The sequence below is a fragment of the Carcharhinus amblyrhynchos genome, chromosome 15 (assembly GCF_965287045.1).
Source record: "Carcharhinus amblyrhynchos chromosome 15, sCarAmb.v2.hapA, whole genome shotgun sequence".
NCBI classification, from domain to species: Eukaryota; Metazoa; Chordata; class Chondrichthyes; order Carcharhiniformes; family Carcharhinidae; genus Carcharhinus; species Carcharhinus amblyrhynchos.
The window spans coordinates 5,075,164-5,219,342 of record NC_137338.1 but is presented as its reverse complement, the minus strand read 5'-3'; the positions used below and the strand labels follow the sequence as shown (position 1 = coordinate 5,219,342).

At 47.7% G+C, this 144,179-nt stretch overlaps 1 protein-coding gene across 6 annotated transcripts; it reads left to right on the top strand.

Annotated features, from left to right (window-relative positions):
• The first annotated feature begins 34,367 nt into the window (after positions 1-34,367).
• On the top strand, positions 34,368-143,777 carry nrip1a (nuclear receptor interacting protein 1a). 6 transcript variants are annotated; one of them, XM_080203368.1, is made up of 2 exons: positions 34,368-34,476; positions 138,852-143,777. In XM_080203368.1, exon 2 carries the CDS (start codon positions 139,267-139,269, stop codon positions 143,065-143,067), a length of 3,801 nt encoding a protein of 1,266 aa, XP_080059494.1. In that variant the 5' UTR covers positions 34,368-34,476; positions 138,852-139,266; the 3' UTR covers positions 143,068-143,777. The 6 variants fall into 6 exon arrangements, with proteins under 6 accessions (XP_080059494.1, XP_080059493.1, XP_080059495.1 ...); XM_080203367.1 differs by having other exon boundaries at positions 34,378-34,931; XM_080203369.1 differs by lacking the exon at positions 34,368-34,476 and adding an exon at positions 85,166-85,290.
• The last annotated feature ends 402 nt before the right edge of the window (positions 143,778-144,179 follow it).

Below are 144,179 nucleotides of genomic sequence, written 5' to 3'. Positions count from 1 at the left end.
TGGCCAGCATTTATTGCCCATCCCTAGTTACCCTTGGCAAGGTGGTGGTGAGCTGTCCTCTTGAATTCGCTGCAGTCCCTGTGATGTCGGTACACCCACAGTTCTGTTAGGGAGGGAGCGTCGGGATTTTGACCCAGCGACAGTGAAGGAACGGTGATATATTTCCAAATCGGGATGGTGAGTGACTCGGAGGTTAAGAATGATTCTGTGGGTATGACCATATCAGGCTGTGTTGCTTGACCAGTCTGTGAGATAGCTCTTGCAGTTTACACACTAGCCCCCAGATGTTCCTAAGCAGGATTCTGCAGGCTGGTTTTACCGTTGTTATTTCCTGTTCCCGGGTCGATTCTGAGTAACTTCATTCCTTTTAGTTTTCTTTTCTTTGGATACGACCGAGTGTCTTACACTGTCATTTCAGACAACACGTGGGAGTCAACCACACGGCTGTGGAATTGGGGTCACATGTAGGCCAGACTAGGTAAGGATGGCAGATTTCCTTCCCTAAAGGACATTAGTGGTACTGGCACAAAGGACTGAATAGAACCATACAACCACAGAAATGGTGTAGCATAGAAGGAAGCCATTTGGACCCATCATGTCCAGACTGACTCAAAGACACTCAGGTGTCCTTTGCAATCCTACCTTTCTGCACCCAACCCATAGCCCTGTAGCTGACAGCACTTGAGATGGAAATCCAGGTACTTTTTAAAAGAGTTTAGGGTCTCTGTCTCCACCACCAACTTGGGCAGTGAATTCCAGACACCACCACCCTATGTATAAAAAAGGTCTTCCTCATGTCTCCGACACTGCTGCTACTTCCTCCTGTCTATTCTGTCCTATTCCCTCACATATCTTATAGGATTCTACAGTGCAGAAGGAGGCCATTTGGCCTATTGAGTCTGCACTGACCACAATCCCACCCAGACCCTATCCCCATTACCCGATGCCTTTACGCTAGCTCATCCCCCTGACACTAAGGGACAATTCAGCATGGCCAATCCACCTAACCCGCACATCTTTGGATTGTAGGAGGAAACTGGAACACCCAGAGAAAGCCCACGCAGACACAGGGAGAATGTGCAAAATCCACACAGAGTGCGACCCAATTTGGGAATCGAATCCAGGTCCCTAGCGCTGTGAGACAGCAGTGCTAACCACTGTGCCATCGTGCCGTCCTGAATGTAGGGTGGGAGAGGCTGACACCCATAATAGCCGAACACCAAAGATGCCCTCCACCCAATCCCGCCTCACCACCCCCAACAACACCGCCACCAAGCCGACCCAATCCCCACTCACTGCCTCTCGGCTGGTGAACATTCAAGAAGCAAAATGTGCCCTCTCAGAACAGGATAGGAAGGTGAAATAGATGCTTGTCAAGGCTGCGCTGCTAATGTAACTGAAGATATTTTAACTCAGAGTTAACAGACGTGTCCCTGCGTCACAGTTTGTTCTGAAACAGCTCCTCACCCATTGCAGAAGTCTGTTTGCTAAGACTTGGTGTAACCCTGTGAAACAATTGATCCTCCCCCACTCTGTCAATCTGTGCACATCTACAGCAGAACAGGACAATCTGTACAGTTCCTCTAAATCAGAAAAGAAATATTCCTTGGGAGGCTTCCAACAAGAGTGACTAGCTCGGTGTTCAAAAAGAACACCAGGGGAGGGTTCGCAGTGCTCTGTCCAATATCTATCCTTCAGGGACTGGCAGTAGGAGTCACATTATCTGGTCTTCATGCTCCTCGAGGCAGTGTGCCGTGTAAAATTGCCACCCTTCCCCTATTCCAACCATGCCTGCTCTTCAGAAAATGCTTTGTTGATTGTAAAGGGACCTGGGATGTGATTGCAAAATACATTAATGCAATTCTTTCATTCTTTTCTCCCCGTCCATTAGACACGTTCAACCACGATCCCTAAGTTAGGCGGCCTGGTGGCGCATTGGGTTCGCGCCCCTGCCTGTGGGTCGCGAGCTCTGGGTTCGAGTCCCCACTCCGGCCCCTTGATGGCCACAGAGGGAGGGGTGTCCATAATGTGGCTGAATGGCTTGGTTATCAATCCTGCAAAGATTTGACCCAAATCAACGGCAGGCGGCAAGGTTGGGAGAGATTCAAAGAGAGGTAGAGCACAAGAACAGGCCCTTCGGCCCTCCAAGCCTGTGCTGGTCATGATGCCCAAACTAAACTCAAAAAAAACCTTCTGCCCTTGCTCAGTCCGTATCCCTCTATTCCCTCCCTATTCATGTATCTATTAGCCTCTTAAATGTTGCTAATGTGCCTGCAACCACCATCTCCTCTAGCAGCACGTTCCAGGCACCCACCACTCTCTGCATGAAAAACCTCCCCCCACACATCTCCTTTAAACTTTCCCCCTTTCACCTTGAACCTGTGTCTTCTTGTAATTGGCACTCCCACCCTTGGAAAAAGCCTCTGACTTATTCGCCCTGTCTATGGCTGTCATAATTTTATAGACCTCCAACAAGTCTCCCCTCAGTCCCCATCGCTCCAGTGAAAACAATTCTAGTTTATTCAACCTCTTCTCGGTGCCAACACTCTCAAGACCAGGCAGCACTTTGGTGAATTTTCTTTGCACTCTCTCTGAAGCTTCCACACCCTTCTGAAAGTGTGGTGACCAGAACTGCACACAATACTCTAAATGCGGCCTAACCATTCCCGGTCAGCTTTGTGGTGAAAAGAAATCGGAGCCTCCACCATCATTATTGATAACTCCAGGCTACAACATACATGGAAAAGTGTACATTGCCACAGCAACTTGAACTCCTCGAATGGACTGGTAGGTGCAGTTGGCTGGATGGTTGGTGTGGATCAGATTGGTGCCTAAGGCACCTGGTTCAGTGTCTGTTCCGGTGGGAGTGGATTCTCAAAGGTACACACTAAAGGCTACTTCATAAGAAAGGATCTACCGACATTTAGAGACACAAGGACTGATTAGAGACAGTCAGCATGGCTTTGTGAGTAGAAAACCATGCCTCACAAATTTGATTGAGTTGTTTGAAGGAATAACCAAGAAGGTAGATGAGACAGTGCAGTTGATATTGTCTACATGGACTTTAGTAAGGCCTTTGACAAGGTACCGCATAGTAGGTTGTTGCATAAGATTAAATCTCACGGGATCCAGCGTAAAGTAGACAAACGGATACAAAATCGGCTTGATGACAGAAGACAGAGGATGATTGTAGGGGGTTGTTTTTCAAACTGGAGGCATTTGAACTGTAATGTGCCTCAGGGATCAGTGCTGGGTCCACTGCTATTTGACATTTATATTAATGATTTGGATATGAATTTAAGAAGCATGATTAGTAAGTTTGCAGGTGACTCCAAGATTGGTGGTATAGCGGACAGTGAAGTAGGTTACCTAGGAATGCAATGGGATCTTGATCAATTGGGCCGGTGGGCTGACGGATGGCAGATGGAATTTAATTTAGATAAAGATGAGGTGATGAATTTTGGTAAATTGAACCAGGTCAGGCCTTACTGAGTTAATAGTAGGGCACTGGGGAGAGTTACAGAACAAAGAGATCTCGGGTGCAGGTTCATAGCTCCTTGAAGTTAGAGTCACAGATGGATAGGGTGGTTAAGAAGGCATTCAGCATGCTTGGTTTCATTGATCAGAACATTGCATACAGGAGTTGGAACATCTTGTTTAAGTTGTACAAGACATTGGTAAGGCCACACTTGGAATACTGTGTACAGTTCTGGTCAGTCTATTATAGAAAGGATATTATTAAACTAGAAAGAGTGCAGAAAAGATTTATTAGGATGCTACCAGGACTTGATGGTTTGAGTTATATATTGATTTGATTATTATTGTCACATGTATTAACATACATTGAAAAGTATTGTTTCTTGCACGCTATACAGACAAAACATACTGTTCATAGAGAAGGAAATGAGTAAGTGCAGAATGTAGTGTTACAGTCATAGCTAGGGTGAAGAAAGATCAACTTAATACAAGTTAAGTCCATTCAAAAGTCTGACAGCAGTAGGGAAGAAGCTGTTCTTTAGTCGGCTGGTACGTGATCTCAGACTTTTGTATCTTTTTCCCAAAGGAAGAAGGTGAAAGAAAGAATGTCTGGGGTTTGTGGGGTCCTTAATGATGCTGGTTGCTTTCCGAGGCAGTGGGAAGTGTAGATAGAGTCAATGGATGGGAGGCTGGTTAGTGTGATGGATTAGGCTACATTCACCACCTTTTGTAGTTCCTTGCGGTCTTGGGCAGAGCAGGAGCCAGACCAAGCTGTGACACAACCAGAAAGAATGCTTTCTGTGGTGCCGCTGTAAAGATTGGTGAGAGTCATAGCTGACATGCCAAATTTTCTTAGTCTTCTGAGAAAGTAGAGGTGTTGATGAGCTTTCTTAACTATAGTGTTGGCATGGGGGGGCCAGGTTGTTGGTGATCTGGGCACCTAAAAACTTGAAGCGCTTGACCCTTTCTACTTCATCCCTGTTGATGTGTACAGGGTCATGTTCTCCTTTACACTTCCTGAAGTTGATGACAATCTCCTTTGTTTTGTTGACATTGAGGGAGAGATTATTGTTACCAGTTTACCAGATTCTCTATCTCATTCCTGTACTCTGTTGCATCATTGTTTGAGATCTGACCCACTACGGCAGTGTTGTCAGCAAACTCGAAAATTAAATTGGAGGGGAGTGTGGCCACGCAGTCATAGGTGTATAAGGAGTATAGTAGGGGCTGAGAGCACAGCCATGCGGGCCTGATAAGGAGAGATTGGATAGACTCAGACCTTTTTCCCTGGAGCATAGGAGGCTGAGGAGTGATCTTATAGAGGGGCAAAGATCAACTAGATAGTCAACATCTTTTCCCAAAGGTAGGGTAGTCTAAAACTAGAGGGCGTAGGTTTAAGGTGAGAGGGGAAAGCGTCCAGAGAGACAATTTTTTCACACAGAAGATGGAGAGTAACTGGAACAAGCTGCCAGAGGTAGTAGTAGAGTAGGTACAATTTTGTCTTTTAAAAAACGTTTAGACAGTTACATGGGTAAGATGGGTATAGAGAGATATGGGTGAAACATAGGCAATTGGTACTAGCTTAGTGGTCCAAAAAGGGTTGGTATGGACAAGTTGGGCCCAAGGGCCTATTTCCATGCTGTAAACCTCTATTACTCCACGACTCTATGAGAGACTGAGTAGGTTGGGCCTGTACTCACTGGAGTTTAGAAGAATGAGCGGCAACATCATTGAGACATGCCAGATTCTCAGGCCGCTTGATTGGGTAGATGCTGAGAGGTTATCTCCCCCTGTGGGAGAGTCTAGGACCAGAGGGCATAATCTCAGGGTAAGAGGTCACCCAATTAAGACAGAGGTGAGGAGGAATTTCTTCTCTCAGAGAGGAGTGAATCTGTGGAATTCTTTACCACAGAGCGCTGTAGAGGCTGGGTCGTTAAATATGTTCAAAGCTAAGACAGACAGATTTTTAATCAGTAAGGAAATCAAGGATCACGGGGATAGATGGGAACATGGAGTTGGGAGTATCCCATCAGATCAGGCATGATCTCATTGATTCTGGTTGGCTGCTTGGGTGGGATGCTCTTTTGGAAAGTCAATATAAACTTGTTTGGCCTGATAATCTCTTTCTGCACTGTCGGGATTCGATGATTTCAAGGGGAAAAAAAATGCCAAAGCTAGCTTGCCTTTAAAAAAGGGTCACCTCTGACTTAGTAATGATTCACTCTGACATGCAAACCCACTTCCCTTTCTCTCTACTTCCTCATCCAAAGATAGTTAAATCACACTTAATACCTGGACACCAAACATAGTGACCCAACGGGTTCATTCCAGCTCAAGGCAGCTCAAGTATAAGTGTAAAATACTCTGGAACAGATTCAATGGGCTGTATGGCCTATCTCTGCTTCTATATCTTCTTGTCTTCTCCTCTTGTGAATTTGGGATGTCCTCCTTGTCCTATCCGTGGTAGAGACTTGCCTTTGGGCAGAGAACTCAGGGATCTGGGCAGCACAATGGCACAGTGGTTAGCACTGCTGCTTCACACCGCCAGGGCCCTGGGTTCTGTTCTGACCTTGGGTGACTGTGTGGAGTTTGCACATTCTCCCCGTGTCTGCGTGGGCTTTCTCCCGGCACTCCGGTTTCCTCCTACAGTCCAAAAGAAATGTGGGTTAGGTTGATTGGCTCTGCTAAATTGCCCCTTAGTGTTTCAAGATGTATACATTCGCCCTGGTAAATGTGATGGGTTATGGGAATAGGGCAGAAGGGGAGTGCCTGAGTGGGATACTCTTTCGGAGAGTCAATGTGAACTCGTTTGACCTCATAATCTCTTTCTGCGCTGTCGGGATTCGATGATTTCAAGGGGAAAAAAATCCCAAAGCTAGCTTGCCTTTAAAAAAGGGTCACCTCTGACTCCGATGTGCAAACCCACTTCCCTTTCTCTCCACTTCCTCATCCAAAGATAGTTAAATCATATTTAATACCTAGAAGTCAAACATAGTGACCCAACGGGTTCATTCCAGCTCAAGGCAGCTCGCGTATGAGTGTAAAATATGAGGATTAATCTTGCTATGTTATGTAAATCCTATCAGTTAATCCCCAGACTCTGAATCAGAGCAAGGATCTACAATCGGAACAGTAAACCAGGGAATATTTTCATTGCTGTCTTTCCTCTATGGGAGTGAGCCAAATGGCATCTTGTCCTCGAAATAATTGGCCTCGCCTCCGATCAGCTCCTGATTTCAGTTCTTTCATTGAACAGTGGAGGTAGAGGAGGAGGGTCTGGGTCAAAAGGTCACAAGCTCCAGTTCCACTCCAGAGATTAAGCATAATCTGGACTGACAACAGCAACAAATTGCATTTATAATGTGCGTTTAACAGTAAAATGCCCGAAGAGCCTTCACACAGAATCAAGGGCAAACAATAGTTTGCTATGAAATGGTAAGGAGATGAACTAAATCTTTGAATCTCTACAGGGCAGACATTTGGCCCATTGAGTCTGCACCGACCGCAATCTCACCCAGGCCCTATTCCCATTACCCCACATATTTACCCTGCTAACCCCCTGACAAGAGGGTCAATCTAATATGACCAATCAACCTAACCCACGCATCTTTGGGAGGAAACTGGATCACCCAGAGGAAACCCACGCAGACACAGGCACAACGTGCAAACTCCACACAGACAGTAACCCGAGGCTGGAATTAAAACCCGTGTCCCTGTCACTGCAAGCGCTAACCACTGTGCTACCGTGCCGCCCCACATCTTAACCAGTGGGGTACACTTATAGAGTGTCACAAACAGGGGACAAGATGGAGAGGTGGAGAGGTTGAATGGCAGAATTCCAAACTTAGTCTTGGCAGTGAAAGGCAAGTTGCAACAATGGTGATGCAATTAAAATCGGGGATACACAAGAGGTCAGAATTGGTGGAACACAGAAATCACTGAGTATTGTCAGGCTGAGTCCTTCGTGAAGCAACTTGAGGTGTCTTTACTACATTAAATGTTCTATTTAAAGCCACAAAAGTTGATACTGCAGTTGCTAAGAATCCAAAATAAGCTCAGGAAATGTTGAAAATACACAGCACATCAGACAACATCGACAGAGAGAGAAATAGTGTGAATGGCCCGTAGCCTCCTGGTTCCCCAGGGTGGGATTTACCCTAAAGATGCGCTGGGAAATCCCACTCGGATGTTCCCAGGGTATGGGTTTATGTGTCAAAGGTCCACAAGTGTTAATTTCCCCTGGACAGTTGCACTGGGCTGGGATCAATCTGATTTAAATCACTCACTTTGGATGATTCTGCCAATTTTACACCAATAGTTACTGCGCAAGAGTCAGAAGGGAAAAAAAACACTTCCAACTTCAGCGCAACTCTTGTGGAGACCCAGACTGAGACCTACACTGGACACTTCTCACACCCCAAAAACCCCCAAAAGATTCCTCACATTCCCCCTTCCCCTATTCTGAACCCACCACTCCACCGCCCCATACACAACACACCCTCCTACCCATGGGGATTCTGTCCCCCACCCTCCGACCTGAGTGAACCTGAGCCCCCATCGCCCTGACCCCACAACCACACTTGCCCCTCACCCCACCCCCTAACCTGACCCACACACACCTCCCCCTAAGGTCCAACCATCCATCCCCTGATGTCCGACTGCCCCCACCGATGCCTGACTCTCCCCCCGCCTCTTGATGTCTGACCCTCCCACCCATACCCCATTCACTTACACTTGTTATGCTGCAGAGGTGATTTTTTTCCCCCTGCGCGATTTCGGAACTACCCATGGGGGATATCTCGCCTTGTAATCGATATGTGTGTGCGTGAGGTTGTAGGACGCTACTGGTTTTGGTAACTTAAAACAGGATCTAACATTTTCTCTCAGGAGTAATTAACAGGTCTTTATTTTAAAACTGGTGACCACTTTATTAAAACAATTGACAAACTGAATGGACTCCCTAACAGAATGCTATTCGAATATAACAAGGCTCATTCAGGATTAATGAAATCAATCCTTACAGAATATAGTTGCTCTCAAATAATATAACACCTCGTGTCTTTGGAAGTATGAACATTCCACCTGGAACACTTTCTGAGTTGGTATCATTTTCTCTTTAGTTGGCGACTTTCTGAAGATATATACATTAAACTGCAGGATTCTATTGGAGAGCCTCGCCTCTCCCTTCTTCTGGATTGAAGAGGCGGCAAGCTTACTCTGACAGTTATTTCCCCTTTTCCGGGTCTAAGCGCCTGGAATTGCCTCGCAGTATTCCTGCAATCTGAGTGGGCTTGAGGCTGTCAACAAACCTCACATTTGAATTCCATTGGTCCGATGTCTCTGCGCCCTTGCTTTAAACACATTGGTTCAATTCAAAAGCCTGTTTTGCTCTGTTGGAACCCTGACTGCTGTTTTGGGTACAGATGTTGCAAACCTGCTGTTGCAGTTTAAAATCCACACAGAGACGTGTGATTTTTAAAGGGACAATGCTGGATGATCTCTTCTTTTGGCTTCAGCATTTCTTTTGAATATTTACATGCGTTGAGTACCACATTTTTAACCTTGCATTGGCAACCTCATAATACGTTACACACTTCCCTTCTCCCTGGCCTGTTATTTCCAATGGAATGTTTAAACGAGTTAGTCTGTTAGTGTGTCCTCCTTCACTCCAATTCGATTACGATTCGCCGCTGGAATTGGCAACCTGCTGCACTGCCCGAACTCAAGAAGCTCGGGCAAAACAGCCTCTTTAGAATCTCAGCACACTATGGTAACCTGCCACTGATTGCCACTCCGAGGAAGTTATGGCCCAATGTTTCAGATTGGGAACGTTCATCAGGACTTGACTATTTAAATACTGGCACAGTGGTTAGCACTGCTGCCTCACAGCGCCAGGGACCCGCGCGCGATTCCCGGCTTGGGTCACTGTCCGTGCAGAGACTGCACATTCTCCCCATGTCTGCGTGGGTTTCCACCGGTGCTCCGGGTTTCCTCCCAGAGTTCGGAAGGACGTGCTGATTAGGTGCATTGGCCATGCTAAATTCTCCCTCAGTGTACCCGAATAGGTGCTGGAGTTTGCCAACTTGGGGAATTTCACAGAAACTTCATTGCACTGTTAATGTAAGCCTACTTGTGACTAATAAATAAACTTTTACTTTTAAGTTGTTGTTTTCAGATTAGCATCATTTGGATAAGACATTTTAATACTGGAGTTTAGACAGGTAAGTTGATATTACGATCTCCTTTGCCTGCTTGCATCATTGGTATAATAGTCGGGTCTGGTACACGCAGGGTTAATGTGGGACTGACTGCAGTACCACCCACACAGTGGTGTCTGAAGGTACATGACCCAGAGGTAGGGTAGAGGCGTACAGAGATGTGTAAAGGCCTCAGGTGGAGTGAGCTCTATTCTCATATTCTTTACGCAAGCTTATAGTTGTGAGCAGTTAATAAAGACTTGTTACTATACTCAAAACTACAAAGTCTACTTCCTGGTGTCCAAACAGGGGTTATTGGCTGGCCAACATTCTTCTGTCAATTAACAGTATATTAAACGCCATCCACCTTGTGGCTGTGTGAGGGCCCAGTGATTCGCAACGCTGCCTCACAGCCGCAGGGACCTAGGTTCAATTCCAGCCTTGAGTGACTGCCTGTGTGAAGCTTGTATGTCCTCCCCGTTTCCGTGTGGGTTTCCTCCAGGTGCTCCAGTTTCCTTCCACAGTCCAAAGATGCGCAGTTTAGGTGGACTGGCCATGTTAAATTATCCCTTAGTGTCTCAAGACGTGTAAGTTAGGGATGGGGGTCAACGGGTGCTATTCGGATTGGCGGATGGTGACTAGTGGGGTGCCCCAGGGGTCGGTGCTGGGGCCTCAGCTTTTTACCATTTATATAGATGATCTGGAGGAGGGAACCGAGTGTATGGTGTTGAAATTTGCTGATGACACCAAGATTGGTGGAACAGCAAATTGTGCGGAGGGTGTGGAGAGTCTGCAGAAGGATCTAGATAGGCTGGGCGAATGGGCCAGGAAATGGCAAATGGAATTTAATGTTGGCAAGTGTGAGGTGGTCCACTTTGGTACGAAGAATGGTAGGAAGGATTATTACTTATGTGGCGAAAAACTGCAGCAGGCGACGGTGCAGAGGGACCTCGGGGTCCTTGTGCATGAGTCGCAAAAACCCAGCTTGCAGGTGCAGCAGGTGGTCAGGAAGGCGAATGGGATGCTGGCCTTCATCGCGAGGGGGATTGAATATAAAAGTAGGGAGGTCTTGCTGCAGCTGTATAGGGCATTGGTGAGGCCGCAGCTGGAGTACTGTGTGCAGTTTTGGGCGCCACACCTGCGCAAAGATATTTTGGCCTTGGAGGGAGTGCAGAGGAGGTTTACTAGGCTGATACCGGAGTTGAGGGGGTTGAGCTATGAGGAGAGGCTGAATAAACTAGGCTTGTACTCGTTAGAGTTTAGAAGAATGAGGGGAGATCTCATTGAGACGTATAAGGTGATGAATGGGATGGATAGGATAGAGGTGGAGAGACTCTTCCCGCTCAAAAAAGACAGTAGGACTAGGGGGCACAGCCTCAAGATAAAGGGGGGGGCGGTTTAGAACGGAGTTGAGGAGGAACTTCTTCACTCAAAGGGTGGTGAATCTCTGGAATTCTCTGCCCGTTGAAGTGGTGGAGGCTGCCTCGCTAAATATTTTTAAGACGCAGGTTGATGGGTTTTTGATAAGAGAGGGGATTAAGGGTTATGGGGAGAGGGCGGGAAAGTGGAACTGAACCACGACAGATCAGCCATGATCTTATTGAATGGCGGGGCAGGCTCGAAGGGCTGGATGGCCTACTCCTGCTCCTATTTCTTATGTTCTTATAAATGCTTGGGGTTATGGGGATGGGGCCTGGGTCAGATGCTTTGTTGGAGAGTCAGTGCAGACTTGACGGGCCAAATAGCCTCCTTCTCACCTGCAGGGATTGTATGAAAAGAAGGGAGCTCTTGCTGTCCACTCTAATGAGCTGAATGGCCTCCTATGATTCTACTGTTGTAATGTAGGGAATACAGCAGCCAATTTGCACACAGGAAGATCCCACAAACAACACGGCCAGAATTTTATGGTGATCGGGTGGGTATCTGACCAGGTGATGCGTGAAATTGTGTTAGAAAATGTTGGGTGCACATCCTGATATCATTGCGCACTCACGAGGTATTTCGGTGGGTGGGTATGAGCAGGAATCAGCTGCGGGCCTGATGGCAAGGGGATTAAAAGACCAATTGGCTGCACAGAGATGCATCCACTTTAAACAAATAGCAGAATGTCACGTCCCCTCATAGTCTGCTGCACTCTGAACAAGATATGCAGGTTAGGTGGATTGGCCATGCTAAATTACCCCTTAGTGTCAGAGGGACTAACAGGGTAAATGCATGGGCATATGGGTAGAGGGCCTGGGTGGGATTGTAGTCGGCGCAGACTCGATGGGCCGAATGGCCTCCTTCCGCATTGTAGGATTCTATGTTTCTAATCTGGCACTGGCAAAGGGGGTCCCACTCGAGGACACCGAGGCAACTCCACACACCTCGGAGGAGGTCTCCACAGATAGCTCTGATGAGGAGCCTGGATAGGAAGGCTGTGAGGATGAGGAGGCAGCCTTGATGAACCTTCAGGGAGGCATTGATCCAATGCTGCTCGGATGCCAAGTCTTGGCTTCCATCTCAGTGTAGGGGGGGGTGCCTCCTTCACACACATTTCTGGCAATACAATGCCAGGACCCCGATGCCACCTCACAATCTCTGTAATGAGGTTTGCTGCCCGCGCCGTCTATCGTGAGGCACTGGTGAGTTTGGCACCTATTGGAAACGTGAATGACAGTCAGGTCATTGCAACACAATCCTTATTTATGTCTTCAGCAAACAAGGGACAGAATATAAAATGGTCAGCACAGTTACACAGAAACAAAATATTGATGTAAATGTAGCCATCCTGCGCTCGCCGTACCTTCAACTTACACTGCTGAGTGTTAGGTCCTGGTGTCCCCGCTCGCTGGCAGCAGCCTTGGACGCAGGTCGCTGACTCCGCTGGCCCATTGACCCCGATGACCTTGGCAGTCGTCCTCTGGCCAGCGAGGCCCGAGCAGACACTGTCTGGGAGGGTGGGACCCCTGACAAGACTGGGCACCCTCAGTCATCGCTGCCTGGGAAGATGCCACACTCACTGAGAGAGGGGCAGGGGAGCTGCCAGTCTCATCTGGCAGGTAGTGAGAGGAGCTCACAGAGAGTGGGGGCAGCTCACCCACTCTGCGTGGGGCACATCGGGATGTCCGTGTCTGAGACCGGTGGGTGGGGGCGGGGGGAGTCCTTGGGCCCATTTTAGTTTGCATCTTCAGTAATGCAGCACTCCTTGAGTATTGCACTGGGAGTGATAGTCGGTAATGGGGAATAAACAAGCGATGTCGTCTTTCCAATGCTTGAGCTGGCAGCTGGCATGGACTGGGTGGCCTGATCCCTCCCCCTGTGCTGGCACATGCCATGGTGCCCTATCAGTAGCAATCACAAGCTTGCACTCAGGGCCTGAGGATCTGGCCCCTGGCCTTGGAAAGGTGATGGCAATGCTCAGAGTTACACTCATACATTTTCATAGCCTCACCCTGCCTAAGGTCTGTAACCTCCTCCAGGCCATAACCTCCACTATCTCTGTGCTCCTCCGACTCTCAACACTTAACATCTCCAATCGTAATCACTCAATTTTTGTCAACTGTGCCTTCAGCTCTGCTATTCCCCCGCTAAACCGCTCTGCCTCTCTCTCTGTCTCTCTCTCCAACTCTCTCTCTCTGTCACTCTTCGTCACTCTGCTATCCCCCCCAAACCCCTCTGTCACTCTCTCTGACTTGTTCTCTCTTTCTCTCTCTCTCTTTGCCTTTCTCTCTGCTGCTTTCACTCTCTCTCTTCTCTCATTACCTCAATCTCTCTCTCTGCCTCTCTCCTTCCCTACATCTTTCTGCCACTCTTTCTCTCTCTACCCTTCTCTCTAGCTGCCATTCTCTCTATCTGCCACTCTTTCTCTGCCACTCCCTCATAGCCTGCCTCTCTGCCACTCTGTCTCTCACTCTCTCTCTGCCACTCTCTCTCTCTCTCTCCCACTCTCTCTCTCTCTGCATGTCTCTCATTCTCTCTCTCTCTTTGCCACTCTTTCTCTCACACTTACTCTCTCTGCCTCTCTCTCACCCTCTCTCTCTCTGCCATTCTCTCTCTGCAAGTCTCTCATTCTCTCTCTCTCCTTTACCACTCTTTCTCTCAATCTCTCTGCCACTCTCTCTGCCTCTCTCTCATTCTCTCTCTCTCTCTCTCTGCCATTCTCTCTCTCGGTTTCAATCTTATCTCTTTGATCAAGCCTTTGAATGCTTTTTCTGAGCCTCACCTTTGGTTCTGCTGGTCTGTGACCATTCTCTGCTCAGTGTTGGTTTTGTTTTCATTTTGAAGGCCTCTACAAATACAGAATGTTGTTACTTTTTTCTCAAAGGCAGCGATGTATCAGCAACGTGTGCTTTCTCAGGTAAACGCTAAGAAGAGGGAGTTTGCTGTTGTGCCCTGGACAACATTTTGTCCTTATTTAAAATAAACATCACAAATTACAGATTACAAAGAACAAAGTACAACACAGCACGAGAAACAGGCCCCTCGGCTCAACGAGCCCACGCCGCTATTTTAACATTATGAGTGACCTCCTCTACCTATGACCTTTGTCTACGCCTATTGGGGAAGATTGAGGGAAGACTAATTTAGGGACAATTTGTTACACCAATAAGCCTAAGAGCACGTTTTTGGGGTGTGGGAGGAAACCGGAGCACCCGGAGAAAACCCACGCAAGCACTGGAAGAATGTGCAAACTCCCACAGACACCGGCCCAAATCCATGTATCTGCACAGCAAACAGTGATAGTCACTGTCGTGTTGCCTGTCAGACGGTCCAGTTTAAGCGTACACTAATGATGTGAAGCACTAGGCAACTCTCGAAGAAACATCCAAGAACAGCCCTCACACGACCCATTGCGTGTATGCCCCTTATCTGCTCGTTATCTCACGGCTGTTTATGGGAGCTTGCTGTGCACAAATTAAACACCAATTTCTAACACTGCGACAGTGATTACACTTCAACAGTCTTTAGCTGCCCGTGAAGCAGTTTGGGACATTCAGAAGTCCTGAAAGGCACTATACAAATGCAAGCCTTTGACTGAACCATCATTTGACAAAGGGTCATCCGGACCCGAAACGTTAGCTCTTTTCTCTCCTTACAGCTGCTGCCAGACCCGCTGAGGTTTTCCAGCATTTTCTCTTTTGGTTTCAGATCCCAGCATCCGCAGCAATTTGCTTTTCTGTTTCAACTCATCTTATCGGATTAATCTCATTCTTAAAATTAAGACGGGTGTTTGATTTAATCAAAGCTTTGCAAGGTCGCACCTTGGCATCTTTACAAAAAATTAATATAAAACAGGCAGAATATCTTCCTTCTAACCCTAAGTTGACCCAAAGGGCAGAAACGTACCAGTTCCTCAGTCTATCTTTTGTTTTTTTTTAAGGCAGTCGGCCCTTTAAATAGTCTCTGATTGCCCAGTGATGTGTTAATGAGTAAGTACTGGAGCTGAATGTCAATGGCTCTCTGTGAACTCAAGTAACCCCGGGCCTGGGCCCAGCACTTTGCCAAAGCCTGGGGAGTTAATCAGCTTGACCCCTGTGACCTTCCAGAAACAGCCTCCTCTGTTCCTCCGCGTTAGCTTGAGATTAATGGGACGTGCAGCCTGCCCATGTCTGAGCCTGTTAGCCTCGCTTTCTCTCCATCTCCTGGCCTACAGGCATTGACCCTATTTTGTTTTTTGGTTGGAGGGGGCGTGTGGGGTGGGGGGGGGGGGCGGTGGGGGTGAGTGAGTGTGGGGGTGGATGGGTGGGGTGGGGTGACATTTGGTGTACAATTAGTTTCACTCCCCATCACCTTCATCTGTGCTTCAGTAGAGAGGCTGGGGAGGCTAGATTAGCAAGGACGTTCATTTCTAATTGTGTAACTGCTTCCTCACCCTCCCCTCTGTGGTCAAGTCTGGCACTATCTGCAGCTAGCATGCACACGCACACACACGTACAACACACACTCACACGTATACATATAAACACACACACCCACACATAAAACACACACACACACGTACACACACTCACACACACATATATACACACACACATGAACAACACACACACACACGAACAACACACTCACACACACACATACACACACGAACAACATACACACACACACATGAACAACACACTCACACACGCACACACACACGAACAACACACACACACATATACACACACACGAACAACACACTCACACACACACACACACGCGAACAACACACTCACACGCACACACACATACACACACGAACAACACACACACACATACACACACACACACGAACAACACACTCACACACACACATACACACACGAACAACACACACACACATATATACACACACACGAACAACACACTCACACACTCACACATACACACACGAACAACACACACACATACACACACACACGAACAACACACTCATACACACACACGTACAACACACACACACATACACATGCACACACATACACACACTCACACACACATGCACACAAACATACACACACATGCACACACATATGCACATGCACACACACACATTCACACACACACATACACAAACATACACACACACGCACATGTTCACATACACACACACAGGTTCACACACACATACATACACACACATACACACACACTTACATGCACACAGACGTGCAGATATACACACACAAATACCTGCACACATATGCACATGTACACATATGCACATGTACACACGTTTGGCACTGTCTGCAGCTAGCACGCACATATATAAACACACACAAACAGACACACACCCACACGTACATAAATGTATCCACACAGGCATACATACACACACACATGTACATGCACACACAAATGCGCACACACACATGTATGCACGCTTACACTCACACAAACACCCATACACATATATACACATACAGACACACTTATACAGACACCCACATATACACCCATGCACACACACACACACACACACGTGTACACACGTGCACATATACATATACACAAATGTACATGCATACACACATATACACAGATGTACACACATACGTACACCCATGTACATATATGTGCATATACACACACGCACGCACATGTGAATACATATACAGGCATTTTGAACATATACAAGGACAGGTTATCCCACAGCTGCCGTAGGATAATGGCAAAGAGCAGGAATCACAGCTTGTTTGAATTAGGGGCTCTCAGGCATATTGTACCTTACACACAATCAGCCTTCCGATCAGACATTAATTGAGTTTTTGCAAATATCCACTAGTTCTATTTTGAAGAAGAGGAGAGGGGCCTTTATTCTGTATTTAACCCCGTGTGCTGTACCTGTCCTGGGAGTGTTTGATGGGGGACAGTGTAGAGGGAGCTTTACTCTGTATCTAACCCCGTGCTGTACCTATCCTGGGAGTATTTGATGGGGACAGTGTAGAGGGAGCTTTACTCTGTATCTAACCCCGTGCTGTACCTGTCCTGGGAGTGTTTGATGGGGACAGTGTAGAGGGAGCTTTACTCTGTATCTAACCCCGTGCTGTACCTGTCCTGGGAGTGTTTGATGGGGACAGTGTAGAGGGAGCTTTACTCTGTATCTAACCCCGTGCTGTACCTGTCCTGGGAGTGTTTGATGGGGACAGTGTAGAGGGAGCTTTACTCTGTATCTAACCCCGTGCTGTACCTGTCCTGGGAGTGTTTGATGGGGACAGTGTAGAGGGAGCTTTACTCTGTATCTAACCCCGTGCTGTACCTGTCCTGGGAGTGTTTGATGTGAGCGCAGCGATCCTGAAATAGAATGCGTTCACTCAATTGAGTGTGTGCGTGTAACTCTGCTTTCACACACTGTTGGTAGGAGCAGAAAAATCGCGTTAATATCCTGCTCTGAATGTTCTAGAGAAATTGTTTACCCAAGGGAGTTAATGATCACGTTTCACATGAACAAAGTCTAGTTGGAGCTGCAAACCTTGGTTTCTGATCCCAGTTCCCTGTGTAAAGTCCCACCTTCCTGTTACTGATTAGTACAATGTCCAGCCGGAGTTCAAAGTTCAACGTTTCCTCGTACCTCGGATGTTTTCCTTCTGCGCACCTCCCGGAAAACCCAGACTCGAGCCGTGCTGCCAATCGGCTGTTGAGTGAGGAAATCAGCAGCTGAGAATCGCTGAACCTGCACCTGACTGAAATAGGGTAGAAAGATATCGGCACGGTGGCACAGCAGTTAGCACTGCTGCCTCATAGCGCCAGGGACGGGGGTTCGAGTCCAAGTTTGGGTCACTGTCTGTGTGGAGTTTGTACATTCTCCCCGTGTCTGCGTGGGTTTCCTCCAGGTGCCCCAGTTTCCTCCCACAGTCTAAAGATGTGCAGGTTAGGTTGATGCTAAATTGCCCCGAGTGTCAGGGGATTGGCAGGGTGAATATGTGGGTTTACAGGAATAGGGCCTGAACGGGATTGTGATCGGTGCAGACTCGATGGGCCGAATGGCCTCCATCTGCACTGTCAGGATTCTATGATATCAGATTTCATGGAGAGTTTTCTGCAAATGTATCTCCATTTCTTCTCCACCACAAATACTTCCACCGCATTACGTCCTCAACAGGTTGCGCACAGTACGGTTACTGAACTGTCTGCCTGGAGTGTGTGCATTCTCCCCGTGTCTGTGTGGGTTTTTTCCTCCGGGTGCTCCGGTTTCCTCCCACACTCCAAAGATGTGCAGGTTTGGTGGACTGGCCGTGCCAAATTGCACCTTGGTGTCCCCAGATGTCCATGTTAAGAAGATTCATAGGGGAAATGTGTGAGGTTACAGGGATAGGGCGGGAGGGGGGGTTTTGGGTTAGATACTCTGTCAGAGAGTTGGTGCTGTCTCAATGGGCCAAATGGTCTCCTTCTGCACTGCAGGGAATCCATGATTTAATGAACCCACACTGACAGAAATTCTCCAAGTCCGACATTTCCGAGTTTGACCTTTCCTCATCCATACTTTTCTTCCATCCAGACTTGGCTATTCCAACAATTTACTCAATCAAAACACCACAATTGTTGGAAGTCTCAAATAAAACACTAAATACTGGAAAAGTCAGCAGGTCAGGCAGCCTCAGTGGAGGGAAATAGAGTGAATGTTTCAGCTCGAGGTGGAACTTTAACTCTTTCTCTTGGCAGACGCTGTTCGACTTCCTGAGTTTTCTCAGCTTTCTCTTGTTTTCATTCTAACGCTTTTTTTTATTCCCATCTTCTGCCCTCTGTAAATTTCAGCTGATCCAAACCTCTGCTGCTGCAAATCCCAGACGTGATGTGGTTATCAGGTGTCCTTGTGGTCTGGTTGTCACCATCTGTTGCCAAGCCGCTGATGCCATCGCGATGACCCACATTTGCCCATTGGTGATGTTGCCATTTTCCTTTTGTTGCCAGCGAATGCCCCCCAGGTGCAATAATCAAACTTTTGGGCCTACATGTCAGGCTTTCACGCATCCTTGAAGCTATGTTTTACACGTCCCACTGGTTTGATTTGACTTAATTTATTATTGTCATATGTATTAGCATATAATGAAAGCTATTGTTTTTAGCGTACTATAAAAACAAAGCATACCGTTCATAGAGAAGGAAAGGAGAGAGTGCAGAATGTATTGTTGCAATCATAGCTAGGGTGTAGAGAAAGAATTCTCTGCCCGTTGAAGTGGTGGAGGCTGCCTCGCTAAATATTTTTAAGACGCGGGTTGATGGGTTTTTGATAAGAGAGGGGATTAAGGGTTATGGGGAGAGGGCGGGAATGTGGAACTGAGCCACGACAGATCAGCCATGATCTTATTGAATGGCGGGGCAGGCTCGAAGGGCTAGATGGCCTACTCCTGCTCCTATTTCTTATGTTCTTATGTTCAATGCAGGCTAGGTCCATCCAAAAGTCCAAAGGCAGCAGAGAAGTAACTGTTCTTGAGTCAGTTGGTACATGGCCTCAGACTTCTATATTTTTTTCCCGATGGAAGAAGGTGGAAGAGAGAATGTGCGGGGTGCGTGGGGTCCTTAATTATGCTGGCTGCTTTGCAGAGACAGTGGGAAGTATAGACAGAGTCAGTGGATGGGAGGCTGGTTTGAGTGATGGACTGGGCTTTTGTAGTTCCTTGCTGTCTTGGGCAGAGCAGGAGCCCAGACCAAGCTGTGATACAACCAGAAAGAATGCTTTCTATGGAGCATCTGTTAACATCGAGAGTCGTAGCTCACATGCCAAATTTCCTTCATCTTCTGAGAAAATAGAGGCATTGCTGGGCTTTCTTAGATGTAGTGTCAGCATGGGGGAACCAGGGCAGGTTGTTGATGATCTGGACACCGAGAAACTTGAATTTCTTGACCATTTCTACCTATCCCCCATTGATATAGGCTAGTGATCTGTCCCCACGCATCTCCCCTGATAGAAAATTCTTGGGTGTGTGAACATCTCCCATTCTTTGGAGGTCCCCGTGGACTGAAAATCACTTCTATTGGGAGGGTGTGAACACACTTGTGATTTTTGTCATTCCATGAGATACCCAGAATGTATCTCACACAGCAAGGTTAAGCATTGCTGAATGTCCTATTTTTGAGAGGTGTAGGTTGTCCCTGTCCCACAGCCACACAACAACCCAGCTCTCATTGACCAGATTCTTGACCCTAAGAGTTGACCTGACGTTATTCCAAGCATGATTCGTGCGTTGAGCAAAGGTAGGTGCTGCTTTGAACGGCGTGTATTAAATATCTCACCAAGACACAGATTATCTGTCACCATGAACACAAATTAATAGAATTTGTTAACTACCCCCAGAGGCGTGGCACTTACTGTGATTCAGAGCAGAGATGTGATTCCTTACCTCATAACCAAGGCCTGATTGATATTTTCAGTCAGGGAGCAGTTCCAAGCATGCGAGTGGCAGGCATTGTTATCATCCATTGTTCCAAGTGGGAAAGTCTTATCCCAGGAATGGGAAGTGGGACAAGTATCAGTATCAGCTAGTAAGCAGGGAACGGTGACAAAACTCCCCGTGAGTTTTTTTTGTTGGTTTCTTCCTGGCGTCTGGAAGGTCCCCTGGCCATGAAGAGCCAGCAACATAGTCATAAAATCCCTACAGTGCAGAACAAGGCCTTTTGGCCCATTGAACCAACAATCCTACCCAGGCCCTATCCCTGTAACGCCAAGTATTTACCCTACTAATCCCCCTGACACTGAGGGGCAATTTACCATGGCCAATCCATTTAAAAATGAATCCATCTTCAAAATGTGCTCTAGGGATGGAGGTTTATTTATTAGTGTCACATGTAGGTTTGCATTAACACTGCGATGAAGTTACTGTGAAAATCCCCGAGTCACCACACTCCGGCGCCTGTTTGGGTACACTGAGGGAGAATTTAGCACGGCCAATGCACCTAACCAGCACATCTTTCAGACAGTGAGAGGAAATCGGAGCACCCAGAGGGAACCCAGGCAGTCACAGGGAGAAAATCCAAACTCCACACAGACAGTTAGCCGAGGCTGGAATTGAACCCAGGTCCCCTGGTGCTGTGAGGCAGCAGTGCTAACCACTGTGCCACTGTGCCGCACAGTGTGGGGATGGAGTCATGAATTGACTAATTAGTTCGGGCATCAGTTTTCTGCATCTGAAAAAGTGAAGAAGTTGAGTCGCTGTGACAATCCTCGACTTTCGTTGTCCTTTTTCCTTGGTGCAAGTTACAATATTTATTCAATCCAGTTGTTAGAACTGCTCTTGGTGCGATAGCTTACCTCTGGGTATGCCACTTTCATCACCTCTGGCCACTTTACCCATACATCTGGGAAGCAGATGGACTCAGAGAACAGCACAGCCCTTTAATCCCTTTATAAAAATATCCTGCTCACTCTAACTTTCCAGGGTCCAAAAGACCATGGGTGACATAGCAGGGAGTTACTGGTGGGCTCAGAACTGCACCCTCACTCAAAGTCGAACAAAGAATAGCATAACTGAGGTAGAGAAGGGTTTATTGTCTGAATGTTTTTCTAAATACACAACACTTTGACACATGAACACACTAAAGGAGTTGGCCATTTGGTCCCCAAAGCTTCCTCCAGCATTCAATAAGATCATGGCTGGTCTTTTGGCATGTCTGCTACAAATCTCACCAACTTTTACAGATGCACTATAGAAAGCATTCTTTTTAGTTGTATCACAGCTTAGTATGGCTCCTGCTCTGTCCAAGACTGCAAGGAACCACAAAGGATCATGAACAAAGCTCACCAGCTTCCCATCCATTGACTCCATTTGCACTTGCTGCTGCCTCAGAAAAGCAGCCAGAATAATTAAGGACCCCACACACCCCGGACACTCTCTCTTCCACCTTATTCCATTGGGAAAAAATACAAAAGTCTGAGGTCCTGTACCAAACAACTCAAGAACAGCTTCTTCCCTGCTGCTGTCAGACTTTTGAATGGGCCTACTTCACAACAAGTTGATCTTTCTCTACACCTTAGCTATGGCTGTAACACTACATTCTGCACTCTCGCCCTTCCTTCTCTATGAATGGTATGCTTTGTCTGGATAGCAGGCAAGAAACTACACTTTTCACTGTATGTTAGTACATGTGACAATAATAAATCAAATCAAATCAACACTCCCACCTAACTCGATAACCTTTAATTCTCTTGCTCAACTAAAGCCTATCCAGCTCCGCCTTAAAAATATTCAAAAACCCTGTCCCGCCTGCCACGGGAATCAGAGCGGGCGGGGGAGGACAGACTGTGCAAACATCCATTGAGCTCGGGCTGGATTTTCCAGATTTGGTACGAGCGCAGCTGGATAATTCCGCCCTCCCAATTCCAGTCCCTTCTAAGGCACAGTATTCCAAAGTTACACAACCCTCTGAGGGAAAGAAAATTCTCCTCATCTCCGCCCTTTAAGGACAATCCCTAATTTTAAAACAGTGCCTCCTTATTCTGGATTCTTTGCAATCGGATCACTCAGTATAGAATGAGGCCATTCAGCCCACCATGCCTGCATTGGCTCGATGAAATTACTGCCCAATTATTCCCATGCACCCCTCCCTCCTTTCCCATCCCAACCAGGCAATTATTTCCCTATACTATTTCCTTTTGAAAGGTCCGATTGAATCTTCCTCCACCAGCCTATCAGGCAACGCGCTCCGGATCACAACTCAACACTCTTAGTGAGTTCTCCTCAGCCCCCCCTGGGTTTTTAACCGATCAGGTCATGTGTCAGTGAGTGACTGACAGCCTCCGTTCTATCACAACCGCCCAGAGAGGGATCTGGTCAGCGTGGATCGAGAAACCGTTCCCCTTGGGGGAAGGCACAAGAAGCAGTGGACACCAGTTTCAGGTGGTTGTAAAGGGACTAAAGGCGACATGAGGACAGATATTCCGAGTGGTTGGAATCCTTGCTCAGAGCAAGGCGGAGGCAGGTTCAATTTTTCATGGGACATGGGCGTCGCTGGCTGGCCAGCATTTATTGCCCATCCCTAGCTGCCCTTGAGAAGGCGTCTTCTTGAGTGTCGGTGGTTGCTTGGCCATTTCAGAGGGTTGTTGAGAGTCAACCACATTGCTGTGGTGCTGAAGTCACATATAGGCCAGACCGGGTAAGGATGGCACAGTGGTGCGCACTGCTGCCTCACAGCACCAGGGACTCGGCCTGGGTCATTGTCTGTGCGGATTTTGCATGTTCTCCCCGTATCTGCGTGGGTTTCTTCCAGTGCTCCGGTTTCCTCCCACAGTCTGAAAGACGTGCTGGTTAGGTGCACTGGCCAAGCTAAATTTTCCATCAGCGTACCCAAACAGGCGGCAGAGTGTGGCAATGAGGGGATTTCCACAATAACGTCATTGCAATGTTAATGTAAACCTAGTTGTGACACTAATAAATAAACCTCCTTCCTAAAGAGCATATTTAAAGTTTATTTATTAGTGTCACAAGCAGGTTTACATTAACGCTGCTATGCAGTTACTTTGAAAATCCCCTCGTTGCCACACTGCAGTGACTATTTGGGTACTGAGGAAAAATTTAGCTTGGCCAATGCACGCGACCAGCATGTCCTTCACACTGTAGGAGGAAACCCACACGGACATGGGGAGAACGTGCAGACTCTGCACAGACACAGACCCACACCAGGAATCGAACCCAGATCCTTGTCGCTGTGAGGTAGCAGTGCTGACCACAGTGCCACCCTGGACCAGAAGGGCTTTTTCCAACAATAGTCAGCAAGTGGATTCTTAATTCTAGATATTTTTTATTTAGTTAAGATTCCACCATCTACTATGGTGGGATTTGAACCCAGGTCTCAGAACATCAGCTGAGTTTCTGAATTAATTGTTTGAGTGATGATACCACTCGAGGCTTTTGAGGGGGAATTGGATAAACACCTGAAGAGAGAGAGAAAAAAAAATTGCAGGTATTTGGGGAAAGGGTGACGGAGTGGAATTCATCCCCATGCTTTTACAGAGAGCTAGCATGAACATAAGGGGCCAAACAGCCTCCTTCCCTGTTGCAACCAAGCTGTGATTTTATGATTTGGAACGCCTCCCCTTATCCTTTATTACTCTCAGGAGAGCAATCGCAGCTTCCCCGCTCTCAGTATTAAAGGAACCAGTGTCTGCTTTTATAATCTTTCAAATATCCAGATGGTGGATTGAAAAAAAAATACTGGACTAAAAGTGGACAGATGGCAGCCCTGGGGTTCCATGGTGAAGTGAATGATTCTGTGCAATAAGTCTCCTGCTGTGACAGTATGACACGCTCAATGAGTACAATTCCCCTTTAAGTAACCCTTATGCCTGGCTGGCATGTAGTGCTTGATGAGTGGGCAGGGACCCAGTCAGAGAAGGTTGCGTACCTTGCTCCTCTTCCGAAGAGGGCTCCTTGACATCCAATTGTGTATTTTTGCATCCAGGTTAGCGAAGACTGCCGGTGTGAAACGACTGCCGCTGATGCTTTCCTTTTCCCGTGTGTTGCCTGTCTACTGTCTTTTTGTCCTGTTTGTGTTACAGGTATCGAGTTTGGGATTGCAGGCGAGGAATGGGATGGACTCACTGCAGCTGAGTTCCCTCTACATCCCCCGCACCCCACCCTCTCTGTGTCCTCTGTTTGTGATTTTGGGGACTTTGACACGGCTCGTTACAAGGGTGGCACAATGGTTAGCACTACTGCCTCACAACGCCAGGGTCCATGGTTCAATTCCACCTCTTGGGTCACTGTCTGTGCAGAGTTTGTACATTCTCCCCATGTCTGCTTGGTTTCCTTCCACACTCCAAAGACATGCAGCTTAGGTGGATTGCCCATGCAAAATTGTCCTATGTGACCCAAGATGTGTTAGTGAGATGGATTAGCCATTGTTAATACGCAGGTTAAGGAGATAGGGTGGGGAAGAGGGCTTGGGCATGATATTCTGTCAGACGTGCAGCATTAATGGGCTGAATGGCCTCTTCTGCACTATAGGGATGCTATGAAAGCTCTCCCCTCGGTTACTGTGCGTGTAACCCTGACTGGCATCTTCAGACAGTTCAAGCAGAACATGATGAAGTAAACTGGAGGAACATGGTAAAGATGTTTGTGAAGTGATGGGGATAACAATTCTCAAAAACAGGACAAAAGAAGTGGTTATGGATTTTAGGGAAAAGCAACTAAATGATCCCGTTCCTGTGAAAATTCTAGATGTACACATAGTCACCAGCTACAAGTATCTGGGTGGCAAATTAGACGATAAGTTGAACTGGAAGGAAAGTGCGCAAGAATGGTGGTGAAAGGACATAGATAATTCTACTACCTCAGGAAACCAAAATTCTTTTGTATAGACTCCATAGCACCTTCCAAATCTGTGACCTCTCCCATCTAGAAAGACAATAACAGCAGACACATGGGAAGTTTCCCTCCAAGCCACTCGCCATTCTAACTTGGAAATCTATCACTATTCCTTCATTGTTGCTGGGTCAAAATCCTGGGACTCCCACAGGGATTGCAACGGCTCCAGGAGACAGATTGCCACCACTTTTTTTTTTAAGGGCAATTAGGAGTGGGCGACAAATACTGGCCTAGTCAGCAACGCTCACACCCCAGGAAAGGCTGGAAAGCGATCCTACAATTGTTAGACTGTAGTTGAGGGTGCTATCCTTTCCGATATCTCACCTGCTGTTACTGACTGAGAGAAGCAGATTCAGGATGCAGAGAGCATTGAACCAAGGATAGTGAATGCTGAATGAGTAGATTTCTGACAAAATTTGCTCTCAAAGAATTTTGACAAAGGTAAAGCATGTCTTAACAAGGAGTATCAGCCCTTATCTCAGGATTACTGTTGGATCCATCCAGGGAAAAGGATACGATCCCTTAGGTGCAGGACAACTCAGATCCTGGACTCACTTGTGTCCTTTCCTATGGGAACTTTTAGCAGTATTTAGAACATTACATTACAGCGCAGTACAGGCCCTTCGGCCCTCGATGTTGTGCCGACCAGTGGAACCAATCTAATGACCCTCTAACCTAAACTATTCCTATGTTATCCATATGCCTATCCACTGACCATTTGAACGCTCTTAAAGTTGGCTTGACACATGGATGAGGATATACACTGCGGGTGGCACTCACTGCCTGATTATGTTAATGCAGTGGAATTGTTTTAATAAATATTTAATTAAAATTAAAGTTTGATGTTTACTTATTAGTCACAAGTAAGGCTTGCATTAACACTGCAATGAAGTTACTGTGAAATTCCCCTAGTTGTCTGGATCTTGTTTGGGTCACTACACTTAACCAGCGCGTCTTTCAGACTGTGGGAGGAAACTGGAACACCTGAAGGAAACCCATGTGGACGTGGGGAGAATGTGCAGACTCCGCACAGACAGTGACCCAAGCCGGGAATCAAGCCCGGCTCCCTGGAGCTGTGAGGCAGCAGTGCTAACCACAACTTTTTCTGTCTTTTATGTTATTCTTTTATTGTTAATCTTCATATAGCTACATATCACCACAGTGGCACGTGGTTAGCGCTGTTGCCGCACAGTGACAGGGACCCGGGTTCGATTCCTGGTCACTGGCTGCGTGGAGGCTGCACATTCTCCCAGGGTCTGCGTGGGTTTCCTCCGGGTGCTCCGGTTTCCTCCCACGGCCTGGAAGGTGTGCTAGGTTAGGTGCTAAATTCTCCCTGAGTGTACCCGAACAATCGCCGGAGTGTGGCCACTAGGGGATTTTCACAGTAACTTCATTGCAGTGTTAATGCAAGCATACTTGTGACAGTAAATAAATAAACTTAAAAAAAAATTATACACTCCACCTAACAGATAAATATTGCAGAAGTTTGAGCAAAAAGTAATGTGCCCAAAACAAATTTCTGTCAGAATAATGAGGTGAATTGAATTAAAACATCAATCTGGTGAAAAACAGGGTGAGTCTTTTTTAACTTCATGGAATGTGGGTGTCACTGGCTCAGCAAGCATTTGTTGTCCATTCCTAATTGCCCTTGAAAGAAGTGGTTTATTAGGTCATTATGAACCAGATGGCTTCGTGGCAAATGACAACATGTCATCATTACTGAGACTAGCTTTCAATTGCAGATTTTTATAAATGGAATTTAAATTCCTCCAACTACAATGAAGGGAATTGAACCCACTTCTCCAGATGCATTAGCCTGAGCCGCTGGATGACTGATCCAGTGATGTTACCCTCTGCGCTGACATTCCCTCCAAATGTTGTGGGTGGTTGATCCAGGGGCCAATTCAGGGTCATGCGTTCCTGCCCTGGGTCTCTGTCCGACTGAATGGACCAATTATAGGCTACAAATCTTTGGGCACAAACACCACCAGGCCTCAATCACCCCCTCCCCCCACCTCAAAATCTGCCCTCCCCCCATCCGCCCTCCCCCCAGTTAACCTCCTTTGTTAATCTAACCAGCACTGGGGGCTAAAGAAACATGAATCGTAGAATCAAAGAGTCCCTACAGCGCAGAAGGAGGCCATTCGGTCCATCAAGTCTTGCATCAACAACAATCTGACCCAGGCCCTATCCCCCATTTACTTACCCCACTGATCTCCCTGACACTAAGGGGCAGCTTAGGATGGCCAATCAACCTATCCCACACCTTTTTGAAGCCTTTAAGTTAGTGGGATCTGGAGTACAGGACTTTCTTTTCTTTCTGTCTTTCTTTGACGCCACACTGCCTCACCATTGATGCGTTTTGACTCAAATTGATGCAGCTTGATGTACAGGTTGCTGCCATTTTGGTCGATTGGTGAGCAGCTCCTCCTAGAACCTCCCGAATGTACCACCGTGATTTGGGAGCCATCATTGTGAAATGGGGGCCACACTTGCCTATTCCACTGTGAGACGGGGGCTGTTTTTGACATTTCCAAAGCCAGGAGATAGCCTAATCCAATCTTCTTTTGCTTGTTTGTAATCCCACATATCTGGCCCTGGAAACCAGCGGACAACCCGCCTGAAAACCAAGCGGGGGAGTCACCCCATCGCTCCTTTTGGGGGGGGGTCTGAGGTGACCCATTAAAGAATCCACGTTACATCTCTGATACAGCGGTCAAAGTTCACACCTTTTCTTGGCTGTTTTGCCACTTCAATCCACTAAGATGCTGCAGTTGATTTATTTAATTCACCAACATTTTATTACGTTCCTTCCAGCCCAAGCGACCCCCCTCCCCCCCACCATCTGCATTCTCCTGACTCCCCACTCCCATTGCCTGAGGAGGGGGAGCAAGGGGGTGGGTGGGAGTCACACGCTCGCAGGAATAACGCCCCCAACCGATTCTGCAGCTCACACCCTGTCCCCGTGCCAGCTGTTTTAACCTGCCATTTTGCGACACAGCACGTTACTATGGAAACCCGTGCCACTAGGCCTCAACCACAACCTCCCACTGCCCCCCCACTTCAACAATTAACCTTCCTTGCCAGGCTAACCAGCTGCAGCAGCAACACCGAGGGCCAAAGGAGGCACCTTTAAGATTAACCAGCCTGACAACCCTTTCGATAGCATTTCATGAATTCGAAGGATGTTTGCAATGATACGTTAACGTTCTGGATTGAAGAATTCTGCAGAGCAGGCTTTAGAATCCCCACAGTGCAGAAGGAGGCCATTCGGCCCATCGAGTCTGCACCAACTCTCTGACAGGGCATCTTACCCAAGCCCATCCCCATAACTCCATGTACATATCCCACTAATTCCCCTAATCTTGGGACCGTAAGTGGCAATTTAGCATGGCCAATGCACCTAACTCGCACATCTTTGGAGTGTGGGAGGAAACTGGGGCACTTGGAGAACTCTCTCCACCTCCTTCCATCGGGAAAAAGATACAACAGTCTGAGAAAAGCACCAACTGACTCAAGAACAGTTTCTTCTCTGCCGCCATCAGACTTTTGAATGGACTTACCTTGCATGAATTTGATTTTTATTGTCCATTCCTAATTGCCCTCCATTTCAGAGGACATTTGAGAGTCAACCACATTGTTGTGGCTCTGGAGTCATATGTAGGCCAGACCAGGTGAGGATGGCAAATTTCCTTCCCTGAAGGACGTTAGTGAACCTGATGGGTTTTCCTGACAATCGACAATGGTCATCAGTAGATTCTTAATTTCGGATTTTTTTTATTGAATTAAAATTGTACCATCTGCCATGGTGGGATTCGAACCCGGGTCCCCAGAACATTAGTCGGAGTAGACACATTCCTGGAGGTTTAATCACATGACCTTTCATCTTGAAATGCCCCTGCCCTTGAAGCTTCTGCCATTGGCTGTCCATCTTTGAACCAACTGGAGAGCAAAGTGACTCTAAATTCTGGATGCTAAATTCCTGGAGGATCCTCAGACAGTTCTGGAGCTTTGGCTAATCCTGTGTTCGGATATTCCCCGGGAGGCCACAAGAGGCCTTTCACTACTGGCTGGAATCCCACCAGAAAAGCGCCATGAATATCGAATGATTTCCCCAACCCCCAAACTCCCCTGGTCCCTTTCCCCAGAAACTGAACAGGAGCCAGAAACCATCCCATTCCAAATCTATGGAGCAGAGGAACACAGCGACATAGATCCATGGCCCACTTTGTTTTTATTAATTCGCTCTTGGGATTTTGGTGTCACTGGCATTTATCTTCTCTCAGAGAAGGTCATCTGTGTTTGGAGTTCTCCACGCCAGGAAGCAGTGAAGGCTGGGCCACCGAATATTTTCAAGGCCAGGAATGGGGAGTTTGTCATGTGAGGAGCAATTGAGGAATCTGGGTCTGTCCTTGATGGAGTTTAGAAGGATGAGGAAGGATCTAATTGAAGCTTACAGAATTTTGAGAGGCCTGGATAGAGTGGGCATGAAGAGGATGTTTCCAGTAGTGGGACAGACTAGAACACGGGGGCACAACCTCAGAGTGTAGGGACACTCCTTTAAAACAGAGACGAGGGGGAATTTCTTCAGCCAGAGGGTGGTGAATCAATGGAACTCATTGCCACAGAGGACTTGTGGAGGCCAGGGCATTGAGTGTCTTTAAGACAGAAAAATAGGTTCCTGATCAATAAGGGGATTAAGAGTTACGGAAAGAAGACAGGAGAATGGGGATGAGAATCGTATCAGCTATGATTGAATGGTGGAGCAGATTCAATGGGCTGAATGGCCTAATTCTGCTCCAATACCTAACGGTCTAATGGCCTAAGGCTGCACTAGACAGATTATTACTCGATAAGGGAGCCAAAGGCTTGAAGGCTTAGACAGGAAAGTGGAGTTAAGGCCACAGTCAAATCAGCCGTGGTTTTAATGAATGAGAGACCAAGCTTGAGGGGCCGAATGGCCTAGCCCAGTTCATGTTTCCTATCCCCTGGAATTGAGTAGCTTGCTAGATCTTTCTGGTTAATTAAAGGTCCATCATATTATTATGGGTCTGGAGTTACATGGAGACAGATTGGGTAAAGATGGCAGATTTCCTTCCCTAAAAGGCATTAATGAACCAGATGGGTTTTTACAACAATCAGATAGATTCATTATTATAATGAATGCACCTAGCATCTTATCTGTGATTTGTTAAATTTAAATCCTCCCAGCTACTTGTGTGGAAAATGTAGATCTCATATTTCTGCAGCTCTCTACAAGAGGTCGAAATAAAAATGGAAGGTATTGGATAAACTCAGCAGGCTGGGTAGCGCCTGCAGAGGGGGAAACAGAGTTAATGTTTCAGTTCTGCTGAAAGGTCACAGACCTGAACCTGAACATTAACTCTGTTTCTCTCTCCAGAGATGCTGCCTGACCTGCTGAGTGTTTCCAGCATTTCCCGTTGTTACTTCACCTTCCCAACATTTTGATTTAGGGAAAGAGGTGAATATTTGTTACACAGCGTGTTATTAAAACTCAGAGTGCGTTGTCTGGAAAACTGAGGGGTGGAGTGTGAATCAAAAGTGCATTTCCTTTATAACTTTACTATTTTATTATCACAGTTACTGTATTTGTCCACAGACAAACTCTGGGCTGGTGAATCCATTAAGAAATCTGACAACACCAGATTTCTTACTGTGTCCAACGCCGGCATCTCCACATCCTGATGGTCAAAGAACAAAGAACAACACAGCACGGGAAACAGGCCCTTCGGCCCAACGAGCCTGTGCCGCCATTTTAACAAAGCATTTTTTCTACACCTCCCTTGACTCGTGTCTATGCTTATGGTACCCCCATTGGAAACCAGATTCAGGGACAATTTGTTACATCCATCAGCCTAAGAGCACATCTTTGGGGTGTGGGAGGAAACCGGAGCCCCCGGAGGAAACCCACGCAACCACAGGGAGAATGCACAAACTCCCACAGACACAGGCCCAAATCCATGCGTCTGCACAGCTAGCAGTGCTAGTCACTGAGCTGTTGTGGTGCCCATTGCAGTGCTGATGGAGAGCTGCGTCGTTGGAGATGCCATCGCACTATCGAATCATAGAATCATTACAGCTCAGAAGGAGGCCATTCGACCCATCGAGTCTGCACCAACTCCTTGATAGAGTATCTTACCCAGGCCCTTTCCCCTGATCTATCCCCATGACCCCAGACATTTAACATGGCTATTCCGCCTAATCTACACATCTTTGGACTGTGGGAGGAAACCAGAGTCCCCGGAGGAAAGCCATGGAGATATGGGAAGGACATGCAGATTCCATATAGACAGTCACCCAAGGCCAGAATTGAACCCTGCACAGTGGAGCAGCAGTGCTAACCACTGTGCCGCCATGCCACCTCTGAGACATGAAACTGATGCCCTGTTTTTCCTCAGTGGGCTTCGCTCAGCCGCCATCTTTGACGCCAGGTGATCCGGTCATTATTACAATGCTGTTAATGGGAGCTTCCCTTTGGTTTGGGGGCTTTGACTGTCATTCCTTGCATGGACTCTTCCTATGAAGCTTACGTTGGAATTTAATCCGCTGGGAGAATCATTAGCTTCCCCAAGCAAGCCTGGTTACTGCTGGGTATGGGGGTGTAGGAGGAGGTGGGGGGGGCGGGAGGAGTGGAGGCAGGGAGCAAGATGTAGTGTGGGGGGTGTGAGATGTGAACTCTGATCACTCGTCGCCTCCAAGAACTGCCTGAATCCAACTTTCCGAGGGAAGAGTGGTCCACCCTCAACAGATTCAGAAACCAGCCACTGCCCTGCTGGGCCAAGCCCCACAGGTGGGGCCAGCCCCTCATGTGCTTGTGGGATTCCTCAACACCGGTGCCCCACAAGGCTGTGCCCTCAGCTCCCTGGTATACTCCTTATACTCTTACGACTGTGCAGCCAAATTCCCCTGCAATTCGATTTTCAAGTTGGCTGACAATCCCATCGCAGTGGGTCGGATCTTAAACAATGATGACAGGGAATGAGACAGAGAATCTGGTGAGCTGGTGCGATGGCAATAATCTCTCCCTCAATGTCAACAAAATGAAAGAGATTATTATTGACTTCAGGAAGCATAGAGGAGAACATGCCCCTATCTACATCAATGGGGAATGAGTAGAAATGGTCCAGACCTTCATGTTTTTAGGTGTCCAGATCACCAACAACCTGTCCTGGTTCCCCCAATGCCGACACTATACTTACGAAAGCCCACCAATACCTCTACTTTCTCAGAAGACTAAGGAAATTTGGCATGACAGCTACGACTCTCACCATCTTTTACAGATGCACCATAGAAAGCATGCTTTTTGGTTGTATCACAACTTGATATGGCTCCTGCTCTGCCCAAGACCTGCAAGGGACTACAAAAGATCGTGAATACAGCCCAATCCATCACGTAAACCAGCCTCTCACCCATTGACACTGTCTATACTTCTCACTGCCTTGGAAAAGCAGCCAGCATAATTAAGGACCCCCCACGCATCCCGGACATTCTCTCTGTTATCTTCTGTTGGGAACAACATAGAAAAGTCCGAGGTCATTCATCCCTGCTGCCATCAGACACTTGAATGGACCTACCTTGCATTAAGTTGATCTTTCTCTACACCCTAACTATGCCTGTAATACTACATTCTGTACTCTCTCCTTTCCTTCTCCATGAATGGTATGCTTTGTTTGTACAGTGTGCAAGGAACAATACTTTTCACTGTACGCTAAAAAAGTAAAGTTTATTTATTTATTAGTCACAAGTAGGTTTACATTCACACTGCAGTGAAGTTACTGTGAAAATCCCTGCATCACCTCACTCCGACACCTGTTCATATAATACACGTGATAATAATAAATCAAACCAACTCAAATCAAATCAAAATCAAAAGGAGAGAGCAAACTATGCACCAACTTCATAGGCGAGGGTCCAATCCACAGAGTCAGCGGGGGCCTATCCGCACTCAATACAGCAGAAGCGGAAAAAACGGCTGGGTTTAGAAACTTTGCATTGGCTAAACAAGTAAAACATGGGATCTTGCTGTGCACAAATTGCTGAGAGGTTTCCTACATTATAACCTTATATCAAGTTGATCTTTCTCTGCGCTTTAGCAATGGGGTACAGATCAGCTGGATAGTCAATAACTTTTTCCAAAGGTAGGGGCGTCTAAAACGAGAGGGCAGAGGTTCAAGGTGAGAGGGGAGAGATACAAAAGTGTCCAAGGGACAATTTCTTCACACAGAGGGTGGTGAGTGTCTGGAATGAGCTGCCAGAGGCAGCAGTAGAGGCGGATACAATTTTGTCTTTGAAGAACTGTTTAGATAGTTACAGGGGTAAGATGGGTATAGAGGGATATGGGCCAAATGCGGGCAGTTGGGACTAGCTTAGGGGTTAAAAAAAGAGCAGCATGGACAAGTTGGGCCAAAGGGCCTGTTTCCATGCTGTAAACCTCAATGATTCTATGGCTGTAACACTATATTCTGCACCCTCCTTTCCCTTCTCCCCTGGGTACTCTATGAACAGTATGCTCTCTCTGCATTTCACCGTATCCCAATAAATGTGACAATAATTCAAATCAAATGAAATCACCCTTCAAAAATAGTTCCCTTAGCTGTAAGATACTTTGTGGGCATGGTCTGGGGGTCACCTCAGGCGCTATGTAAATGCAAATTCTCCCTTTGGTGCAGCCGAAGAGAGAGGAACAAAGAGTCACAAGAATAATGAATAAAATGAAGTGGGGGGGGTGGGGGAAGAACAGGAAGAGAAATGTTTGTCAAGAAACATCTCGGCCAAAAACCTTTGGTCAGGCCAGAGAGTGACTGGGGTGGGTGACCACAAGGGGTTAAACACTGACAGCTCCAGTGTCTGTAGGGGAGTCTAATCCCAGAGTTTGCTAGTGTTGACTGGTGGAGCTTTCAGCCTGTAGTGTGTGTGTGTGTGTGTGTTTTTCTCTACATGTCTTCAGCTGGGAGGTGCCTAAGCTTTAAGTCGGACTGGACTGCCTCATTCTCCATGTGGCCTGGCTAAGGAAGGTTTGTGTTGCTGTGTGTGTGTGAGTCAGAGACAGAAAGAACATCTCGTTTGAATAAATCAGGCGATCATTTCCAAATCTGCCATTAATAATCGCGCGCACACACACACACACACACATATATTTCTGGATGAGACCTTGCTTCGACCCATTTGTGTGTGTGTGTGTGTGTTTTTTTATACGCTGGATCGCGGACAGAGGACACATTTACAGCCTGGTTACTTTGTATTTGCTGCGAACTGAGCTTTGGATACATCGGTCGGAAAAGCGTGAAGCAAAACCGGGGAAGGCAGCAAACAACATGACACATTTCAGCTTTCTCTTCTTGTATCCATTGAAAAACTGCAGCGTTCCTTCACCCTGACCGGGATTTCCGGAGCTGGTCTTGCTCTGTATGTGTGTGTGTGCCTTCTGCTTTAAAAAAAAAGCCAAAGTGGGGGTAGTTTTGGAAATCAGGTAAGAGGGAATCTATCTTTCCATTCCATTTATAAAATCGCAGATCTCGTATCTGCTGATGTTTTATTTTTAAGATGTTAATGTAAATGTTGGGGTGGCTGGGTGGTGGTGGTGGGGGGGGGGGGTTGTTTAAAAACGCGTGGCTAATAAGGAGTCAGTTTCAGTCCGGTGAAATTGACCAAATGCTGTGCCCAAGCTCTCAGACCCTTTGCTCTTTCTGAATTGGGATCCTCATTCGTTTCCCTCCCACCACCCCTTGTTGAAGAGAGGCCTCTGCCTTCCTCTGTAATAAAACCACTGACATTTCAGAGAGAAACCAGAGAATGCCTTTTGTTTTTTTTCCCCCTCTCTCTCTCTCAAAGGGGAGGGTTTCTTTTATATCACATTCCTTGTCAAAGGCTAATTAACCAGACCACTGGCTTGTGTTGTGTTGTGTGTATGTGTTTGCATTTATTTTATTTGGATATGTGGGCCTTCGTGTCCTGTTTTCCCTCTCGCAGCCTCAGGAAAAGGGCAGTGTCTGGTGGTGTTCAGGGCTGTCTTTCCCATTCCCCCCACACAATATCAAAAAAGAAAACGTCCACCTCATAATGTCCATTTCTGGGGAATTTTGTAAACAGGAGATTGTAAGCTACCCCTACAGGTCTTGATGTATCATTGTGTTCAGTGGTCAGTGCACAGAGGTTACAGGGTGAACCATTGGAATTATTATTAGCCGCAAGCTATTGATTGCTAATGTGGTTAATGTTTATTATATGTATATATCTAAAATACAGTCTGCAGTTTCTCGGATTTTGTTTTCGGTCTGTCCACTCTGCTCCCCTGCCACCCCTTGCCCTAACGACACTGATCCCCTCCGCTCCCCCCCAACCCCCCCCCCCCCCCCCCCCCGCCTCCCTGCCCTGGAGTGGGATCCCCGTTGCACCCAGGTTCTTGTTGCCCAGTGTAAGCCTGAGCCACAGGGGGCCTGTCATCAATTGCATTGCAGAGGGTACCGTACCTCCCCTATCTCCTCAATGGCAGAGCCCTCTGGCATCACCGGCCCCACTCTCTGGAGCGAGCCCTCCCCTCGTTGCTTTGCTCCCTCTTCACCCCTTCCAAAGGCCTCCTCGCACCAACAACAACTAGTTTTGGTGTAGCACCATTTAATGTTGCAAGACGCCCCGAGGTGCCTTCACTGTTGGCACAATTGTGACAGTGTGAATGAAATGCCACATCAGAACAAGCTAGGGACGCGGTTTCAAAAGCTTACTCAAGGAGGTAGTTTTTCACAAGGAGAGAGAGAGGCCGAGAGGTTTTAGGGAGGGAATTCCAGAGCTTGGGGCCCAGGCAGTCAAAGGCACGGCTGCCAGTGGTGGGGGAGAGCATGTGGGAAGTGCCCGGGAGACCAGAACTGGAAGAACGCAGAGTTCTCCGAGGGTTGGGATAGGTTACAGAGATAGGGAGGGGGGGCAAGGCAGTGGGAGGATGTGAAAACAAGGATGAGAATTTTAAATTTCAGGCATTGCTGGAAAGTGATCCTTTTGGCTGCTGATATCTCCTTTTCCTGTCTGCTCCAGCTCTTGAAGTGACTTGAGGCAGACTCCCTGCCTCACAGCACCCGAGAATCAATCCAGTTGCTGTAATCGTGATCAAGCCCTGTCCCATCCGATGCCCCACACACACACACTCACACACACACAGAAACACACACACACACACACACACACACACACACAGAAACACACACACACACAGAAACACACACACACACTGAAACACACACACACACACACACACAGAAACACACACACACACACTGAAACACACACACACACACACTGAAACACACACACACACTGAAACACACACACACACTGAAACACACACACACACACACTGAAACACACACACACTCAGACACACGTGCACACACACACACTGAAACACACACACACACACACTGAAACACACACACACACTGAAACACACACACACTCAGACACACGTGCACACACACGCACTGAAACACACACACACACACACACTGAAACACACACACATAGAGAAACAGACACACACACACGCACATGCACACACATACACACATGCGCACACACACTCACACACAGACACACACACTGAAACAGACACACACACACACAGAAACACACACACACAGAAACACACACACACAGAAACACACACACACAGAAACACACACACACACTGAAACAGACACACACACACACACACAAACACATGCACACACACACACATACTCATGCACACACGCACACACACATACACATAGACACACACTCACACACACATAGACGCACACACAGACACACTAAGACACACACATAGACAAACACACTAATACATACAAACACTAATACACAAACACACACCAATACACACACACACTAACACACACACAAACATACACACTCATTCATACTTACACACTCATTCATACTTACACGCACACACACACTCACTATTTCACTCACACTCTCTCACACACACGTGTACACACACACACACACACACAGACACACACACAGACACGCAAGAGCAGGAACCATGGCTGATTTCTCCCTTTCCTTGACAACTCTGGAAACTTGAGGGCAATTTCAGCAATCAACTCTTGTTCCAATTAAGATTAATTAATTTAGCAGAGGCAGAGAATCTAATTTAGAATTTCACTGGTCTATACAGTTCACTTATTGTCTTTTTTTGTGTGTAACTATATGTGATAAAATCTTGCATTAATGTTCATCACACACAGTGTTTGAACTGCCCTCAGTATTGTTTTCATAAACCGGGAGGTGGTATTATTCTCTCTTGGGATTGGGTGACATTGATGGCCCATCCCTAGTTTCTGAAGGAGGCTGGTGGTGAGCCTCCATCTTAAAGTTCAGTATAACCCAGTAACCTGAGGAAAGCTGTTCAGATATACTGTGTGGGCCTGGAGTCACGCACAAGTAGGCCAGGGCTGGCCACGGCCCACAGTCTCTATGAAGGAATGTAGGTTTGTTTTTAAAACAATGACAGCCTCATGGTCACTTTTACCAAAACCTGCTTCTTATTTCCAGATCTATATAAAAAAAAGTAGGTTCAAATTGCAATAATGAGATTTGATGTTGTGTTCTCTGGATTATGAATCCAGTAGAGTCACAGAGGTTTCCAGCATGGAAACAGGCCCTTCAGCCCAATTTGTCCATGCCGCCCTTTTTTTAAACCCCTAAACTAGTTCCAATTGCTCGCATTTGGCCCATATCCCTCTATACTCCATCATACCTGTGTAACTGCCTAAATGCTTTTTAAAAGACAAAATTGTACCCTCCTCTACTGCTGCCTCTGTCAGCTAGTTTCAGACGCTCACCACCCTCTGTGTGAAAAAGAAATGCCCCTCTGGACCTGATTGTGTCTCTCCCCTCTCACAAAGGACAAGAACAAAGAAAATGACAGCACAGGAATAGGCCCTTCGGCCCTCTAAGCCTGTACCGACCATGCTGCCCGTTTGAACCAAAACCCCCTACCCTTCTGGGGACCATATCCCTCCATTCCATTTCTATTCATGTATTTGTCCAGACACCCCTTAAGAGTCACTATCGTATCTACTTCCACTACTGCCCCCGGCAGCGAGTTCCAGGCACCCACCACCCTCTGTGTAAAAAAACTTGTCTCGTACATCTCCTTTAAACCTTGCCCCTTGCATGTTAAACCTACGCCCTCAGTAATAATTGTACATAGGATTAGCTGGAGCAATTGGGCCTCTTTCCATGCTGTGTTGCTCTCTGACTTTAGGCTAAGCTGTGTGTGTGGTCAGCCCTGTTGGTTGACGGGGTGAGCAGCTTGTATAGTTTCATCTCACGGAGCAACCTGACATCATATGTATTGACTGCATGGTCATATCGATTCTGAGGCCTGAGATGAGGTAACTGCTCTTATCCAGGGACATGACCTAGGACAGAGGGGGAGGAGAGAACCTCAGTCTGGGTTCCTTCTCCTTATTGCTACTCAGCTATTCGGGGGAAGTATCGCAGTGTGGATGTTGACTTGAGGGTTGGGATCACTCTTAGTTCTCGCCTGCTTCCCTGATTAATCAGCTAGCTGATGGTCTGCGAACAGGCTCATGTGTGGCTGTTCGGAGTCAGATACCAGAGCAATAGCTCACAGTGGGTAGTGTACTTGCCTCTGCGTCGAAAACCCTAGATTCAAGAACTGCCCCGGGACTCGATGGTCATAGAATCTTTACAGTACAGAAGGAGGCCATTTGGCCCACGGAGTCCATTCTGATTCCAATCCCACCCAGGCCCTATTCCTGCAACCCCTCACATTTACCCTGCTAATCCCCCTGACACTAGCGTCAATTTAGCACGGTCAATCCACCTAACCTGTCCATCTTTGGACTGTGGGAGGAAGCTAGAGCACCTGGAGAAAACCCACACAGACACGGGGAGAACATGCAAACTGCGCACAGGCAGTGACCCAAGCCGGGAATCGAATCTGGGTCCCCGGCGCTGTGAGTCAGCAAGGCTAACCACCATGCCACCCAAGGATGGTGTGTGTCCTTAGTGCATCAAACAGGTTGCAAATTGACTTGTGAATTCTCCCAACACGCATTGCTGACAGGCCGTAGGAGTGGGAGGGATTCCCAGCTAGTCGTGTGATGGAAAGAACATTGGATCCTCCACCATCCGTATCTACAGCTCCAGACTGTACTGTGTATGCAAAAGGGAACGTTGCCACAGCAACCTAGAGTCCCTGAGTGAACTGCAAACACAACACCAGCAGCGAGATCTAAAACTATACCCCAGCGGGTGGTTTGAGGGAGAGAGTTTTGGAGCCGGCACTTTACGAATGAAGGGAAGGAAGATTAAGAGAGGTGAAAAGAAAGAAGGCTTTGCATTTATAAGGTCGATGGTCTCTTAAAAAGAAATGTTGGTTTGTTTTTAAAGGAAGATAGTTTTGAAGTATAGACACTTTTCAGAAAGTCCCATAGCCAGGCTTTGCACAGCAAGCTCCCGCAGACTGCAAAAACCAGCAGCTGATCTGTTTCCGGGGTGTTGATTGAGGGATTAATGTTAGTCAGGCCACTGAGCAGGGGGATGCTCCCCTGTCCACTTTAACATATTGCCACAGGACCCTCCACATTCACCTCGGGGGTCAGATAGGGGCTGGGTTTAACATCTCAGGCACTTCCAGCAATGCGGCACTCCCTCAGTGCTGACACTGCCAGCCTGTATTTAGCGCTCTGGTTTCTGGGGTGGGACTCGAAGCTGCGACCTTCTGAGTCCAAAGTGAAACAGTACCAGCCGCTGACGGGGATGTCATGGAGAACCGATGGGGTGGGGTGGGGTGGGCGGAAGGGGGTGGTTGAGTGCTGGGTTGATCATGATTAGGGTATAAAGAGTGAAGTGAAAGGAATTACAACACTTGCAAAACAAAGTGTTTGGCGAGTATATTTACCTTCTCCTGCTTTGTTGATATTGGAATGGACTCTGCTCCTCCGCACTTTCCTCTCTTGTTTTTGTGAGCTTCGGAGTACAGCATCCTTCCTCAGTACCTCGATCTCGTCGTCTGTTCCTCCATTTCAGTCATAGGAACGTAGAAGCTAAAGACAGGAGTGGGCTGTTTGACCCTTCGAGCCTGCTCCGCCATTCATCCTGATCATGGCATTCGATATCTTGATGCCCCCTTCCCCCCCCGCCCCCCATATCCCTTGATCCCTTTGACCCCAAGAGCTATATCTAATTTTTTCTTGAAATCACACAACGTTTTGGCCTCAATTACATTCTGTGGGAGTGAATTCCAAACATTCGCCTCCCTCTGGGTGAAGAAACTTCTCCTCACCTCAGTTCTAAAAGGTTTACCCCTCATCCTCAAACTATGACCCCCAATTCTGGACTCCCCCACCATTGGGAACCTTTCTTTCTGAATCTGTTCTGTCTACTCCTGTTAGAATTTGATAAGTTTCTGTGAGATCCCGTCTCACTCTTCTAAACTCTGCTGTAATGAAATGGAGGTTCTCCAACCTCACTTCAGTGGGAGCCTGGTGTGAACCCCCAGCCAGATGGCACCCACAATCTTTCAAAGGTTACCCAAGGTGCTATTTCATTGTAAGTTTCTCAGTTTGAGGGTCCATTCTGTTTACATGGATGAATCCCGAAATCCGGACCGAAGCCGGACATAAGAAACGGGAGCTGGAGGTGTCATACGGCCTCCTCTGCTGTTCGTGACTATTCTTCAACCTGAACTCCACTTTCTCTTATCCGCGACAATCTATCGATCCCAGTTGTGAAGAATCTCAATGATCATAGACTGTTATCAAATGACCCACCAGTCTGGCTGACATGTCTACACGGAGGGTGGCGAATGTCTAGAGCGCGCTGCCCGGGGAGGTGTTGGGAGCAGGTACGATAGTGGCATTTAAGGGGCATCTAGACAAATACATGAATAGGACGGGAATGGAAGGATACGGACTCTGTAAGTGCATACTGTTTTAGTTTAGGCATCATGATCGGTGCAGGCTTGGAGGGCCGAAGGGCCTGGTCATCTGCTGTACTGTTCTTTGTCCTTTGATAATCCAGAGCTTTCTGGGGTGGAAAATTCCAAAATTCGCACCCCTCTGAGAGAAGAAAGTTCTCCGCATCTTAACGTGGGTGTGTTGTAGATATAATGTGCTACTTATGGTAGTCTCCTCTGGTTAGTGAGCTGGGCACAGCCTCCATGGTCACTAGCAATGGGAGATATCACCTCCAAATGTGTGTTTTTATTTATTCCTTCCAGGGATGTGGACATCACTGGCAAGATCAGAATTTGTTGCCCGTTGCGTTTGATCTGTGCAGGTTTTGCTGGGCCAGAGTAAACCACATTGCTGTAGGTCTGGAGTCACATGTAGGCCAGACTGGGTAAGGATGATTTCATTCCCTAAGGGGCATTAGTGATCCATATGGGTTTCGATGATGGTCTGTGATTGTTTCACAGTCACTAAGATGAGCTTTGAATCCCCAATTTTTCCACCTGTGGCAGTGGGATTTTGGCCCTGGGCCTTTGTGTGACCAGTTCAATGGCCTTAGCACAATGCCACCATCTCTTCTCCTCATGGGAGAAGGGCCTATTAATTGAGCTAGTCATTTACTGACCGTGGTTACTGACTCACACTGGCCCCACTCCCTCATCCCAACACCCCAAATTTAAAATTCTCATCTCCATGTTCAAATGTCTCCTTAGCTTCACCCCACCTCTCTCGCTGTGACCAATTCCGGCCTGACAACTCTTCTCTCCCCTTGCTCCTCACTACCAGTGACTCTGTTCTCCTCTGGCTCATTGGGTAGCACTCCCACCTCTGAATCAGGTGGTTGCAAATTCAAGTCTCCGTACCGAACTTGAGAACAAAAATCTGGGATTGAACATAAGAACATAAGAAATAGGAGCAGGAGTAGGCCATCTAGCCCTTCGAGCCTGCCCCGCCATTCAATAAGATCATGGCTGATCTGAAGTGGATCAGTTCCACTTTCCCGCTTTCTCCCTATAACCCTTAATTCCCTTGCCTACCAAAAACCTATCTATCCGTGTCTTAAATATATTCAGCGAGGTAGTTTCCACCACTTCAATGGGCAGAGAATTCCAGAGATTCACCACCCTTTGAGTGAAGAAGTTCCTCCTCAACTCTGATCTAAACTGCACCCCCCCACTTATCTTGAGGCTGTGCCCTCCAGTCCTGCTGTCCTTTCTAAGCGGGAAGAATCTCTCTACCTCTACCCTATCCATCCCCTTCATTATCTTATACGTCTCTATAAGATCCCCCCTCAGCCTTCTAAACTCCAACGAGTACAGACCCAGTCTATTTAGTCTCTCTTCATAGGCCAGCTCCCTCATCTCCGGTATCAGCCTAGTGAACCTCCTCTGCACTCCCTCCAAGGCCAATATATCCTTCTGCAAATGCGGCGACCAAAACTGCACACAGTACTCCAGCTGCGGCTTCACCAGTGCCCTGTACGGTTGCAGCAAGACCTCCCTGCCTTTATATTCTATCTATTCACATTCTAGTGCAGTGCCGAGGGACTGCTGCATTGTTAGGCGAGATACAAGACCCATTTGCCCTCTGGGGTGGATGTGAAAGATCCCATGGCACTATTTTGAAGGAGGGGCAATTATCCGAGTGTCCTGGCCAATGTTTGTCTCACAGTCGACAGTAAAGCGGATTATGTGGTCATTGTCACATTGTGGTGCGTGGGAGCTTAGCTGTGTGTATATTGTCTGCTCCCAATCCTACGGGTCACCAGTGATTTTACTTCAAAAGTATTCCGGTAGTGTAAAGAGTGTTGGGATTTCCAGAGATTGTGAAAGGTGCTATATAAATGTAATGGGTGGCACAGTGGGTTGGCACTGCTGCTTCACAGTGCCAGGGACCTACGATCGGTTCTGGCTTCGGGTGGCTCTCTGTGGGGATTTTGCATGTTCTCTTCGGGTGTAATTTTACTGGCATGTCTGCCCGAGTTTCATCTGACCTTGCTTGAGGCCAACGGAGAATGCCGTTCTCCGAGCCCTGCCTGCCCCCCGGATTTGGGGTGGGCGTGTCAGTAAAATTCTGGCCTTCGTGTCTGTGTGAGTTTCCTCTGGGTGCTCCGGTTTCCTCCCACACTCCAAAGATGTGCAGTTTGGGTTGATTGGCCTTGCTAAATTAACCCCCAGTGTCCCAAGGTGCGTAGGTTAGTCTTTTTCCCTTCCTTTCTTTCAGTCTCCATCTTTGATCACATTTGTGTCCTTCAGTCCCTTTCTTCCAACCATTTAAGCGACTATGATTTCTGATGACTAGGCCTTAAGCTCCAGAGTTTCCTTCTGAAACTCCTCCAACCCACTGTGGCACAGTGGTTAGCGCTGCTGCCTCACAGTGAGAAGAACCCAGGTTCAATTCCCAGCTTGGGTCACTGTCTGTGCGGAGTCTGAACGTTCTCCCCGTGTCTGTGTGGGTTTCCTCCGGGTGCTCTGGTTCCCTCCCACAGTCTGAAAGACGTGCTGGTTAGGTGCGGTGGCCGTGCTAAATTCTCCCTCAGTGCACCCGAACAGGCACCAGAGTGTGGTAAAAGAGAAAATGCTGGAAAATCCCAGCAGGTCTGGCAGCATCTGTAAGGAGAGAAAAGAGCTGACGTTTCGAGTCCAGATGACCCTTTGTCAAAGCTGCTGAGATTTTCCAGCATTTTCTATCTTGGTTTCAGATTCCAGCATCCGCAGAAATTTGCTTTAAACCAGAGTGTGGAGACTGGGGGGATTTTCACAGTAACTTCATTGCAGTGTTAATGTAAGCCGATTTGTGACAATAATAAACAAAACAAAAACAAATGGCTCCTTTTCCACCTTTAGCACTCCCCATAAACCCATTTGATCAGGTACCTTCTCCTTTTACTTGGTCTCTATTCTAGTGCTCCTACAAAGTGCCTGGGATGCTGAAGTTTCTCTTTAAATGCAGATCAAGTCCCCTTGGCACTTAGCAAAGTGAGACGTCAGTGTGTATCATTTAAGGTATTGTACTTGTTCTTTGCAGACCTCTTATACTGAATTTCTGATTTTAAATTCATACAAACGCATTTAGAACGAGAACTCCAATGTAAAGCTGTCACGTTACGATCATCCCCTCCCCTTCCCCCAACATAAGGACACTGCCACTCCATGCCCTTCACAAGGGGGGGTTGGCTAGATCATAGAATCCCTACAGTGCAGCAGGAGGCCATTTGGCCCATTGAGCCTGCACCGACCGCAATCCCACCCAGCCGCTATCCCCATAACCCCACGCATTTACCCTAGCTATTTCCCTCTGACACTAAGGGACAATTTAGCACGGCCAATCCACCTAACCTGCACATCTTTGGACTGTGGGAGGAAACCGGAGCACCCATAGGAAACCCACACAGACACTGGGAGAATGTGCCAATTCCACTCACAGAGTGACCCGAGCTGGGTATCGAACTTCTAAGATATTGGCTGAAAATTTCCCATTTTGACAGCCACGGGAATTGTAGCAGGCAAAACAGAAAACTTGGTGGACCATTCAAAAGGTCTGTTGAGTTTAGATGGAAATTTCCAGTCTTGGGGAACGGATAGCCGGAAAATCCCAGTTGTTATTTTTTTAAAATTAATTTCCATTGTGGCTCAGTGGGTTCACGTCCCATTGCGGGGATGGTGAGCACAGAATCTAGGCTATTACTCTGGGCGTGGTTCTGAGGGAGTGCTGCAGTGTCTGATCTGTCTTTCGGATGAGATGTTAAACCCAGGCCCTCCCCCCCACTTCTGCCCTGCAAAAGATCCGATGGCATGGTTTTGTGAGAGTGGAGAGCTCTCTCGGGTGACCTCTCCACATGTATACCTATCCATCCACACCACCAAATCCAGATCAGGTGGCCATTCTCCGAATGCTGTTTGTGGGACATTGCTGTTGACAAATGGGCTGCCAGCTTTCCTCATTTACAACAGTGACACGACTTTGAAAGTAGTTCATTGGCTGTAAAGCACCTCAGGACACCCTGAAGTCACAGAGTCGTAGAGGTTTACAGCATGGAAACAGGCCATTCAGCCCAACTTGTCCATGCCGCCCAGTTTTTACCACCAAACTAGTCCCAATTCTTGCATTTGGCCCATATCCCTCTATAGCCATCTTACCCAAATAACTGTCGAAATGCATTTTAAAAGGCAAAATTGTACTCCCTTCTACTACTGCCTCTGGCAGCTCGTTTCAGACATTCACCACCCTCTATGTGAAAAAATTATCCCTTTGACACTTTTGTATCTCTCCCCTCTCACCTTGAACCTATGCCCTCTAGTTTTAGACTCCCCTACCTTTGGGAAAAGATATTGACTATCTACCTTGTCTATGCCCCTCGTTATTTTATAGACCTCTATAAGATCATCTTTTAGCCTCCTACGCTCCAATGAAAAAAGATCCCAGTCTATCCAGCCTCTCCTTATAACTCAATCCATCAAGTCCCGGTGGCATCCTAGTAAACCTTTTCCGCACTCTTTCTAGTTTAATAGTATCCTTTCTATAATAGGGTGACCAGAACGCTACACAGTATTCCAAGTGAGTTGTTTTACTTGCTTTGGGTGTCTTACATTTAGTTCCTTTACTGACGGCTCAAGAATTCTGCCGTCCGATACAATTTGATGAGCTCCCAAACCGCCACCTCCCCCCCAGCTCCCCACCTTCACCTACCCCCAGCACCTCCCCCACTGTCGCCCTCAGCTCTCCCCCCAGCCCCTCACCCTCACTCCGAGAACTTCACTTCAACCCCCAGCTCCTCACCATTGTCCCCAGTTCCCCACCCTCACCCCCATGCGGACGGGACAGTGACGGTGGGAGAGAGTGACGGTGAAGGGATTGAATGCAGAGTCTGCAACCGGAGAAGTGGAATCTCAAAGCCAGGCCGCCTACCAAAGCCCACAGCTGTTGCTGCCACTCTCTCCGAATCCAGCCACGCCTGTGGGCTTCAGAAAAGTAAACGAGGGGAACTGATTCCGGTGTCTGACAACAGCTTCCCGATGAAAAGAGTGCATAGAATCCCGAATGTGCAGACAGTGGCCATTTGGCCCATCGAGCGTGCGCCGACTCTGATAGACCATCCCACTCAGGCTTTAACCCTGTAACCACCCCCCCCCACGCATTTACTCCACTCATTCACCTAACAAGCTTTAAACTGTGGGAAGAAACCAGAGAAATCCCACGCAGATACGGGGAGAACATGCAAAGTCTGCACAGACAGTGACCCAAGCTGGGAATCGAACCTGGGCCCTTGGCGCTGTGAGGCAGCAGTGCTAACCCACTGTGCCACCGCGCCGCCCCCTGTTTGTATTTTTCCTGCAGTCTACAGGCAGGTTTAGAAGGATGGGTTAACACAGAGCAGAGATCCCCGATTGGAGGATTCTGATCAACTTTGCTGACTGTTTGATGAACAGTTTGCATGTTTTGCAGAAAGTCCTACAACACCAGCAGCACTGACTGACAATGTCCTCATTTGTACTCCTCGCAATTAATTTCCCGTTGTGCCAATGAAGGGAAATTCTGAGAGAATCCAGGCAGGATCATCCTCAATAAAAAAAAATTACTGCGGGTGCTGGAATCCGAAGCAAAAACAAAAAAGTGCTGGAAAATCTCAACAGGTCTGACAGCATCTGTGGGGATAGAATAGATAAGGGATGTCACATCCTACAAAGCACAGATTAGATAGAGAGTGTACCTCTACACTGTCCCCATCAAACACTCCCAGGATAGGTACAGCACGGGGTTAGATACAGAGTAAAGCTCCCTCCACACTGTCCCCCATCAAACACTCCCAGGATAGGTACAGCACGGGGTTAGATACAGAGTAAAGCTCCCTCTACACTGTCCCCATCAAACACTCCCAGGCCAGGTACAGCACGGGGTTAGATACAGAGTAAAGCTCCCTCTACACTGTCCCCATCAAACGCTCCCAGGACAGGTACAGCACGGGGTTAAATACAGAGTAAAGCTCCCTCTACACTGTCCCCATCAAACACTCCCGGGACAGGTACAGCACGGGGTTAGATACAGAGTGCAGGGCTCATACCTCTGCCTCGGAACATTATGGGTTGAAGAACTATCTGTGCGGCGTTGTGATGTTTGAAATGAGGATCTCAGTTTGACAGAACAGATTCCATAGGACTATTTGAAAACAGGAACTGCTTTGGCACCCTCCCTGGTGAACTGGCCCATATTTATCCCTTCACTCGCATCATTAAAACACAGTGTCTGATCATCAACTCCATTGCTGTTAGTAAGACCCAACTCTGCACAATTTGGCTGCCATTCTTTCAGGGAGCATTCCCCAAAATTGGAGCAAATATACTTGAGATGGTCTCTTCAAAAAGTAGACTAGTGATATAGGAAGCTCACATGCCAGAACAGAGTTGCTACACATCTAGTTATTCTTCTACATGGGAGCCTCTAAACTTTGCTTTTGCTCTGTGATTTTTCATTGAAGTCTTGTCCCCGTGTCTCCCATTGTAAACTGTGACGTTATCATTACTCACTAAAATCTCAATGTCCACAGTCATAGGCAAGTTCAGGCTTGGGCCTCTAGGGGCCCTGTACTGGGAGTTTCTGAAATCTCTCTCACAACTATATAACTGTCTGTTCGGAATCTGCATGTTCTCCCCATGTCTGCGTGGGTTTCCTCGGGTGCTTCAATTTCCTCCCACAGTCCGAAAGGCATGCTGGTTAGGTGCATCGGCCATGCTAAATTTGCCCTCTGTGTACCCGAACAGGCGCCGGAGTGTGGCGACTAGGGGATTTTCACAGTAACTTCATTGTAGTAAGCCTACTTGTGACAATGATAAATAAAGTCTCAACATAGAAATATTACAATCCTGTACTCGAGTCAGTCCTATAATTGAATTCCGTAACTCATTCTGCGCTGAGAATTGGCCTCTGCCTGCGTCCTCCTTCCACTTCCCTCTTTCCCCCGCTCCCTCCCTCCGCCCCCGCTACTCCCTGTTGGCTGTTTCATTTCTCCAGCCAGCCTGATTTGACATCTTGACTCTCCCATCTGAGATCCAACCAGAAAGGAGGCGCAGCTTCCATTGTCAATTCCAACGTCCAGATCTCAGCATCTCTTGGGCGCCTGACGTTTGTCGCTGGAGTATTTGAGCATGTGTGTGACATCACCACGTAGAACGTGAAGACCACATGACATTTCTGCATCATTGTGGCCTGCGCAGAGTGGTACGGGTAGGCCGGGCGCAGCCGAGTGACATCACTGGATTTTCACGCATCCGAGGACAGGCGCAAGTACGCAGGCCGCTGTCGGCGGCCATCTTGCATTGACAGGAGACGCAGGCCGGAACTTTCCAGCAGTTCGTGCCAAGATTCCGCCAATGAAACAATCCCACCAAGGGTTTTCCTGGCAGCATGAGGGGAATTCCCATTGATAGCGGTGGGACCAGAAGGTCCCACTGCTGACCAATGGTGCACCACCTCCCACCACCGAGAAACACACAGCGGGAAGGCAGGAGAATCCCGTGGTCAGTGTTACAAAAAACAAAATGCTGAAGGAGATCTGAAATAAAAACAGGAAAAAACTCAGCGGAGAGAGATCTTTGCTCTGTATCTAACCCTGTGCTGTACCTGTCCTGGGAGTGTTTGATGGGGGACAGTGTAGAGGGAGCTTTACTCTGTATCTAACCCTGTGCTGTACCTGTCCTGGGAGTGTTTGATGGGGGACAGTGTAGAGGGAGCTTTACTCTGTATCTAACCCTGTGCTGTACCTGTCCTGGGACCGTTTGATGGGGACAGTGTAGAGGGAGCTTTACTCTGTATCTAACCCCGTGCTGTACCTGTCCTGGGAGCGTTTGATGGGGACAGTGTAGAGGGAGCTTTACTCTGTATCTAACCCTGTGCTGTACCTGTCCTGCGAGTGTTTGATGGGGGACAGTGTAGAGGGAGCTTTACTCTGTATCTAACCCTGTGCTGTACCTGTCCTGGGAGTGTTTGATGGGGGACAGTGTAGAGGGAGCTTTACTCTGTATCTAACCCCGTGCTGTACCTGTCCTGGGAGTGTTTGATGGGGACAGTGTAGAGGGAGCTTTACTCTGTATCTAACCCCATGCTGTACCTGTCCTGGGAGTGTTTGATGGGGGACAGTGTAGAGAGAGCTTTACTCTGTATCTAACCCTGTGCTGTACCTGCCCTGGGAGTGTTTGATGGGGACAGTGTAGAGGGAGCTTTACTCTGTATCTAACCCCGTGCTGTACCTGTCCTGGGAGTGTTTGATGGGGGACAGTGTAGAGGGAGCTTTACTCTGTATCTAACCCCGTGCTGTACCTGTCCTGGGAGTGTTTGTTGGGGACAGTGTAGAGGGAGCTTTACTCTGTATCTAACCCCATGCTGTACCTGTCCTGGGAGTGTTTGATGGGGGACAGTGTAGAGAGAGCTTTACTCTGTATCTAACCCCATGCTGTACCTGTCCTGGGAGTGTTTGATGGGGGGACAGTGTAGAGGGAACTTTACTCTGTATCTAACCCTGTGCTGTACCTGTCCTGGGAATGTTTGATGGGGACAGTGTAGAGGGAACTTTACTCTGTATCTAACCCGGGGTTAGATACAGAGTAAAGCTCCCTCTACACTGTCTGTGGAGATAGGAACAGTTAACATTTCGAGTCCTGATGACTTCATCAGAACTCAGGGAGAATAATTTCAAAGCAATCACATTAAACACGAACCATTAGCGCTGCTTCTTTCCCCGTAGATGCTGCCAGACCTGCTGAGACTTTCCAGCCCCTTCTGTTTTCATTCCAGTCCCTACGTAGAGGATAGGTGATTGTGGGGTGAGATACTCGCCAGTGTTTCTCTGAAGGAGAAACGGGCTTGGATTTTGAATTGAGGGAATTTAGCTCATTAATCTAGTTCTGACATCTCTGAGCAAGCTGCGAGATACGTACAATGTAGGGGAGGCAATGGCCTGATGATGTTATAGCTGGACTATTAACTTGAAAACTCAGCTAATGTTTTGGGGGAACCCAGGTTCAATAAAAAAATTCAATAAAAAAAATCTGTGATTAATAATCTACTGATGACCATGAAACCATTGTTGGAAAAACCCACCTGGTTCACTAATGTCCTTTAGAGAAGGAAATTTGCCATCTTTAACTGGCCTTTTTTAATTCATTCATAAATTAATTCATTGGACATGGGCGTCGCTGGCTGGCCAGCATTTATTGCCCATCGCTAGTTGCCCGAGGGCAGTTGAGGGTCAACCTCATTGCTGTGGCTCTGGAGTCACATGTAGGCTGGACCAGGCCAGACGGACTTACCTGTGTCTCCAGAGACACAGCAATGTGGTTGACTCTCAACTGTCCTCGGGCAACTTAGCGATGGGCAATAAATGCTGGCCAGCCAGCGATGCCCGTATCCCAGGAAAAGTCCACCTAACGGCCGCTGGAAGAACATAAGAACATAAGAAATAGGAGCAGGAGTAGGCCATCTAGCCCTTCGAGCCTGCCCCGCCATTCAATAAGATCATGGCTGATCTGTCGTGGCTCAGTTCCACTTTCCCGCCCTCTCCCCATAACCCTTAATCCCCTCTCTTATCAAAAACCCATCAACCCGCGTCTTAAAAATATTTAGCGAGGCAGCCTCCACCACTTCAACGGGCAGAGAATTCCAGAGATTCACCACCCTTTGAGTGAAGAAGTTCCTCCTCAACTCCGTTCTAAACCGCCCCCCTTTGATCTTGAGGCTGTGCCCCCTAGTCCTACTGTCTTTTTTGAGCGGGAAGAGTCTCTCCACCTCTATCCTATCCATCCCATTCATCATCTTATACGTTTCAATTAGCAGCAGCACATTGAGCACCGCGGGTAGAGTAACGGGTGAAGAGGGTTACGAATATTTCCGAATGCCGACCACGCTGATATGTCCTTGGATTGTCTGCTTGCCGTTCCTTCGTCTAACAAACATCCAGTGTTATTTTCTTTGCGAAACCAGGTGGCGATAAGCGAGTGAGGCCAACAGCCTTCGATGGGGGGGGGGGGATAAAAAACAGTTCAAATTCTTTTGTCACTGGCCCCCACGCTTCATCAGTCTCTCCCCGCTCAATGGGGCCGGATTTTGCAGAATCCTCATATTGTGACCCTGATCCGAATAGGAAGGTCACTTCATTTTGATGGAAGACACTGGCACCCACCCTCCCCTCCCCCTGCCCCCCCACCCCCATCCCCCCCAGTCCTCTTTTGGAATGGTTTATTTTAAACTAAAAGCCGACTCTCGGCCTGAGGCAGTTTTGTTTTCAGGATCAAACGCGTCCATCCCTTGAAAGAAACACAGGGAATACTGGGGATAGTCGGGAGCAGGGGAGGAAAAGAGTTAGCAAGAAACAATTAACGCTGAGAAATTGCCCCATAGTGTCCAGGGATGTGTAGGTTAGAGGGATTAGTGGGTATAACACGTTGGGATAGGGGGGTAGGGCCTGGGTGGGATTGTGTTCAGTGCAGACTCGATGGGCCGAAGGGCCTCTTTCTGTACTGTAGGGGTTCCATGATTCAGCCTTTCCCTACCTCACAATGTTTCGAAGCGCTTCCTAGCCAGCTGAATACTTTTTTAAAGTTGATTTATCGGTCACAAGTACATTAACACTGCAATGAAGTTACTGTGAAAATCCCCCAGTGGCCACACTCCAGCACCTGTTCGGGTACACTGAGGGAGAAGTTAGCTTGGCCAATGCATCCAACCAGCACGTCTTTCGGACTGTGGGAGGAGATCAGAGCACCCTAAGGAAACCCATGCAGACACGGGGAGAACGTGCAAACTCCACACAGACAGCAGCCTGAGCCGGGAATCAAACCCGGGCCTCTGGCACTGTGAGGCAGTGACGCTAACCCACTGTGCCACCGTGCCGCCTTTTCTGAAGAGCAGTCACTCAACACAGTAATGTGAAAATGAGAAGATAATCTATTGTTGGGATGTTGCTTGACGGCCAAATATTGAGCCAGGAGATCGGAGAATTTCTCCCCCTCGTTCTTCCAAATTGGCGCTGTGAGGTAGTTTAGTTTCGCCAGGCGGGGGCCTGCTTTGTCGTCTCTTCTGAAGGGAGGCAGCGCCCATGGTGCCGCGCTCCCTCGGTACTGCTCTCATTTGCCTCCGTTACGAGAAGCCTCTGGGGGTAGAATCTGAATTTGGAGACCGAGGCGCTGCCAACTGGGCCGAGGCTCGACTCTGAACAAAACCGGGAGCAACCAGGCAGCTTGCCTGGCGTTTGTGTTGCCGGGAGCATTTCAGGAACTGCGCTGGGGGCCCGAGGGGCGGGTGATGGGGGGGGGGGAGGGAAATGCCTCGTCCAAAACTGAGCAGTGCCTGCGATGTGGATAACCCTTTGAGGTCGGAGGTCGATAGGTGCAGGTCAAAGGACCAGTTGCTTTCTGCTTTGAAAGGTCATTTTCCCGGACCAGTAATTTTTGCTTAGATCATGGAATGTGACCCCTCACTTCAAAAAAGGTGAGAGGTCGTGGGGTCAAGGGTAGGATAGTCCCCGTCCCGAAAAGCTCGAATCTCTGTGGCTGGTTGTTAATAAAACATTCCGAATGGAATCCCTCCCAGGGAAATTATCCAGCGACATTCAAAACCTGCCTCTTTCTCTTTCTTTCCTTCTCCCATTTCTCGATGGTTTTCAATTCCCTTTTCTTTATTTTGAAACCCTGTGACGCTGTCTGCTCTGACGCGCGCCCTGGGGAGTTTAAACACAAAATTGCCCAGTGGCTGTCACTCAGCGCGTTAAATCCCTGCCCCTGCTCGGGTTCACTTTCTCGGGTCAGTACCAGACTGAGGCATGCACCGCAGGAAAGGGGCCCCCAGCAGGAGGGAGGGGGAGGCGAGCGAGTCAGCGTTCAGGCTCCGCACCACAGTCCTGTAAGCCCCCCTGCTGCAGCCGGCCTCCACTTTGAAGAAGAGAGATTTGCATTTGTATAGTGCCTGTCGTGGCCACCGCTCCCCTCAGAGGGATTGCCAGACAACAAACTGAGGAGGAAGTGATGGCCGAGTGGCATTATCGCCAGACTATTAATCCAGCAACTCAGCTAATAATCCGGGGACCTGGGTTCGAATCCTGCCACAGCAGATGGTGGAATTTGAATTCAATTTCTAAAAAAAAAACTGTGTGGAAATTAAGAATCTACTGATGACCATTGTAGATTGTCAGAGGGAAAAACCCATCTGATTCACTCACGTCCTTCAGGAAAGGAAATCTGCCATCCTTACCCAGTCTGGCCTGCATGTGACTCCAGGGCCACGATAGTTTGACTGAATCTTGATTAGCCCTCAGGGATGGGCAATAAATGCTGGCCAGCCAGAGAGTGGTGCGCACAGTGGTGTTTATTCAGCAGGGTAAGGGTCACTCACTGTGTAACTGTACAGAGTCACTGTTTATTCAGGGTAAGGATCACTCACTGTGTAACTGTACAGAGTCACTGTTTATTCAGGGTAAGGGTCACTCACTGTGTAACTGTACAGAGTCACTGTTTATTCAGGGTAAGGGTCACTCACTGTGTAACTGTACAGAGTCACTGTTTTTTCAGAGTGAGGATCACTCACTGTGTAACTGTACAGAGTCACTGTTTATTCAGGGTAAGGATCACTCACTGTGTAACTGTACAGAGTCACTGTTTATTCAGGGTAAGGGTCACTCACTGTGTAACTGTACAGAGTCACTGTTTATTCAGGGTAAGGATCACTCACTGTGTAACTGTACAGAGTCACTGTTTATTCAGGGTAAGGATCACTCACTGTGTAACTGTACAGAGTCACTGTTTATTCAGGGTGAGGGTCACTCTCTGTGTAACTGTACAGAGTCACTGTTTATTCAGGGTAAGGATCACTCACTGTGTAACTGTACAGAGTCACTGTTTATTCAGGGTAAGGGTCACTCTCTGTGTAACTGTACAGAGTCACTGTTTATTCAGGGTAAGGGTCACTCACTGTGTAACTGTACAGAGTCACTGTTTATTCAGGGTGAGGGTCACTCACTGTGTAACTGTACAGAGTCACTGTTTATTCAGGGTAAGGATCACTCACTGTGTAACTGTACAGAGTCACTGTTTATTCAGGGTAAGGATCACTCACTGTGTAACTGTACAGAGTCACTGTTTATTCAGGGTAAGGGTCACTCACTGTGTAACTGTACAGAGTCACTGTTTATTCAGGGTAAGGATCACTCACTGTGTAACTGTACAGAGTCACTGTTTATTCAGGGTAAGGGTCACTCACTGTGTAACTGTACAGAGTCACTGTTTATTCAGGGTAAGGATCACTCACTGTGTAACTGTACAGAGTCACTGTTTATTCAGGGTAAGGATCACTCACTGTGTAACTGTACAGAGTCACTGTTTATTCAGGGTGAGGGTCACTCTCTGTGTAACTGTACAGAGTCACTGTTTATTCAGGGTAAGGATCACTCACTGTGTAACTGTACAGAGTCACTGTTTATTCAGGGTGAGGGTCACTCTCTGTGTAACTGTACAGAGTCACTGTTTATTCAGGGTAAGGATCACTCACTGTGTAACTGTACAGAGTCACTGTTTATTCAGGGTAAGGGTCACTCACTGTGTAACTGTACAGAGTCACTGTTTATTCAGGGTGAGGGTCACTCACTGTGTAACTGTACAGAGTCACTGTTTATTCAGGGTAAGGATCACTCACTGTGTAACTGTACAGAGTCACTGTTTATTCAGGGTAAGGGTCACTCACTGTGTAACTGTACAGAGTCACTGTTTATTCAGGGTAAGGGTCACTCACTGTGTAACTGTACAGAGTCACTGTTTATTCAGAGTTTGGGTCACTCTCTGTGTAACTGTACAGAGTCACTGTTTATTCAGGGTAAGGGTCACTCACTGTGTAACTGTACAGAGTCACTGTTTATTCAGGGTAAGGATCACTCACTGTGTAACTGTACAGAGTCACTGTTTATTCAGGGTAAGGATCACTCACTGTGTAACTGTACAGAGTCACTGTTTATTCAGGGTAAGGGTCACTCACTGTGTAACTGTACAGAGTCACTGTTTATTCAGGGTAAGGGTCACTCACTGTGTAACTGTACAGAGTCACTGTTTATTCAGAGTGAGGGTCACTCTCTGTGTAACTGTACAGAGTCACTGTTTATTCAGGGTAAGGGTCACTCACTGTGTAACTGTACAGAGTCACTGTTTATTCAGGGTAAGGGTCACTCACTGTGTAACTGTACAGAGTCACTGTTTATTCAGGGTAAGGGTCACGCACTGTGTAACTGTACAGAGTCACTGTTTATTCAGGGTGAGGGTCACTCTCTGTGTAACTGTACAGATTCACTGTTTATTCAGGGTAAGGGTCACTCACTGTGTAACTGTACAGAGTCACTGTTTATTCAGGGTAAGGATCACTCACTGTGTAACTGTACAGAGTCACTGTTTATTCAGGGTGAGGGTCACTCACTGTGTAACTGTACAGAGTCACTGTTTATTCAGGGTAAGGGTCACTCACTGTGTAACTGTACAGAGTCGCTGTTTATTCAGGGTGAGGGTCACTCACTGTGTAACTGTACAGAGTCACTGTTTATTCAGGGTGAGGGTCACTCACTGTGTAACTGTACAGAGTCACTGTTTATTCAGGGTAAGGATCACTCACTGTGTAACTGTACAGAGTCACTGTTTATTCAGGGTAAGGATCACTCACTGTGTAACTGTACAGAGTCACTGTTTATTCAGGGTAAGGGTCACTCACTGTGTAACTGTACAGAGTCACTGTTTATTCAGAGTGAGGGTCACTCTCTGTGTAACTGTACAGAGTCACTGTTTATTCAGGGTAAGGGTCACTCACTGTGTAACTGTACAGCGTCACTGTTTATTCAGGGTAAGGGTCACTCACTGTGTAACTGTACAGAGTCACTGTTTATTCAGAGTGAGGGTCACTCTCTGTGTAACTGTACAGAGTCACTGTTTATTCAGGGTGAGGGTCACTCACTGTGTAACTGTACAGAGTCACTGTTTATTCAGGGTAAGGGTCACTCACTGTGTAACTGTACAGAGTCACTGTTTATTCAGGGTGAGGGTCACTCACTGTGTAACTGTACAGAGTCACTGTTTATTCAGGGTAAGGGTCACTCACTGTGTAACTGTACAGAGTCACTGTTTATTCAGAGTGAGAATCATTCACTGTGTAACTGTACAGAGTCACTGTTTATTCAGCAGGGTAAGGATCACTCACTGTGTAACTGTACAGAGTCACTGTTTAATCAGGGTGAGGATCACTCACTGTGTAACTGTACAGAGTCACTGTTTATTCAGGGTAAGGATCACTCACTGTGTAACTGTACAGAGTCACTGTTTATTCAGGGTGAGGGTCACTCTCTGTGTAACTGTACAGAGTCACTGTTTATTCAGGGTAAGGGTCACTCACTGTGTAACTGTACAGAGTCACTGTTTATTCAGGGTAAGGGTCATTCACTGTGTAACTGTACAGAGTCACTGTTTATTCAGGGTGAGAATCACTCACTGTGTAACTGTACAGAGTCACTGTTTATTCAGGGTGAGGGTCACCCACTGTGTAACTGTACAGAGTCACTGTTTATTCAGGGTGAGGATCACTCACTGTGTAACTGTACAGAGTCACTGTTTATTCAGGGTAAGGGTCACTCACTGTGTAACTGTACAGAGTCACTGTTTATTCAGGGTAAGGATCACTCACTGTGTAACTGTACAGAGTCACTGTTTATTCAGGGTGAGGGTCACTCACTGTGTAACTGTACAGAGTCACTGTTTATTCAGAGTGAGAATCACTCTCTGTGTAACTGTACAGAGTCACTGTTTATTCAGGGTAAGGATCACTCACTGTGTAACTGTACAGAGCCATTGTTTATTCAGAGTGAGAATCATTCACTGTGTAACTGTACAGAGTCACTGTTTATTCAGGGTGAGGGTCACTCACTGTGTAACTGTACAGAGTTACTGTTTACTCAGAGTGAGAATCATTCACTGTGTAACTGTACAGAGTCACTGTTTATTCAGGGTAAGGATCACTCACTGTGTAACTGTACAGAGTCACTGTTTATTCAGTGTGAGAATCACTCTCTGTGTAACTGTACAGAGTCACTGTTTAATCAGGGTGAGGATCACTCATTGTGTAACTGTACAGAGTCACTGTTAATTCAGGGTGAGGGTCACTCACTGTGTAACTGTACAGAGTCACTGTTTATTCAGGGTAAGGGTCACTCACTGTGTAACTGTACAGAGTCACTGTTTATTCAGGGTAAGGGTCACTCACTGTGTAACTGTACAGAGTCACTGTTTATTCAGGGTGAGGGTCACTCACTGTGTAACTGTACAGAGTCACTGTTTATTCAGGGTGAGGGTCACTCACTGTGTAACTGTACAGAGTCACTGTTTATTCAGGGTAAGGATCACTCACTGTGTAACTGTACAGAGTCACTATTTATTCAGGGTAAGGGTCACTCACTGTGTAACTGTACAGAGTCACTGTTTATTCAGGGTGAGGATCACTCACTGTGTAACTGTACAGAGTCACTGTTTATTCAGGGTAAGGGTCACTCACTGTGTAACTGTACAGAGTCACTGTTTATTCAGGGTAAGGATCACTCACTGTGTAACTGTACAGAGTCACTGTTTATTCAGGGTAAGGGTCACTCACTGTGTAACTGTACAGAGTCACTGTTTATTCAGGGTGAGGGTCATTCACTGTGCAAGTGTACAGAGTCACTGTTTATTCAGGGTAAGGATCACTCATTGTGTAACTGTACAGAGTCAATGTTTATTCAGGGTAAGGGTCACTCACTGTGTAACTGTACAGAGTCAATGTTTATTCAGGGTAAGGATCACTCACTGTGTAACTGTACAGAGTCACTGTTTATTCATGGTGAGGATCACTCATTGTGTAACTGTACAGAGTCAATGTTTATTCAGGGTAAGGGTCACTCACTGCGTAACTGTACAGAGTCAATGTTTATTCAGGGTGAGGGTCACTCACTGTGTAACTGTACAGAGTCACTGTTTACTCAGAGTGAGAATCATTCACTGTGTAACTGTACAGAGTCACTGTTTATTCAGGGTGAGGGTCACTCACTGTGTAACTGTACAGAGTCACTGTTTATTCAGGGTGAGAATCACTCTCTGTGTAACTGTACAGAGTCAATGTTTATTCAGGGTAAGGATCACTCACTGTGTAACTGTACAGAGTCACTGTTTATTCAGAGTGAGAATCATTCACTGTGTAACTGTACAGAGTCACTGTTTATTCAGGGTGAGGATCACTCACTGTGTAACTGTACAGAGTCACTGTTTATTCAGAGTGAGAATCATTCACTGTGTAACTGTACAGAGTCACTGTTTATTCAGGGTGAGGATCACTCACTGTGTAACTGTACAGAGTGACTGTTTATTCAGAGTGAGAATCACTCTCTGTGTAACTGTACAGAGTCAATGTTTATTCAGGGTAAGGGTCACTCACTGTGTAACTGTACAGAGTCACTGTTTATTCAGGGTAAGGGTCACTCACTGTGTAACTGTACAGAGTCACTGTTTATTCAGGGTAAGGATCACTCACTGTGTAACTGTACAGAGTCACTGTTTATTCAGTGTGAGAATCACTCTCTGTGTAACTGTACAGAGTCAATGTTTAATCAGGGTGAGGATCACTCATTGTGTAACTGTACAGAGTCACTGTTTATTCAGGGTAAGGGTCACTCATTGTGTAACTGTACAGAGTCACTGTTTATTCAGGGTAAGGGTCACTCACTGTGTAACTGTACAGAGTCACTGTTTATTCAGGGTGAGGGTCACTCACTGTGTAACTGTACAGAGTCACTGTTTATTCAGGGTGAGGGTCACTCACTGTGTAACTGTACAGAGTCACTGTTTATTCAGGGTAAGGATCACTCACTGTGTAACTGTACAGAGTCACTATTTATTCAGGGTAAGGGTCACTCACTGTGTAACTGTACAGAGTCACTGTTTATTCAGGGTGAGGATCACTCACTGTGTAACTGTACAGAGTCACTGTTTATTCAGGGTAAGGGTCACTCACTGTGTAACTGTACAGAGTCACTGTTTATTCAGGGTAAGGATCACTCACTGTGTAACTGTACAGAGTCACTGTTTATTCAGGGTAAGGGTCACTCACTGTGTAACTGTACAGAGTCACTGTTTATTCAGGGTGAGGATCACTCACTGTGTAACTGTACAGAGTCACTGTTTATTCAGGGTAAGGGTCACTCACTGTGTAACTGTACAGAGTCACTGTTTATTCAGGGTAAGGGTCACTCACTGTGTAACTGTACAGAGTCACTGTTTATTCAGGGTGAGGATCACTCACTGTGTAACTGTACAGAGTCACTGTTTATTCAGGGTAAGGGTCACTCACTCTGTAACTGTACAGAGTCACTGTTTATTCAGGGTAAGGGTCACTCACTGTGTAACTGTACAGAGTCACTGTTTATTCAGGGTAAGGATCACTCATTGTGTAACTGTACAGAGTCACTGTTTATTCAGGGTGAGGGTCACTCACTGTGTAACTGTACAGAGTCACTGTTTATTCAGGGTAAGGGTCACTCACTGTGTAACTGTACAGAGTCACTGTTTATTCAGGGTAAGGATCACTCACTGTGTAACTGTACAGAGTCACTGTTTATTCAGAGTGAGAATCACTCACTGTGTAACTGTACAGAGTCACTGTTTATTCAGGGTGAGGGTCACTCACTGTGTAACTGTACAGAGTCACTGTTTATTCAGGGTGAGGGTCACTCACTGTGTAACTGTACAGAGTCACTGTTTATTCAGGGTGAGGGTCACTCACTGTGTAACTGTACAGAGTCACTGTTTATTCAGGGTGAGGGTCACTCACTGTGTAACTGTACAGAGTCACTGTTTATTCAGGGTGAGGGTCACTCACTGTGTAACTGTACAGAGTCACTGTTTATTCAGCAAGTTAAGGATTACTCACCGTGTAATTGTACAGGAGTCGCTATTTATTCAGGGTCATTCACTGTGTAGCTGTCCAGAGTCACTGTTTATTTATAGTGAGGGTCACTCACTGTGCACCTGTACAGGGTCACTGTTTATTCAGGGTAAGGGTCACTCACTGTGTAACTGTACAGGGTCACTGTTTATTCAGGGTAAGGATCACTCTCTGTGATCCTCACTCATTCACTTCTATCGCTTATATGCGAACGTTCTGATTGAATGCTATTCTCTACACTCTCCCCGTTGTCTATATATAACCACGGGTGTGAAATCATTCCCGTCATAGCATCTCCTTACTGAATTCACACGCTCCCTGAACTTTAACCTTCCTCTTCCCTCCCTACTGTCTCTTCAAATCTGAGGGTCAGTGGAACACCGCTTCCTGGATCGGCCTGTGTGCTGTGTTACCGTTGTTTCACAGATTATTAGGAGTGATTAGGACAGATGAACAAAATCTTGCTCAAAGGAAGAGGCTTAACAGCAGTGAGAGAGGTAGAGAGGACCAGGGAGCGGCTTCCAGAACTTTGAACCCTGGCACCTGGAATCATGCAGTTGGCTGGGGAATGAGTAAACTGAGGGATTGAAGGAGGATAGTGATTTGGGAGTGTGTGGGGCTGGAGGAGGTTACAGAGATAGGGAGGAGCCCAAAGCATGAAAGCAGTTTGGGAACCAGGAAGAGAGTTTGAAAGCTTAAGGTTCTGAACATTTGTTTGTAGGTTCAGAGTAAGGTTGGAGCACCGAGGAGTCTGAAGAGTGGGCGGGGGTGTGGGGGTGCTGAAATATCCTCCAGAGCGGGTGTCACTTATCACTGTGCAGAGCGGAGCAGATCACTGTCTGGCTCTGGTGAGGGGGAGACTCACTCGAGGGCGAGGACACTGAGGCAGTTCCTGCCTCGGAGGAGGTCTCCACAGATAGCTCTGATGAGGAGCCTGGATAGGAAGGCTGTGAGGATGAGGAGGCAGCCTTGATGAACCTTCAGGGAGGCATTGATCCAGTGCTGCTCGGATGCCAAGTCTTGGCTTCCATCTCAGTGTAGGGGGGGGGTGCCTCCTTCACACACATTTCTGGCAATACAATGCCAGGACCCCGATGCCACCTCACAATCTCTGTAATGAGGTTTGCTGCCCGCGCCGTCTATCGTGAGGCACTGGTGAGTTTGGCACCTATTGGAAACGTGAATGACAGTCAGGTCATTGCAACACAATCCTTATTTATATCTTCAGCAAACAAGGGACAGAATATAAAATGGTCAGCACAGTTACACAGAAACAAAATATTGATGTAAATGTACCCATCCCGCGCTCGCCGTACCTTCAACTTACACTGCTGAGTGTTAGGTCCTGGTGTCCCCGCTCGCTGGCAGCAGCCTTGGACGCAGGTCGCTGACTCCGCTGGCTCATTGACCCCGATGACCTTGGCAGTCGTCCTCTGGCCAGCGAGGCCCGAGCAGACACTGTCTGGGAGGGTGGGACCCCTGACAAGACTGGGCATCCTCAGTCATCGCTGCCTGGGAAGATGCCACACTCAGTGAGAGAGGGGCAGGGGAGCTGCCAGTCTCATCTGGCAGGTAGTGAGAGGAGCTCACAGAGAAGAGGGACAGCTCACCCACTCTGCGTGAGGCACGTCTGCACCTCCCTCCTCACAGATGACGGTAGGATCTGTGTCTCAACAGTGTCTCATCATCTCGCACACTGCCAGTGAACTCCTGGTGTGATGGACTGCCATACAATGTTGGCAAATGTGAGGTTCTCTGTTTTGGTAGGAATAACAGCAAAATGGACTATTATTTAAATGGTAAAAACTTGCAGCATGCTGCTGTGTAGAGGGACCTGGGTGTTCTTGTGCATGAATCACAAAAACTTGGTGTGCAGGTGCAGCAGCGATTTAAGAAGGTAAATTTTATCCTTCGTTGCTAGAGAGATGGAGTTTAAAAACAGCAAGGTTATATCGCAGCTGTATAAGGTGCTGGTGAGGCCACACCTGGAGTACTGTGTACAGTTTTGGTCTCCTTACTTGAGAAAGGATATACTGGCACTGGAGGGGGTGCAGAGGAGATTCACTAGGTTGATTCCGGAGTTGAGGAGTTTGGCTTATGAGGAGAGACTGGGTAGACTGGGGTTATACTCATTAGAATTTAGGAGAATGAGGGGAGACCTTAAGAAACATATAAGATTATGAAGGGAATAGATAAGATAGAAGCAGGGAAGTTATTTCCACTGGCAGGTGAAACTAGAACTAGGGGGCATGGCCTCAAAATAAGGGGGAGCAGATTTAGGACTGAGTTGATGAGGAACTTCTTCACACAAAGGGTTGTGAATCTGTGGAATTCCCTGCCCAGCGAAGCAGTTGAGGCTCCCTCATTGAATGTTTTTAAGGCAAGGATAGGTAAATTGTTGAACAGTAAAGGAATTAAGGGTTACGGTGAGTGGGCGGGTAAGTGGAGCTGAGTCCACAAAAAGATCAACCATGACCTTATTGAATGGCGGAGCAGGCTCGAGGGGCCAGATGGCCAACTCCTGCTCCTAGTTCATATGTTCTTATGAACCTGATCTCAGGAAGCTGAATTCGGCTCCTGGATTTGCCTCTCCATTAGCATCACCACTCTCTGAACACAGGAAGCTGTGCCCAGTGCTCAGATTCAACACAGAGCTCACGCTCCTTCATGACAGAGACCCAGGTAAAACAGAAAGAAATCCCTCAACACCAGTTTAGAGTCCAAACAGGTTTATTTGTAGCAAAAGCCACAAACTTTCAGGACAGCCTGTCCCTTCGTCAGGTGCCTGGGAGTTCTGATCGTAAAAAGGATACAAAGATCAGTGGATCTAGGGGTGTTTCTTGGGGTCAGCGGTGCTGGATGGAGATGGCACTTCTGAGGAGGAACAGATTATATCGCAAAGAACATCCTCACTGAGTCTCTGTGCAGGCACAGTGAGAACTTGTCTAAACTGACACAGCCAGTGTCACATTGGGTTGTTGATGGGCAGAAGCGGACAGCGCACCCACTTCCCAGCCCGCTGATCGCACACACCCGCAAGTGCAAACATCGGGCCACAGACTGTGACAATTCACCATCCCCTTCCAATGGGCAATAAATGCTGTCCCAGCCATTGAAACCACATCCCTTGAATGAATGGGGGGAGAAAAATCAGATTGGGCTCATGGGAAATGGAAGATAGGAGCAGGAAGAGGCCATTCGGCCCTTCGAGCTTCCCCACCACTCATCACAATCATGGCTGATTGTCCAACTCAATAGCCTAATCCTGCTTTCTCCCCATAACCTTTGACCCCATTGCCCCAAGTGCTATATCCAGCCTCCTCTTGAATGTGTTCAATGTTTTGGCGTCGACTATTTTCACAGGCTCACCATCCTTTGGGTGAAGAAATGTCTCCTCATCTCCGTCCTAAATGGTCTACCCCGAATTCTCAGACTGTGACCCCTGGTTCTGGACTCCCCCACCATTGGGAACACTCTCCCTGCATCTACCCTGTCTAGTCCTGCTAGTATTTTATAAGTCTCTGTGAGATCCCCCCTCATTTGTCTGAACTCCAGCGAAGACAATCCTAACCTAGTCAATCTACCCTCATGCATCAGTCCCCGCCATCCCCGGAATTGGCCTGGGAAACCTGGTAACTTGATAAACTCGAAACGGCAACTCTGAGTTTATCCTGGCACTTTTTGTTTTTATCTAATGATTTTTTTCACCACTACTCTCTCTCCCTTTCCTGCCAATCAGCCAGTTTCATATCCAGTGTCAGGATTTTCCAGTCCCGCCGTGGGGTATGCGGCAGCCCTGCCAAAATTCCACTGACTTTCGGCACGACTGGACAACCTGTCATGGTTCGCCCCCATGCCGACGTTATAGTTAAGAAAGCCCCTAAAACCCCTACTTTCTCAGAAGTCTAAGAAAATTTGGCATGTCAGCTACGACTCTCACCAACTTTTACAGAGGCACCATAGAAAGCATTCTTTCTGGTTGTATCACAGCTTGGTATGGCTCCTGTCCAAAACAGCAAGACACTACAAAGGGCTGTGAACGTAGCCCAATCTGTCACTCAAACCAGCCTCCCGTCCATTGACTCTGTCTACAATTCCCGCTGCCTCGGACATTCTGTCTTCCATCTCTCGCTGGACATTCTCTCTTCCATCTTCTTCTGTTGGGAAAAAGTTACAAAAGTCTGAGGTCACGTATCAACCGACTCAAGAACAGCTTCTTCCCTGCTGCTGTCAGACTTTTGAATGGACCCACCTTGCACCAAGTTGATCTTTCTCTACATCCTAACTTATGACAGTAACACGACATTCTGCACTCTCTCTCCTTTCCTGCTCTATGTACGGTATGCTTTGTTTATATAACACACAAAAAAAAGCTGTACTAATACATGTGACAATAATAAATCAAATCAAAAGCAAACATATGATAGGGCCCCAAGGACCTGCCAGTTGCTGGCTATTTTATGTGGTGTTTGTACATTTTGAAGAGCAGATCTGTGTGTTATTGTGAGTAGATTTGATTTGGAGGTACAAGATGTTACCAGATTTCTCAGGAGACTCTGCAAGTACAAGGTCAAAGAATAACAGCGTGGCTTTGAGATGGGTGAGTCCCAGTACAGTTACTGTGGAAATAGCTTGATGCCAGTGCGAGGTTTGTTACACTATAACATGGATTGTAGTTTCACTGCATTGTTGATCAGTCCAGGTATTGCTTCATTTTCTTAAGCATTATGTCAATTATTCTGGCTGGTTTGGTGACAAGTTTTAATTGCTGACCACCCCTTAGTGCTTATTTTACAATTAATTGTTTGGACTGGTAATCATATAACCCCTACAGTGCAGAATCAGCCCATTCAGCCCATCTAGTCAGCATGGCACCAGTGGTTAGCACTGCTGCTTCACAGCACCAGGGGCCTAGGTTCAGTTCCCAGCTCGGGTCACTGTCTGTGTGGAGTGTGCACATTCTCCCCGTGCCTGCGTGGGTCTCCTCCGCGTGCTCGGGTTTCCTCCTACACTCTGAAAGACGCGCTGGTTAGGCGCATTGACCTGAATAGGTGCTGAACTGTGATGACTAGGGGAATTTCACAGTAACTTCATTGTAGTGTTAATATCAGCTTTACTTCTGACTAATAAATAAACTTTAATCCAGTCTGCACCAGTGCTCCGGAAGAGCATTTTACCCAGCCCTTAGCCCGTAACCCCGCTAATCCCCCTAACCTACACATCTTGGAACACCGAGGGGCAATTTAGCACGGCCAGTCCACCTAACCTGCACATCTTTGGACTGTGGGAGGAAACTGGAGTGCTCGGAGGAAACCCATGCAGAGATGGGGAGCACATGCAGACTCCACACAGATAGTGACCCAGGGCTGCGATTGAACCCGGGTCCCTGGTGCTGTGAGGCAGCAGCACCACCAAGTCCATCCCACATCCTCAGTCCCCTCACCATCTGTTGTTCTTTTTCAGATAACGCAATGAACTTACTTGCACCTAGCTGGGCAGATAGGGTCTTAGTTTATTCAAAGGATGGTACTTTTGACAGTGTAGCACTCCCCCAGTACCCCCAGCACTGAAATGCCAGCATCAGGTTAGGGCCACAGGTTTTTGGAGTCAGACTTGAACCCATAGGAACCTGGGAGTTGGAGCAGGAGGAGGCCATTCAGTCCTTTGAACCTGCTGTTCATTGACTCATAACTGATCTGGTTATGGTCTCACCTTCACTTTGCTGAGTGTCCCCCATGACTCTTGACTCTCTTGTCAATCTCTTGCCTCATTCTGCTTTAAAGATATTGAGTGACTCAGCCTCTACTGCTTCCTGTGGAAAGAAATTCCACACATTAGCAACCCTTTAAGAGAAAAAATTTCTCCCAATCTCCGTCTTAAGTGGTAGATCGCTATTCTGAAGCTACGTCTCCTGGATCTAACCTCTCCCACAAATGGAAACATCTTGTACCCGTCCTATTAAATCCCCTCAGGATCTTATAGGCAGGACGGTGGCACAGTGGTTAGCACCAGGGACCTGGCTTCAATTCGGGTCACTCTCTGTGTGGAGTTTGCACATTCGCCCCATGTCTGCGTGGGTTTCCTCCAGGTGCTCTGGTTTCCTCCCATAGTCCAAAGGTGTATGGGTTAGGTGGATTGGCCATGTCTCCCTAGTGTGAGGGAGATTTAAGAGGGTAGATGTGTGGAGTCACGTGAATAGGGCCTGGTAGGGATTGTAGGACTGGGTGTGGACTCGATGGGCCAAATGGCCTCCTTCTGCACTGTAGGGATTCTATGATTCTATGAAGATCACCTCTCATTTCTCTAAACTCCAATGCCTTCAGTCTTGAAGTATTGCCTTTAAGTTTTTTGATGCTATATGTCCATGGGATCTGGGTGTCTCTGGCTGGGCCAGCATTTGTTGCCCATCCCTAATTGCCATGAGGGGTCATTTAAGAGTCAACCACATTGCTGTGGCTCTGGAGTCACCTGGCTCTATCAGATCGGGTAAGGACGGCAGATTTCCTTCCCTAAAGGACATCAGTAAACCAGATGGGTTTTTCTGACAATTGACAAAGGTTTCATGGTCATCATTAGACATTTTCAATTCCCAATTTTTATTTTTGAATTCAAATTTCACGACCTGCTGTGGTGCGATTTGAACCTGGGTCCCCAGAGCATTACTCTGGGTCTCCTGGATTATTAGTTCATTGGCAATACATCCAAGTCACCACCTCCTGACAATGAAGCCCCAAAACTGCCCAAATGCTCATTCCTCAGTTGTAAATCTCAACAATAAATGGCTGGCAAGTTATTTGAGCAAGGCAGGCATTGTGGCCTAGTCTGGCCCTGCGCTCACCTCACCCATATCTTCCGGGCAGGAGGGGGCCCTCGGAGTTGTGAATGATATCTGGAGAGATTGACTTCCTTCCTAAAGTAAGAAGTTCGCAACACCAGGGTTAAAGTCCAACAAGTTTATTTGATAGTGAACCTACTAGCTTTTGGGTTTGCCCCTTCATCAGGTGAGTGGCGAGTTCTCCACTCACCTGACGAAGGGGCAAACCCTGAAAGCTCGTGGGTTTACTATCAAATAAACTTATTGGACTTTAACCTGGTGTTGTGAGACTTCTTACAGTGTTTACCCCAGTCCAACGCCGGCATCTCCACATCATTCCCTCCCACACCCAGGGGTGCTGAGGCCAAAGGTGGAATCCCAGCTGAGATGAGCTGAGTGGACACAGATAGGGATGCTTGCTGAACTTGTTGTAGGAGTGATGTCTGTCCTGTATATCGAAACATTTGGAACAAAGGCCATCTCAGACAGACTGTGTGTCCTCTGTAATACACGATATACGTTTTGTTTTAGCTAGTTTGTACTGTACAGAGGGCTTGAAGGACGAGATTCAAAGCTTCACGGGCATGAGCATAACTGTCGAGCTCTTGACTGGCCAGCTGAGAACTCTGAAAAACTTGAATGAACGGAAAAATCTGCTGCCTCTGATTCTGACTCAGATCCGAGTCCCATCCGCCCACATTTGTGCACTCGTTGTCCTATACTGATTGTCAGTGTCAGATTTTAAAATGTTCACCCTTGTGTTCGTGGGCAGCACGGTGGCACAGTGGTTAACACTGCTGCCCCACGGCGCCAGGGACCCGGGTTCAATTCCCAGTTTGGGTCAATGTCTGTGCAGAGTCAGCACGTTCTCCCCGTGTCTGTGCGGGTTCTCTCGGGGTGCTCCGGTTTCCTCCCACAGTCCGGAAGACGTGCTGAGTAGGTGCATTGACCGTGCTAAATTCTCCCTCGGTGTACCCGAACAGGCGCCGGAGTGTGGCAACTCGGGGATTTTCACAGTAACTTCACTGCAGTGAGCCCACTCGTGATGCTAATAAATAAAGTTTAAACAGTTCCTTCCCTGGGTGGAATTTTCCAATCCCAGAGAAGTCTTTTTGAATGTCTCGCTGCATTTTGCGTACTGCACTTTGACAGGGCGCTAAAATTCCACCCCCTGCCTCTTCACCTCCTCCAGTCTGACAAACGGCAACAACTATTGCATTTATGTAGCACCTTTGACATAGTAAAATGTCACGCAGCAGCAATAGCAAACAATATTTGACACCAAGCTCAGAAGTAGGTTGAAGGTCAGATAATTGGTCAAAGTTTAGTGAACGTCTTAAAGGAGATAAGGAGCAGAGGTTATAGAGTCATAGAGGGATACAGCATAAAAACAACTTTTCTATGCAGCCCAGTTTTTATCACTAAGCTAGTCCTAGTTACCTGTATTTGGCCCATATCCCTCTATATCCAACTTACCCGCGTAACTGTCTGAACGCTTTTAAAAAGACAAAATTGCACCCACCTCTATCACTGCCTCTGGAAACTCATTCCAGACACTCATCATCCTCTGTGTGAAAAATTTGTCCCTCTGGACCCTTTTGTATCTCTCCCCCTCTCACCTCAAACCTATGCCCTCTAGTTTTAGACTCCCCTATCTTTGGGAAAAGATGTTGACTATCTAGCTGATCTGTACCCCTCATTATTTTATAGACCCCTCTTAGATCACCCCTAAGCCTCCTACGCTCCTGGGAAAAAAAGGTCCCAGTCTATCCAGCCTCCTTATAACTCAGTCCCGGTACCAACCTAACAAATCTTTCCTGAACTCTTTCTAGTTTAATAATATCCTTTCTATAATAGGGTGTCCAGAACTGTACACAGTATTCCAAGTATGGCCATACCAATGTTTTGTACAACTTCAACAAGATGTCCCAACTCTGTATTCAAAGTTCTAATGGGCGAAACCAAGCATGCCGAATGCCTCCTTCACCTGTCCAGCAGTGACTCCACTTTCAAGGAGCTATGAACCCTTACCCTCAGATCTCTTTGTCCTATAACTCTCCCCAATATCCTACCATTAACTGAGTAAGTCCTGCTCTGGTTCGATCTACCAAAGTGTATCACTTACATTTATCTAAATTAAATTCCATCTGCCATTTACCAGCCACTGGCCCAATTGATCAAAATCCCATTGCAATCTGAGATGGCTTTCTTCTCTGTCCACTATGGGTTTAGGGAGGGATTTTCAGAGCTTGGAGCCCAGGCCAGTTGATGGCAGCAGTGTTGGACTGATTCAAGTCAGGGATGCTGAAAGGGCCAGGATTAGAGGAACGTAGATATCGTGGAAGGTTCTAGTGCTGGAGGAAATTTCAGAGATAGGGACAGATAAGACTCTGGAAGGATTTGGAAGTGTCCAGGAACTCTGAATGCTCTGACTGTACATCCCCAACTTCTGTAGCTCCACCATGGCCTTCAGCTGTGTGCGTGCTAAGCTCTGGAACTTCCTCTTTGGACCTCTCTTTTCCTTGAAGCCCATTCTGAAAACCGAACTCCTTGACCAAATTTCTGTTTGCCTGAGCAAACATCCCCTCACGTGCTTCAGTGTCTAATGGTGTGATAACGCTGGGGTGATGCCGTTTTGGGTATTCCACTGTGCTCCAGGCGCTGGATAAATACATTTTGTTGTTGTTGTTGTCTGTGACCAGTCTCCCGTGATTGGCGTGAGAGCTGGCAAGAGATGTGAACATGTGAAGGTGACGCAGCGAGCATTTAGGACGAGCTGCTAAATGTGTCTCCATGTGACTGTGATGTGAGCTGTTCAGTGGAAAAAGGTTTACCAGGATGCTGCCTGGTTTGGGAGGTATTGTCCTGAGGAGAGATTGGACAAACTTGGTTTTTTTTTACACTTGAACGTCAGAGAACGAGAGGGTGACCTGATAGAGGTTTACAAAATTATGAGAGGAACATGGATAGAATGGATAGTTAAGAGTCTTTCTCCCAGGGTAAAATGTCAATTACTAGGGGGCATATGTTTAAGGTAAAAGGGGGAAAGTTTAATGGAGATGTGTTCCAAAACTTCAATATTTCTTTTGATTTTACCATTTGAAGTTGATGATAGTTCTATCGATATACAAGCAATGAAGCATTTCCTAAAGCTCATTATAAAATACTCGGCATGTATTTAATCTTATTCATGGAGTCGGGGTTAGTGAAGGAGCCCAACTTCTGTCTTGTGGCCCATTGAGATGAAGGAGGGCCACTCTTTTTTTTTTATTCATTCGTGAGACATGGGCGTCACTAACTGGGCCAGTATTTATTGTCCACCCCTAGTTGCCCTTGAAGGGCAGTTGAGAGTCAACCACATTGCAGTGACTCTAGGAGTCACAGGTAGGCCAGACCGAGTAAGGACGGCAGATTTCCTTCCCTGAAGAATATTAGCGAACCAGCTGGGTTTTTCTGACTAGCGACAATGGTTTCATCAGTAGCTGATTTTTTTTATTGAATTCAAATTCTATCACCTGCTTTGGTGGGATTCGAACCCAGGTCCCCACGATATTAGCTGAGTTTCTGGATTAATAGTCTAGCAATAATATCACTGGGCCTTACTAGGTCATCACTTGCCCTCCCCTCACTAGTCTAGGTTGCCCATCACTGATTTATATCCTTTCTTAAACTAAGGAGACCAAAACTGTGCACAATACTTCAGATGTGGTCTCACCAACACCTGTACAACTATAACCCGACTTCCCTACTTTTATACTCAATTTCCTTTACGATCATTTGCCTTCCCAATCATTTTCTGTACCTGCATACCAACCTCTGTGTGGTATTTAAGAAAGGATATGTTAGCTTTGGAGGGGGTACAGAGAAGGTTCATCAGGTTGATTCCGGAGATGTTGGGGTTAGCTTACGAGGAGAGATTGAGTAGACTGGGTCTGTACTCATTGGAGTTTAGAGGGTTGAGGGGAGATCTTATAGAGACATGTAAGATAATGAAGGGGCTCGACAGGGTAGAAGCAGCGAGGTTATTTCCACTTATAATGGAAACTAGAACTAGAGGGCGTAGCCTCAAAATACAGGGGGGTCAATTTAGAACAGAGTTGAGGAGAAACCTCTTCTCCCAGAGGGTAGCGAATCTTTGGATGAATCTAAACATTGCAGCAACTCAGGCAGTGACTTACCTTGTGATGCTAGTTTGGCAGCTTGCAGACCAATTTCACAGTAGATACTGTAACAAGCACTGCAACACTGACAGTAACAGCACCGATGTAGATGTCAACCATTTGAAGGCATATGTATAATATATTTATTCAGATAAGGGAATATAAATCTTAATGTCAATTTTTGGCAGGTTATGCTTTAACCTCGCCATCCACTTTTCAACAAAGGGGTAATTATTGCTTTCAGCGTTAATGAATACATACTTGCTTTGGAGACAAACCAGTCTTCCATTAGGATTAATGGATTGTCCAAAAATGTGCAAGCTAGGTTGATTGGCTATGCCAAATTGCCACTTAGTCTCAGGGGAACTAGCAGGTAAATATGTGGGGCTATGGGGATAGGGGACAGGTGGGATTGTGGTCGGTGCAGCCTCAATGGGCTGAATGGCCTCCTTCTGCACTGTAGGAATTCTATGATTCTATGATTCTATGAATTCTATGAAGCAGTGGAGGCTACCTCGTTAAATATGTTTGTCACATAGATTTTTAACCAATAAGGGAATTAAGGGTTATGGGGAGCGGGCGGGTAAGTGGAACTGAACTAGCATCAGATCAGCCATAATCTTATTGAATGGCGGGGCAGGCTTGAGGGGCCAGATGGCCTACTCCTGCTCCTATTTCTTATGTTCTTATGCCCCTGGGCCACAACACCAGACTCATCTTACTGTACAATTCTGCAATCTCTCTATTGAAATAATATTCTGCTTTTTTATTCTTCCTGCCAAAGTGGAGATGTTTACATTTTCCCACATTATACTCCCCATCTGTTAATTTCTTTGCCCACTCAGTTAACCTATCTAAATGTCTCCGTGGACCCTTGGTTCTCTTGGCAACTTACCCTCCCACCTATTTTTGTGTCATCAGCAAGTGTAACTGGCAGACATTCCGTCCCTTTATCTAACATTGTATAAAGTTGACGCCCTGGCACTGATCCCTGTGACACTCCAATGGTTACAGCTTGCCACTCCAAAAAGAATCCATTTATTCATACTCTGTTTCCTGTTTGGTAACCAATCCTCTATCCATGCTGGCATTTTACCCACTACACCATGAGCTCATATTTTATGAAGTAATCTTTGATGTAACATCTTTGTAAGGGGGTTCTTCTCAGGGGTTCCCTCTGGCGAAGTCTTCCAAATTCAGCTTTAAGACACAAAGACTTGGCAAAAACAATATGCAGTTAAAGATGTTGTTTATGTGACCAACACGTATTGGTTGACAGTCAGAGGATTCCAACTTCTCTCTGACGTTAAATGACATGAGCGCAACCAATATATATTTCTGAAGATGCAAACCTCCCTTGTAAGTCAGGGGGCAGCAAATGCCATCCAACACTAGCTAACTTTCCCTTCCCTTACAGCGTCTAAAGTTAAATTATGAACTTCCTTTAAATCATCCATGATTTTCCAAAAGGCTAAATTCTGAAGATTCCCTTGTATCGGACCTAATTTATCCATCAGCGCCTGCTGCTCTGTTGCCATTAGTGGCATTCCTTGTGTAATGATAGTGGGTTGTCCCACTCTTTGTTTAGGTTTGAATTGGGGCCATGTTAAAGGACGTGGAGGTCTCAGTCAAGACAGTATGACTATCACTCTGATTTCGTAGAACGTAGAACATTCCAGCACAGTACAGGCCCTTCGGCCCTTGATGTTGTGCTGAGCTATGTCTGAACCCAAGATCAAGCTATCCCACTCCCTATCATTCTGCTGAATTTTCCAAATTCGTTCCCCACGGAATGAATAGGGTGACACGGTAGCACAGTGGTTAGCACTGCTGCTTCACAGCTCCACGGACCTGGATTCGATTCCTGGCACGGGTCACTGTCTGTCTGGAGTTTGCACATTCTCCTCGTGTCTGCATGGGTTTCCTCCCACAGTCTGAAAGATGTGCGGGTTAGGTTGATTGACCGCACTAAAAATTGCCCCTTAGTGTCCTGAGATGCGTAGGTTAGAGGGATTAGTGGGGAAAATATGTAGGGATATGGGGGTAGGGCCTGGGTGGGATTGTGGTCTGTGCAGACTTGATGGGCTGAAGGGCCTCTTTCTGCATAGTAGGGTTCTATGATTCTATGATCTATGATTGTCCTCTCCACTGTATTTTTTGCTCCGGCTCTGAAACCTCCGGATTATACCCTTTTCCTGCCATTTTCTTTTGTAATTTTCCATGCTCTGTCACTATCGTTCGAATTAATCCATCGTCAGATCTCCATCCAGAGTCTGTCAAATCTGGACCGCTTGTCGGCATCTTGTGCCCCTCACCTCAGTATCTCTCCCTCCTTCACTCACAAATCTCTCACTGCAGACTCTGGCCAATGGGACTTCCACTGTCCCTTCACTTTTCATATTTTCTGAATCTCTCATTAGGGATTCCTCGCACCCAAACTATCCGTCACCCTTTCGCACAGCCGAATTCCTGAATTCCTGTCTCTACTGCATGGCTTTTATCACTCTACTCCATAAATCAATCCAGGCAGCTGTCTCTGGTCCCTTACATTAACTTCTAATATCTTTATCTACTGCGTGGCCTTTTTAATGCTGTGCTGACAATGCCCCAGGCTTCCGTCCCTTGTCTCTTGCTTTCAGTGCGGTTTTTTTACACAGTCGTACTGTATTTGCATCCCCTTCCCCGGTTCGGATCAATCAACTTACGGCTTCTGGATGCCAGATGCGTAACTCCCTAACTACTGGGTAGTCATTATAAATGTACTCACTCAGTTTGGACTCCCCAGTGACCGATCCTGCCGACTACGCCAAGTTGTAAGGGGATTTTTTTTCGGTGTTTCCCGCAGGGGGCGTGTTTTGTATTCAGATGAGTTCAGCAAACACAAAAGGCTTGTGAAAAACAAGAAGGAGTTAAAGACATTCTTTATTTGCCCAACACATATTGGGAGACAGAAGATTCCAACTTCTCTCCAATGTTATAACATATGAGCAAAATAGATATACATTTCTGAAGATTCAGTCCTCTCACCCAACTTATTATCTGAGCTGGGTGGTCCAATTACATTAATACACTTTATTTACTCTGGCCGATAACATTCTGCTTTCTAGCAGAATTAGGAATTCATTGGTCAATGAACCCAAAGGTTCTTCCCCCCTTTGCCTAGTAACCTTACCTATGCAAATCTGGTAGGTTCAAGGGTCACTCCTAACACCTGCAGTCCTGGGAATCAAAAGGGAGTCGTCTTCACTGGTTTGCTTTCTGTCTCCTTATCAGCTGAATACATCCATTCATTGAAGCTGGAAGCTGAACCCTTCGATTCATTTCAATAATCTTGGCAGCTTGTAGCTGCCTGGCCTGTCCCTGATAACATGGTATATGCTATACTCCAAAAAAATGTGGTTTGTCTAATTAAATTTAATTCCCATTATGCCTCATGGTAAATTGCTTGTTGGCCAAAGCTCACAAGGAAATACAAAACTAGAATTTAAATTTATAATACTAATTATTATATATATGTGCTTATACAGGCAACACCTTCGTATAATATATAAGTGAGGTACCGTTGATATATATAAGCCGCACTGTTGCCCTTATTTTAAACTAATCTACTTTGCTCTAATAAAACAGGAGTTTCTGTATCCCCTGCTGCAACCTCGTTGAAATTGCTTTGGAAATCCAAGTGCCCCACATCTACAGGTTCCCCTCTATCCATGTTGCTTTCTCAAAGAATTCTAACAAATTAGTTAACCATGACTTCCCTTTCACAAAATCATGCTGGCTCTGGTTTCTAAATGTCTTGCTCTTAGCTCCTTAATAATGGATTCTAATATTTTCCCAATGATGGACGTTAGGCTAGCTGTGGGGTCTGGGGAGGGAGGTGAACGTGGTGTTAATCACTGGGTGGCCTGGGCTCAGATTGCACCGTGCCCTCTCCTGCCTGTCTTGCTGTGTTTACAGAGAGGTGCGTGGTGGACAAAGTTCTGTCGGGGAGAGCTCAGTTACTGGAGTAAAAATCCAAGTCTGGTGGTAGTTTTCACATCCAGAGTGCTTTTTGGATGACGTAGCCCACTCTTGGTCATGCTCTCATCCTCTTGCATAGACCCCAGCCCATTACAGGACCCCAGGCCTAGTGGTATTATCGCTAGATTATTAATCCAGATACTTAGCTAATGTTCTGGAGACCCGAGTTCGAATCCCACCACGGCAGATGGTAGAATTTGAATTCAATAAAAATTATTTGGAATTAAGAATCTATTAATGACCATGGAACCATTGCCGATTTTCAGAAAAAACCCATCTGGTTCACTCATGCCCTTTAGGGAAGGAAATCTGCCATCCTTACCTGGTCTGGCCTACATGTGACTCCAGAGCCACAGTAGTTGACTCTTAACGGCTGTCCAAGGGTAACCAGGGATGGGCAATAAATGCTGGCCAGCCAGTGACGCCTGTGTCTCACAAATGAATAAAAAAATGCCAAAGCTGACCATAGAAAGCCTACAGCGCAGAAGCAGGCCATTCAGCCCTCCCAGGCCCCACTCCCGTAACCCCACAAACTTACCCCACCCAATCCTCGAACCTACACTTCCCGGCCCACTAAGGGGCAATTCAGCACGACCGATGCACCCAACCTCTTTGGATGGTGGGAGGAAACCCACGCAGACATGGGGAGAATGTGGGGAAGGCTCAGGCAGCCGCTGCTGGGTTTCTCGCTGAGGGGAAGGGGAGACTCACCGGGAGTCGGGATAATGTTTGGAGGGCTGGACGAGCTCGGGTTTCTCTGGTGACATGTGTGTGCAGAGGTCATTGACCTTTTGTGCTGAGTATTTTCCGCATTTTCTGTTTAGATTTCAGATTTGCAACATCAGCGATATTTTGCCCTCTGCTGTGTGTGCTGGACTCGTGCAAGTGTGGTTCCTTTCAATTTGGAATGAGAAAATAATTATCACTCAATTTTCTGTCAAGAAAACCCACTTGTGTGGATAGTGAGAGCATGTTATTGAAGGTGAATTGGTTGGTGCTAATTTACTGGGAGGTTTTGTCATTTTTATACATGGAAGTGAAACCAGAAATCATACACCAATTGAGTGGGCGGCACAGTGGTTAGCACTGCTGCCTCACGGTGCCAGTGACCTGGGTTCAATTTCTGGCTTGGGTCACTGTCTGTGTGGAGTTTGCATGCTCTCCCCGTGTCTGCGTGGGTTTCTTTACTCAGAGGGTAGTAAGGGCGTGGAATGCCCTGCCTGCAGCAGATGTGGACTCGCCAACTTTAAGGGCGTTCAAATGGTCAGTGGATAGGCATATGGATAACATTGGAATAGTTTAGGTTAGAGGGTCATTAGATTGGTTCCACTGGTCGGTGCAACATCGAGGGCCGAAGGGCCTGTATTGCGCTGTAATAAGAACATAAGAAATAGGAGCAGGAGTAGGCCATCTAGCCCTTCGAGCCTGCCCCGCCATTCAATAAGATCATGGCTGATCTGTCGTGGCTCAGTTCCACATTTGTTCTACGTTCTTCCGTGTGCTCTGGTTTTCTCCCATGCTCCAAAGGTGTGCGGGTTAGGTTGATTGGCCATGGTAAATTGACCGTAGTGTCAGGGGGATTGGCAGGGTAAATATTTGGCGTTATGGGAATAGGGCCTGAGCGGGATTCTGTTTGGTACAGACTCGATGGCTCGAGTGGCCTCCTTCTGCACTGGAGGGATTCTGTCAATTCTGTGGAAGACACCACTGTTCGTTCAAGATATTCTCATTTGTACACGGGGTTGTTGTTTGCAGTGCTTGTGGAGGTCAGGTCATTTGGACGTTGCGGTGCAGGTATTGCGCAGGGTCAGGTCCAAAGCATCTTGTTGCATAATGTGAATGATGAAGTTGTGTGTATCTGACAAAGCCGTGGTTGTGAAGGTCACACAGAAACCTGAGTATTCGATGGGCTTTATAATTAGAGATATGGGGCGGACTTTTACCATCCCGCCCGCTACGGGAATCTCAGCGGGCGGGACACGAAGCATCCAAAGGCCTGTTGACCATGGGCGGGGATTTTCGGGTCTTAGAGTGGCCAGAAAATCCCACCCAAGGATTACAAAGCACCAAAGGGGTTTTGCTAAACTAAGATGAAACCCCACTGTGTTTCAATTCTGGGCACTTGAAGGATGCGAAGGGGAGGGCGAAAGAAAGAAGGGACGGGTGGAATAAAGGGCCAAGAAACAAAGGAAACCCCAGGGCCCATGATTTTGCTCCTTGGGCGTAGCGTCCCCTCCTTGCGTGATTAGCTCTTGGGCTTTGCAATTCAGTCAACTTTTAAAAACAGAGGGGAAAAAACCCAGCGTCCGCCACGGCTCAGTGAGTAACTGTCGTGCCCTGGAGTCAGAAGGTTGTGAGTTCAGGGCCCCTGTCAGAGAGGTGAATGTACAAATCCAGGCCAACACCGGGGCATTGTGTAACGCTGTCTTTCGTACGAGACATTACACCATCTGCCATCCAGGCGAGTGAGAAAGGTCTCATCGCATTGAGGGGAGGCCAGAGAGTTCTTTCCAGTGTTTTGGGCCAATATGAATTGCTCAACCAAGATCGGTTAAATAGATTACCCAGTCACTTCTGCGGGAGCTTGCTCTGCGTAAATTGGCATGTCACATTTCCTCCATAAATGTGAGGCTATTCACTTTGGAAGCAAAAGCAAGAAGGCAGATTACTACCTGAATGGTAGTAAATTGGGAGAGGGGCGTGTGCAGAGGGATCTGGGTGTCCTTGTGCACCAGTCACTGAAGGTAAGCATGCAGGTACAGCAGGCGGTAAAGAAGGCAAATGGTATGTTGGCCTTCATTGTGAGAGGTTTCGAGTACAGGGGCAGGATGTGTTGTTATAATTATACAGGGCCTTGTTGAGGCCACACCTAGAGTAGTGTGTGCAGTTTTGGTCTCCTTTTCTGAGGAAGGATGTTCTTGCTCTCGAGGGAGTGCAGTGAAGGTTTACCAGGCTGATTCTGGGGATGGCGGGACTGGGGTATGAGGAGAGAATGACGAGGTTAAGATTGTTTTCGCTGGAGTTCAGATGAATGAGGGGGGATCTCATAGAGAGACTTATAAAATTCTAACAGAGCTAGATAGGGTAGACACAGGGAGGGTGTTCCCAATGGTGGAATTATCCAGACCCAGGTGTCACAGTCTGAGGATTCAGGGTAGACCATTTAGGATAGAGATGAGGAGATATTTCTTCACCCAGAGAGTGGTGAGCCTGTGGAATTCATTACCACAGGAAGTAGTTGATACCAAAACATTGAATGTATTAAAGAGGCGGCTGGATATAGCACTTGGGGCGAATGGGATCAAAGGCTATGGGGAGGAAGCAGGATTAGGCTATTGAGTTGATGATCGTGATGAATGGTGGGGTAGGCCTCCACCTGCTCCCATCTTCTATGTTTTTATTCCAACAGTGACTATGTTTCAGAAATGCCTCATTCATTGTCAAAGCACTTTGCCAGACTCTGAAAGGCACTATATAAATGCAAGTTTTTCTTTTTTTTAAAAAAAATACAGTTTTAAGTTCTGTTCATGATTGCTTGGGTGGTTGAAAGTGGTGTAATTCTCCACTCGTGAGTGGCAGGAACATTGAAATTAGAAGCAGGCAAAGGCCATTCCGCCCTTCCAGCAGGCCCCACCATTCATTTTAATCATGGCTGATCGTCAATATCCTAATCCCCGTTTCCACCATATCCTTTGATCCCTGTAGCCCCAAGAGCTATATCTAATTTCTTCCTGAAATCACACAACGTTTTGACCTCAACTACATTCTGTGGGTGTGAATTCCACACATTCACCACCCTCTGGGTGAAGAAATTTCTCCTCACCTCAATTCTAAAAGGTTTACCCCCTTACCCTCGAACTATGACCCCCTAAATCTGGACTCCCCCCCACCATCGGGAACATTCTTTCTGAATCTATCCTGTCTAATCCTGTTAGAATTTTATTATAGCCAAAGCCTCCTGCTAAAGAGGGGAAAACAGAGGGAGAGGCGGGAGGGAACAGGAGTGAGAGAAGGAGGGGGGGGAACACATTGAAGGGAGAGAATGGGGTGAGATAGATAGGATGCTGTGTTGATATCAGCTGAGATCAGAGTTGCAGTGGACGGTGTTGTGACGCTGTACTGGTTGAATAGCCCACTGAACTCACTATCTGGGCCAAATCATGAGGAGCGGTGATACCTGAATTAATGGGGCGGGGAGGGGGGTGGGAGGTTATCTTCTGAGGAAAGAATGGACAGGCTGGGCTTGAGTTTAGAAGATTGAGAGGCGATCTTGTTCAAAATCGTAAGATCCTGAGGGGACTTGGCACGGTGGAAGGATGTTCCCCTGTAGGAGAAACTAGAACTCGGAAACAATATAAAAAGTAAGAGGTGACATTTAAGATGGAGGTGAGGGGCATTTTCTTCTCTGAGGTTCATGAGTGTGTGGAACTATCTTCCCTGGAGAGCATGCTGGGCTCTGGATCATTGAATATTGTCGATAGATTCCTAATTAGCACGGGAGTCAAAGGAGTCAAGGGTAGACGGTAATGTGAGGGTGAGGCCACGAGTAGATCAGCCATGATCTGAGTAATAGCAGAGCAGGATCGAGGGGCCAAATGGCCAACTCCCACTCCTAATTCATTTTTTTTTCTGTGTAACAGTCCTACCTGTTATTTCTCAATCCAGGGATAAGTTTATTTATGAGTGTCACAAGTTGGCTTACATTAACACTGCAATGAAGTTACTGCGAAAATCCTCGAGTCACCACCCTCCGGCGCCTGTTTGGGTACACTGGGGGACAATTTAGCACGGCCAGTGCACCAGACCAGCACGTCTCTTGGACTGTGGGAGGAAACTGGAGCACCCGGAGGAAACCCACACAGATACAGGGAGACCTCCACACAGGCAGTGACCCGAGCCGGGAATCGAACCCAGGTCCCGGACGCTGTGAGGCAGCAGGACTAACCCGTTGTGCCGCCGGGATACGAGTACAATTCTCGAACTCAATGCTGACTCGGACAGCAGTCAGCTGACTGAGCTCAGCCTGAGTTTGTGTTGTTCAGTACTGTACTCACTGTTTTCCCTTAACTGAGTGGAGTTGGCCAAGGACTGCAGCGGGTACAGAGTTCAGAGGGCAGGCCCTGATGTTAATAAGCTGTCGTTGCCAGAGGGGACAGCTCACTAACATCGAGACTATCGTTGCTATGGTTTCACTTAAGCTGTATTATGTAAGATTTGAGTCACCTGTTGCTTTGGCGAGCGACACAATGAATTTGCTGCAAATGTTTATCTCTATATATCCATCTATCTGCCTGTCTGCATTCATCTATCTATCAGTTATAAGTATATATAATTATCATCTATCACACATCAAAACATCTCTCCACTTATCAGAAAAACAGGATATATGCAGGAGTTTATTGGGTCTAAATTCAAGGGTAATTTTGTGCATCTACTCACGTGGGTCTTCAGCAATTTTCTGTTTAATTTTTAAGTTAATCCGCTCAGTTGGATTTTGCAAAGACATTTGTGCTCTGATGAGGAAATTTTCTTTCAAACAATATTCAGAATATTTTTGCTGGGAGAAATTAAAGAGAAAATATTTAAATCAGACAACCCTAGAGTTCAGAAGGAGGCCATTCAGCCCATCAAGCCTGTACCAACTCCCTTGACAACAATCCTACCCAGGCCCCATCGCTGTGACCCCATTGCTGTGGCTCTGGAGTCACACGCAGGCCAGACCGGGTAAGGATGGCCGATTTCCTTCCCTAAAGGACATTAGTGAACCAGATGGGTTTTTACAACAATCGACAATGGTTTCATGGTCATCAGTAAATTCTTAATTCCAGATGATTTTTTTTTTATTGAATTCGAATTCCATCATCTGGTGGGATTCGAACCCAAGTCCCCAAAACATTGGCTAAAGTTCTGGCTTAGTAGTCTAGCAATAATACCACTGGGCCATCGCCTTCACCCCACTAATCCCCCAAACCGACACATCAATTTTAGCATGGCCAGTTACCTAACCTGCACATCTTTGGGAGGAAAGCAGAGCACCCAGGGGAAACCCACGTCGACACGGGGAGAATGTGCAGACCCCACACAGATAGTCACACAAGGCCGGAATTGAACCCGGGTCCCTGGTGCTGTGAGGCTGCAGTGCTAACCACTGTGGCACTGTGCCGTTGGTAAAGACCGCACTTAGACTAGGAAAGCCAGCTATTTCATTTCTGATGCCTGAGGGCATTCCCATTCTGAATGACTTAGTGTGTGAGATGAGTAACAAACCTCTGTACTGAATGAAATAGTGCATTGAATCAGATAAAATTCATCTCAGATCTCAGTCTCTGTCTACTTAACAATTGGAATCTGCATGGTGGCACAGTGGTTGGCACTGCTGCCTCACAGCACCAGAGACCTGGGTTCAATTCTGGCCTTGGGTCACTGTTTGTGTGGAGTTTGCACATTCTCCCCGTGTCTGCATGGGTTTCCTGCGAGTACTCTGATTTCCTCCCACAGTCCGAAAGATGTGCTGATTCGGTGCATTGGCCACACTAAATTCTCCCTCAGTGTACCCGAACAGGTGCCAGAGTGTGGCGACTAGGGGATTTTCACTGTAACTTCATTGCAGTGTTAATGTAAGCCGACTTGTGACACAAAGAAATAAAATTAAACTTAAACTGAAAGTGGTCACAGTGTCCACTATTGGAGCAGAGAGGACTTGTGAGGAGGGAGGGGAGTACACTTTTAGACTTTAATGGCACCATGGAGAGTGGGAAGACAGCAGGAACACAGCACTGAGACTGAGGATTAGCTCTGATCATACTGAATGGCGTAGCAGGCTCGCAGGACTGAATGGCCTTCTCCTGCTCTTGGTTTACCTGGTTCTATGTTTGCAGAACCATGGGGAAAGAGTGTGGGAGTGAAACTAATTGGATAGCCTTTTTTCAAATAAGAATGATGGAATAAATGACCTCCTGTGCTGTGAGAGTCAGTGATAATAGTGTGCGTTGGATGGTACAACCCTCTTATAGCTACAAAACATTGCAACCTCCTCCATACCCTGTGCAATGCCAAGGGTGGTCTCCAAGTCCACGTTATGTTATGGCGTTTTGCGAACACATACCCACGTATTGCTCGAAGGGGAGATCCGTCACGACAGGAGAAACCAGTGCTGATCGGAATGTCAACAATGATTGGTCAAGGCGTACCGCTGGAGAAAACAAAGGGGTGCCATTGGCTCTTTACTCCTGTGGCGTGAACTGTTGTTTGTAATTTGGCATCCTTGTGTCTGTCCTGATGAGTGCAAGATGAAAAGCTTCAACAACATCTCTCTCTTCTCAGTAATCTTCAGACTCTGTAGAATGGCCCACTGTCAGAACAAGATTCATGAAATTGATTCCAGGGGTAAAGAACGGTAGTTAGGAGGATAGTTTGGCGAGGTTGGAACAGGTTTCCTCAGAAAGAAGGCTGAGGGGAGACTTTTTTGCATTCATTTGTGGGACATGGGTTTTGCTGGCTGGCCAGCATTTATTGCCCATTCCTCGTTGCCCTTGGAAGACAGTTGAGAGTCAGTTTCATTGCTGTGGCTCTGGAGTCACAGAGCGGGTAAGGACAGCAGATTTCCTTCCCTAAAGGACATTAGTGAACCAGATGGGTTCTTCTGACAATCGACAATGGTTTCACGGTCATCAGTAGATTCTTAATTCTAGATATTTTTTATTGAATTCAAATTCCATCAACTGCCGTGGTGGGATTCGAACTCAGGTCCCTGAAACATTAGCTGAGTTTCTGCATTAATACTCTAGCGATAATATCACTCGGCTATCACCTCCCCCAATACCTGATTGAGATCTTCATTACAGCGCAGTACAGGCCCTTCGGCCCTCGGTTCAAGATCCTGAGGGTATGAACAGGGTAAATAGTGAGAAACCATTCAAGAGAACTTCACGAACTAGAGGGCACATATTTGAAATGATTGACAAAAGGAGCAAGAGTGATGTTTGGAAAATGTTTTTCACCCAGAGGATGGGGTTGGCGTCTGGAATGAGCATTGTGAGAGGGCTGTGGAGGTAGGTTCGACCGAGGCATTCAAAGGGTCATTGAGTTGCTATCTGAAAATAAAGAATGTGCAAGATTACAGGGATAAGGCGGGGACTGGGGCTAGGTAGAATGCTCTATCAGAGAGTCAGTGCTAACTCGATGGGCCAAATAGCCTCCTCCTGAACTGTAAAGATTCTCTGATTCAGTAATCTCAAAACTAGATATTGACCAGAAATGTACAAACATTCTGCCTGATGTGTAATCTTTCTCTAATTCTGCCCTCGCACTCTCCCAATTTCCATTCCCTGATCATTGGAGAGACACAGTGGGTTAGTGCTGCTGCCTCACTGCGCCAGGGACCTGGGTTCGATTCCTGGCTTGGGTCATTGCCTGTTTGGAATCTGCACGTTCCCCCCATGTCTGCGTGGGTTTCCTCCGGGTGCTCCGGTTTCCACCCACAGTCCGAAAGATGTGCTGGTTAGGTGGATTGCCCTTGCTAAATTGCCCCGTAGTGTCCCAGGATGTGTAGGTTTGGTGGATTGGCCATGCTAAATTGTCCCATAGTGTCCCAGGATGTGTAGGTTTGGTGGATTGGCCATGCTAAATTGCCCCATAGTGTCCCAGGATGTGTAGGTTTGGTGGATTGGCCATGCTAAATTGCCCCATAGTGTCCCAGGATGTGTAGGTTGGTGGATTGCCCTTGCTAAATTGCCCCATAGTGTCCCAGGATGTGTAGGTTGGTGGATTGGCCATGCTAAGTTGTCCCATAGTGTCCCAGGATGTGTAGGTTTGGTGGATTGGCCATGCTAAGTTGTCCCATAGTGTCCCAGGATGTGTAGGTTGGTGGATTGGCCATGCTAAATTGCCCCATAGTGTCCCAGGATGTGTAGGTTGGTGGATTGGCCATGCTAAGTTGTCCCATAGTGTCCCAGGATGTGTAGGTTGGTGGATTGGCCATGCTAAGTTGCCCCATAGTGTCCCAGGATGTGTAGGTTGGTGGATTGCCCTTGCTAAATTGCCCCATAGTGTCCCAGGATGTGTAGGTTGGTGGATTGGCCATGCTAAGTTGCCCCATAGTGTCCCAGGATGTGTAGGTTAGAGGATTAATGGGTTAAGTATGTAGGGTAAGGAGGTGGTGAGGGTGTGGGCCTGAGTAAGACGCTCTGCCGGACAGTTGGTGCAGATTTGATGGGCCGAATATCCTCCTGCTGCACTGTAGGGATTTTATGATTCTGTTGGTGGCTGTGCCTTCAGTTGCCTGGACCCCAAGCTCTGGAATTCCCTCCCTAAACCTCGCTGCCTCTCTCTCTCTCTCTCCTCCTTCAAGACGTGCCTGAGAATTGACACGTTTAACCAAGCTCTCTGAAAATTTCCTTACATGGTTTGCTGTTAAATCTTGTATCTCGGGACGTTTTCACCCATTCATGGTGTTATATAAATGCAGTTTGTTGTTGATGGTAGTGTTGCGGAGAGCTCGCCACGGATGCACCACCTCAAACCTAATGACAACATTGCACATCGTAATCCCCTCCCCCATGCCAACCAACAGCCTCCCTGCCCAGTGTCGTCTAATCCCCTTTTCTGTCTAATCCAATTCCTCAACAGTCTAATCTCTTTGTTGATCAGACACTGTTTTTCTGTGCCGTTGAGCCGGGAATGATGTCAGGTTCTGGCAGGCGTGTAATTTAAGAGCTACCTGTAGCTTGTGCGGGAAAGTTTACAGTCGGGTCAAGCGTGTTTACTTATTAATGAAGGTCAGGGCAGATTGCATCGGGAGATAACATTGTAACCGCAGTGATGGATCTGCCTCCCCCAAATCCTCCGCCTCTCGGCAAATTCAACCCTTCTGGAAATTTGGTACGTGGTAAGTTTCCTGCTTTGCACAGGGCACAGTGGGTGAATGCCAGTGATTCTGCAGTGCAGCCACTGGATCAGTTCCAATGACGTCCACAGTGCAGTCAATGATCACAGTACAGCCAGTGGGTAAATGCCAGTGACTCCTGCAGTGCAGCCAGTGGGTAAATGCCAGTGACTCCTGCAGTGCAGCCAGTGGGTAAATGCCAGTGACTCCTGCAGTGCAGCCAGTGGGTAAATGCCAGTGACTCCTGCAGTGCAGCCAGTGGGTAAATGCCAGTGACTCCTGCAGTGCAGCCAGTGGGTAAATCCCAGTGACTTTTGCAGTACAGCTGGTGGGTAAATTCCAGTGACTCTTGCAATGTAGCCAGTGGGTAAATGTCAGTGATTCCTGCAGTGCAGCCAGTGGGTAAATGCCAGTGACTCCTGCAATGCAGCCAGTGGGTAAATGCCAGTGACTCCTGCAATGCAGCCAGTGGGTAAATGCCAGTGATTCCTGCAATGCAGCCAGTGGGTAAATGCCAGTGACCCTTGCAATGCAGCCAGTGGGTAAATGTCAGTGATTCCTGCAATGCAGCCAGTGGGTAAATGCCAGTGACTCCTGCAATGCAGCCAGTGGGTAAATGCCAGTGACTCCTGCAATGCAGCCAGTGGGTAAATGCCAGTGATTCCTGCAATGCAGCCAGTGGGTAAATGCCAGTGACCCTTGCAATGCAGCCAGTGGGTAAATGTCAGTGATTCCTGCAATGCAGCCAGTGGGTAAATGCCAGTGACTCCTACAGTGCAGCCAGTGGGTAAATGCCAGTGACTCCTGCAGTGCAGCCAGTGGGTAAATGCCAGTGACTCCTACAGTGCAGCCAGTGGGTAAATGTCAGTGATTCCTGCAATGCAGCCAGTGGGTAAATGCCAGTGACTCCTGCAGTGCAGCCAGTGGGTAAATGCCAGTGACTCCTACAGTGCAGCCAGTGGGTAAATGCCAGTGACTCCTACAGTGCAGCCAGTGGGTAAACGTCAGTGATTCCTGCAATGCAGCCAGTGGGTAAATGTCAGTGACCCCCACAATCAGCCAGTGCATCCAGTGGCACCTTTACAGTAAATTGCCCCACTGGAAGTGAAGCTCAATGGCTGTAATAGCGAGGGGGATGGGTTAAATTTAAGCTTTAACTTGGACTTCAGGTTTTTGCTGTAAAGGTTCCGTGTGGGATAAACTTTGGCTGGAAATTGTACTGCAAATGATTGCTAAGTGTGAGCAGGGAGTGTGCTTGCACACACACATGATGGGCAGAATAGCCTTTCTCTGTGTGAAAAGATTCTGTAGCTGATTCTGACTTGGAAGAGGTCTCATTGCCAGAGTGAGGCCTGCATTTCCACGAAGGTGCCTGGTGTAGAACACCAATGTCTGGCTCTACAACCAGCTCAGTATCGAGGTTGTTCTGAATAGATGGGCAGAGTAAGGTGATTGCTGACAGAGAGATTCAAGTCAGTGTCAGGGAAGCAGTGAGAATGGAGGAACAGAATTGTGCAGAGAAAGGAATACTTCACATCTGAGACCGAGGTTTCAACTCAATCAGCGAGATGATGTGTGAGTGAGTGTGTGTGAGTGCGTATATGAATGTGTATGTGTAGGTGCGTGCGTGTATGTGTGTGTGTGTGGAAGTGTGAATGTGCATGTGTGTGTCAGTGTGTGTGTGTGCGAATGAGTGTGTGCATTTGTGAGTGTGTGTGGGTGTGTGTGTGTGTGGGTGTGCACGTGTGTGTGAGTGTGTAAGTGTGTGTGGTTGTGAGTGAGTCTGTGTGTGTGTCAGTGTGTGTGTGTGCATGTTTGTGAGTGAGTCTGTATGTTTGTATGTGTGTGCATGGGTGCGTGTGTGTGTGTCAGTGTGAGAGTGTAGGTGTGTAAGTGTGTGTTTGTGAGTGAGTCTCTGTGTGCGTGGGGGTGTGCACGTGTGTGTGTGAGTGTTTGTAAGTGTGTGTGTGTCTGTGTTTGTGAGTGAGCCTGTGTGTGTGTGGGTGCGTGTGTTAGTGTGTGAGTGTTTGTGAGTGAGGGTGCATGTGTCAGTGTGTGTGTGGGTGCATCTGTCACTGTGTGAGTGTGTGTGTGTATATGTGAGCGTGGGTGCATGTGTGTGTCAGGGTGTGGGTACGTCTGTCATTGTGTGTGTGTGTGTGTGCGTGTCAATGTTAGTGTGTGTATGTGTGCGTGAATGTGTCTGTGTATGTGTGCGGGAGTATGTGAGTGTGTATGGTCTGAGTGCGTGTGTCTGAGTGTGTGTGTGTGTGGGTCAATGTGTATGTGTGTGTGTCCATGTGTGTGTGTGTGTGTGTGTGTGTGTGTATGTGTGTGTGTGTCAGTGTGTGTGGCTGTGTGTGTGTGTGTATTTGTGTGTGTGAGTGAGTGTGTGTGTATGTGGGTGCATGTGTCTGTGAGTGTGTGTGTGCGTGAGTGTGTTTGTATCTGTGTGTGTGTGAGTGCATGTATGTGTATGTGCATGTGTGTGAGTCAGTGCATTAGTGTGTGTCTGTGTGTGTGCGAGCTTGTGTGTATGAATGTGTGTGTGAGTGTTCGTGTGTGTGAGTGTTCGTGTGTGTGTGTGAGTGTTCGTGTATGTGTGTGTGTGTGTGTTCGTGTATGTGTGTGTGTGTTCGTGTATGTGTGTGTGTGAGTGTGTGTGTGTGAGAGAGTGTGTATGTGTGTGTGTGAGAGAGTGTATGTGAGTGTGTGTGTGAGAGTGTGTATGTGAGTGTGTGAGAGAGTATGTGTGTGTGTGTGAGTGTGTGTGTGAGAGAGTGTGTATGTGTGTGTGAGAGAGTGTGTATGTGTGTGTGAGAGAGTGTGTATGTGTGTGTGTGAGAGAGTGTATGTGAGTGTGTGTGAGAGAGTATGTGTGTGTGAGTGAGTGTGTATGTGTGTGTGTATGTGTGTGTGTGAGTGTGTGTATGTGTGTGTGTGTGAGAGAGTATGTGTGTGTGAGTGAGTGTGTATGTGTGTGTGTGTGAGAGAGTATGTGTGTGTGAGTGTGTATGTGTGTGTGTATGTGTGTGTGTGAGTGTGTGTATGTGTGTGTGTGTGAGAGAGTATGTGTGTGTGAGTGAGTGTGTATGTGTGTGTGTATGTGTGTGTGTGAGTGTGTGTGTGAGAGAGTATGTGTGTGTGTGTATGTGTGTGTGAGTGTGTGTGTGAGAAGAAGTTTCAAGAGACCGTGTAAAGGGGATGGAGGGAAATAAGACTGGGAGGAGAAATGAGGAGATCCGGTCCTCTGAACCACTCACCAATGCCTGAGTGCACTCGGCACCGGCACTAAACTGGTTAAGAGCGACAAAGAATTAATTTTAAATCAAGAAGGAAGGGGGAGTGCAGTGTGGAGGAAGGGCACTAAACACAACAACCTCTGAAGAGACTCCAAATGTCCTTCACTTTACTCTCAAGGTTTGTGTCTGGTGAACGCAGAGTGCGTCTGTCTGCAGGCAGCACAACCCTCGCTGTGCTCCTTATGATGCCACAAGGTCAGCGTAACCCACCTTCAAACTTTCAGCAAGAACACAGACACACACACATGCACACGCACAGACACACACACACGCACACACACACATGCACACGTGCACACATATACACACAAGCACACACACACAAACACACACGTACACATGCATGCACACACACATCGAGGGGAAAGGAGGAAGGTGCTGATAGGCAAGGAAAAATAAACAAAGGAGCAACAAAAAGGAAAGGGAAGGAGGGAAAAAGTGAGGGGCAGAGAAGAGTGAAGAGAACGAGGGGGCAAGGTGGGGGGAGGAGGAAGGGGAGGAGAGCGAGAAGGAGAGAGAGACTGCATGAGAAAGGGAGGGGGAGAAAGGAGAGGGGCAGGAAAAAAATCAGTAAATCAGATAATCAACCAGGCAACACTGCTGTCTTTGCCTGTGTCAGAGAGAAATCTCTCTGTGTTTCCTGGAAGAATTAGTCACAGAACATCTGCAAGGACATCTATTATTTAATTAATAAAATATGCAAATAATGCTGCTCAAACACTTCAAAAAGGCTTTGTGTTCGACTGAGAGGATTTCAGATCTTTTGTTTTGATGAACACCAGACTTATATTCACAAATACATGGACACAGTCACATACAGGCAGACACAAACAGTTGGACACAAACAGGCACACACACACAGACACAAACAGGCACACACACACAGGCAAACACAAACAGACACACACACACACACACAGACAAACACGGGCAGACTCATAGGCAGACACACACAGGCACACTCAACCAGGCAGAGACACATGCACACAGACACACACGTGCGCAGACACACAGACAAACATAGGCAGACACATGCATACAGACACACAGACAAACACAGGCAGACATACACACACATAGACACGCACACACACTCACAATCACAAGCAAACACAAACAGGCAGACATACACACAAACACACACACACGAGTAGACATATGCACATAGGCATGCATGCACACAGCATACAAACATACATGTCAAGTCACATGGACGCACAGGCTAACACAGGACATGCTCACACTGACAAAAATAGACATGCAAGGACAGACATACATCCAGGTGCATATACAAGACAAAGAGGAACTAGCAGATGTACGCAGATATAGAGTAACACAAATACCGCTATTTGAAATATGAGTACTCCTTTATCAGCTCCTCATACTCTGAATGTATTTCTGCAATGATCACTTCCTCCCAATTTGTGAATCCAGTTCCTTGTGTTGCCAAGTAATCAGAGTTGGGGCTGCTTCCTCCTTTGTGCCATTATCCAATGTACAGAAATTCTCTCATTTTCTCCCAATCTTTCATCATGCTCCCACTTTTCCCACTGCTCTCCCCACCCTCCATCTCTCCCTCCCCTCACTGTCTCTTTCCTTCCCCCTCTCTCTCTCTTACCTTCTCTTTCCCCCTCTCTTCCCCCCCTTCTCTTTGTCCCCTTCCCACACCTCTCTGTCTCTCTCCACCTCTCTATCTTTCTCTGCCTCTCTCCCACTCTCCCTCTCTCCCCCCTTCTCCTTCTCCAAATCCCCTCTCACTCTCTTTTCTAAGCCATCTCCTCAATCTATCTCTCTCCCTCAAACCTCTCACTAAATCCGCTTCCCCTCCCAACACAATATGCCTTCCCTCCTCTTTAAGCTGGAGATGAAGAAGAATTTCTTCTCTCAGAGGAATATCCACCTTTGGAATTCTCATCTACAATGATCCACAATCTAATGCAGGGATGAGCTATACAACAAATGGCAGAACCATCAGGAGTATAGACACACAGAGGGATCTGGGTGTGTAAGTCCACAGATCCTTAAAGGTGGCAACACAGGTGGAAAAGGTGGTGAAGAAGGCATATGGCATGCATGCCTTTATTGGTCAGAGCATAGAGTATAAAAGTTGGCGTATGATGTTGCAGTTATATAGAACGTTGGTTAGGCCACATTTGGAGAACTGCATCCAGTTCAGGGACCAGAAGGATGTGGAGGCTTTGGAGAGAGTGCAGAAAAGGTTTACCAGGATGTTGCCTGGTATGGAGGGTCTTAGCTATGAGGTGAGATTGAATAAACTAAGGTTGTTCTCCCTGGAAAGACGGAGGTTGAGGGGTGACCTAATAGAAGTTTATAAAATTATGAAGGGCATAGAGAGGGTGGACAGTTGGAAACTTTTTCTCCAGGTTGGAAATGACAAAAGCAAGGGGTCACAAGTTCAAGTTAAGGGGGGGGCAAAGGTTCAATATAGATATGCAGAGATGTTTTTTCGCACAGAAGGTGGTGGGGGCCTGGAATGCACTGCCAAACAAAGTGGTTGAGGCAGACACGCTGGGATCATTTAAGACTTATCCAGATAGCCATATGAGCAGACTGGGAATAGAGGGATACAAAGGGATGGTCTAGTTAGGAAGACATGATAAGCCCAGGCTTGGAGGGCCGAAGGGCCTGTTCCTGTATTTGTCCTTTGAGCAGTGGAGACTGGATCGAGGAGTATATTCTGGACTGAGTTGGTCAGGTTTTTGTTGGAGTTGAGGGAGATGGGTGACAGGCAGGATGTTGGCAGGAGAGTCTAATTGGGGCTTCACTGAGTGGCAGTTTGCTGCATGGGTTGAGTTGGCCCCTCTGGCTCCTATTGCTGTGTGGGACAATGGGAAGAGAGCTGATGCACTGGGATTCTCAGTGTTGTGAGGGTTAAGCAGGTGGCCGTATCTGGTTTCTAATTCAGGCTGTGTCAGCTCCAGCTTGTGGGCGGCTTGTTAGACCAAAAGGAAAAGTGACTCTTCTTTCAAAAAGAAACTTAGCGTAATTACTGTCTGCAGCTGGTCTCCCGTTTAACAACAGTGAACTTTTCCCTACAATCTCTCGCTTTGTGTGCCAGCTATCTGAATGGCATATCGTTCCTTTTCCTGAGTGTGTGTACGTGAGTGAGTTTGTGTGTGTATATGCATGTGTATGTGGATTGGTAACTGTGTACGTGTATTTGTAGCTGTGTGCATGTGTACGTGTATTTGTAGCTGTGTGCATGTGTGTGTGTATTTGTAACTGTGTATATGTGTGTGTATCTGTATGTATGTGGTTGTACAGCTTTGTGTATATTTGTGTGTGTGTACGTGTGTGTGTGCCTGTGTGTGTGTGTGTGTGTCTGTGTGTGCATGTGTCTATGTCTGTGTGTGTGTGTCTGTGTGTGTGGATTTGTCTATGTCCCTATGCCTCTGAGTCTCCTCTCTCCAGCTTGTTCCCAGCCTGATGAAATGCTGCCGGATTCCAAGGCAAGGGCACCCTGACCCATGCGACCTTGGCGAGGGAGTGGGAGGGGTTTTGTGTTGGAAACAGAAAGTCTGGAGGTCACCAGGGGTTGGAGGTCGTGAGAAGGTGGACATTCTACCAGGTACTTGATGACACGGGTCACATGACTCAGAGTGTGTTGACATGGTCAATATTTCAAGGGCATTATTTTCAGCAAGGAATGCAGTTTATGAAAGAGAGATTCTTTCCTCTACTCCCTACTCTGTCCCTCCCTCTATCTTACATTCCTCCTCCTCTCCCTAACATACTGCTTCTGGAAGAATGGAGGGAAGGGTCGGATTTTCACTGTAGCCTTCAGCTCTTCCATTTAATCACACACACACACACACACACACACACACACACACACACACACACACACACACACACACACACACACAAACAAGAAACAGCCCAGGAATTGAAAGGCCCTTCACTGAGTTCCAGACATGGCTGTGTGATATCTGTTCCTTTGTAAGCCTTTGTCACATTATCTTGTCCCCCAGACTTGCAGGATGTCATCTAATTCTCTCAGCACCGAAAGAAGGGAAATGTCAGCGGGAAAAACGATGATGAATTATCCCGGCAAAGTAGACAAACTTGTTAATTATTTGTGTTGGGAAGATGAAGGAGGAGGTGGTATCGGTGATGGAGGGAGAGAGAAAGAGAAAGGCAGATAGAGAAATCAGTAGTGGTGAGAGAGATAAAGAGATAGGGAGAGATAGATGTAAGAGGAAAGGGACAGATAGAGTCAGTAACTGGTCATGTTGACCTTGCCTTGATTGTATTTAGTAGCAGCTTTGTGTGTGTGTGTGAGTGTGTGTGAAAGTGTGTATGCGTGTGTATGTGTTTGTGTGTGAAAGTGTGAGTGTGTGTGAAAGTGTATGTGTGTGTGTGTGTATGCCTGTGTGTGTGTGAAAGTGTGTGTGTGTATGCCTGTGTGTGTATGCCTGTGTGTGTGTGTGTGTGTGTGTGTGTGTGTGTGTGTGTGTGTGTGTGTCTTCTCTCTCTCTGTCTCCTGGTGAGATTTAATCTCTTGCCCTTGAATGTACACGCTGGATTAAGAGGGAGCTATCCTATCTTTGGAGATGCGGGGCAGGATTTTACAGCCCTGCTCATCCCAAAACTGCAAAATCTCACCCGAGGTCAATGGACCTTTCCATTGTCCGCCCCTCACCCGCTCCGATCCCCATGGGGTACGGGCGGCCGGTAAAATTCCAGCCGTGATCTTTTCCGTGTGTTTTTTGTCAGTGCTGGTGGTTGGGTCGGAGGAGAGATAGTCTCCGTCTGCCCTGGTCACTGCAGCCTCACCTCGTGAGCTGGGAATGAGTGACAGACCAGTTAACATCAGGGTGTTCCCACTCCCACTCTCTGTGACAGAGGCTGAGAGGAGACCTGATAGAAGTCTACAAGATTATGAGGGGCATGGACAGAGTGGATAGTCAGAAGCTTTTTCCCCAGGGTGGAAGAGTCAGTTACTAGGGGGCACAGGTTTAAGGTGCGAGGGGCAAGGTTTAACGGAGATGTACGAGGCAGGTTTTTTACACACATGGTGTTGGGTGACTGGAACTCGCTGTGGGGGAGGTAGTGGAAGTAGATACAATAGTGACTTTTAAGGGTTATCTTGACAGATACGTGAATGGGATGGGAATAGAGGGATATGGCCCCTGGAAGGGTTAAGGGGGTTTTAGTTCAAACGGGTAGCGTGGTCAGTGCAGGCTTGGTGGGCCGAAGGGCCTGTTCCTACACTGTGATTTTCCTTGTTCTTTGTTATCCTTATCCAGGAATGTGAAAGGAAGGTTAAAATCTCCTTTGTGCCGGCAGGAATTGATCAATAATAATAATAGCCTCAGAAATGGGAGGGGGAATAGGCCATTCAGCCCATCGAGCCTGCTCTGCCATTCTGTAAAATCATGGCAGATCTGATTGTGACCTTCCAGTCTGTCCCCACCCTCACACCTTCCGCCCCACCCCCTCACCTTGAATGTATTCAACGACTCAACAGCCTCCACTGCTCCCTGGTGAAGAAACGAACGACCCTCTGAGAGAAAACAAATCCCCTTCATCTCTGCCTCAGATGGGAGATCTCGTGTTTAGGAACCGTGCCCCTTGGTTCCAGATTTTCCCCAAGAGAGGAAACATCCCCTCAGCAGCCGCCTCAGACCCTCTCCTGCTTCAGGAAGATCACCGGGATGAGAATAGGCCCAACCTGCTCAGGCTTTCCTCATAAGATGATCCCTTCATCCCAGGTCTCAGCCTGGTGACCCTAACTCTGAAATGCTCCCAATGCAAGTATGTCCCTCCCTAAGGAGGCTATTGCAGAAAACACGGAGGTATGGGGATTGAGGGTGATTTAGCAGTTTGGATCAGAAATTGGCTAGCTGTAGGAACAGAAAGAAATCCCACAACACCAGCTTAAAGTCCAAACAGGTTTATTTGTAGCAAAAGCCGCAAGCTTTTGGGACCCCCAGCCACCTGACGAAGGGACAGGCTGTCCCGAAAGCTTGCGGCTTTTGCGACAAATAAACCTGTTTGGACTCTAAACTGGTGTTGTGGGATTTCTTTCTGTTTTACTCCAGCCGGCATCTCCACATCATAGCTGTAGGAAGACAGAGGGTGGTGGTTGATAGGAAATGTTCACCCTGGAGTTCAGTTTCTAGTGATGTACCGCAGGGATCTGTTTTGGGGCCACTGCTGTTTGTCATTTTTATAAATGACCTGGGCGAGACCGTAGAAGGATGGGTTAGTAAATTTGCGGATGACACTAAAGTGGGAGGATTAGTGGACAGTGCGGAAGAATGTTGCAGGTCACAGAGTGACATAGATAAGCTGCAGAGCTGGGCTGAGAGGTGGCAAATGGAGTTTAATACGGAAAAGTGTGACGTGATTCACTTTGGAAGGAGTAACAGGAGTACAGAGTACTGGGCCAATGATAAGATACTTGATAGTGTGGGTAAGCAGAGAGATCTCGGTGTACATGTGCATAGCTCCCTGAATGTTGGCGCCCAGGTTGATAAGGTTGTTAAGAAGGCGTACGGTGTGTTAGCTTTTATTAGTAGAGGGATTGAATTTCGGAGCCGTGAGGTCACGTTGCAACTGTACAGAACTCTGGTGTGGCCGCACTTGGAGTATTACGTCCAGTTCTGGTCGCCACATTATAAGAAAGATGTGGAGCCATTGGAAAGGGTGCAGAGGAGGTTTACCAGAATGTTGCCTGGTATGGTGGGAAGGTCTTATGAGGAAAGGCTGAGGGACTTGAGGCTGTTTTCGTTAGAGAGAAGAAGGTTAAGAGGTGACTTAATAGAGGCATACAAGATGATCAGAGGGTTAGATAGGGTGGACAGTGAGAGCCTTTTTCCTCGGATGGTGATGGCTAACATGAGGGGACATAGCTTTAAATTGAGGGATGATAGATGTGGTGATAGATATAGGACAGATGTCAGAGTTAGGTTCTTTATGCAGAGAACCTAAGGGCGTGGAATGCCCTGCCTGCAACAGTAGTGGATTCACCAACATTAAGGGCATTTAAGTTGTCATTGGATAAACATATGGATGATATTGGAATAGTGTAGGTGAGATGGGCTTTAGATTGGTTTGACAGGTCGGTGCAACATTGAGGGCCGAAGGGCCTGTACTGCGCTGTAATGTTCTATGTTCTATGTTCTAATTAAGGAGACTCAAATCATGCTCCAGTCCTCCAGAGGTGACCTCACCAAGACCCTGTACATTTGTTGTATATTGACAAAGGAGATCATTTGGCCCATCATCTTGGTGCTGGCTCTCTGAAGGAGCAGTTCTCCTTGTGCCACTCTCTGACCATCTCCCTGGAAACATGTAGCTTCGCCCTTTCCAAATAACAATCAGATTCCCTTCTCTATACTTATCTTTCATTCCCCTTTTCAATAAAGGCTTCCATTTTTTGTCCCAATTACTTGCTGTACCTGCGTGCTAACTTCCTGTCATTCACGCACAGTGGAATCCCAGTAAGTGCAGAAGGAGGGCATTGGGCCATTCAGTCAGCACCGACTCTCTGACAGTTTATTTTACCCAGGCCCTCTCCCCAACCCTATCCCCATATCCCACACATTCACAATGGCCAATCCACTAACCTACATGACTTGGGACACCAACAGGGAACTTAGCATGGCCAATCCACTTAAGAATAACACCCAGATCCCTCTGTACTGGACTATTGTGCAATCTCTATCCATTAAAAGAAAGTACACTTGAGGTTTATTTATTAGTGTCACAAGTAGGCTTACATTCGCGCTGTAATGAAGTTTTACTGTGAAAATCCCCTAGTCGCCACATTCCAGCACCTATTCAGGTAGACCGAGGGAGAATTTAGCATGGCCAATCCACCTAACCTGCACATTTTTGGAGGATGGGAGGAAACTGGAGCACCCGGTGTAAACCCGTGCAGACACGGGGAGAACGTGCAGACTCCACACAGACAGTGACCCAAGCCAGGAATGGAACCCAGGTCCCTGGCATTGTGAGGCAGCAGTGCTACACAGCAGTGGCAGGCATTTATGGAGGTATTTCTTCACTCTCAAGTAAGATATGTTCCATTAAGACAGAAAGACACTAAGCGAAGGCTGCATCATTTGTGGCTAACTGAGGAAGTTAAGGGCATATCAAATTGAAGGAAAGGATAACAACATTCTCTGCCCTCTTACCTTTTAATCTATTTTCCAATTGCACTTTAGCCAACTCTGTCTTCGTATCCTTGTGGTTGTTTTATTTAAATTCAAGACACTTGTTTCAGACCCAAATTTCTCACCCTCAAAATGAATGTGAAATCTGTCATGGTATGATCATTCTTATGTAGAAGCCCCTTTACCAAGCGGTTATTTATTAATCCTGTCTCATTACAGATTGGCATGTCCAAAATAATTTGTTCCTTGGTTAGTTCCAGAACGTATTGTTCTAAGGAAATGCCCCAAATGCACTCTATGAACTCATCCTCCAGGCTACCGTTCAAATCATCCAATCTATACAAAGATTAAAATCTCTGTGCTTACTGCAGCACCTTTCTTACAAGACCCCATTATGTCCTAAACGTGGCTACCTTCAGGGAAACTATAAATCACCTTCACCAGTGACTGCTTTCCTTCATTGTCTCTTATCTCTACCTAAACTGATTCTACATTATGATTCCCTTAAAATACAAGTAACCGAGTATATGAATTAAGATCAGGATTAGGACACTAGCCCCTTGAGCCTAGTCCACCATTCAATAAAGTGGAGATGCCGTTGTTGGACTGGGGTGGGACACAGTAAGAAGTCTCACAACATCAGGTTAAAGCCCAACAGGTTTATTTAGAATCACGAGCTTTCGGAGCGCCGTTCCTTCATCCGGAAGGTTGATAATTATAACCTCAACTCCATATACCCTGATAACCTTTCACCCCCTCCTTGCTTACCAAGAATATATCTACCTCTGCCTTAAGAAATATTCAAAGCCTTTGGCTGGGGTTTTCCAGTCGCGCTCGCGCCAACACAGGAAAATCCTGCCTGACGTCAGTGGACCTTCGCGAGGTCCGTGTCCTGCCCGCTACCATCCCCTTGGCTGGCAGAACAGGAAGATTCCGCCCTCTGCCTCATTCACATTTTGAGGAACAGAATTTGAAAGTCTCACAACACTCTGAGAGAAAATAAAATACTCTTATATGGGGGACCCCCTTTTTAATAAACAATGGCCCCCTAGTTCTAGATTCTTCCACAGGAGGGAATATCGGACGGGATTCTCAGGCCACGCGCACCCCAAAACCAAAAATTCCCTCCCGAGATTAATGGACCTTTGAATGGTCCATCAAGATTTCTGTCTTGCCCAATACGATTCCCACGGTGGGCGAATTTCGACCATCTTCTCCACATCCACCCTGGCAGTTCCCCTCAGGATCTCCAATGTTTCAATCAAGTCACCTCTCATTCTTTTAAACTCCAGCGGACACAAGTCTGGTCTGTCCAACCGTTCCTCATCAGCCCATTCCAAGTATTAGTCCAGCCAAACATCCCTGAACAGCTTCCAACATACTTCCATCTTTCCTTAAATAAAGAGAGCAATACTGTACACAGTACTCCAGATATGGTCTCACTACTACTCTGTATAACAGAAGCAGAATCTTCTTGCTAATGTAATCACCCTGCAATGAACAATAATATTCCATTAGCTTTGCTAATTACTGCGCACACACACACATTAGTGATTCATGCACTGTGACACCCGGATCTCTCCATATCTCAGAGCTCTGCGATCTCTCACCATTTCAATAAAATCCTTTTTTAAAGTTTACCTGCCAAAATGGGCAATTTCACATTTCCCCATTCACCCCACTATCCATGTCCTTTTGTAGGCTTTTTCACAAGGACTTCCCCACCTATCTTTGTGGCATCAGCAAATTTAGCATCCTCATGTTTGATATCTTCGCCCAAATCATTCATATAGAATAGAATCATAGAATCCCTACAGTGCAGAAGGAGGCCATTTGGCCCATCAAGTCTGCACCAACCACAGTCCCACCCAGGCCCTATCCCCACAACCCCATGCATTTACCCTAGCTAGTCCCACTGATGCTAAGGGGCAATTTAGCACGGTCAATCCACCTAACCAACACATCTTTGGACTGTGGGACGAAACCAGAACACCTGGAGGAAACCCAGGCAGAAATGGGGAGAATGTGCAAATTTCACACAGACAGTGACCCAAGGCCGGGAATCAAACCCAGGCCCCTGGCGCTGTTAGGCAGCAGTTCTAACCACTGTGCCACCATGCCGTCCGATAAATTGTATAGATATAATTTGTAAAGAATTGTGGCCCCAGCATCGATCCGTGGGCACTCTACATGTCCTGCCAACCAGAAAATGACCTATTTATGCCAACTCTCCTTCCTGTTAGCTAGCAATCTTTAGTCCATGCCAGTGTATTGACCTCTACACCATGAGCTTTATATTTTGCAGTAATCTTTGCTGTAGCACCTTATAAAATGCCTTCTGAAAGTCTAAATACAGTACGTCCACTGGTTCCCTTAATCCACAGTACATGTTACTTAGTCAAAGAATTCCTGTAAATTGGTTAATTTAATTTTCCATTCACAAAACCCTGCTAACTCTGATTGAATTTTTAAAAGTTTCCTGCTATAGCACACAGTACTAAGACACTCAGCCTGTTACACACACAGTCAGTTCCTAATCATAGAATCCCTACAGTGCAGAAGGAGGCCATTCAGCCCATTGAGTCTGCACTGATCACAAGCCCACCCAGGGCCTAACTCCGTAACCCCACATATTTACCCTGCTAATCCCCCGACACTAGGATCAATTCACCATGGCCAACCAACCTAACCTGCATATCTTCGGACTGTGGGAGGAAACTCACGCAGATACAGGGAGAATGTGCAAACTTCACACAGACGGTGACCCGAGGCTGGAATTGAACCCGGATCCCTGACGCTGTGAGGCAGCAGTGCTAACCACTGGGCCACCGTGTTTTACAACCCTCTTGAGTGAAGGAAATTTGAGTGAAGGATATTGAAATTTGAAGGATATTGAAATTTGAGTGAAGGATATTGAAAGATTCACAATTTTCATTTTTAGACTGATATCTTATTGGTGGGACTGCTATCAATCTGTGAGGGCATGTGGGGGGATTTCTCTGTACTTGCAGCTTCCCAGAGAGAGAGCTGGAACAAAGGGGGGACAGAGTGTTTCATCTCATTACTCACTATCTATGCTGATGGACCTGTTCCCTGCTGCTGATTTCTCCTGTTCTCCTGTTCTCACCTGTTACGCTCCACGTTGTGACCCCACTTTCTGTATCCTGACTCTGCTGTGGTGGAAACCTCCAGGATTCTGGAGTACTCTTTCTTTGTGCTTTTATGAGATGTGGGCATCGCAGGCTGGGCCAGCATTTGTTGCCCATCCTTAATTGCCCTTGAACTGAATAGCTTGCTCGGTCAGTTCAGAGGGCAGTTACATGTCAACCACATTGCTGTGGCTCTGGAATCACAAGTAGACAAGACTGGGTAAGGATGGCAGATTTCCTTCCCTAAAGGACATTAATGAACCAGATTAATCCAAATTAGCAGTTTGGATCAGGAATTGGCTAGCTGATAGGAGACAGAGGGTGGTGGTTGATAGGAAATATTCAACCTGGAGCTCAGTTACAAGTGGTGTACCTCAAGGATCTGTTTTGGGGCCACTGCTGTTTATCATTTTTATTAATGACCTAGATGAAGGTGTAGAAGGATGGGTTAGTAAATTTGCAGATGACATTAAAGTTGGAGGAGTTGTGGACAGTGAGGATGGATGTTACAGTTTGCAGAGGGACATAGATAAGCTGCAGAGCTGGGCTGAGAGGTGGCAAATGGAGTTTAATACAGAAAAGTGTGAGGTGATTCACTTTGGAAAGAGTAACAGGAGTACAGAATATAGGGCTAATGGAAAGACTCTTGGTAGTGTCGACGAGCAGAGAGGTCTCGGGATACATGTGCATAGCTCCCTGAAAGTTGGCACCCAGGTTGATAAGGTTGTTAAGAAGGCGTACGGTGTGTTAGCTTTTATTGGTAGAGGGATTGAATTTCTGAGCCGTGAGGTCACATTGCAACTGGACAAAACTCTGGTGCGGCCGCACTTGGAGTATTACGTACAGTTCTGGTCGTCGCATTATAAGAAAGATGTGGAAACATTGGAAAGGGTGCAGAGGAGGTGTACCAGGATGTTGCCTGGTATGGTGGGAAGGTCTTATGAGGAAAGGCTGAGGGACTTGAGGTTGTTTTCATTAGAGAGAAGAAGGTTAAGAGGTGACCTTATTGAGGCATACAAGATGATCAGAGGATTAGATGGGGTGGACAGTGAGAGCCTTTTACCTCGGATGGCGATGGCTAACACGAGGGGACATAGCTTTAAATTGAGGGGTGGTAATTATAGGACGGATGTCAGAGGTAGGCTCTTTACTCAGAGGGTAGTAAGGGGGCGGAATGCCCTGCCTGCAGCAGTTGTGGACTCGCCAACTTTAAGGGTGTTTAAATGGTCAGTGGATAGGCATATGGATAACATTGGAATAGTTTAGGTTAGAGGGTCATTAGATTGGTTCCACTGGTCGGCGCAACATCGAGGGCCAAAGGGTCTGTACTGCGCTGTAATGTTCTATGTTCAGATGGGTTTTTACAATTAATGATGTAGTTTTATCATGATTGAGAGTGGTTTTATATCCCAGATTTATTAATTTTAATTCCATCAGACAATTTGGTGGGACTTGAACCTATAATCCCCATGGAGTCAGCAAGGGCCTTTGGATGACTGGTCCAGTGACATTATCCATATGCCACCATGTCAGCCATGTTGAGAGAGTGGCAGAGCTGCATGCATTGAAGCTGGGATCATTCCCATTCCTGTGCCCTCTCCTGTTGTTCACTCAGTGGTCCAGCTCTCTGACTGAGCCTCTCGTAACCTGTCCAAATGTAGCAGACATTTCCCCATTGAACCCTTTGCTTCCCTTCTCTGTGTTGTTGTCTCTGGCATTGCATTTACGAAGCATCTTCCCCTTCCAATGGGATGCCACAGTTGGGGGTCCATGGATTGAATTGCTGTTGAGACAACGTCACACTGATTTCATAGAATCCCTACATGCAGAAGGAGGCCATTCTGCCCATCAAGACTGCACCAACCACAATCCCACCCAGGCCCTGTTCTTGCAACCTGACATATTTACCCCACTAGTCCCCTGACACTACGGTCAATTTAGCATGGCCAATCAGCCTATCTTTGGAGATAAAAACAGAAGATGCTGGAAAATCTGAGCAGGTCTGACGGCATCTGTGGGGACAAAATAGAGCCAACGTTTCGAGCACTCGGAGGAAACCCATACAGACATGCAGGGGGGAAAGTGAAAACGCCACACAAACAGTGACCTGAGGCCAGAATTGAACCCTGGTCCTTGACGCTGTGAGGCAGCAGTGCTAACCACTGAACCGCCATGCCGTTCAACATCTGTACACGTATACTTGTTAGTAGCGATGGGATTGTAGTTTCTCGTTCTTTCCTCTTGCGACACAGTGTGCAATAGTGGCAGCATTGGCTGCTGAGTGAAGCTGGGAATTGTCTCCTATAGACTGACGTGGTTAAGGGCAGCGATATAATAATAACGATGCTCAAATTGACAATGGGATTCCTGATTGAGTAGGCATGGAGAGACCATTTCCCTGAGCAGATAGTCTGTCAGTCAGAGAACACAACCGGAGGATACAAAGAACAAAGAACAATACAGCACAGGAAACAGGCCCTTCAGCCCTCCAAGCCTGTGCTGCTCATTGGTCCAACTAGACCATTCGTTTTGTATCCCTCCATTCCCAGTCTGCTCATGTGACTATCCAGGTAATTCTTAAACGATGCCAGCGTCTCCGCCTCCACCACCCTACTTGGCAGCGCATCCCAGGCCCCCACCACCCTCTGCGTAAAAAACGTCCCTCTCATATCAGAGTTATACCTCACCCCTCTCACCTTGGGCCCGTGACCCCTCGTGATCGTCACCTCCGACCTGGGAAAAAGCTTCCCACTGTTCACCCTATCTATACCGCTATTGGGTCTTCCCTCATTCTCCGCCTTTCCAGGGAGAACAACCCCAGTCTACCCAATCTCTCCTCATAGCTAAGACCTTCCACACCAGGCAACACCCTGGTAAACCTTCTCTGCACTCTCTCTAGAGTCTCCACCTCCTTCTGGTAGTGCGGCGACCAAAATTGGATACAGACCAGAACACACCCAGCAAGTTGTGATTTGGAACCCCTTGTCTGAAAGGGCAGGTCTAATCTCCACTTTCAAAAAGGTATTGGAAAAGGAAAGACTTGTGGGGCTACTGGGAAAGCGGGATTATTGGACAGCCCTTTCAAACAACCAGCACAGGCACCTTGGGCCGAATGGTCTCTGTCTGTGGTGTATGGTTCTATGATTAGTGTGACTATGCAGTGTGTAAAGCTCACAAGGCCCCAGAGGGCATTGCAGCCCAGTGGCGTTGCCAGTGTGACATGCTTCCGTTGGAAGTTTTGACTATAAATATGGACGCAGTCATTCAGAGTAGAAGCATAAAAATAACATCCAAATGTATCCCTCATCGGAGTCATGTCAGCGATCTGACTGGATTGTCCTACAGTATCTAATCTCACCTCAGCTGATAATTATTTCCAGAAATTTGTGATGCTTTCGCACCTTATCTGTGAGGGGAGGTTGGACAAACCTGGTTTGTTTTCACTTGGACAGCAGAGGCCGAGGGGAGGCCACCTGATAGAGGTTTGTGAAATTATGAGAGGCACGGATAGAATGGATAGTCAAAGTCTTTCTCCCAGGGTAGAAATGTCAATTACTGGGTAACGCAGCCTTAGTTTATTTATTAGTGTCACAAGAAAGCTCACATTCACACTGCAATGAAGTCACTGTGAAAATCCCCGAGTTGCACCACTCCGGCGCCTGTTCGGGTACACTGACGGCGAATTTAGAGTGGTCAGTGCACCGAATCTTTCGGACTGTGGGAGGGAACCGGAGGGGAAAGTTTAAAGGAGATGTGAGAGGCAAGTTTTTTACACAGAGGGTGCCTGGAATGCGCTGCCAGAGGAGGTGGTAGAAGCAGATACAAGAGCAACATCTAAGAAACATCTTGACAGATAAATAAAGAGGCAGCAATACGGACAATGTAGAGGCAAAAGGTCGTTAGTTTCGGAAGGCATCGTTTATCGGTGCAGGATTGGTGGGCCCAAGGGCCGCTTCCTGTTCTTTATTCTTTGTTCTTCTCTGAATTCAGGATGTCCCAAATTGCTGCATAGAAAACTAAGTGCATTTTCAAAGGTTTTTTTCATTTGTTCGTGAAATGTGGACATCACTGGCCAGGCCAGCATTTGTTGCCCATCCCTAATTGCCCTAGAAAGCAGCTAAGAGTCGACCACATATATGTGGCTCTGGAGTCACATGTAGGCCAGGCTGAAAAAGGATGGCAGATTTCCTTCCCTGAAGGACACTAGTGAACCCGATGGGTTTTTCTGACAAATCAGTGTTAATTTCCTGATCTCTATTACTGAGACATGTCCCGACATTAGTAATTCATTGGATTTAAATTGCACCAGTTGCTGTGGTGTAGTCCCAGTTGTCATACCAGAAACATGGCAGCTATTTTATACACAGAAACTCCAACGCAGGTATTTGATATGATTTGATTTATTATTGTCACATGTATTAACATATAGTGAAAAGTATGGTTTCTTGCGTGCTAAACAGACAAAGCATACCGCTCATAGAGAAGGAAACGAAAGAGTGCAGAATGTAGTGTTACCATCACAGCTAGGGGTTGAGAAAGATCAACTTAGTGCGAGGTAAGTCTATTCAAAGTCTGGTGGCAGCAGGGAAGAAGCTGTTCTTGACTCTGCTGGTACGTAACTTAGACTTTTGTATCTTTTTCCCGACGGAAGAAGGTGGAAGAGAGAATGTCCGGGGTGCGTGGGGTCCTTAATTAAGCTGGCTGCTTTTCCAAGGCGGTGGGAAGTGTAGACGGAGTCAATGGATGGGAGGCTGGTTTGTGTGATGGACTGGGCTACATTTACACCTTTTGTAGTTCAGTGTGGTCTTGGGCAGAGCAGGAGCCCAGACCAAGCTGTGGCACAACCAGAAAGAATGCTTTCTCTGGTGTAAAAGTTGGTGAGAGTTGTAGCTGACATGCCAAATTTACTATTGATCAGTGCAAGTAGTGTTTGGTGGAGGAGGAAGAATCGTTCGGAATAGGTTGGAGAATGCTACTGACTTTCTTTGAATGAGCTTCGCTCGACTCCACACTCTTGAGAAAGTAGATAGAGCCTCGGTTTTAATTTCTCAACAGAAGAATGGTACCTCTGACTGTGCAGCATTCCCTCCATACTGCAGTGGGTGCGTCAGCCTAGATTGTGTGCTGCAGGGACAATACAGAATGAATAATAATCTTGAAATGCTTTTCTTTAAGCAATAAATCACACATCAAAGTAGGAAATGTTTGTATTGCTGCCTGACCCAAGCAGCCAGATGCTGGTCAATTGTAATGAACTTTGGATATTATTTTATTCTATTTGCAGTTAAATACTTATGGTAAAGAAATGTGTAAAACTACAAAGTGGAGCTGACGTCCTTCTCTACGACAGCAATGATAGTGCATTACACTACAATAAGTCACACATTAATACACAGTCTGACTCAACACTAGAAAAGTACAAGGGTATATGAGCAAAGAAGCTAAGTGTTAACACCAACTGAGGAAAGTGATGGAGCTCAAATTCGGGGCAATATGACCCAAACTTCAATATACATCGCCAACTGAAAAATGTGGAAACCAGTATGTCATGATCCCAGGAATGGTTTGTCAGATGAGGAGTGGTTGACGACTCTGGGTCAAAACTCAATGGAGTTTAGAAGAGGGGGGATCTGATTGAAACTTACAGAATACCGAGAGGCCTAGATGGACATGGAGAGGATGTTTCCACCAGTGGGAGAGACGAGAACTCGAGGGCGCAACCTCAGAGTGAAGGGACACTCCTTTAAAACTGAGATGAGGAGGAATTTATTCAGCCAGAGGGTGGTGAATCTGTGGAACTCATTGCCACAGAGGGCTGTGGAGGCCAGGTCATTGAGTGTCTTTAAGACAGAGATAGATAGGTTCTTGATTAATAAGGGGATCATGGGTAATGGGGAGAAGGCAGGAAATTGGGGTGAGGAAAATATCAACCATGTTTGAATAGAGCAGACTTGATGGGCCAAATGGTCTAATTCTGCTCCTATATCTTCCGGTTTTAGGGTAACTCCTCTCTGGCCCCCACTGTAACCTCTGTGCTCTGCACTGCTCCACATGGAAACAGTCCCACAGTGTTCCACAGGGATATTGACAGGCTGGAAAGTTGGGCAGAGAAATAGCAAATGGAATTTAATCCGGACAAATGCAATGTGATGCATTTTGGTAATTCCAGTTCAGGTGGGAGCTATAAAATAAATGGCAGAACCATTAGGAGCATAGCCGTAGATCATAGGTCTGCATAGACAGAGCATAGATCTAGGAGTACAGGTCCACAGACCCTTAAAAGTGGCAGCACAGGTGGAAAAGCTGGTGACGAAAGCATATGGCATACTTGCCTTCATCGACCAGGTCATTGACTTTAAAAATTGGCCAATTTTTTTACAGGTGTGTAACACGTTGGTTAGGCCACATTTGGAATACTGTGTCCAATTCTGGTCACCACACTACCAGAAGGACATAGAGCCTTTGAGGGAGTACAGGAAAGGTTTACCAGGATGTTGCTAGTGTGGAGGTTTAGCTATGAGAAGAGATTAAATAAACTGTGATTGTACTCTCTTTGGAAAAGGTTGACGGGCCGACCTGATGGAAGTTTATAAAATGATGAGGGGCATGGATAAGTTGGAAGTTTTTTCCAGGGGCAGAAATGACAATTACAAGGGGGCACAAGTTCAAGATAAAGGAGGAAAGGTTCAGTGGAGATGTGCGGAGGGAGGTTTTTACACAGAGGGAGAGGTGGGGGCCTGGAATGCACTGGCAAGGGGGGTGGTTGAGGCAGACACATTAGCGACATTTAAGACTTATCTGGATAGACATGTGAACAGGCAGGGAATAGAGAGATACAGGCAGTTGGTCTAGGTGGGACAGTGATCGGTGCAGACCTGGTGGGACAAAGGGTCTGTTCCTTTGCTGTACTGTTCTTTGTTCTTTGTAACACTCTGCGCCCCACAAGATAACAATCTGTGTACTGCCACACCCGATTATGTTCCTATTACATCCCCTGTATACAGAATGGCTGAAATGAATCTTTCTGAATCTCCTCAAATACTTGGCCGTGTTGAGCAATTGTCCCAGACCCTGAGTAATAGAATGTTGACTGTCTCTGTCTCCTTGCTGTACCTCTTGCCACAGCGGGGGGAAGGTGAACTAATTTTGGAGTTGCAGTCCTTTTTGTTTTGAATCTTTTCAATCAAGTTTCTCCTTCTGCCACGGCACTGAATAAAAGGTCAGAAATGGCGACCTCTGTGACTGGGATAAAGTATCCTTCCTCATTCTCCTCCATCTCGCTCCAACCTGAGACATGGTTGACCATACCATCTCCCTGTGTTGTCCAGCTCAGTGAGACTGACCTTGTCAACTCACCCCCGCTCTGTATTAGGATTGGAGACAAACATAAGAACTAGGAGCAGGAGTTGGCCATCTGGCCTCTCGAGCCTGCTCCGCCATTCAATAAGATCATGGCTGATCTTCTCGTGGACTCAGCTCCACTTACCCGCCCACTCACCATAACCCTTAATTCCTTTACTGTTCAAAAATTTATCTATCCTTGCCTTAAAAACATTCAATGAGGTAGCCTCAACTGCTCCACTGGGCAGGAAATTCCACAGATTCACAACCCTTTGTATGAAGAAGTTCCTCCTCAACTCAGTCCTAAATCTGCTTCCCCTTATTTTAAGGCTATGCCCCCTAGTTCTGGCTTTATCCGCCAGTGGAAATAAGTTCCCTGTTTCTATCTTATCTATTCCCTTCATAATCTTATATGTTTCTATAAGATCTCCCCTCATTCTTCTGAATTCCAATGAGTATAGTCCCAGTCTACTCAGTCTCTCTGCATAAGCCAACCCTCTCAACTCCGGAATCAACCTACTGAATCTCCTCTGCACCCCCTCCAGTGCCAGTATATCCTTTCTCAAGCAAGGAGACCAATACTGTACACAGTAACTCCAGGTGTGGCCTCACCAGCACCTTATACAGCTGCAACATAATCTCGCTGTTTTTAAACTTCATCCCTCTAACAATGAAGGACAAAATTCCATTTGCCTTCTTAATTACCTGCTGTACCTGTAAACCAACTCCTTGAGATTCATGCACAAGGACACCCAGGTCCCTCTGCACTGCAGCATGTTGCAATTTTTTACCATTTAAATAATAGTCCATTTTGCTGTTATTCCTCCCAAAATGGGTGACCTCACATTTACCAACATTGTACTCCATCTGCCAGACCCTCGCCCACTCACTTAGACTATCTATATCCCTTTGCAGACTTTCAGCGTCCTCTGCACATTTTGCTCTTCCACCTACCTTGGTATCATCTGCAAATTTTGACACAACACTTGATCCCCAACCCCAAATCATCTGTGTAAATCGTAAACAATTGCAGCCCCAACACTGATACCTGAGGCACACCACTAATCACTGATCACCAACCAAAAAAACACCCATTTACCCCCACTCTTTGCTTTATTTTAGTTAACCAATCCTCTATCCGTGCTAATACATTACCCGTAACACTGTGCACCTTTATCTTACGTAGCAGTCTTTGGTGCAGCACCTTGTCAAACGCCTTGGGAAATCCAGATACACCACATCCACAGCTTCTCCATTCTCCACTGCACATGTAATGTTCTCAAAGAATTCCACCAAATTAGTCAAACATGACCTGCCCTTCATGAACCCATGCTGTGTCTTACTAAAGGGACAATTTATTCAGACGTCCTGCTATTTCTTCCTTGATGATAAGTTCAAGCATTTCCCCTACTACAGAAGTTAAGCTAACCAGCCTATAGTTACCTGCCTTTTGTCTTCCTCTTTTTTTTTAACAGTGGCGTCACATTTGCTGTTTTCCAATCTGTGAGAACCACCCCAGAGTCCAGCGAGTCCACCTTAGCGTCAGGGGATTAGCAGGGTAAATATGAGGGGTTAGGACCTGGGTGAGATTGTGGTCCCATGCAGAGTTGATGGGCTGAAAGGCCTCCTTTTGCACTGTTAAGGATTTTATGATTCAGCCCACCTAGGCTCCCAAGGAGACTCCTACTGAGGCCCTCCCTCCGCCCATTTCCCTTAACCCTACGCATTAACCATGGCCAATCCACCTAACTTAGACATCTCAGGGGCAATTTATCATGGCCAATCCACCTAACCTGCACATCTTTGGACTGTGGGAGGAAACCGGAGCACCCGGACAAAACCCATGCAAACACGGGGAGAATGTACCAGCTCCGCACAGACAATGACCCAAGCCAGGAATCAAACCCGGGACCCTGACTCTGTGCGGCAGCAGTACTAACCACTGTGCTGTCAAAAAATTGAACAGATTCTGGGACTCTCTTACTCTGAAAAGAGAAATCTGATTTTGTTCTTCGAAATGATCATTGATCAGATGTAGAGACGTTTCTATGTGAGAGGGAGGGCAAAACTGAAGATTGTAAATGCGAGATAGTCACTAACAAATTCAAAGTTTAGTTATTAGTGTCGCAAGTAGGTTTACATTAACACTGCAATGAAGTTACTGTGAAAATCCCCTATTTGCCACACTCCGGCACCTGTCCGGGTACACTGGGGGAGAACTTAGCGTGGCCCAGCATGCACCTAACCAGCACGTCTTTCAGACTGTGGGAGGAAACCCACACAGACACGGGCAAAACATGCAGACTCTACACAGACAGTGAGTGACCCAAGCCAGGAATCAAATCAAACCCAGGTCCCTGGTGCTGTGAGGCAGCAGTGCTAACCACTGTGCTGCCCTGGAGAAACCAGAGTAAGGTGAGCATGTGGAGCAGGGAGTGGTTGAGGTGAATAAGAATGATGGGTTTAAGAGAACATTCTATAGGGACATGGGGTGGGGGAGGGAATGGAAGGGTTGATGGGGTTAACGGAGTGAGGATGAGAGAATGTCGATGTGGAATGCAGGGGGTAGTATGGAGCTGTTAGGCTGAATGACCTGACTCTCTGATGTCTGTTGAATGTGACATACTCATTATAGAGCGACTTGGTCTGAATTCTGCCATAATTGGGGGTCCTTATCTCTGCAAGAAGCTACCCCGCCACTTCAAAGCTTTGGAAAGTTCCCAGGAATCCTGACCAAATCCGGCCACACTGAGTGCTCGAAGCAAGGTCACCTCCGGGTCATAACCACCGCTGATCATTTCCAGCTCAGGGTGGCAGCTCAGTCACAGAGCCCCCTCCCAGGTCACGGCTCCTGGAGGGGGTCATGCTGGGTCATGACCCCACCCTCACCCGCCCCTAAAGGTCACTTGACAGGTTGTGACCCCCGCTGCCTCACGGAGGCCCGCTCCCGGCCGGGCCTGTGTGATTTGTCAGTGACAAAAACAGAAAAGGAGGGGGGTGGGATTGAAAATGATTGTTGAGGGTCAGGGTTGGTCAAAGCTGGTCAGGAGCTTTCTGGACTTCTAGTTAGTCACCAGCGGGCCTACCCAGAAGATCGTTGGTGAAAGAATCATTGAGAATGCAATTACTGAGCCAGTTGTTGTGATCTGTGCCACCTAACCAGGTGGTGATGGAAACAGATTTAAGTATTTCTTTCAGATGGGAGTTATATGAGAGAAAGAGGACAGGGCTTGGGGAAAAAAGGCCAGCAGTGTAGGGCGAATTGGAAAACCTCTTTAAAAGAGCTGGCACAAATATGATGGGCCAAATGGCCTCCTCCTTGTGAGATGCTTGGAGCAGGTCGCTTTGCAGATAGGGATGAGGACCATTAGTAGGATATAGATCAGTTGGAGATTTGGGCGGGGAGATGGCAGATGGAATTTAATCCGGACAAATGTGAGGTAATGCATTTTGGAAAGTCTAACACAGATAGGAAATATACAGTAAATGGCAGAGCCCTTAAGAGTATTGTTAAGCAAAGGGATCTGGGTGTACAGGTACACAGGTCACTGAAAGTGGCAACGCAGGTGGAGAAGGTTGTCAAGAAGGCATACGGCATGCTTGCCTTCATCAGCCGGGGCATTGAGTTTAAAAAAATCGATAAAGCTGTAAGTCATGTGTAGGTCGCACTTGGAATATAGTATTCAGTTGTGATTGCTACACTACCAGAAGGATGTGGAGGTTTTGGAGAGGGTACAGAAAAGATTCACCAGGATGTTGCCTGGTACGGAGGGCATTAGCTATGAGGGGAGGTTGGAGAAACTTGGTTTGTTCTCATTGGAACGACGGAGGTTGAGGGGGAGAGAGGCATGGACAGAGTGGATAGTCAGAAGGTTTTTCCCATGGTGGAAGAGTCAATTACTAGGGGGCACAGGTTTAGGGTGCGAGGTGCAACGTTTAAAGCAGACGTACGAGGCAGATTCTTTATGCAGAGAATAGTGGGCGCCTGGAACTCGTTGCCGGGGGAGCTAGTGGAAGCGGATACAATAGTGACATTTAAGAAGCGTCTTGACAAGCACATGAATAGGATGGGAATAGCGGGATATGGTCCCCGGAAGGGTAGGGGGTTTTAGTTAAGTCGGGCAGCATGGTCGGTGCAGGCTTGGAGGGCCGAAGGGCCTGTTCCTGTGCTTCTACTGTTCTTTTTTTTTCGTTGTTTGCATGTTCTCTCCATGTCTGCATGGGTTTTCTCCGGGTGCTCCGGTTTCCTCCCACGGTTGGAAAGACGTGCTGGTTATGTGCATTGGCCGTGCTAAATTCTCCCTCAGTGTACCCGAGCAGGTGCCGGAATGTGGCGAGCAGGGAATTTTTACAGTAACTTCATTGTAGCGTTAATGTAAGCCTACTTGTGACACTAATAAATAAACTTTAATACAAACATCCCGGGTCGCACAGGAACAGCAGGAGGCCATTTGGCCCTTTGAACCCATTCTGTCATTCATTGAGATCACAGCCGATGTGTTTGTTAACTACAGATACTCGCTTTGCTTCTGTAACCCTTAGTACCCTGGCTTAAAAATCTATCGCTCTGAATGCTTAAATGTTCTGTGGCTTTAGCAACCTTCGCTTTGTGAGGGGTGCAGTGCGGGGCGGGGAGGTTACATTCCCGATTTCCACTACCCTTTGTGCAGGTTCTCCAGTTGGAGCCTCAGTATATCCTGTCGGCCTGTGACATGGCTCTTTCTCCCCCTCCCCCTACACTGCACTGGTGGCCAGTGTTGTCCTGAGCTCCCTGGGCTCTGTCGCACAACACAACTCTTGTTCGCTGTCTCACACCAGCTTCCTTTCTCCGCAACGTCATCATTTCTCCTCAAGAGTGTGACCATTGGCCTCCAGAATAGGAAGTGCTCGCAGGAGGGGGAGCTGGGGAGGAGCCGAGGACCGTGACTGGGTTTAACCCTTTCACTGAATCCCTGCAGATGGATAGACGGGCAGACAGAGACGGGCAGGGTGGGTGCCGTACCAATGGCAGGCTCACAGTCACATCATCTGTTTGGGTACACTGAGGGAGAATTTAGCACGGCCAATGCACATGACCAGCACGTCTTTCGGACGGTGGGAGGAAACCGGAGCACCCGGAGAAAACCCACGCAGACATGGAGAGAACATGCAAACATCTCCTGCAAGAAAGCCCCTTTACGTCACAGCAATAAGGCGCTAATACATCCCAAGCTGCTTTGCAAGAGCAGAACTTGGCACTGAACCTCAAAGGGACAGGTGACCAAAAACTCGGTGAAAGATTTTTAAAGGGGGCCTGAAACGAGGAGTGTTAACGGGTGGGATTTTACAGCCTGGCTTGAGTGAGGGCAGAAATTCCCACCCGAGGTCAAAGGGCATTTCCGTTGGCTGCACCCCCGCCTGCTCCAATTCCGTGGAGGGTGAGACGGTCGAACATAAGAAATAGGAGCAGGAGTAGGCCAACTAGCCCTTCGAGCCTGCCCCGCCATTCAATAAGATCATGGCTGATCTGTCGTGGCTCAGTTCCACATTCCCGCCCTCTCCCCATAACCCTTAATCCCCTCGCTTATCAAAAACCCATCAACCCGCGTCTTAAAAATATTTAGCGAGGCAGCCTCCACCACCCCAACGGGCAGAGAATTCCAGAGATTCACCACCCTTTGAGTGAAGAAGTTCCTCCTCAACTCCGTTCTAAACTGTGTCCCCTTTATCTTGAGGCTGTGCCCCCTAGTCCTACTGTCCTTTCTGAGCGGGAAGAGTCTGGGGGGTGAGTTGGAATAGTTTAGGGAGAGAATTACAGAACTGAGGGATTAGGGACTGTTGTATTAACACTGGGTTAGTAATCCAGAGACCCAGAGCAAGACCCGGGGACCCGGGTTCAAACTGTGCCCCGGCAGGTGGTAAAATTGAAATTAAAAGTCTTAACAATGACCTTGAAACCAGTGTCATAGAATCCCTACAGTGCAGAAAGAGGCCATTCAGCCCATCAAACCTGCACTGACATGCCTGCATTGGCCATGCTAAAGTGCCCCTTAGTGTCAGGGAGACAAGCTAGGGTAAATGCATGGGGTCATGGAGATAGGGCCTGTGGTTGGTGCAGACTCAGTGGGCTGAATGGCCTACCTCAGCACTATAGGATTCTATGAATCTACAACTTATAACAATCCTACCCAGGTCCTATCCCCGGAAGGTCACGTACTTATCCCCCTAACACTAAGGAGCAATTGAGTCACGTATCTGGACTCTGGGAGGAAGCTGGAGCACCCGGATGAAACCCATGCAGAATGGAGAGAATGTGCAAACTCCACACAGTCACCGAGGCTGGAATCAAACCTGGGTCCCTGGAGCTGTGAGGCGGCAGTGCTAACCACTGTGCCATCCTCAATTATTGTAAAAACCCCATCCGGTTCACTCGTGTCCTTTAGGGAAGGAAATCTGTCAACCTCACCTGGCCCGTGATTCCAGATCTACAGTGGCTGACCCTCTGAAATGGGATGGGCAATAAATGCTGGCCCAGCCAGCGATGCCCACGTCCCATAAATTAAAATAAACGGAAGGCATGGCTTTGTCCACCCATCTCTGAAGACAGAATGAAACGTTAGTAGGATAATGAAAAAAGCATATGGGACACTTGCCTTTAACAATCAGGGCATAGATTACAAGAGTAGGGAAATCAGGATGGAGTTGTATAGAACTTTGAGGCCACAGCTGGAGTACTGTGTGCAGTTCTGGTCACCACATTATCGGAAGGATGTGATTGCCCTGGAGGGGGTGCAGAGGAGATTCACCAGGGTGTTGCCTGGGATGGAACATTTCAGTTATGAAGGGAGGTTGGATAGGCTTGGGTTGTTTTTGTTGGAGCAAAGGGGTGACCTGATTGAGGTGTACAAGATGATGAGAGGCACGGATGGAGTGGATAAGCAGCAGCTATCTTAGTTGACGGGTCAGTCACTAGGTTCAAGCTGAGGGGCAGGAGGCTTAGTGGGGGGAATGTGAGGAAAAGGTTTTTTACCCAGAGGGTGGTGAAGGTCTGGAATGCGCTGCCTGGGAAAGTGGGATGCCCCACATCCTTTAAAAAGCATCTGGATGAGCACTTGGCAGGTGATAGCATTCAGGGCTATGGGCCTAGTGCTGGCCGATGGGATGAGGTGGGAGTTCAGGTGTTGGTGCAGACTTGATGGGCCGAGGGGCCTCTTCTGCACTGTACAATTCTGTGATCGCAAATAGTGGAGCGGTTAAACCTGGGAATCACAGATGAGCTCAGGTATTTCAGAAACCTGTGGGACTGGAGGTGTTAACAGAGATGAGAAGGGCTGTGGAAGGTTGGGAATTTTCAAGTCTTTCCATTCGCCCTGCGTGTGCAGGGACTGTCATTTCAAGGTTTGTGTTTCAGAGCGTCCTCGTGACTGTTTTCACCTTTACATCAGGCCCTGGAGTCCCCAGTTCACCAGGGATGCTGTCACAGAGAAAAAAAACTGCATTGACTTAACGCTGTTCAAATTCTCAAACCATTCCAAAGCGATCAGGGAGGTCCCCCCCCGCTGCCTCTCGAATTAGTACCATGGCATCTTCGCGTTAATGGAGGTGGCAGCTGGAGCGGCACGGTGGTTAGCACTGCTGCCTCACAGCCCCAGGGACCCAGGTTCAATTCCCAGTCTGGGGTCACTGTCTGTGTGGAGTCTGCACGTTCTCCCCGTGTCTGGGTGGGTTTCCTCTGGGTGCACTGATTTTTTCCCACAGGCTGATAGATGTGCTGGTTAGATGCATTGGCCGTGCTAAATTCCCCCTCAGTGTACCCGAACAGGCGCCAGAGTGTGGCAACCAGGGGATTTTCACAGTAATTTTGTTGCAGTGTTCACGTGAACATACTTGTGACAAATAATAAATAGACTTAATTGTTATGTAATGATAAAACAAACCATTGTTATGAAGTAAATTGAACCACGTTACACCTAACTTTATTATCCGGGGAGGGAAAAAGTTTCCTGTAATAAATGATTGAAAAACCTGGATTTATTTTCCCGCGTTTCGCTATCTGAATGGGGTCCTCATACCAGCAGCTGAGTTTGTAAGCCAGGAGTGTAAATTCCGGATACACTTTAGCAGCAGTCTGTAGCTGCTCGCCACGACTCGGTCAGCAATACCCTTACATCCCGGGTTCCAATTTTGTGGGTTCAGATCTCAGTCCGGAGACGAGAGTGTAAAATCCAGGCTGGCTTCCAGGGGCAGCGCTGCAGGAGTGCTACATGTCCCAGGGGCATCCTGAAATCACAGAATCATAGTATCCCTGCAGTGCAGGCGGCCATTCGGCCCATTGAGTCTGTACCGCCCGCAATCCAAACACAGACCCTACTCCAGGAATCACATATTTACCCTGCTAATCCCTCTAAACTATACATCCCTGGACATTAAGGGGCAATTCACCTTGTCCGAACCACCGAACCTGCACATTGGACTGTGGGAGGAAACCAGAGCACCTCGAGGAAACCCACGCAGACACGAGGAGAACGTGTCCACACAGACAGTGACCCGAGACCGGGAATCGAACCTAGGTCCCTGGCGCTGTGAGGCAGCAGTGCTAATCACTGTGCTGCCCTTAGTGGGGCGCTTAGTGGAGAAACTAAGGGGACCATGATAGTCACCAATAAACCCAATAGGGAGCAGAGGAGAAAGATCTTAATCCAGAGGATTTTTAGTGTGTGTATCTCGGTACCACACAAAGTACTTGAGGTGAAATAGGATCAGAAAGTTCTGGAAGAAACGCAGCAGGTCTGGCAGCATCTGAGATGGGAGAAACAGAGTTAATGTTTTGAATCTTCTGTGGAACTCTTCCAGCCCTCTCTGTCCTTTGATTTCTCCAGTACTATCTGCAGTATTTTGCTTTTATTTGCGATCCATAGGATTTGTTGTGTTTGAAGGGAAGCTGGATGAACACATGTGGGAGAAAGGGATAGATTGATAAACTGAGAGGCTGAGGTAGGAGTAGGCTCCTGTGAAGCCAGTATTCGGGTTGAATGGCCTGTTTCTGTGCTATTCAATGATTGGTAAGAAATCTGACAACACCAGGTTAAAGTCCAACAGGTTTATTTGGTATCACAAGCTTTTGGAGTGTCGCCCCTTCTTCAGGTGAGTGAGGAGTTGTGTTTACAAACAGGGCATACATGGGCACAAACCCAATTTACAAGATAATGGGTGGAATGTGAGTCTTTACAGGTAATCAGGTCTTTACAGGTATAGACAGTGTGAGTGGAGAGGGGGTTAAGTACTGTTTAAAGATACGTGTATTGTCTCAAGCCAGGAGAGTTAGTGAGATTTTGCAAGCTCAGGCAAGTCATGTGGGTTACAGATAGTGTGACATGAACCCAAGATCCCAGTTGAGGCCGTCCTCATGTGTGCGGAACTTGGCTGTCAGTTTCTGTTCAGTGACTCTGCGCTGTTGTGTCATGAATAGATTCATCTGTTCAATGATGACAGATGAGTGAGTGAAGAGCACAAATTCTTTCTCATTTTCAGATTGTCCGGTTGATTCAGTTGGCAGCAGCCCCCAACACACTTTCTTCACCACCCAAAAGTTCCAATCCCACTCAAGGAACGTGAGCACATGAGTCACCTTCCCAGTGTGGTGCTGAGGGAGTGTTGCATTGTTGGGAGGCAGCAGTTTTCGGATGAGGCCAAAGCCATTACTTGTTGTCCAGGTGTGCGTGGTCCAGGTGTGCGTGGTCCAGGTGTGCGGGGTCCAGGTGTGCATTGGTTCAAGTGTGCATTGGTTCAGTGTGCATTGGTTCAGGTCTGTGTGGTCCAGCTATGCATTGGTCCAGGTTTGCGTTGGTCTAGGTATGCATTTGTCCAGGTGTGTGTTGATTCAGGTGTGCATTTGTTCAGGTAAGCGTTGGTTCAGGTTTATATTGGTCCAGGTGTGTTGGTCCAGGTAAGCATTGGATCAGGTGTGTGTGTTCCAGGTGTATTTTGATCCAGGTGCAGATTGGCAGCTCACCTGGAACCCCAGCAGCCACTATCAAATTGGCCGTTTATTTTGATGGCTGTTTGTGGGATCTTGCTGAACTTTGGGACCTAGTGATAATCAATGCACCCCGCAGTCACGACCCACTTTACAGTCAGGGACAGTTCAGTTGGACACAGTGAGCTCTCACACAGCAACAGAATGAAAACCAGATGATCAGTTCAGTGAGAGAAAAATATTGGCCAGGACCAGTCCCGGGGAGAGCCGAGGGAACGCTCCCACACTCAGCTGCGCGCTGATTCATGTTCACCCACAAGGGTCGAGGGGGACGGGTGGGGGGGATACACTGTAACCTGAAGGAGAGAGTTACCCACCCAGACATGGGTTTCAGGCTATGATTGGCTGCTCTCTGTGAGCAAGGCAGCCTTTAGAGAAAGACAAGGAGCTGATCCCAGCTTCCTTCTCCAGGCCCGGAACTGTAAATTAGTGCCAGCTGTCGTGTTTGCCTGCTCAGTAATCGCGTGGCTCATCTGTGACCCCGACCTTGATTAGTATGATCTCAGTGAATCAAACCTCCGACCGGCAGTGTTTATCTGAGCTGGACGTGCCCCCGATTTATTGCACAATAACTCAGTGCCTCGTTCCATTTCAGTTCAGTGGTTCTTCCTGGTGGTGCCGGTCCCCTGTCTCCACCCCCCCCCAGCCCACAGGAGCTGAGTCACACCGATGACTGACTGGAACACTCCGCTGTCCAAACCAAGTGACCCTTCTCAGGGGTGGTGGGGGTTAACAGGAAGGGAGGGGGGGGGGGGGCCAGGACAGGTTATGGGGTTGGGAATAGGATAGAGGATACGCGAGCGGAAGTTTATTTATCAGTGTCACAAGTAGCCTTACATCAACCCTGCGATGAAGTTACTATGAAAATCCCCACACTCCCGTTTGGGTACACTGAGGGAGAATTCAGCATGGCCAGTGCAGCTAATCAGCCCGTCTTTCGGACTGTGGGAGGAAACTGGAGCGTCCGGAGGAAACCCACATGCAGACACGGGGAGAATGTGCAAAGTGCACACAGACAGTGACCTGAAGCCAGGAATCGAACCCGGATCCCTGGCGCAGTGCTAACCACTGTGCCACCGTTTATTTATTGAGTAAAATGGATGGGGCAGGATTGTAGGATTTGGTTGTAGGTATCACCTTAATCCCAATTCTATTCTCACACTATGTCCAGAAGAGATAGACTTAAACTGTACATTCTGAGAGTGCAAAGAAAATTTGTATCTAACCCCGTGCTGTACCTGTCCTGGGAGTGCTTGATGGAGACAGTGTAGAGGGAGCTTTACTCTGTATCTAGCCCCGTGCTGTACCTGTCCTGGGAGTGTTTGATGGGGACAGTGTAGAGTGAGCTTTACTCTGTATCTAACCCTGTGCTGTACCCGTCCTGGGAATGTTTGATGGGGTCAGTGTAGAGGGAGGTTTCCTGTCTTCAACAGAATGTGTACCTGTGCTGCGAATGTTTGATGCTGGCAGTGAAGGGAATTTTCATTGCCTACACTGTTTTACCTCAACTCGCTCAGTACAATTTAGTGTGTAGCTGATGAAGCTATTGTAGCGTTGCTCTGTAATTCTGAAGTGAGTTCAAGAGGGATTACAGGAAGGGAGTTTTCCTTCAATTTTGACTGCTGCGGTTCAGCAGAGGTCAGAAGGACACGCTGATCAGAGGAAGGAAATTTTGCAATGCTCGCCACTGTCCTCGAGACGGCAAAATTGTCAACTTTCATCAGCTGAGAAGCTGAATTATCGCCGCTGTATTGGAAGGTTGGGCTAACCTTGGCCTTCAGCATGAAGTCTGGATTCCAACTGTGTGTCTCATTCTGTGAAGGAATCTTCAAATCACAGAATCCGGTTTTAGTCACTCAATATTCTTACTGTCACATTACACACACTCACACACACTCACACACACACACTCACACATACTCACACACGCTGACACACACACACACATACACACACAGACTCACTAACACACACACACACACATACTCACACACTCACACATACACTCACACATACACACTCACACATACACACTCACACATACACACTCACACATACACTCACACACACACACTAACACACACACTCACACATACACACACACGCTGACACACACACACATACACACACAGACTCACTAACACACACACACACTCTCACATACACACTCACACTCACACAAACACACACACATTCACACACATACATACACACACACTCACACATACACACACACACACTCACACATACTCACATACACACACACATACACACACACATACACACACACACACGCACTCACACACACGCTCACACATATACACTCATACACGCTCACACACACACACACTCACACGCACTCACACACAGACATACACACTCATGCACACATTCACACACATGCACAGTCACACATACATTCACACTCACACAAACACACACACACACACATACACGCTGACACACATCCACACACACATGCACACACACACACACACACCCCCACATGCACACATTCACACACACACATGCACACACACACACTCGCACACACATTCATACACACACACACACACAAACACCACACACAAACACAGACACACACACATGCACACACAGGCCAGGTCTGAGTGGGGGTTGGAACATTAAATGTATTCGCTGCTGAGTCAGACAGGTTTGAGATTACAGAGGCAGCACAGACAGGGAAGTGGAATTGGGGCCACAATCAGGTTAGCATTGATCTCATTGAATGGTGGAGCAGGATCGAGGGGCCGAACAGCCTCATCCAGATCCAATATTGGAGGAATAGAAACTCAATATTAACAGGTTCCAGTGGAAATTCCCACTGGCACGTTGGAGGTTAAAGAGTGAGGTCAGTATTGTAATGTAACACATTATGGTACCATTGATTGGAGCTACGTGACTGTCTTATGCAGACAACACTATTGATCTCCACATTACAAATATTAAAATAAAGAGATAAAAAGGTGTTGTCTGTGAGCTTGTGATTGTCTGGAATTGAAACACTTGCAGCCAGATAGGGTAACACTCGTAGTAGGGCTTCTGTACAGCAAGAAGTGGGACATGTGTGGGTTTCCCAGCCTCCACTGGAGCAGGTTAAAAACATCATCAGGTCAGATACAACAGTCTGTTCATCCAGGCTCAGTTACTGCTCAGAGAAGAGCACTTGAGCTCTGTAATGCAGAGGTCAGCTATTGGTGAATATAGGTCTGTCACTGTATAACACTGGGGTACAGTACTGGTGGGGACGGGTCTGTCACTGTATAACACTGGGGTACAGTACTGTTGGAGACAGGTCTGTCACTGTATAACACTGGGGTACAGTACTGGTGGGGACAGGTCTGTCACTGTATAACACTGGGGTACAGTACTGGTGGGGACGGGTCTGTCACTGTATAACACTGGGGTACAGTACTGTTGGGGACGGGTCTGTCACTGTATAACACTGGGGTACAGTACTGGTGGGGACAGGTCTGTCACTGTATAACACTGGGGTACAGTACTGGTGGGGACAGATCTGTCACTGTATAACACTGGGGTACAGTGCTGGTGGGGATGGGTCTGTCACTGTATAACACTGGGGTACAGTACTGGTGGGGACGGGTCTGTCTCTGTATAACACTGGGGTACAGTACTGTTGGGGATGGGTCTGTCACTGTATAACACTGGGCTACAGTACTGGTGGGACGGGTCTGTCGCTGTATAACACTGGGGTACAGTACTGGTGGGGACGAGTCTGTCACTGTATAACACTGGGGTACAGCACTGGTGGGGACGGGTCTGTCATTGTATAACACTGGGGTACAGTACTGGTGGGGACGGGTCTGTCACTGTACAACACTGGGGTACAGTACTGGTGGGGACGGGTCTGTCTCTGTATAACACTGGGGTACAGTACTGGTGGGGACGGGTCTGTCACTGTATAACACTGGGGTACAGTACTGGTGGGGACGGGTCTGTCACTGTATAACACTGGGGTACAGTACTGGTGGGGACGGGTCTGTCATTGTATAACACTGGGGTACAGTACTGTTGGAGACGGGTCTGTCACTGTATAACACTGGGGTACAGTACTGGTGGGGATGGGTCTGTCACTGTATAACACTGGGGTACAGTACTGGTGGGGATGGATCTGTCACTGTATAATACTGGGGTACAGTACTGGTGGAGAGAGATATATCACTGTGTAAGACTGGGGTCCTGGTGGGAATGTCACTATATAACACTGGGGTACAGTATTGGTGGGGACAGCTCTGTCACTGTGTGAAAGAGAGGTTCAGTGTCATTTCTGCTGATGGCACAGTCTTCAGCACTGCTACCTAACAGCACCGGGGACCTGGGTTCGATTCCTGGCTTCGGCCAATGTTTCTGCAGAGTCTACACATTCTCCCTGTGTCTGCGTGGGTTTCCTCTGGGTGCTCCGGTTTCCTCCTACAGTCAGAAAGATGTGCTGGTTAGGTGCATCGGTCATGCTAAATTCTCCCTCAGTGTACCCAAACAGGCACCAGAGTATGGCGATTTTCACTGTAATTTCATGTGACACTAATAAATAAACTTTAAGTATTAAACTTGGAAAGTGCAGGTGGTTTTGAGGATGTGCTTAACGGGGACACTGCAGAGGGAGCTCACTCTCCATTCACTTGACGAAGGAGCAAACCCCAAAAGCTAGTGAGTTTACTATCAAATAAATCGGTTGGACTTTAACCTGGTGTTGTGAGACTTCTTACTGTGTTTACCCCAGTCCAATGCCGGCATCTCCACATCAGTGTTTGATGGGGACAGTGTAGAGGGAGCTTTACTCTGTATCTAATCCCATGCTGTACCTGTCCTGGGAGTGTTTGATGGGGACAGTGTAGAGGGAGCTTTACTCTGTATCTAACCCCGTGCTGTACCTGTCCTGGGAGTGTTTAATGGGGACAGTGTAGAAGGAGCTTTACTCTGTATCTAACCCCATGCTGTACCTGTCCTGGGAGTGTTTGATGGGGACAGTGTAGAAGGAGCTTTACTCTGTATCTAACCCTGTGCTGTACCTGTCCTGGGAGTGTTTAATGGGGACAGTGTAGAGGGAGCTTTACTCTGTATCTAACCCCGTGCTGTACCTGTCCTGGGGGTGTTTGATGGGGACAGTGTAGAGGGAGCTTTACTCTGTATCTAACCCTGTGCTGTACCTGTCCTGGGAGTGTTTGATGGGGACAGTGTAGAGGGAGCTTTACTCTGTATCTAACCCCGTGCTGTACCTGTCCTGGGAGTGTTTGATGGGGACAGTGTAGAGGGAGCTTTACTCTGTATCTAACCCTGCGCTGTACCTGTCCTGGGAGTGTTTGATGGGGACAGTGTAGAGGGAGCTTTACTCTGTATCTAACCCCGTGCTGTACCTGTCCTGGGAGAACTTTCCATTCACCTGACGAAGAGGCAGTCCCCTCGAAAGCTTGCGAGTATATTATCAAATAAATAGGTTGGACTAAAACCTGGTGTTGTCAGACTTTTTACTGTGTTTGATGGGGGACAGTGTAGAGGGAGCTTTACTCTGTATCTAACCCCGTGCTGTACCTGCCCTGGGAGTGTTTGATGGGGGGACAGTGTAGAGGGAGCTTTACTCTGTATCTAGCCCCGTGCTGTCCCTGCCCTGGGAGTGTTTGATGGGGGACAGTGTAGAGGGAGCTTTACTCTGTATCTAATCCTGTGGTGTACCTTTGCTGGGAGTGTTGATGGGGACTGCGTGTTGCTGTACTGTTTCAGTTTCCTGTCAGTGAGTCTCTGATGTTGGACGAGGAAGGCAGGTGTGGGGGATGGGTCGCCGGAGCATGGTTTGATGGTAGGTGAGTACTTTAATCATTGGGGCAGGGTGTTTGCTTAAAGGCACTGAGGCCAACTTCTGCTCAACAGCTGATGAGGAGGCAGTGTGGGGTAGTGGGCACTATACCGCGCGGTACACTTAAACACGAGGCAGCAAAGGAAAACTAAAATACTGCACGCTAACCTTGCATTTTACTCCCTCTCTCTCTCTCTCTCACTGACACTAATGCTGCAAACTTTAATTAGTAGCCTTGGGGAGAAATCCTTCTCTTTGTGGTCCTGTCGTTTAACTTCAGTGAGGGATACCATCAGCAAAATATCCTGCTTGTGGCCGATGGGGACTGATTGCATTCCTTTTTTCTTTCCTCTAACCTCCAATTCTCTCGCGTTTTGTTCAAGGTCCTAAATATTGATTCACTTTAAGGAGCTGTGAGCAAGGTCATGTCAGATCAGCGGTGTGAAGGTCGGGTAGCTGCGACTTGTGTTGGAGCCAGTGTGGAGAAAGAGGAGCCGGTTTATCATCTGGTCTTGGAAAGGCGATGGGAGATTTTCCAGTAGTCTGTGGGGATCGGAGTGGGCGTTACTGTCCTTCCGCGGGCAGTCTCGACCTCGTGTCCTTTGATAACTGCTGTGGCACGTTGTGGAGGCCTGCGCCTGCCTTCCAGGCAGGAGGAGGAAGAACTTTCGTTCGTTCAGCACCATTCGCATCCTCCAGGGTTTCCCAGAGTGGTTCACGGTCTGTGAGGAAAAGCTGATGAGCTCTCGCTGGTAAAGTTTTGCCCACATTGGGGCCATGAATGTAAGATAATCACCAGGAACTTCCTGAAGCAATTCAGGAATTTTACACGGATGGGATTTTACGGTCCCGTCGAGGTCAATAGAGTTTAGAACATCTTGGCACATTTTACAGCCCCGCCTGCACCTCAAGAAGGCCATGTAACCACCCCACCCCCCCCCCCCCCCCCATAGAGTCTTTGAGATGAATCGTGTCAATGATTCAAAGTGAAGACAGATAAACACATGTGGGAGAAAGGAATAGACAGATTCACTGATTCGAGTTAGATTAATTCGATGGATGGTGGGACATGGGGAAGTTCTGTGGAACAAAGGAACCTTGCTGTGTTTGTCTGTACACCTCTGAAGACAGGAGGGCATGTCAGCAGGATGGTGAAAAAGGCACACGGAGCACTTGCCTGTATCAATCGAGGCATAGATTACAAAAGCAAGGAAGTCATGTTGGAGTTGCATAGAATTTTGGTGAGGACACAGCTGGAGTACTGTGTGCAGTTCTGGTCACCACATTATTAGGAAGGATGCGATCGCACTGGAGGGGGTCCAGAGGAGATTCACCAGGATGCTGCCTGGGATGGAACATTTAAGTTATAAAGAGAGGTTGGGTAGGCTTGGTTTGTTTTCGTTGGAGCAGAGAAGACTAAAGGGTGACCTGATCGAAGTGTACAAGATTATGAGGGGCATGGACAGGGTGGATAAGGAGCAGCTGGACCCCTGAGTTGAAGGGTCAGTTGTGGGGGGAAATAGGTGTAAGTTGAGGGGCAGGATGTTTAGGGAGGATGTGAGGAGAAAGCTTTTTGACCCAGAGATCTGGAATGCGCTGCCTGGGAGGGTGGTGGAGGCGGGATACCTCACGTCCTTTAAAAAGTATCTGGATGAGCGCTTGGCATGTCGTAACATTCAAGGCTCAGGGCCAAGTGCTGGTAAATGGGATTAGGTGGGAGGTCAAGTGTTTCTTGCTTGTGGAGGCAGACCTGAAGGCCTGAAAGGCCTCTCCTGCACTGTATGAGTTAATGAATTAGATTGGGAGTGTGTGCTTTTCAGTGACATTGTCTTCCTAAGAGGGGTGATTATCAACTTGACCCCCAAAAGAGTAGAAATGGACATCGCAAGAACAATTGGTGAGCAGAAACTGGAAGGGGCTTTTCTGGTGATCTGGAGGTAGAAGAAACTTGCTGAAGATAAAAGATATGCTGTATTACTGCCCCAGTATTTAATAGCATTGATATTAACATTTCTGTCCAGCACTAACAACAGCATCTGTCAGTTCGGCTGAATGGCCAATTTCTGTAAGGTTGCATTGTGCAGCAGCCAACTTGTGCACAGGAAGAGCCCACAAGCAGCATTAAGTTAAATGTCCAAATAACTTGTCTCTGTGTTGACGGAGAAATATTGATCAGATACTGGAAAGGGCTTAAATCAAAGCAACATACTGTGGATCCTGGAGACCTGAAGATGGGAAGGCGATGGTCCAGTGGTGTTATCGCTCGACTTTTAATCTGGAAACTCAGCTAATGTTCTGGGGACTCAGGTTCGAATCCTGCCACAGCAGCTGGTGGAATTTGACTTCAATAAAAATATCTGGAATTAAGTTTTGACTGATGACCATGAAACCATAGTCGATTGTTGGAAAAACCCATCACATTCTCTATTGTCCTTTAGAAAAGGAAATCTGCCGTCCTTATCCGGTCTGGCCTACATGTGACTCCAGAGCCATAGCAATGTGGTTGACTTTCAACTGCCATCGGGCAGCTTGGGATGGGCAATAAATGCTGGCCAGCCAGAGACACCCATGTCCCACGAATGAATAAAAAAGATATAAAATAGAAACAGAAAATGCTGGATAAACTCAGCAGATCTGACAGCATCTTTGGAAAGAAAAAACAGAGTTAACACTTCAGGCTCTATATGACTGCCCTTTGGAACTTGATTTCTCTCTTCACAGATGCTGCCAGACTTGCTAATTTATTTTCCCCAGCAGTTTGGGTTTATATTTCTAGAGAGAGCTTCCTTGCTGTTCGTAAAAATGCCACGAGAATCTTGTCACAGCGTTACTGTTTATTCAGTCACTCACTGGGTAACTGTTCAGTCACTGTTTAATCAGGGTGAGGGTCACTCACTGTGTAACTAAACAAACAAAGAACAACCCAGCATGGGAAACAGGCCCTTCGGCCCAACGAGCCCGCGCCGCCGCATCACCCTACACCTATTCTACCCTGCGTGTCTACGAATGGAATCCCTAACTTAGCCAGATTCAGGAGAGAATAGTGTCAATTTGGTAAAGCCACTCAGCCTAAGAGCACATCTTTGGGGTGTGGGAGGAAACCGGAGCGCCCGGAGGAAACCCACGCATCCACAGGGAGAATGCGCAAACTCCCACAGACACAGGCCCAAATCCATGTGTCTGCACAGCTAGCAGTGATAGTCACCGAGCTGTTGCGGCACCCGTCTACCGGTCCAGGATCAAGCACACACACCGACACGAAGTACTAGGCCACTCCTGGAACCTCCAAGAGCAGCCCACGCACGACCCACCGTGTGCATGCCCCTCGTTTGACAACGAGGTGGACCTCCACCTGCGGAATAAAAGACAAAAACGTTAACATACAAGTCTGCACTTCCGGTGTCTCCCGAGGTTCTAACCCTTATTCAATAACCCCTGCCATAACCCTCCATCCTCGTTTCACTCATGTGCCTGTCTAAGTGAACCTTAAACGAGTCCAACGTTCCTGCCTCCACCACCCTACTCGGTAGCGCGTTCCATACTCCCACAACTCTCTGCGTGAAGAATCTTCCTCTCACATCCAAATTATACCTCTCCCCCCTCACCCTTAAATCATGACCTCTTGTAATTGTACTCAGTCTAGGGAGCAGTCTCTCACTATTAACTCTATCTATTCCCTTCAGTATCTTATATACCTCTATCATGTCCCCCCTCAACCTCCGTCTTTCCAAGGAGAATAGTCCCAGTTTCTCCAACCTTTCCTCGTAACCCAGTCCCTCCATGCCAGGCAACATCCTGGTAAACCTCCTCTGCACTCTTTCCAGAGTCTCCACGTCCTTCCGGTAGTAAGGTGACCAGAACTGGACGCAGTACTCCAAATGCGGTCTAACCAACGTTCTGTACAACTGAACGTTGTAACTGTGTAACTGTACAGAGTCACTGTTTATTCAGACTGAGAATCATTCACTGTGTAACTGTACAGAGTCACTGTTTATTCAGGGTAAGGATCGCTCACTGTGTAACTGTACAGAGTCACTGTTTATTCAGGGTGAGGGTCACTCACTGTGTAACTGTACAGAGTCACTGTTTATTCAGGGTGAGGGTCACTCACTGTGTAACTGTACAGAGTCACTGTTTATTCAGGGTGAGGGTCACTCACTGTGTAACTGTACAGAGTCACTGTTTATTCAGGGTAAGGATCACTCACTGTGTAACTGTACAGAGTCACTGTTTATTCAGGGTGAGGGTCACTCACTGTGTAACTGTACAGAGTCACTGTTTATTCAGGGTAAGGGTCACTCACTGTGTAACTGTACAGAGTCACTGTTTATTCAGGGTAAGGATCACTCACTGTGTAACTGTACAGAGTCACTGTTTATTCAGGGTAAGGGTCACTCACTGTGTAACTGTACAGAGTCGCTGTTTATTCAGGGTGAGGGTCACTCACTGTGTAACTGTACAGAGTCACTGTTTATTCAGGGTGAGAATCACTCTCTGTGTAACTGTACAGAGTCACTGTTTATTCAGGGTATGGGTCACCCACAGTGTAACTGTACAGAGTCACTGTTTATTCAGGGTGAGAATCACTCTCTGTGTAACTGTACAGAGTCACTGTTTATTCAGCAGGGTAAGGATCACTCACTGTGTAACTGTACAGAGTCACTGTTTATTCAGGGTAAGGGTCACTCACTGTGTAACTGTACAGAGTCACTGTTTATTCAGGGTAAGGGTCACTCACTGTGTAACTGTACAGAGTCACTGTTTATTCAGGGTAAGGGTCACTCACTGTGTAACTGTACAGAGTCACTGTTTATTCAGGGTGAGAATCACTCACTGTGTAACTGTACAGAGTCACTGTTTATTCAGGGTAAGGGTCACTCACTGTGTAACTATACAGAGTCACTGTTTATTCAGGGTGAGGGTCACTCACTGTGTAACTGTACAGAGTCACTGTTTATTCAGGGTGAGGGTCACTCACTGTGTAACTGTACAGAGTCACTGTTTATTCAGGGTGAGAATCACTCACTGTGTAACTGTACAGAGTCACTGTTTATTCAGGGTGAGGGTCACTCACTGTGTAACTGTACAGAGTCACTGTTTATTCAGGGTGAGGGTCACTCACTGTGTAACTGTACAGAGTCACTGTTTATTCAGGGTAAGGGTCACTCACTGTGTAACTGTACAGAGTCACTGTTTATTCAGGGTGAGGGTCACTCACTGTGTAACTGTACAGAGTCACTGTTTATTCAGGGTGAGGATCACTCATTGTGTAACTGTACAGAGTCACTGTTTATTCAGGGTGAGGATCACTCATTGTGTAACTGTACAGAGTCACTGTTTATTCAGGGTAAGGATCACTCATTGTGTAACTGTACAGAGTCACTGTTTATTCAGGGTAAGGGTCACTCACTGTGTAACTGTACAGAGTCACTGTTTATTCAGGGTAAGGATCACTCACTGTGTAACTGTACAGAGTCACTGTTTAATCAGCAGGGTAAGGATCATTCACTGTGTAACTGTACAGAGTCACTGTTTATTCAGGGTGAGGGTCACTCACTGTGTAACTGTACAGAGTCACTGTTTATTCAGGGTGAGGGTCACTCACTGTGTAACTGTACAGAGTCACTGTTTATTCAGGGTAAGGATCACTCACTGTGTAACTGTACAGAGTCACTGTTTATTCAGGGTGAGAATCATTCACTGTGTAACTGTACAGAGTCACTGTTTATTCAGGGTGAGGGTCACTCACTGTGTAACTGTACAGAGTCACTGTTTATTCAGGGTGAGGATCACTCACTGTGTAACTGTACAGAGTCACTGTTTATTCAGGGTAAGGATCACTCACTGTGTAACTGTACAGAGTCACTGTTTATTCAGGGTGAGAATCATTCACTGTGTAACTGTACAGAGTCACTGTTTATTCAGGGTGAGGGTCACTCACTGTGTTACTGTACAGAGTCACTGTTTATTCAGGGTGAGGATCACTCACTGTGTAACTGTACAGAGTCACTGTTTATTCAGGGTATGGGTCACCCACAGTGTAACTGTACAGAGTCACTGTTTATTCAGGGTAAGGATCACTCTCTGTGTAACTGTACAGAGTCACTGTTTATTCAGGGTGAGAATCACTCTCTGTGTAACTGTACAGAGTCACTGTTTATTCAGGGTGAGGGTCACTCACTGTGTAACTGTACAGAGTCGCTGTTTTTTCAGAGTGAGGGTCACTCACTGTGTAACTGTACAGAGTCACTGTTTATTCAGGGTAAGGATCACTCACTGTGTAATTGTACAGAGTCACTGTTTATTCAGGGTGAGGGTCACTCACTGTGTAACTGTACAGAGTCACTGTTTATTCAGGGTAAGGATCACTCACTGTGTAACTGTACAGAGTCACTGTTTATTCAGGGTAAGGGTCACTCACTGTGTAACTGTACAGAGTCACTGTTTATTCAGAGTGAGAATCACTCCCTGTGTAACTGTACAGAGTCACTGTTTATTTGATTTTTGATTTATTGTTGTCACATGTATTGGGATGTTTTGGGATTTTCCAGTCCTGCTGCAGTGAATGGAGATTTGGCTCAGTGCCAAATTCTCCATTCTCGCTGGGAGTGGCAGCGGGGCGTGCTAGACTGGAGAATTCCGGCCAGAGTACGTAGGAACATAGATAGAGGATTAGGCCATTCAGCCCATTGAGCCTGTTCCACGATTCAGTGAGATTATGGCTGCACTGTGGCCATATACCTGCCTTTGGCTCACATCTCTTAATATCTTCGCTCAACAAAAATGTATCTATCTTGGATTTAAAGCTGGCAACTGATCTGAAATCAACTGCTGTTTGTGGAAGAGAGTTCCAACCTCTATCACTGTTTGTGTGTGGAAGTACTTCCTAACATTTCTCCTGAACTGCCTGGGCTTGATTTTTAGACCAGGTCCCCTGTTCAAGAATCTCCATGATGTGGAGATGCCGGTGTTGGACTGGGGTAAACACAGTAAGAAGTCTCTCAACACCAGGTTAAAGTCCAACAGGTTTATTTGATAGTAAACCCACAAGCTTTCAGGGTTTGCCAACCAGGGGAAATAGCTTATCTTTATCCGCCCTGTCATTTCCTGTTAGTATCTTAAAGACTTTGATCAGATCATCCGTTAACCTTGTAACTGGTCCCTCCAAGGCCAATGTATCCTTCCTAAGGTGTGGTGCCCATATTGCTTCACAGTAACTCTAAGTGGGGTCTATCAGGGTTTTGTGTTGCTGCAGTATAACTCCTTAGATTCCAGTCCTCTAAAGGCCAACATTTCATTAGCCTCCCTGATCATTTTCTGCACCGATTTGTGGCATTTTAAAGATCTATTGCACCCGAACCCCCAAGTCCCTTTGGACATCTGCTGTATTTAACTTAATTTTATGTAGAAAGTACTCTAGCCAATCCCTTCTTGGTCCAAAATGGGGATAATTGGGTGGCCCTTTGATAGACCTAGCAGAGACCGGATGGACGGCATGGCCTCCTTCTGTGCTGTCGGGTGCTCTTTTTCATGCCAGCCTTTCTGTATCGAGGTCACCAGCCTGAGTGAGGTGCCCTCATTTCTTCCTTCCTGAACCACAAGGCTTGTTTTTGAGGTTGACACTGTGTGGGTGTCAGCTTGCCTGTGAGGTCTGCTTTCATCTGCTTCTGCGGCTGCAGACGGCCCCTTTGCCCTGACTTCCCATGTGATATTTCTGCCCATTTTATAACTTTAAAACCTTGTGTGAGATTTCATTTCCCCTGACGCACCAACCCGACCCAGTGACCCCTGCCCCTTCCATGGTAATGATGTGGGGAGATGCCGGCGTTGGACTGGGGTAAACACAGTAAGAAGTCTCGCAACACCAGGTTAAAGTCCAACAGGTTTATTTGGTAGCAAACGCCACTAGCTTTTGGGCATTGCCCCTTCATCAGGTTAGTGGGGAGTTCTGATCACAGAAGGGTACCCTTTGCCCCATGTCCACTGAGGCTCAGTTGGACATCATTCCTGCCTCCAGATCAGAAGATTATTGGGGAGGGGGTGATTTTCCACCCCCCCCCCAACCCTCTCCCTCGCTCTTCCCGCGGCAGGTCTCTCAGCAGCGGGAACCAGCCTGCCATTGGTGGGATCTTCTGAAAGTAAAGTTAAAAGTTTATTTATGAGTCACAAGTAAGGCTTACATTAACGCTGCAATGAAGTTACTGTGAAATTCCCCTAGTTGCCACACTCCGGCGTCTGTTCGGGTCAGTGCGTCTAACCCTTACGTCTTTCAGATTGTGGGAGGAAACCGGAGCACGCGGAGGAAACCCACGCAGAAATGGGGGGAACATGCAGACTCCACACAGACAGTGACCCGAGCTTGGAATCAAACCCGGGTCACTGGTGCTGTGAGGCAGCCGTGCTAACCACTGCGCCACCGTGCCACCCTACTGGTCCCACTGGTGTCAACGGAATTTCAAAATGTATCCCCATGGTGGGTGGGTGGGGGGGGTTCGCTGTCGGGAGGACTAAAAAACCCCACTGGCGAGAATGGCCAGAAAGATCTCCCCCACCCCGTGTTCACCTCAGAGGCCTGAGCATACGTTACAGCGCCTGATACTCCAGTAGAAACACTGAGCAAGCAGTGCCCAGTTGGCCTTGAAACTGATACCTGCCTAGCCCCCTCAAGTAAAAGATCCCACAACATTTCTTCAATGAAGAGCGGGTGTGGAAGTGGCGTGGGGTTGGGGGGGGAGGAGTTGGGGGGGTGGGTGATATCTGATAAGCTGATAATATAATAATCTGATAAGCTGGTTATATCCCCCCCCCCACCCACCCCACTGTTTGGCCACATTACACACGCACCGTCCACGCTGGGACTCGAACCCCGAGTCTCGGCCCGGTTGCAGGGACGACAATGACGACGCAGCAGAGATCAACAGTCCGGCACTCGAGGCTTTTGAAAGGCGCTATATAAATGCTGACTCTTTCCGTTCCCCCCCCCCCCACCCCCCGCTCTTTTGCAAAGGGAGAAAAGATGAAACAAAAACTGAACCCTGTTGCCCGTGCTGGACTGGAGGTTGCGAGGAAGTTTTCCGCTGATTTATTGCTTGACTTTGGTCTGGAGAAAATAATCAGACGGATCAAAGAAAGATGTGGCGATTGTAGATTAATGAGTCTCCTTCATCACTCAGTGAGTCGCTGCCTGCCTTCAGTTCTCTCTCTCTCTCTCTATAGTTATATATATATATATATATATATCTACAGAAGGCAGTTTCCTCCTGCTGTGTCTGGGAGTTCCTAAACTGAGAGTTGTTTGTGACTGGCGGGTTATTTCTCTGCTCTGTTTTGCATTTGCTGTCAGAGGGGTGAGAATCCAGGGCGCACGAGTGACTCCTCTGCAGCCCAAGTCACAGCCCTGGGATCTGTTCCGTTTCCCCGCCACGTTTTAAACCCAGATGTCAGATTAAACCAGTGCAGTAAGTAAAACAAACGGGGAGGTGGGGTGGAGGTGGAGGGGTGGGTGGAATCTGACTTAAACTTTGACCTTCCTTTGCTTTGTGGCTTTATGTCAAAAAAAAACAGAAGTGTTCGGGAGCAATTTCCACCCCTGTGGTGTTTTTTTTTTGCTAGTTGAGTTTTTGGATGTTCCAGCACGGAGGTTGGCACTGCTGCATCAGAGCACCAGGGACCTGGGTTCGATTCCCGGCTCGGGTCGCTGCCTGTGTGGGTTTGCACGTTCTCCCCGTGCCTGTGTGGGTTTCCTCCGGGTGTTCTGGTTTCCTCCCACAGTCTGAAGGACGTGCTGGCTCGGGTACATTGACTCGAACAGGAGGGTGGCAACTGGCGGAATTTCACAGTGACTTCATTGCAGTGTCAATGTAAGCCTCACTTGCGACGAATAAATAGACTTTACTTTGATTAGAGGAGTGTAGTGAGCAGATGCTTTGTTCCTTATAGACTCTTTCAGCACAGGAGGAGGCCCATCCTGGGTGTTTCAGCTCATTGAGAAAGCTATCCGATTAGTCCCCTTCCCCTTGTTCTTTCCCTGCTCCCCTGCATTTTTCCCTTTCCAAGCATTTCTCCAGCTCCCTTTGGCAAGTTATTGTTGAATCTGCTTCCATCGCCCTTTCAGGCAGCGCATTCCAGATCACAGCAGGCCACTGTGCAAATAAATTCTCCTCATCTCAGCACTGGTTTCGCTGTCGATTCTCGTAAGCCTGTCATTTCTGTAGCACCTTGAATGGCCTCAGGACTTCCTGAAGCGTTTTACCCATGAACTATTATTGAAGTGTAGTCACACTTTCAATCTAGCAAATTTGGGCACGGCAAACTTGTCCAGACTGCTCTGTGCAAATGCCCGGGTCTGTTCTGTAGCACTGTTGGACGAGGGATAAACCGGCCCTGGATACTGAAGGGAACACTTTCGCTTTTCTCTGAAATATTGCCACTTGAGAGGGCAGACAGAGCTTTGGTGTAGCCAAACTCAAAACCCTGTGGGCATGGTTTAGATGGCACGGTGGCACAATGATTAGCACTGTTGCCTCAGCCTCAGGGGCCCGGGTTTGATTCCCAGCTTGGGTCACTGTCTGCGTGGAGTCCGCATGTTCTCCCTGTGTCTGCGTGGGTTTCCTCCGGGTGTTCTGGTTTCCTCCCACCCTCCAAAGATGTGCGGGTTAGGTACATTGGCCATGCTAAATTCTCCCTTCATGCCCTGAGATGCGTAGGTTAGAGGGATTAGCAGGGTAAATATGTGGGGTTATGGGGATAGGGCCTGGGTGGGAGTGTGTCAGTGCACAGTCAGTGGGCCAAATGGCCTCTTTCTGAATGGTAGGGATTCTATGAGTCTATGATCTCACCCAAAAGACAGCACTTCCGGCAGCGAGGCACTCCCTCAGCGCAACACCCGGCATACCAACCTAGTTTCTTATCAGCTCACTGGAGTGGGACTTGACAGTCATAATCCTCTGACTGAGAAGCAAGACTACTCTCCACATTGAGTCATATCTGACATCCTGTGGGGATTTATAAAAGGGAAATCATGCTTAACAAATTGACTGGAATCTACCGAGGAGGGGAAGCCGGTGGATATAGCTTACTTGGACTTTCAGAAAACTTTTGACAAAATGTCGCACAGGAGATTAGTGTGGAAAATGAAAGTGCATGGGATTGGTTGCAGAGTATTGAGATGAATAGAAAACTAGTCAGCAGACAAGGTTGGGAATAAGTGGGTCTTTTTTAAAATGTCAGTGGGGGGTACCACAGGAATCTGTGCTCGGACTCCCAACTATTCACAATATATATTCACGATTTAGATGTGGGAAATATATGTAATCTCTTCAAATGACACAAAGCTTTATGGGTGAGAGAGTTGTGAGGGGGATGCAGAGATCCTCCAGTGTGACTTAGACAGGCTGAGTGAGTGGGCAAATGCGTGGCAGATGCAGTATAATGTGGATAAATGTGAGTAGCAAAGGCAGGAGGGCAGATTATTACCTGAATGGTTATAAATTCAGAGAGGGAAATACACACTGAGACCCGGGTGTCCTCGTACACCAGTCACTGGAGTGGGGGTGCAGCAGGCAGTAAAAAAACAAATGGTATATTGGCCTTCATAGCGAGAGGACTCGAGTCCAGGAGCAGGGATGCCTTAGAACAATTGTAAAGGGCCTTGGTGACATCACGTAGAATCATAGAACCCTACAGTGCAGAAAGAGGCCCTTCGGCCCATCGAGTCTGCACCGAACACAATCCCACCCAGTCCCTACCCCCATATCCCTACATATTATACCCACTGATCCCTCTAACCTACGCATCCCAGGACACTAAGGGGCAATTTCTTAGCATGGCCAATCAACCAAACCCGCACATCTTTGGCCATCTGGGATATTGTGTGCAGTTTTGATTCCCTATCTGAGGAAGGATGCTCTTGCTCCAGAGGCACTGCACAGACGGTTTACCTGACTGATTCCTGGGATGGTGGGACTGACGTATGAGGAGGGATTGAGTCAGGATTGTATTCACTGGAGTTCAGAAGAATAAGGGGAGATCTCATAGAAACAAACTAAATTCTAACAGGTCTAGACAGGGTGGATGCATGAAGGGTATACCCGATGGTGGACATGTCGAGAACCAGATTAAGGATAAGGGGTAAAGCTTATAGGACTGAGATGAGGAGAAATTTCTTCACCCAGAGAGTGGCAAGCACAATACAGAAAACAGCTGAGGTCAAATCATTGTTTGTTTTCAAGGAGTTAGATATAGCTTTTGGGCTGAAGGGGATCAGTGGATACGGGGGGAAGTTGGGTTTTAATTTTACACTCTAATCTCTTATGTGGCACTTTGGTGAAAGCCTTCTGAAAGACCAAATAAACCACATCCACTGGCTGCCCCTCGTCAACGCTTACATCCTCAGTGATTGCAATAGATTTGTCAAGCATGATTTCCCTTTTGTAAATCCCCACAGGATATTGAGTTGGATGGTCAGTGATGATGATGATGAATGGTGGAGCAGGCTCGAAGGACCCAGTAGCCTCCTCCTACCCCTGTTTTCTATGAATAGTAAGCCTGAGAGCCTGGGACCTCCTGGCTGGACCGAGAGGGCAAATTTAGCGGGAAGGCATCACCACTGAATATTTAACGGCCACTGGCTCACTGACAGAGGGGTGGCCTTTGAGTGGGGACAGATGTGAGGGAAGGCGTGAAGCCAGTAGCTTGAATGAGGCCAAGTTTCACAACTGAAACATCTCCCTTGGGCTAGCTGCTGGTGCCTAGAAACCATCAACGCAGTGTAGTCATCGTCTCCAGGATGAAAGTGTTTTATCCGTGTGAAAATGAGGTTCATTCCTGTGTTTGCCAGTTTGATTAAGGGGCTCAAATCTTCGTGCCACCTCAGGTTACAAAGCTCAGTGCGCGGGATGGTCAGAATGGGAAGGGTAAGATTCTCCTGACACATGGGTGGCACAGTGGTTAGCACTGCTGCCTCACAGAGCCGGGTTCGATTCCCGGCGGGGGTGACTGTGCGGAGTTTGCATTTCCTCCCCGTGTCTGCGTGGGTTTCCCCCAGGTGCTCCGGTTTCCTCCCACAGTCTGAAAGACATGCTGGTTAGGTGCATTGACCCAAACCGGCGCCAGGTTGTGGCGACTAGGGGACTTTCACAGTAACTTCATTGCAGTGTTAATGTGAGCCGACTGGTGACGAATAAATAATGTTGTAATATTGTGAGAGAAAAGCCGGACCCTACGTCTCAGCATTGAGGTGCTCAGTGCAGCTTTGTCGGGGTTAAGTGCTGCACTCTTGCCCTTCTGCGTACCAGAGTGATGAGGACTGACAACGCAGCGTTTTATCTCGTGGTTTCTGTTTGGGAACACTATCAGATTGCTGCATTTGTTGATTTATGAGCTTATACTCTTTCCGTGTGGTACAATGCAGTTCGTTCTCTACAGCGGGCGTGCACAATTCCTTACTCTGCAGAATTTGGGATGTGGGATTTCTGGTTCAATCTTTCAGGGTGCACCATTTTCCCTCAGCCTCCTGCTCAGGAAGGAAGGCCTCCCACTCTGCAATGGTTGGACCCAGGATTGATTCGATTTGATGTGATTTATTATTGTCACATGTATTAACATACAGTGAAAAATATTGTTTCTTGCGCGCTCTACAGACAAAACATACCGTTCACAAAGAAGGAGACTAGGGAGTCACTCAAATTTGTAAGGAATTGAATTAAAACATTGTTAGAGCGTTTAAAAGAGTTAGAATGAAGTTTTAGAAGCCTAGGACGAGAGGAAAAGATAGAATGAGAAGGTAGGCTGGGCACAGCTTGCAAGGAGTCACCTCGCTCCGGCGCCATCTTGGAGAAAAAAAACCCATTGTGCCATATAGGCAGCCACTGTCGGAGTCCCAGTGGAGCGTGTGTTAATATGAGGTCCTTGGGGAACTGTTTGGGACAACTGTGAGTTTCTGAGATTGGGTTAGTGCCAAATATGGCAGTGTGTTGACAGGGAGCCCCTGGTGGCTGTCACTGGTAGTGTGCATCAATGTGGGCGGGGAAATCGTTGACAGGTCATGGATGTGGGAGTGCAACATTCCTGCGTTTGCTAAGATCTCCCACAAGATTTAGTTTTTAGCAGACATTGGGTTCAGACATTTTGTATAAGCGATGGTTTTATGACGTCCAAGAATCTGGTCAGTAACTTCCACAGGGATTCTCCTGACTGGTCACTGTAACAAAATATCCCATAAAACAAGGTCTCTGCCAACCTTAACTTAGCAGACATTCGCAAAATAAACGCTGCTTAGTCTCGGACTGATTGACAATACTAAACATATCTAATGAACTACACCATCTGCAATTTGGACCCACCGAGTTAATGGGTTGGAAGTTTTCTGTAGATTGTACACGGGACCTGTGGGAGGTCTCAGCCTTCAAGACAAACTGTCCTGGATCTACACTGGCACACGAGAAGATAAAGAACAGTTAGTCTGGAAAACAGGAAAAAAAATCGCAACTATGGCTTTGGAAATTGGTCTTTTGTGCTTAGAACTTAAAGCTTCACTCCACATCTCACCCCACGCTGTACCTGTCCTGGGAGTGTTTGATGGGGACAGTGTAGAGGGAGCTTTACTCTGTATCTCACCCCGTGCTGTACCTGTCCTGGGAGTGTTTGATGGGGGACAGTGTAGAGGGAGCTTTACTCTGTATCTAACCCCGTGCTGTACCTGTCCTGGGAGTGTTTGATGGGGGACAGTGTAGAGGGAGCTTTACTCTGTATCTACCCCTGTGCTGTACCTGTCCTGGGAGTGTTTGATGGGGACAGTGTAGAGGGAGCTTTACTCTGTATCTAACCCCATGCTGTACCTGTCCTGGGAGTGTTTGATGGGGGACAGTGTAGAGGGAGCTTTACTCTGTATCTAACCCCGTGCTGTACCTGTCCTGGGAGTGTTTGATGGGGGACAGTGTAGAGGGAGCTTTACTCTGTATCTAACCCCGTGCTGTACCTGTCCTGGGAGTGTTTGATGGGGGACAGTGTAGAGGGAGCTTTACTCTGTATCTAACCCCGTGCTGTACCTGTCCTGGGAGTGTTTGATGGGGGACAGTGTAGAGGGAGCTTTACTCTGTATCTAACCCCGTGCTGTACCTGTCCTGGGAGTGTTTGATGGGGACAGTGTAGAGGGAACTTTACTCTGTATCTAACCCTGTGCTGTACCTGTCCTGGGAGTGTTTGATGGGGACAGTGTAGAGGGAACTTTACTCTGTATCTAACCCTGTGCTGTACCTGTCCTGGGAGTGTTTGATGGGGACAGTGTAGAGGGAGCTTTACTCTGTATCTAACCCTGTGCTGTACCTGTCCTGGGAGTGTTTGATCAGGACAGTGTAGAGGGAGCTTTACTCTGTATCTAACCCCGTGCTGTACCTGTCCTGGGAGTGTTTGATGAAAAGCTCATAAGATACAGGAGCAGAATTAGGCCATTCGGCCCATCGAGTCTGCTCCACCATTCAATCATGGCTGATGTGCTCCTCATGCCCATTTTCCTGCCTTCTCCCCATAACCCTTCAACCCCATTACCAATTAAAAATCTGTCGAACTCCTCCTTAAATTTACTCACTGTCCCAGCATCCACCGCACTTTGGGCTGGCAAATTCCAGATTCACAACCCTTTGTGATTTATTGGACATCGCTCTCTGCTGTGCTCACCTCTCTCTCAGTAACAGCCCATTGTTAATGCGAGACAACCTGTTGAGTTGGTTCAAATTGGCCGTTTACGATTCTTGTGTTTTTCCCCTATTTTCCAGGCGCTGTTTCCGATATCCGAGGAGAGCGACCGTTGAGAAAAGCGGAAGGGACTTGATTCACCAGGATCCCCAGATGTTCCAGGAAGGGCCGCAGATGGGAATTCCGTTCCTTCCCTGGAGTTGCCGCTTGGCTTGTCAACATTTGGGATACGCCAGCGATGGGCTCTTGTCATCCTTGAGTCGCTAAAACGGGAAGTGGAGGTGACAACGTCTCTGCGAAGTTGGACCTTTGGCCGCGTCTGATCCTGGGAATGGCCCTACGGAATTCCGCCTCTCCGCCACGTTCCAATGCGTTGCTATTAGAACTGGATCCGGAATATAACCCGGCCCGCGAATAAATGGACACGTAAATCTGGAACAAGATTCTTTTTGTTTGCATCTTCCCCTTTTTTTTGTTGTTTGTTTTTGTTTGAACATGACCCATGGGGAGGAGCTTTGCTCTGAGATGCAGCAGGATTCAGTCGTGTTAACTTACCTCGAGAGCGTTTTAATGCATCAAGCATCGGGGGCCAGTATGGGCACCCCGTCCACCAAGGGCACCTCCGACGAGGAAGGCGTGGCTTGCAAGACCTCCGCCAGCCGCAGTAGCCGAGGTGGAGGAGGAGGAGGAGGAGGGGGGGGGAGAGGGGAGCGCCTTGTGGCATCTCCCTCCTGCGAGCCTGCCGTCTCCTCCCAGCAGAGGACATCCAAATCCGCCTCCGCGCTGAACGTGAAGAAGGCCAGGCTCCTCCAGGCCGAGGCCTGGGACGGGGCCAAGAGGAGGAGGGTGTGCGGCCACGGGCTGGAGGCCAGCGACCAGGAGGGCGGCCTGCCCGCTGCCAGGCAGGGCAGGCTTGGCAAAGCCCAGCAGCAGCAGCAGCAGCACAGCACCTTACTGGCTTCCTTGCTCCAGTCGTTCAGCTCTCGGTTGCAGAACGTGGCGCTGTCCCAGCAGGGCAGTGCCCCCCTGCCAGGCCAGCTGCAGTCCCCGGGCACCCGCGCCTCCTCGCCGGAGGTAGATCTGAGGAGCTACGGGCTGGTGTCCAGCCACCTGCGAGCCCTGCTGAAGAACAGGGACCACAGCCGGAGCAACCGCCTTCCCAAGGAGAGCGAGGGCGCCTACCGGAGCCCCGTCGACCACCAGAGACTCTCCGGCTCCCCAGCCGACGGGCGGCCGGTTGGCGAGCCCATCTCCTGCTCCGCCAGGCTGCGGGCGGTGGCCAGCATGGTGGAGAACGGCGCCCGCTCTGCCGGCTCCCCCAAACCCAGCGTGGCCTGCAGCCAGCTGGCCTTGCTGCTGTCCAGCGACACGCAGCTGCAGCAGTATACCCGCGAGCACTCTCTGGGTGCCCGGGCCGTGCCGCCCTCGGCCAGCGAGAGGCTGGCCGCCATCGCCAGCCAGAAGGTGGCCGTGTCCTCGCAGCCCGAGCCGGCCCGGGAGCGCCCGCCAAAGGACAGGTATCGCCACGCCATGCCCAACGGCACCTCGGTGGCCTCGGAGTGCCCGAGCCAGCCGGAGATCTCGGAGCGAGCGGGGAGGTTTGTGGATCACGCCAAGAGCCCGTCTGGAACCTGGGAGAAGAGCAGCAGGGAGCGCAATCAGACGTCCATGTCCCCAAACAGCAGTAGCCTCCTCATGCACCTTCTCAACACCAACAGTGCCCCTAAGTCTTCACCCAAAAATGGCGCCGCGCCCGCCAATGGCCACCACTGGGCTGGCGCCGAAAGGAGAAGCTTCCCTGGCTTTGATTACCGCAGTCGGATGCCAGCCTGGGAGAAGCCAGTCAAGCAGGAAGCCAGCTCCTTGGAGGAGGCCTACAGCAGCGATGAGAGTTCTCGCTCCAGCTGCACTCCCATGGATCTGTCAACCAAGCCCAGGATCTGTGAGCCCATCTCGCTCCAGTCTCGCAGCTTGGAGCAAATGACTGAGTCTCTGCTCTTCAGTTGGAACCCCAAAGCCACAGGGGTCCGGAGTCCTGAGGCCAGGGAGGACCGCAACGTTCCCGAAGTTAAGAGCCACCAAAAAGTCACCCTCCTCCAACTGCTTCTCGGGCACCAGAACGGCGCCAAGGGGAGCCGAACGCCTGAGCCCCAGGCCCCCGATCTCAAGAACGAGAGTCCCAACAGCGCGGCAATGCATGCTGAGTCTTCATTGGCTGGCTCGCTGCTCAGCCGGCGAGTCAGGGGCCTGGAAACCTTTCCGCCGTCATCCTCCTCCTCCTCCTCTTCATCCTCCTCATCCTCCTCCTCCTCCTCCTCCTCCTCCTCCTCGTCCTTGCAAATGGCGGACAGGACCCCGGCCCCGAGGATCACCAACAGCTCGGCCAGCCGGCAGCCCCAGCTCTCGCCCCTCTGCCACGCCAACGAGGGCGCGCACCGCATCTTTGCCCGCCGAGGGAAGCCCTCGAGTGACCGGGAGCCCTCGCAGAACCATCTCTCCAAGCAGCAGACCCCGGCTGAGCCGGCCAAGAGTCACCACTTCCTGGAGCCGCTGCTGAACTCCGAATCGGCCAAAGCTCACCAGTTCCCCAAGCAGTCGCTCCCCCCGGAGCTGGCGAAGAGTAATCAGTACGTCTCGATGCAGTCACTCACCACCGAGAGCCAACTTTCCAATTTCTCCTTCAGTGCCAGCAAGCTGCTGCAGGATCTCGCTCACACTGGCTTCCACAAGTCCCCAGAGGTTTCCCAGGCAGACGCTGAGAATAAGAATGTGGCCCTAGGCTCCATGGAGGCCAGGGTAAGGGAGAACTCTGCCCCCCTCCTGTTCAACAGGCCGGCTGACTCTCTCTGCTTTCAGCAGCCGGTATTGCCAGAGTCCGGAGACGAGCCGACTAGACGCACCCTTCAGGCAGGTTCAGCATCCGGTGCGGATCTCGAAAACCTGCTGGAAAGACGCAGTGTCCTCCAGCTCCTTCTGAGGACCCCAGAGAAAGACAAGGTCCACGTGGGCAACTTGCATGGAAGACCAGGCGACCAACAGACCTTGGTAGGCGCCCACCCATCAGAGACCCGGTGCAACGGGCAGACCACCACCAATGCCGAACCCATCTCCATGGTCAAAGTCAAGACAGAGCCTGTCGAGGAAGAGGCTGGCTTCTCTTCAAACGCAGGGGCATTGGAAAAAAGTGCCAATTTCCAGCTTCCGATGCCAAGCAAGGCTGAGGAGAAACACCCATCCTTCCCAGTGGATAACGTGAAGCAAGAACTGGCTTCCCCACCTTTATCCCCGCCCATGACTCAGTCCCATTCCTCTCAGAAAGGAGGTGTCCTGAGCCAGCTGCTGCAGCGGGACAACAATGCCACCCTGGGCACCTACACCTTCAGTCAACATCCAAACACTGGCAGCCTCCAGGAGGCCCCGACGTCCACCTCTGGTTCCAACAGCCCCTGCAATGTTCCCAAGAAGAGGAAGATCCTCCCCGCCTCCCCCACTGACCTGGATAACTTGCAGAAGATGCTAGAGCAAGGTGAGGTGCGGAACAATCACTCCGTCTCTTCCAGGGGGGCAATGAATGGCCTTCCAGGCTTGCAAGGCAATGGCAGGATGTTGGATCTCCGGCCTAGCAACGGATTGGAGTTTGAATCCCGGAGTAACGGGAAGGACACCCAAGGCTTTAATGTCCTAAAGCAGCTTCTTCTCTCAGAGAACGGGATCAAAGTCTTGAGTCAACATCGGACAATTCAGAATGGTGGCTCACCCAGCGAGAGGGCGTCTCCCTGTGATCCAAAGCTGGAGGATTATCATTCCGCTCACTTCTACGGCAAGCGCGACCTGGATGTCAACGGGAAGGAGGCCACAAGAGGATTTGAGCCCGCCCGGTACCTCAGCACCCTACCCTCCAGCTCATCGGCGGACAACCCGCCCACCAACCGGGCAGCGCCGGACTCCGAGCGCCAGGCCCCCTACCGCGGCCCGCAGGCGGACTCGCCCTGGTTGACCAAGACGAACCCCATCCTCTATTACATGCTGCAGAGGGGCGGCAGCGGGGGGGAGGGCCAGCCTTTCGGCCTCAGCGCCCCGAGAGGCGGGGCCGGGGACGGAGAAACGGCCCGGAAGGAGAGGAGGACGCCACGGCAACGCGGCGAGCGCCCCCTGCCCGAGCGCTGGGTGAAGGACGAGCCTGCTGACTCTCCGGGTTACCCCCGCGGCCGCGAGGCTCTGACCCCCCCTGACCTGAGCGAAAGCACGCGCAGGATCCTGGAGAAAGTGGTGGCGATAAAGCGGGAGCCCGACTGAGAGGCAGGAGGACGGAGGGAGTGAAAGAAAAAAAAAACACACAGATAAAGAAAGCAAACGGACAATCCTGTCCATTCCACCAGGTCTTGTGCAATACACTCTGGATCAGCTAGATAGAAGGGCAAATGCTGCATATATAATATATATAAATAAAAATATAAGTGTATATAATATATATACCAGCGCTGACAGACAGCTTGTCCACTGGCATGGTGCCATGTCTGGAACTTGTATCTGTTGCCAGGAATGCCAAGGTATTGGAATCCACCGGTTTTTATATTGTAATTTTATATATACACACATATATGGATATCCGCACATATATATGTACATATATATAAAATAAATACAATGAGGATGATACCCTTTTGTCTTTGCCCTGTCACGGTCAGTGCTAAAGAATGATAATCATGTTAAAGGTACAGTAGGTTTTGTGTCCTGCATGCCCCACTGGGAGCCTTGCCTCTCTCATTGAGTTGGTGGCGCCAATTGACGGGCTTCTTAAAGGGCCCCTTTCCTCGGTTTTGCTTTGTGCCCGGTGACTCTCTCTCCCTGTTTGACTAACCAGCCAGCTTTGGTGCCAGTCTCCTTGGCATGCTCCCTGTGAACTGACCCCTCGTCCCGTACTCCGGCGACGTGTTCCAGGAAGCGAGAAAGAAACCGGATCTCAGTTTGTTACCGCGTTTGCACATTTCTTTGACTCATTTTATTTCCGCCCCCCCCCCCCCCACCCCCCCCCCCTCCCCTCCGCCCCCACCACTTCCGATTCCCCTCGATGTTTTTCCAGGCTCTGTCGTCACGCAGATGCGCGTTTATTTATTTTCTTGTGGGGGGGGGGGGGGGGGTGCGGCGTTGCTTAGAGGCTCGCGAGCTCTCACTCTCTGGACGACGCTGACCTTTTGAAGTTTCTTTTTGTCGGTTTAAATGCATCTCAAACTTTGAAAGCCACTAAAAGGTGTCACACGTGACGCTTACGTCAGGACTTCTCCCAAACGGAGCTGGGTTTTTGTTCCGTTTTCCTCACCGCGACCACGTCATCCGTCGCTAAACGCGTTACACTTTCATCGTAAATAGTTTCTTTTGCCGGAACTTTGAACTCTCCCTCTCTCGTT

Coding starts and splice junctions, on each gene's coding strand:
- nrip1a (XM_080203368.1), top strand. CDS start 139,267: ATGACCCATGGGGAGGAGCTTTGCTCTGAGATGCAGCAGGATTCAGTC.